This window comes from Acipenser ruthenus, chromosome 2 (genome assembly GCF_902713425.1).
Source record: "Acipenser ruthenus chromosome 2, fAciRut3.2 maternal haplotype, whole genome shotgun sequence".
In the NCBI taxonomy this organism is placed as follows: Eukaryota; Metazoa; Chordata; class Actinopteri; order Acipenseriformes; family Acipenseridae; genus Acipenser; species Acipenser ruthenus.
This window is the reverse complement of record NC_081190.1, coordinates 72,714,281-72,858,459: the sequence shown is the minus strand read 5'-3', so window position 1 is coordinate 72,858,459 and position 144,179 is coordinate 72,714,281. Positions and strand designations below refer to the sequence as shown.

At 38.6% G+C, this 144,179-nt stretch overlaps 5 protein-coding genes and 2 non-coding genes across 12 annotated transcripts in view; 4 read left to right on the top strand and 3 right to left on the bottom strand.

Annotated features, from left to right (window-relative positions):
- Positions 1-24,990: 24,990 nt before the first annotated feature.
- fam241a (family with sequence similarity 241 member A) lies at positions 24,991-38,958 on the top strand. The gene is made up of 2 exons (XM_034015857.3): positions 24,991-25,387; positions 37,628-38,958. Exons 1-2 carry the CDS (start codon positions 25,265-25,267, stop codon positions 37,886-37,888), a joined length of 384 nt encoding a protein of 127 aa, XP_033871748.1. The 5' UTR covers positions 24,991-25,264; the 3' UTR covers positions 37,889-38,958.
- A 12,622-nt stretch (positions 38,959-51,580) lies between these two features.
- Positions 51,581-79,073, top strand: LOC117409390 (AP-1 complex-associated regulatory protein-like). Of its 2 annotated transcripts, XM_034015372.3 has the most exons (10): positions 51,584-51,895; positions 67,427-67,475; positions 69,259-69,285; positions 69,901-69,926; positions 70,651-70,747; positions 71,184-71,282; positions 73,579-73,640; positions 75,862-75,935; positions 76,514-76,630; positions 77,866-79,073. In XM_034015372.3, the coding sequence occupies exons 1-10, from the start codon at positions 51,759-51,761 to the stop codon at positions 78,135-78,137; spliced, it is 960 nt and encodes a 319-aa protein (XP_033871263.3). In that variant the 5' UTR covers positions 51,584-51,758; the 3' UTR covers positions 78,138-79,073. The 2 variants fall into 2 exon arrangements, with proteins under 2 accessions (XP_033871264.3, XP_033871263.3); XM_034015373.3 differs by lacking the exon at positions 71,184-71,282 and having other exon boundaries at positions 51,581-51,895.
- Positions 79,074-86,877: 7,804 nt separating this feature from the next.
- Positions 86,878-87,981, bottom strand: LOC131701638 (TRAF-interacting protein with FHA domain-containing protein A-like). Its single transcript, XM_059000661.1, is given in 2 exon segments — positions 86,878-87,549; positions 87,628-87,981. A coding segment is annotated over 1 exon segment (576 nt). The 5' UTR covers positions 87,531-87,549; positions 87,628-87,981; the 3' UTR covers positions 86,878-86,954.
- A 1,879-nt stretch (positions 87,982-89,860) lies between these two features.
- On the top strand, positions 89,861-89,979 carry LOC131705824 (5S ribosomal RNA). The gene has a single exon (XR_009310564.1). It is a non-coding gene; the product is annotated as a 5S ribosomal RNA (ribosomal RNA).
- Positions 89,980-90,868: 889 nt separating this feature from the next.
- LOC131706870 (U1 spliceosomal RNA) lies at positions 90,869-91,032 on the top strand. The gene has a single exon (XR_009310856.1). It is a non-coding gene; the product is annotated as a U1 spliceosomal RNA (small nuclear RNA).
- A 2,738-nt stretch (positions 91,033-93,770) lies between these two features.
- Positions 93,771-112,947, bottom strand: LOC117408539 (uncharacterized). 4 transcript variants are annotated; one of them, XM_059000644.1, is made up of 8 exons: positions 112,928-112,947; positions 98,287-98,425; positions 95,949-96,091; positions 95,344-95,482; positions 94,887-95,002; positions 94,730-94,765; positions 94,556-94,634; positions 93,771-94,333 (listed from the first exon to the last, which is right to left on the bottom strand). In XM_059000644.1, exons 4-8 carry the CDS (start codon positions 95,442-95,444, stop codon positions 94,033-94,035), a joined length of 633 nt encoding a protein of 210 aa, XP_058856627.1. In that variant the 5' UTR covers positions 95,445-95,482; positions 95,949-96,091; positions 98,287-98,425; positions 112,928-112,947; the 3' UTR covers positions 93,771-94,032. The 4 variants fall into 4 exon arrangements, with proteins under 4 accessions (XP_058856627.1, XP_058856634.1, XP_058856617.1 ...); XM_059000651.1 differs by lacking the exon at positions 112,928-112,947 and adding an exon at positions 112,017-112,470 and having other exon boundaries at positions 95,344-95,494; XM_059000634.1 differs by lacking the exon at positions 112,928-112,947 and adding an exon at positions 112,017-112,469.
- Positions 112,948-134,246: 21,299 nt separating this feature from the next.
- The window catches only part of LOC131696835 (uncharacterized), a 16,343-nt gene continuing 6,410 nt past the window's right edge, over positions 134,247-144,179 (bottom strand). For both annotated transcript variants that reach the window (XM_059000625.1, XM_059000615.1), the window contains exons 2-7: positions 139,232-139,370; positions 136,287-136,425; positions 135,391-135,506; positions 135,234-135,269; positions 135,060-135,138; positions 134,247-134,837 (exon numbers count right to left, since the gene is read on the bottom strand). In XM_059000625.1, the coding sequence (XP_058856608.1) occupies positions 134,537-134,837; positions 135,060-135,138; positions 135,234-135,269; positions 135,391-135,506; positions 136,287-136,387 (633 nt within the window). In that variant the 5' untranslated portion in view covers positions 136,388-136,425; positions 139,232-139,370 and the 3' untranslated portion in view covers positions 134,247-134,536. The remainder of the gene's footprint in view (positions 134,838-135,059; positions 135,139-135,233; positions 135,270-135,390; positions 135,507-136,286; positions 136,426-139,231; positions 139,371-144,179) is intronic.

Here is a 144,179-nt window from a genome sequence, read left to right as displayed (position 1 = left end):
ACAAGAATTTGTAACTGCTGTATTTAATCAATTTTTAAGACTTGTGGAGTAAAGAACATGGATTGAATGTGTCGTTTCTGCTTCAACAAATTATAGTTATATTTGGTCTAAATATATTCTTAATACAATAGTAGGTTTATGTGCCAAACCATAATCTTTTATGTGTCTGACTATAAACTGCTGTTGGTTATAATTGAATGGACCTACAGCTACATCTACTGGATACACTAGATCAGTGCAACAAAATTTAATTAAAGCAAAATCCTTTGATCCTCATATAAATATTGTGAAGGAAAACAAAGAACTCCTTTGACATTTTTCTCAAATAGGTTAGAATTTGCTCAGCAATATTTACCCATATTGGCTTTTTTAGTCAATTATTTTTCTCATTTAAATGGATCTTTAAAAAAAAAAAAGAACACAAACATTGGCAATAATATTGACATGCCTAATTTGTGAGATGATTCACTTGTCTGCATTGCCTGCACGTTATTATAAAATGCTTGCTGAATCTGCTTTAATTTGTTCTTGTTCCCTTGACAACTGACTTGATTGTTTGCAGGTAGACTTTAACTACGTCAATCTTGGGGTCGTCAGGATTTAATTAGAGCGTTGACTGATGTGCGTGAGTCAGTGTGCCTGCTTTGCACATACACTCAAAGAAACTTCAGCAAAGTGTGTCATTTACTTAAATCAGATATACAGAATTAATAGGAATAGGGTTAAGTGTTGGTATACTGTAATACAAATATTACAGTGAAAGTCAAAAAAATAATTTTAGTATTTATTTAGTAAGTATCCTGCAGCTCCTAATCACTTTGTACATGATCTAGTTTGTAGTAACTCTACTGTTTTACGAGTTATTTCCTCGTTTGATAGATACTTTGAGACCCAGAATTTCTGAGAACACCATCTGCACTATTGTCTCAGAATGGCTTAAGTTAAGAGAATACTAGGAGTGTACAATAGGTATGTCTGTGCCTATTGGCTGAAATAAATGAACTAAAGAACCAGGGACACCTTAATCTGTACATACACACATAAACATCATAGAGACAATGCTTTCTCAATTCATTATTTTGGTGGCATAGTTATTCCAACAATTTCTGAAGTATAATGGTCACATTAAGAAGCTAAACGTGATTAACTAAAATGAAATATTGAGCACAGTAAAGTATAGAACACATCAAATGTACATCAACATGACCTAACCATGTATTACTGGGTTTAAATATCAAATAGTGATAAAGTAACCAGAGAGAACTGTAATGTTTGTATTAGCGAGTTAATGTCTAGACTAACATTTCAAACTTTAGATAAAGGCCCTGAATAAAAATTGAATTAACCTAAATATGATTACATTTCTAAAGGAACATGAAGGGCTCAAGAGATAATGTATTTTTTATATTCAAACACCCTTACAAAACACCCAACCCTCTGCACTTTTGCTCTTTGAAACAGTTTTCTATTCACAAATTCCTTCCTTTCAAACTGAAAAACAGGGAAAGTTAAAAAAAAAAAAATAGCCATTTCTCAAATCCTGATAGAGCAGGAAGACGAACTGCTGTTATAGCTCAAGAATGAGAGCATGATGTCATTTGTCTATAGATTATTATAGTGGTCTGACATAGAAAAATGAATCCTGAAAGATATCAATACTTTCATTTGATTCCTCTTATTTGGATAATAGAGATACAAACAACATTTTCAGAGAAAACTAAAACTAGACAAGTTATATTATATTTTATTTTTGTTGGCCCCAAACACAGTCCATTTGGCTCAATCCCTTGAGCTGTCCAAATAGTCAGAGCTACAAGTGCACCTGTCATATCTTTTCTCTTTTTTTACTTTCTTTATGTCTTTTTCCAGACTTATTTCGCAATAGGTCACAATGGAAAATAGCAGCATCATCTTATTGATTGATTACTCACTAGAAGACAGCAGCCAAAATAAAACATTTGGTTCATTTTCCATTTTAAAATAAAGGCTGTGGAACATAAGTGAAACTGCCAAGGGCATCAATTTGATCTCAATGGAACTTCAATAAAACAAATTCCTAGACAGCTATTTCAGTTCATCATTATGATGCATTCTCATACCAGCCTTGTGTCATAAAGCTTTACAGTATACAACTGTTATTGCAGGCCCAAGAGGGTTCCTAAACCAATATATAAAGTTACCAAGGTTGCAACATACATATGGGATATGTTGTTTGACATTTGTCTTAGTGGTGCAGTAGGTTTGTCAGTTTTCTTTTTCTTTTTTTTAAGACAAAGAAGCACTGAGCAATATGATTTTTAAACAATGCTAACTTTGATAACACTTTATTTGTACAACTTAATTAAGGCTATATAACATAGTAACTACATGCATAATCCTTCAAAATCACTTTGAAAACAAACATAACGTACATACAGTATTCATAACATGTTGTCACAAAATGTGATACATAATACTCAGTAAAAATAAAGTATTACCCTGATTTTTTTATTCACTCAGGACATATGAAAAAATATATCAAAACAAATACGAGTGGGTTTGAATAACAATGTAACAATATATAGAGAGCTATGGACAAAAGTTTTGTATCACCTAGAATTTTAGGATTGAGACAATAAAAAAATAATTTCAATATTTTATTTATCATGTAATCAAAGAAACTACAAAATTATATCAAGTCTACCGGAATCCATAAATAGTAGTACAGTATTGTAGTATGCACGGGGGTATGGGTCAGGGCTGGTAGGTGACTCAATCTAAAAATGAACACATAAGCCCGATATCTGCAACTGCAAGGGAGCCTGGCTCTTTTGTACAGTGATATCGGCTTCAAAGCGGGAGGTCACGGGTTCACGTCCGACCTCCGCCTGTGAGATGCTTCTGAATGCAGGAACAGAGGTTTGCCATAGTATTTTAAGTTAGCTTTTGAAATGTCACATTTTTCATATTTTGTCAGTTTTTCATTACGTATATGGAAAACTACAAAGCAGTATGTAATTCAATATGTTGACATAACATTATTCAGCAGGTTTCATTGGACTTTATGAAGCAAAATTAGATAATTCTATAGGGCGATACAAAACTTTTGGCCATAGCTGTAGTGCACAAGTAATAGTAAATTGCCACCTGCTGGCAGGCCCCTGGATTGTCACATAATGTTAGAAATGTCACATGGTCTTCTGTCGTGTCTTAAAAGAGGACATTAACATTTGCTTCCATGTGCTACCACTACCAAAAATTAAAAATGTAAAATCGCTGAGGGCAGTAACTAGCAAAAACCTAATGGGCGTGACTGTTTGTGATCTGTTTAGGTCTGTAATAAATGTGCTACAGAGGAAGCATAAAAAAGACAAAGGGAGATAACAAAGCAATAATTGAGAACATAACACCAAAAACCACAAAGCATGATTACAATCAACATTGCACACAAATGTCTTACCAGGGATTCCCTATAAACTTTAAAATGAAGGCTTTTTTCTGTAGTTAGCTTCCAGATCATTTCATTTTATTGTATCAATGCTGGAACAACAACTCCCTCTAGTGCATAAAACAAAAAGTACACATCTATTTTAGTGACTGAGAATATATATTTAATACATGGATGTTATACGTTTGATAATATGTATCTTCATTCCCCTGCTTAAATTATATTCTATGAATGATTCCCAGACATTAACTGGTAACATCGATTAGCTAATTTGCAGTTTCTCCACTTCTGGGCTTCAATTTAATTCTACTCTAGTTTGGTAGTGATTGGATTTGTCAGGTTTTTTTATGGTATTCACCAGTGAATGTTGTAATGAATCATTGATGCAACCTTGGTGCCTTCAAGTTCATCCACAAGATCTCCCCATCAATAAAACATCATCACTTCAGCATCATCTAGTGTCCTTTAGCTAATGATGTGATTTTAAAGCAACAATGATAGTGTTTGGGGTCATGCTGCATTAAAAACATTATGCATCTTAGTAAATGCTTGCTTGGGAAACTATAGCAGGGGCTGATGCAGTCTATTAAGGCTATTTGTTATTCTCCTTCAAAACAAATTCATGGGAAAAAAAGCTTCAGTACCAGAAGTTATTTGAAAACATGTTCCCATATTTAGGGGCTGTGCTGACATTTCAAGAGCCCTCCCATGGCATGTGTCAGTGGGAGCGGGGTGTGGGAGGACTGCTTGTAAAAGTTTCAGGCTATGTTGGCATTAATCACATTGCAATGACTGATCAAAAAACTGCTTTTTTTATTATTAAATTACTTTAAAACCCATTTCCCCTTTGGAGAGATAGCTGATAATGGCAACCCGAATCCAGCCTGGCCCACATGGCTTGTGCTGTTTGCCTAGAGACAGCTAACTGGTCACCCTAGTGTGCCCTAGATATGGTACTGATAACCAGTATAACAGGCTTCTCTTTTTTCTCCATGCTTATGCTCTAGATCTGGTCCTGCAGAGAAAACCACTACCCTCTGAAGTACAACTGATCTGACAAGTCTAATTCAGCAGGGTGAACCATGACAGAGGTACACACACACCATTAAGGGGAGATGGAAAAATATCAATTAAAACTGGTATTCAACAACAGCTAGGTGAGTTCCCATGAGGTTTAATGTGTTAGGGAGCAGGGATTGATGCGAGAAGCAAGCACACATCTCAGCCAAGGCTTATAATAAAAATACTGGCAAAACATAATGAGGACAGTTGTACTGCAGATTTTGACCTTTCTATTTCACTTTTGGAACAGCAGGTGGAAGCAGCTGTGAGTTCTCCAAGGTGTGATCCATGGAAAGTACAGCAGCGCTTGCACACACATGTTAAGGATCTGACGGAGATGTAACAGATATCTCAGATACTTCAAGAAGAATCGGTCTTTATTCCACTGGAATCCAATATAACCTTAACACCCTTCTTATTCGTACATATTTTCCATTATTATTTGTAGAGTTGTCCTTTGTCCTTGCCTACTTCTTTGAGCTTCTCCTGAACAAGTGACAATACAAAAGAAATGTGATTCTTCTTACCTTGCAGCCTCAATGAGATATTGAACACTGCAAAACACATTTAAATGTGTAAAACAAAAAGCCAGCACCTCTTTTTTATTAATTGTTGTCAAGATTCATACATTTTCATACATGTTCTGCATTTTCCGGAAAACTTTCTAAAATATATAGGCTATAGCTCTTTTTTTCTACTCCCGATAAGGGGCCTGTATTCTGTTTTCTCCATATACCCTTTCTTACCCTTGAGGTCATCAGATTCTTCACACAAGACTTGTAGTAAATAGTCATCCATATTATGGCCTACATTGAAAACCATTTGTTTGGTCTGCTTTGGAATGTTTTTTATCCTTTGTCATACAGTTCCAACAGTAGTTCTCAGCAGGGACAGTTTCTCTAATGGAATACAGCTGTAGATAGCTGTTCTTGCCAAGAAGGAATCCTCTGTTGTTGCTGAAGTTAATAACATGGACAGAGGAAAACCTTTGTTCTTTTTTTAAGCATCACAATAATCTACTTTCATTATGACAGCAGACTGATGATTATTTTAAAGGTTTTGCACGATGACAACTTATTGGCTTACTGGAAACACATGTTGGCAACGCTGGCCTTTATCACTTCATTTGGTTTCCTAAGTTCAGCAACCAACGTGTGAAAACATTGGCTTCACTGTCGGCTTCTTAGGAACAAACATTCTGATGACAGAAGGACTATGAGTGAGTCTTGAATATTCATGTCTTCACTAAAGCATGTTTATCACTGATTTTCCAAAGCTGAAAAATCATTTCTAAAATTAGCCACAGGATTTGGACCAAAAAGTAGAAATTCCTTCCATAGCACTGTCATCATGGGCAGCTAGACTGCAGGTATACTTCACCTGACCATTTTATAATCATTCATTCCTTCGCCCTAGCATTTGTATGCTCTTGTATATAGTGGTTCAGTGATCTGCTGTCTTTTGTGTCAAATCTTCATGGTGCTAATGCAGTAAGGATTTCATGTCTTCTGTTGGATGAGCGGTGCTGGTCTATGTGCAGGATTCACAACAAGACTTTAACTCAAAACATTTTGTCAAACAATTTTACTAAGAAGTTGATTTTCATAGCTTTTTACTCTAATGTGTAAACTACTCTATTTTTCAAAAGGTACAAATTGTAGATTTTGTTTCTAATTTTCTAACTTGTTGCTTAACGTGCTGTAAAATTAACTTAAAAACCTGCTGTGTTTATTTCTTATTTTTGTAACTGTAATTTAACAGGTGTTTTTCTCCTTTGTCAAAAATTATTCCTAATCAAGAACAGATAACAAAAGATTTTTTTTTTTAGTTCTCCAGTAAAAAAAAAAAAAAAAAAATTCTAGACTGTAACAGTGCAAATCAAACCTTGCATGTCACATGAAAAATACTTTTTATATCACCATGCTAGAAAATTGCATCAAAGGGAGCGAGTGGGTTCAATAGCTGGATCTTCAATAAATATTTCAAACTGCAGCTTGAAGAAACCTATATATATATGGGGCAGCAGTGTGGAGTAGTGGTTAGGGCTCTGGACTGGAGGGTCATGGGTTCAATCACAGGTGGGAGACATTGCTGCTGTACCCTTGAGCAAGGTACTTTACCTAGATTGCTCCAGTAAAAACCCAACTGTATAAATGTAACTAATGGAAGCACGCAACAGGGAAGATTGATGGAATTATTTTGTTAGCTACAATCACATTAACACAAGTGTATATCTTTTTTATTTGTTACAAGCTACAGACAGATGGTTTATGTTGAACATACTGTGGAAATATTTCAAAGTCATCCAAAAGCAGCTGTTTCTGTTGGCCGGTCTTAGTGCAAATTATTTATGACAATTTATTTCTATTATTTTTAGATTGATCAGATTAACCTTTGGATAGCCTCCAACAACAACACATGTTTATTAAATACATATTTAGAAAAAGGGATTCATATTGTTGTTTTGTAAGAAAATCCTATTTGTTCACATTAACAGATACTGGAAAAGGTAAGATTAAACAAAAACAAAACATACTTGGATGTAGAACAGACTTTGAAAATATAACGTTTGTCTACTTGACTTGTTTGATGATAAAAAAAAGAATTCAGGAGATAAGGAAAAATTAATAATTAGTAGCAAATTATTTTAATGAATAGACTTATAAAAACAATGGGCAATGGAATACATAGAAATTACAACAGTATATTTATGGGCTTATGTGATATTTTAGGACATTCAGAATCCCCACATACATAAGCCTAAGGGCAGTTGTTAAGGCTGAGAAGTGGGAGGTGGAGGGATGCAGATGCCAACATGACCACAATTGGTTTACTGGAAGTGACTTATTGCTGGAAAAGCGACAGAGATGGTGCTGTCTCTCCTCTATTTTGCTTAAACCCAAGCAGTATCATACGTTTTAAGATTTTATTAGTTTTAAAGGTTAAATTATATTTTGACTGAAGCATTTCAATGTCAGATTTCCATTACATGAGAGTAGATGTTAAAACTTCATGCTGATTTGAACTAGGCTCTCGCCAAGATAAGCACCAACTAAGACGTAGCTTTACAGTAAACTAATGTGATCCATATGTGTCTCCATACATTTGCGCTTCCTTCCATATGATGATGTAGATATCCTTCTGTCTGGTGCTGATGGCTGAAGTGTAATGCTGGCTCCAGGGATCAGCTTATTGCCTCCCTAGCGCATCAGCACACACAACGGCTGCGATGCTGGCTCCGGGGATCAACCACAGTGCGGCCTCCCCAGCGCATCAGCATGACAACCGTCTGGATTGAGCTAAGTAGGGTACATCTCTGGGGTCTTCAAGTGGGCACCTTCCATCCTCAGTGTTTCGTCGACTAGCCCACGACACCTCAAGAGGGCTCGACGGTGATTCTGGCGTCCCAGCATCACCCCCCTCCGTCCCCAACTCAACTCAGCCCAGCTTACTTACCTGTACATCGGCTTTCCTTTCTATTGTGCTTCAGATCCCCAGCCAGAATCTTTCCGTCTCAACCACAGCCAGTTGCTGCTCCTCTCTGCTGCTTCAGATAAGTTCTTCACTGTGCGACGCAACTGAATCCGACGTCTCTGAGAAACATTTAGGTTAACCATACTACTGTAATGAAACTGAGAATACTAAATCTTCACACAGTCTAGCAGTCCCACAACCTTAACTCTAACCCTAACGTTGGCACTTCAAACATTAATGAACAGCATATAAAATTATATGTCACAAGCTCAATTTCTATACTGTTTGGAAATTGTCACCTACCGCCACCCAGCAGGCACATCATGAACCACGTTATGCAAAGGAGCTAAGCCAATTGTAATAAACTGTATAATTTCAAAAGCAGTTAGCTGTTAGTTGGCCAGAAATATTTATTGGCTATAATGTAAGAGTGGCTCTGACTGTCCCACTTACTTCTACGCCTATGCTCCTAGAAGCTCAGTACAGAATCAGTATTAAGGGAGAGGGTCTGTCAATAAATTGTAGTAAGCTTCACATACCACCAGATGGAGGACTTGCAAAGCACAGTAGTACAATGAACACACTGAATACAAGAAAATATACTTCAAGTTACAAATGCTATTCATATGTCACAATTTGTAAATTTGCTATTTTATTCCACAAAAGATATCCTGTAGCACTTGATGTAAAGCCTGATTTTCAAACTGCCTGACAACTACCTTTATCTGTTCATGTATTCCAAAATCCTAAGGTTTATCATGTTTAATTTTGTAAAAAGTGGTTTAAAATTAGGATAATACTTTACTTTCAAAAGCTCAAAGATGAGACACCCCCAAATACCTAGCTTTTATATGAAACCCCTTTTATTTAGGTTTATTTGGTAGTGTAGACAACAATCACTTTGCTTTAGAATGTTATAATCTTGAGAAGTCAGTTAGTTAGTTGGATGTGATGAAGTACAGATTTATGGGAGTTTGAAAGGTGCACACGAGTTTGGTTATCTGTTTCTGAAACTGGAAAGCAGTTGCTCAATGAGTGTAGGAAATATTGACACATTATTAGGAACACTTGCCTTTTCTAGTCCTTTACTAGCCTTAAAATTAGTGATAATTAAGGGTTTAAAATACAACATTAAAGCACCCTTAATATTCCCTATGTTTCCCTTTTTATATTGTCTGTATTTCCTGTAATTTTGTCTGGTAACCATTGGTCTTGACCAATGGGGCAGCAGTGTGGAGTAGTGGTTATGGCTCTGGACTCTTGACCGGAGGGTTGTGGGTTCAATCCCCAGTGGGGGACACTGCTGTTGTACCCTTGAGCAAGGTACTTTACCTAGATTGCTCCAGTAAAAACCCAACTGTATAAATGGGTAATTGTATGTAAAAATAATGTGATATCTGTATAATGTGAAATAATGTATAATGTGATATCTTGTAACAATTGTAAGTCGCCCTGGATAAGGGTGTCTGCTAAGAAATAAATAATAATAATGACATCTCAAGGGTTCTATCCTGGTTTAATAACACTATGGCACCCTGATCCCTTCACGAGTTATACTCCAGTGTTCTAGCTGCAATCAAACCATGTGACATACAGAGTAGGTACCAGGATGTAGCAGTTTATCTACAGTTTGTCATTGCATTTCAAATATTTGCATATCCTAAATTCATTTGAAGAAAACAATGTTTCTCATAGCCAGCCCTTTAATTGAATGTGCAATCCCCTGCTACTCAATTTAGATAAGCACTACTATTTTTGTTTTCCCAATTAAAAAGTATATCATTAAAAGCTTGCAGTTAAGCCTCCAGGTAAAGCACTGAGGTCACCAATTGGGGGAAATGCTGGTTTATTTGCATATTTTGTGCTTTACATTTGCCTTGAGTTGCCTTAAGCATTTATTCATGTAGACTGAAGTAAAGTGTATTTTTGTTATTTTAATTTAGTGAAGTATATTATATTGAAAGTTATTTGTAGTGTACTTTAAACTTGTCCTATATGAAATGTGTTCTAAGTGCGCAAAACTTTTGCGTGTATGTTTTTGAAAAAAAACTCACCTTCAAAACTCCTAATTCCTAACAACCAAATCAGAAGGTAATATTCACCCTGCAACAATAGGAACACCATGCTGTCTTGCTGCAAAAGCTTGCAATGTTGTAACATTAACCAACCAGTTTGATTGCTAAGCTGACCTTATTGATGCACTATTAATATGAATCCCAAGCATTTAACTTTAACATGAATATCAAAGTGCTGTACTGCTTCCCTGCGGATTTGAGCCATTGGCACACAAAGCATGCACTTCAATTAATTTCACTGGGGATATCATCACTCAGAAAATAAAATGACTGCAGATACTTCATTCCAGTTCTTGATTTGGAGCAAATAAATTCAAATAAACCCCCTGGAATCCCTTTTATTATTAAAGCCAAAAACATAACATTACTTTAAAACAAATCAAAATAAACATTTACCTCAAGCAACATGTGGTAATGTGAAAAGCAATATTCTGCACAGACTCGCACTACAAATTACCAATAAAAATAATAAACACCATATTTAAAAAAAACAAAAAACTTAATAATGATTAAAAAAACCTTTTTGCAGATAGGAGTGAGTTTGTTTGTTTTTCTTTCTTTCTTTCTTTCTTTCTTTCTTTCTTTCCACAGGTACAAATTACAGCAGCTACCACCTTATCTGGTGCTCATCTACATTGACAAATCACTGCTAGTTTATATAACCTCACAAATTGATGACAATTAATACATTATTGATTAATTAGTTTCTACAATAGATTGAGGTAATGTTGCACCCTCTCAACAAATCTCTCTTAATTAGAACGCCAGATGCTACATAAACTGTTAGCTTCTTTATCTATTAGTACTGTACATTAGAGAAACACAATACTTGCAGTTTTAACATTCTGAAGTTGCCTACTAGAAGAGAGATTCATGTTATGTATTGTAGCCATAGACACGCCTGTGTGGATTTACATGTTAGTTAATGGTTTTCCTGTAGCTGATTTTGTGTGCTTTCATTTGAGAAGTGTGTTTCAAACTTAGTGCAGGCTAGAGATGAAAAGAAAAAGGGTGTGGGTGCAGTAAAAAAAAAGTCTGTCAGTAGCATACATCACCACCACAGCTGTAAATTCAAATTCAAAACGAGATCAGTATGATGAAAAAGCTCATGACCATGCCATTATGGTATAGAAGAAAAATGTCAATGAATTGTTTAATGTGGTATTTAAGACCTAGCAATCACAAGGTGAGCCAATTAGCTGTTAGTATCATGTTAAAGTATATTAAAATGACTTATTTACGGGGGCTCCCGAGTGGCGCATCCAGCAAAAGCACTCGCTAGAGTGCAGGATGCGGTCTATAGCCTGGACGTCACCGGTTCGAGTCCAGGCTATTCCACAGCCGACCGTGGATGGGAGCTCCCAGGGGGCAGTGCTCAATTGGCCGAGCATCGTCCGGGGGGAGGGAGGGTTAGGTCGGCCAGGGTGTCCTCAGCTCACTGCGCACCAGCGGCCCCTGTAATCTGGCCGGGCGCCTGCAGGCTTGCCTGTAAGCTGTCCAGAGCTGCATTGTCCTCCGACGCTGTAGCTCTGAGGCGGCTGCACGGTGAGTCTGCAAAGTGTAAAGAAGCGGGCAGCTGACGGCACACACTTCAGAGGACAGCGTGTGTTCATCTTCGCCCCTCCTGAGTCAGCGCAGGGGTGGTAGCGGTGAGCTGAGCCTAAAAATAATTGGGCATTTTAAATGATAAAAACTTATTGGCAACGACTAAATTAAAAAAAAAAAAAATGACTTATTTACAGTATGTGGAATAAGTTCTTGTCTTCTCAAGACACATGTACAGATGTAAGGGTAGCATACAGATGGACAGATAAATAGAAGGACACCTCTATATTGTATATCCCCATAATCACCTCCACTGTATCCCAGTCGCCAACAGATAACATTAACTACTAGCAAACCTGAGGTAGATTTTAACTTTGCAATAATAAAATCCTAAATAGTTTCAGTGCCGTTCTGGATGTCCAGGTTATAGCCTTATTGACAGTGCTGTTGACAGCTTGATTCAAAACACTCACCCATACAGTACATGCAAAGGCAATATAGATTCCATTGCCTTCATACAAATGGTTATAGTCTTGGATTATAGTATGTAAATCATTGTCAGTTGAATCAGGCAGGGGTACACATATTGGCTATTCAAATGTTATTACTGTCTGCAGACCACATAGCAGTAAACTTAATATAATATATATATATATATTTTTTACTATAGTACTATTTATTATCAACTGTCTGCCCAGTCCAACCATTAATGTGTTGGCTGAAAGTATGGGTCAGGAAATAAATGAACTGACTGTATTCATATTTTGCCTCCTGTTTTGCTTGTAATTTGCAGTTATTTTTTTTTTTACAGTACAACCTCTTCCTCTTTGCATCAACTGTGCAGGTGTCAATGAGATTCGAGATGGTTTTCAGAAAAGAAAAAAAACAGCTGCATTTATTACTGTTAGATAAATCATATCCTGTTTGTATTTTGAACACACAGGATATAAAAGGCGTGTTAGGTGTGATCTTTCCATACAATGTATTGACAGTTGTAAAAGAGCACTGATAGATCTAAAGAATCATTTTTAATACAATTACAATTTAGCAGTTGGTGATAAACCACAAGTTTCTTTAAGACACCACTTGCTTTTTTATTGTAGTGATATCTAACATTTGACCATATGGTCTGTGTGATGCCATACAGTAGGTTCTGATAATGAATTATATGTATATGTAAATATGTTGTTGCACTATTCAGATTATTTTATTAATGTTATTATTTGTTAGAATTAAACAAATGCAGAAAATGTAGGTTGCTATTTGATGTGTTATTTTATTCTGAATACAGCAAAAAAAAAAAATATATATATATATATGGTACTCTGTTGTGTACTGCGCAGCTAATGTGGTATTGTAGCTTTGACTGGAAGACAAGCACTGTAACATTGCTGCTCACTGCTTGAGTGAGGTTGTGTCTTCGGATGATCTTCTTCAGCTCGGGTTCGGGTTAAGTGAATTTTCTGCATCGCGATGGGGTCATTCATAAGAAAAAGGTTTTTGGGGTTCTAAAAATTAACCCCAATCCAATGGTGTCAACCCGGTCTAGATGGGGCATATTTCGGGTTGGGGTCCTAACATATACAACACATACAGGGTTTGGACAACAAATTGAGAATCAAGCTAATCTGAATGTAATAAAGGTCTGATAGTCGATGCTCAAGAGTTCAGCTGGCAGGTACTTTCCCTAACTTCTGTGAAGGAAATAGAGGTGGATATTATTGAGGAATGGTCACATAACAGAGCAACAGCTCTTTCTGTTGTGGTTGTCCTCATTATAGCATGGCTTCTTAGTACGTAAACATGCCAATGTAGTGATGCTCATTTTGTAAGAATACATACAGACACCTAAAGGAGCATTTAAAGCTCTGTATGTGATTTTAAAGAAGAGAACCTGCAAGACTTCACAAGTGCATGATTATTCCCTCTGGTGGTCTGGGTCCATCATCAGTCTGAGGTAAAGGAAGTCACTGACATGTGTAGTTCCAGTGAAATATGCTTTCGGTCTTTATTATAGTTCCCAATATAAGACAAGTAACAAGTTACACATAATTTGGTTTTCCAATAGTAGCAGCAGTTCCCTGCATATATACAGGTAAGCTGGGATAGGGCCTTTTGGAACTGAGCATCTCCTGAGTCCCTATATAAGATGAGATCTGCATACATGAAACCTACATCTTCTCAGGGAACTCTGCTACTCTGTGGGGAGTGCAAACTCTATCCATTATGCAGAGATACAAAGCTTATACACCTAAAGGTACAGTGCTATTAAACAGGAAGAAATCATCTCAAGAGAAGCTGAATAAATTTGGTGATACCATCTACGCATATGGAAGCGAGAGGTTTGGAGTTGAAAAAAGAAAGGAGAAAGTACAAACTATTCCTCTAAAGTCTAGATGGCAGCAGAAGATTGAGCGCTTAGAGAAAGGAGGCAGCTGAGGAAGCAATGGAGGAGAGCAGAACAAAGTCAGAAGGAGGCAATCTATTACAAAGGGTCATAAAAGATAAACTTTTGTGCAGAGCTGAGCTCCTACGGAACCATTAAAATTTGAAAGTTATTTACCATGGAGAAAAATGGCACACTAAAAGCAACTAAGTCTGAGCTGGAGAGATATCTCAAGGAAATACACACAGATTCAAAAAGGCAGGAGTCTATGTGAATTCCTTCAGACATCCCACCTATCAATCCACCAGAATACCAAATGGAGGACTGTGCACCTAAGTGGAAAGAAGTAGAGCAAGCTGTGAAAAAAGGCAAGGGCATCATGGTGTTCTACGAATCCTGTGGACATTGATGAAATAGCATGGAAAAAACAGGTTGTACCAAGAGCATGGTCCTGAGCAGTTGGGATATTTATACCCAAAGAAAAAGATTCTACGAGTATCAGTCAGTTTCGCCTGTAAAATGTGGAAGGCAAGATTTTCTTCAGCATTGTTGCTCAGAGATTGTCAGCTTACCTACTGAAGAACTGCTTCATTGATACTTCAGTACAGAAAATCAGTAGTCCAGGTTTCCCAGGATGCTTAGAGCACATCAGTGTGATTTGGCAGCAAATTCAAACAGCTAAAAAGGAGAGGAAGGAGCTCCATGTGACATTCCTGGAATTTAGCTAATGCATACGGTTCAGCACCACATGAACTTCTTTTGGCAGCATTTTATTTTTTCAGTGTACCGAGGACAATAACAAACTTAGTGAAAGCCTACTTTGGAGATTTGCAATTTTGTTTTTCAACTTCAGAATTCACCACTACATGGCAATGTCTAGAAACTGGAATAATGGCAGGATGCACCATTTCTCCACTAGCTTTTACCATGGAAATGGAAGTAATTATTAGGGCATCAAAATGGGTAGTGGGAGGAGAATGCTTGGCTTCTGGAATGCGACTGCCACCAATTAGAGCATACATGGATGACATGACAATCATGACTACAACAGTAGCCTGCACTAATCGATTATTGGGCAAATTAACCAATAACATTGAATGGGCACGAATGCAATTCAAGCCCATTAAGTCAAGGAGCATCTCTATAATTAAAGGTAAAGTAGTGGATAAGAGGTTCTACATTAATGGTGAGGCAATACCAATAGTGTCTGAGAAGCCTGTGAAAAGTCTTGGGAGATGGTATGATGGGGACCTAAAGGACACAGTTTGTGTGGGAGAAGTGAGACAACAAGCAGTGCAAGGGTTGAAGAGCATAGACAGTACTGCCTCAGCAGTGAGACTGTAGTAAAGGGATACTGCATCTGCCAGTCTCAGCTCTAACCGAGGAGTTTAAGTGCAGCAAGGTTTGAATGGAAATTTCATTGGTAGAGTCACACGACGAATGTGTAAGGGAAGCAGCACCTGTGTTGAAAACTGGAATAAAGTGGGCGGCAATTGAAGCTGTAGAAGATGCAAAGGCTGCCCTTTGTATCAGTAATATCATGGGGCAAGTACAGCATGGAAGAGGAGGCCTTGGTCTCAGTTCCGCTCCTCCTACATAGCACAGATCTATCATAGATCTATCAACAAGCAATATGCACGAGTCACAATCTGTAACCCCACTTTTACTGCGTTTTTTCAGTTTCGAAGTGTAGCGTAGAGCTCTTTAGTTTCATTTAAAAATGGCAAAAAGAAAGTCATCGGATGAGGAATACCATTCTTTTCAGCTGGAATGGACTGATATGTACGTCTTTATGGAGAAGTCTGGATTTCCACGTTGTCTCATATGCAGTGAACAACTGGCTTCAAACAAAAAATCTAATTTACAACGACATCTCATGACAAAACTTGCTGCATCTGCAGCGAAATACCCAGAAGGTGAGGTGCGGAAAAAGTAAAATGTGGATGGACTGGTTTTCATTCTACGAGATTGCCAGCAGCTTGGATAGTGTAGAAGTGGTGAGACGAGCAACATCATTGCATTGCCTGGGGACTCCTGTGCAAGAAATACATTAAGGAAGTGAGACTGTGTTGACCGCCGAGACATTAATAAGGCAGTAGTTAGAGAACACAATCCAGTACCCACTATTGACAACGTTCCACATGCAATGCAAGGCTCAAAAGCTTTTGCAAAGAAAAGGGCTTTGGCAGGTAAACTTATCACCACTGTGGATGTTACAGATTCTGTAAGGTTCCTTTTGGACTCACCAGTGCTCCTGGAGCTTACCAAAAAGCCATAGACTCCATGCTATGTGGCATGCCAGATGCAGTGTGGTACACGGATGATGATGTTATTTATGCTGAGAATGAAGAGAAACAAGAAAAAAGACTTCAAAGGGTTTTCTATACAAATCAAGACACGATTAAAACTGAATCCTGATAAATGCTCTTTTGGATTGGATACAATTGAAATTCTGGGACATCTTGCAACAGCAGAAGGGATCAAGCCTGACCCTAAGAAAGTGGACTCTGTTCTCAAGGCATCCAGACCAGAGAATGTGTGAATACTACACTCATTTCTAGGAACGTGTGGTTTCCTCATGAAATTAATTCCAAATTACACTGGTTTCTCCAAACCACTCTGTATGCTCATGAGAAAAGGCATTGATTGGGAATGGGATTCCAAAGCGGAATCTGCTTTCAAAGATCTGAAACAAGCCCTTACTAATGAACCGTGCCTTGTCTACTACAAACTAGGAGCACCCGTGGTTGTAGTAACTGATGCAAGCTCAGTAGGGCTGGTAGCTATATTGTTACAAACACAACAGGATGGTTCCAGAAAGCCAGTGGCATACACCAGCTGTACTCTTACAGTCACAGAAAGACGTTATTTTCCAACAGAATGAGAAGCGCTTGGATGTATTTGGGCTGTAGAGCCTTTTCAAATGTATCTATGGGGATGCAAGTTTACACAGCAAACAGATGACAAGCCTTTGATACATGTTGAACCCAGGAAAATCGACAGTCTTACCTCTGAGAATTCAACGTCGAGGCTGGAGACTACAACCAAAATTGAACACATCATTGGAAAAACAAATGCAGCTGATTCCTTGTCGCTTCTTCTATTGCCAGAGACAGAGTCTTGTGACATAGTCGAGACTATGTGCGTAAGGTACTTTCTGTATGTACTAGTAGTTTGGAAGCGATATCTCTGGATGAGTTGAAAGTTGATTCACAGCAGGACCCTATTCTTATATATATATATATATATATATATATATATATATATATATATATATATATATATATATATATATATATATATTATACTAAAAGTGCATACTGTTCTTTCTTCCCTTTTATTTTTGTTTAAAGTTATACTGGTACTACTGTACAAAAAATAATGCCAAATAGGTGAAATAGAATACACATGTCATGATTTTCGTGATTTAGCTATACACTTATTTTCACTGCTATAGTTTCCAAAACAAACTGAGTATCGTATTGGTTTTGGTCCAGTTTAATATTATCAGTTTAGCAGAACTACTTTTAAAATAAACTCGTTAAAAGCTTGTATTTAAAAACAATGATTCGACATGGTTTCATTTTTTTAAAACGCTTCGTAGGGTTAGATTTTTTTACTTAAATGTGATTTTGAGTTTTCAAAAATCCCTTTTAAGCTTTACAAAACACATCTTTAAGAAACCAGCTACCTTGTATTTAACTCTCCCAATTCCTCCAAAAGCAAAAGGAACTCATTACAAATTATCTAGTGATGTTTATCCATCAGGAGAACAACTCCATTGGTATTGATTGCAACCTTTGTGCCTTCTATAAAAACAATGTTGACGATGCTGACCATCTATTTTACTATTCTGAATACACAAGATCGTTAAAAACTCCAAACCTACCAGCCTCCTCCTATGTTGACATAGTATGGTACTTTAACTATGGAGAAAACAAAGACGTTTTACTAAGTGTTAGCTAAGTTCATTATACATAAGAATAGAGTGCTTACCTCAATATCAATAGATATAACCAACTATGCTACCCAGCTCCTGGTCCAGGCCCTGGTACTCTCCCGCCTAGACTACTGCAACTCCCTCCTGGCTGGCCTCCCTGCGTCCGCCACCCTTCCGCTCCAGCTCATCCAGAACTCTGCTGCCCGCCTGGTGTTCTCTCTGCCTCGCTTCGCCCACGCTACTCCACTACTCCGCTCGCTCCACTGGCTCCCGATTACCGCTCGCATCCAGTTCAAGACTCTTGTACTAGCCTACAGATGCCTTGACCAGACTGCACCCAGCTACCTCCAGACCCTCATCTCTCCCTACACCCCCACTCGACCTCTCCGCTCCTCCTGCACTAGAAGACCAGAGCCCGCTCCTTCTCCACCCTTGCTCCGCAGTGGTGGAATGACCTTCCCACAGATGTCAGGACTGCCCAGTCCCTGACCACATTCCGGCGCCTCCTTAAGACTCACCTCTTCAAAGAGCACCTGTAGAACTCCTCTGTTTGTATCCTGGGACACTATCACCCTTCATGTAAATGTGCTTTATTTTGCTCTTATCAGCCCCCTATTTTACTGCATTTAATCCTGTACTTCAGAATACTGTAATCTGCCAAGTTTTTAACCTGTAGTACTTTGTATTTAATCACATCCTGATGTAACTATCACTATTTAATCATATCCTGATGTAACTATCACTATTACCTGCTGTATTATTGAATTGTGTTATGTCATACTTGTACTTTGCTTGAACAAAAGTTATTGTATTTCTTGCTCTTATTGTATTACTTGTATTGTAACGCTTGAAATGTTTTTGCTTACGATTGTAAGTCGCCCTGGATAAGGGCATCTGCTAAGAAATAAATAATAATAATAATAAGAAGAAGAAGAATTAAATAGCTTTCTACATTAAAGCTGTAAAAAAAAGATTGGCTATGAAAGTTTATGATCTATTAAACAAATATTTACTTGTATGAAGCAGATCTCTACATACATAAAAAAAATGTGTATATATATATTATCATTATCATCTTCAGCCTTTTTCAATCCACTGCTGATTAATCCACTAAGATTCTTCCACAAAAGCCTGTCTGCTGCATCCCTCATCCACGTTGCTCCAGCGTGTTTCCTAATTTCATCTTGCCATCTTCCTGGAGATCTTCTTCTTGGTCACTTTATATCTCTTGGGATCCAGTCTAGTATCTCCTTGGTCCAGCGTTGGTCTGTTCTTCTCGCTACATGTCCATCCCACTGCCATTTCAGTTATTCCCATCACGCATCTTTCCATACACCGTTCTGTGGTTTGTAATTTTAGAGACATTTTTGCTTTGAAGGCCCAGGTTTTGCATCCGTTAGCACTGGCAGCATGCATTGGTCGAAGACTTTCCTTGTGAGGCATAAGGGAAGTTTCCCTTTCAACAACAACAACAACAACAACAACAACATTTCATTCATATAGCACCCTTCATAATAAGTATCCCAGGGCACTTTACAGAGGAAAAAAAAACCCAGAACCATGCTTAATCTTCCAAATGCACTCCACTCCATTTTTGCTCTTGTTGATTTCGCACATTTGGTCCTCCATTGCCAAAATGAATTTTCTCAAGCATACATAGTTATTGACTTCTTCAAGCTTGATCCCATTGACTTCAACTGCCTGTGGAGTGGTATATTTATTGAACATGACTTGAGTCTTCTTCAGGTTAAGTTTCAAACCCGCTTTGATGCTAGCCTCATGTAGTTCTTGTATTCTTGTTTGTAATTCCAGACTTATTTTAAAATGAGTTCAGATGATGTAAACGTAAACTTCAGACTATCAACTTGCCTTGACAAAATAGGGGCTTGGATGTCCATTTTTCTGAATTTCTTTTAATTGGCTCTAAAACAGCATTAAATAAAATCCCACAACCAATGACCTTTGGCAGCCCCCCAAGCTTCGCAAGCTGTGAAAAGTCTTGGAGTCTTATTTGATTCTACTCTTAGTTTTCAGCATAACATTTCAATTGTAGTGAAGTCTGCTGATTATCATTTGTGGAATATATCTGAAGTCCATTTGTATCTTGCAGAATCTGACATAGAAATTTTAATTCATGCATTTATTTCATCCCGTCTGGACTACTGTAACGCCCTATTGGCTGGTCTACATTGTAAACTTATCAATCGCTTACAGCAGGTTCAGAACATATTACACCTGTTCTTGCCCGCTTGCATTGGCTTGCAGTGAAGAACAGAGTTATTTTTGAAATTTTATTAATGACATTTAAGACTCTGGAAATGGCCCTGCTTACATTAATGATATGCTTTTTTACCTTATGTCCCTGGATGCCAGTTGAGATTTGCTGATGCTGGGCTTCTGGTGACTACAATGATAAAATGTAGCTCTTGTGGTGGAAGAGCCTTTAGTCATTATCCACCTGTATTATAGAACAATCTTCCAATTGAAATCCGTAAAGCTGACTCAATAAATGCATTTAAATCAAAGCTTAAAACACATCTTTATGCAGAGGCCTTTTTGTAGATTGGGATGGCCTATTTTAGAATTTTGTTAATATGTATTTTATTTATTTCTTTATTTTCTTTTGATGGTTTTTGATATTTTATTGTATATTATATTTAGGGCTTCTGATTTTCCCGAAACACCCCCGATACAAAAAAATTAAATCGGTGGATAGCCAATAAACACCGGAAAACACCGGAAAAACTGTGGAAAAGGTTACTCTATTCACGTTGACTTTACCCTTTTCCCATTAAAAAAATAAAACCTACTACAAAAATAATAATAAATAAATTTCCCAATGCTGCTGGGCAATGTCCCACCTTTCTGACTTGCATCTATCATTGATTCATTCTGAATACTTTAAACCTGCCCAAACTACTGAGTGACAGCACATTCCTACATTTCCATTGGAGACTCCACTTGCGAGATTTAAAACGAGAGATTATAATCAGGATGGAGGCTTGCTATTATTATTATTATTATTATTATTTATTTCTTAGCAGACACCCTTATCCAGGGTGACTTACAATTGTTACAAGATATCACATTATTTTTACATACAATTACCCATTTATACAGTTGGGTTTTTATGGGAGCAATCTAGGTACCTTGCTCAAGGGCATCAGTGTCCCCCACCTGGGATTGAACCAACGACCCTCTGGTCAAGAGTCCAGAGCCCTAACCACTACTCCATACTGCTAGCAGGATTTAAAGCTTTATTACAGTTAAGATACGAGGATTTAAAACAGACTTGTGCTGAAATGTACAAAAATGCCTACACACAAAAACCCCAGAAGAATGTACCCGTGACCATAGGGATTTCGAAGACAGCAAAGGAAAGAAGATACAACTTAAGTACTGTCGAGTTACTATACATATTTTGACACAAAAAATAAACGTTCAAGCATTTTGGAATGTAACCGGAAACACTAATTTCATACAGTATATCAAAAACAAAAGCCCTGAAAAAAATGATTTACATAAAACTCAAAAATAGCTCAAAATAAGCACCAAAAAATACAAGTAATAAAACCTGAAAAACAGAAGCCCTAATTATATTATATTATATTATTGTATAGTATATTTATTTGTCATGTGAAGCGCTTTGGGATGCCTTGGCATGAAATGCACTATACAAAATAAATTTGATTGATTGATTGATTGATTATTTTCCCAATCCAGTTATTTTCTTCATGAGGTCTTCTGTCTCTTGTGTGATCTTCTGGTCGTATTTTGTACTAATGTTTTTTTGCTGTTTCTGCAATTACTTGTGTCACTTCCTCATAGATTTTGTTTACCTTGATTGCTTCATCATTTTGCAGATCTTGAAGAGCGCTGAATCTATTCTTCAGTTCCAGTTGAAACACCAGGCTTTGCTTCTGGAGCATTTCTATGTTGATTGTGTTGGATTTCGTCATCACAAGTTTCGCTCTCTCCAGTGCTGTGTTTAGGTGTATTTTGCATCTTACAATTCTGTGGTCACTTCCTGTGTTAAAATTGTTTAGTGCTGAGACATCTTGTACAGTTTGCTTCTTGTTGGTGAGAATGTAGTCAATTTCATTCTTCACTCTGTTGGGTCCTCTCCATGTCCATTTCCTGATGGGTTTCCTCTGGAAGGTGTTCATGATGAATAAGTTCTTGTTCTCTGCAAATTCGCCTAGTCTGTCACTCCACTCCTCTTGTTCCTGTCGCCATGTCCAGTTTTGCCGACCAAATTCTCGTCTTGTTGCTGGGCTCCTATTTTGGCATTGAAGTCACCAACGACGAACTTTTAGTACTTCTTGAAACTTTCACTATCAGTCTTGCGGACCTCTCTGACACGCTGTCAATCTCTACTACGTTATTCTTGATTCTCTTGTGGACAATGAATGTGTTCGTCCATCTCTAGTGCCTCGGTAGAAGATGTCCACTCTTGAGTTCTAGTAGTTCTTCATCTTTTCGCCGTACTTCACTTAGTCTTACGATGTCCCACTTGATTCTTCCAAGTTCTTCTTCCAACTCTTGAAGTATTGCTTCACCTGAAAGAGATCTGCAGTTATACGTGGCCAGGATCAGTGTTCTGTGGCAGCCTAAAATCATAACCCGGTGATTCTTAGCACCGTCTGCCTTCATGTGTACCCAGCCGCTGCCTTGATCAGCGGCAATCCAGCCTCCGGGGAATGAGGGCCATGTTTTTGTCTGTGCTTTCATCATGGGGGGGGGGGGTTGACCATATTTATAGATCTATGCCTGCATAAGAAGTCTTTCTTATCAATACAATGTATAGCAATGCAGCTGGGCAGTGGTATCTATATATTACCCCAATCACCATACACAAAAAATAAGCCTTATTTGACAATGTGTGAGCTTTTAGTTCACGTGAATGAATGGGATGCGTATGGAAAGCCATCTGGGTCAAAAACGCATTATTTAGTATATGTTTTAAATATTTAGTACACATATTTCTTCTTTACTGCATCTATAATAGTATAAAGGCAACCAATTAATGGATCCATGTCATATTGAAAATGAAATGCCAATTGAAAATGCATATTATTGAACAGTGCATAATTTTAAAATTTCCAGATTAAATACATAAAATGTTTTAGGCCTTTTGAAATTTTAATGGAATGCATGCCAGAAAATAAATCGTATTTATGAAAAGGGAAATGTTTATAAAATGCAAAGGAAAGAAAAAAAAGGAAAATATATATTTTTTTTCCATGATGACCATGTTATCAATTCTATTAAAAGAAAAAAGCGACAAGGTTTGACTATTTTTTCTACTGTAATCGCGGCCATTAGCAACTTATAGACTTCATTTCTACATTTTTATAAACTGTGTGCAGTTTGGTTTCCTGAGCATGTGTGCATTCATGCAATTAAATAATCATCACGGTGGCGTTCTTTCAATTATTTGTCCATAAAGTTCGTTATTAGCAACAGCAGAGCAAAAGCTGATTTTACTTTTAACACAACTGGTTAAAATGGCAGATAAAATGAGAGATAGGCTAAAGATAGGATGTGGTCGTTAAACCCTGCTTATCACATTCTGACGTGTTTCCAACTATTAACATGTTATTTTAGACAACATTTTGTCACAACAAGGCTCGTTTTCTTGCATTTTGGCATAATTCTGTATTACGAAATGCAGTAGCCTATTATATTTGTGGTGGTATAACAACATCTGTACAAACAAATAAATATGTATTTCTCGTGTTGTTGCTTACTCAGTTTGAAAAATCCTGCCGGAAAAAAAAAATCACCTTGCAATTGTATATTCATCATTTTAATGTATGTAAATTACAAAAGTAGCCAATCACCTTCGGGATAACATGTTTGTAATTATTATTTCAGACATGAAACGTCATATTAAGCCAGGAACATAATGGCTGATGGGACCGTCGCATCTCAATGGAGGAGGTAGCGTTGAAAAAAAAAAATTTGCAAGCATGCATCACACACTGCACACTGAAATCGCAGCAAGGGACGCGCAATTTGTGATTTTTACCACTGAATTAAAGCAATTTCTAAGGGTCTGAAACCACCGGTTGATGCTCGTCTTGGAGGTTCCATCTTTCACTACACTTTACCCAGTGCCAAGTCCATATACCGCCACGAATTGGAGGGGAATGGCAAATGTAAGACGACTTATAATTGGATAATTTATTACACATAGTATTTTCTTTAAATTCATTGCTTGTCGTTTCCTTTTCAACGATTTGATTGGCCAAATTAGTACGCGTGGTATTAGAATTACAACACGTAAAGTCAAATGAGAACGTGTAGTAAATATTTGAAACGTGTACTAAATAACGCGTTGTTTGACGTGTTGACCTTCCATATTCCATACCATCGCACACGTAGTACACCTATTGATCTGGAGAAATCAGATCACCTAAAATAGTATAATAGTGTTATAAATAAATATAATAGTGTTATAAATAAATGTAAATTAACTACGATTTTTTACGTATAGGAGCTGGAGATTTTTTTGTCCTGGTCGGAAACAGTACAACTGTAACATTTTCCCGATTTCGATATTGTAGGGAGCTCGGTAATCTCCGAAGACACATACCAAGGCTTTCAGGTACAATGCAGTTTAATAGGCAGCTAATAAGAACTTAGCACCACCCACACACTCACACATACAGACAGCCCTTCCCCACCCCGGAGCACTATAGGACTGTACAACACAACAATAAATCATGCACACCCGCCCCCCACCTCCACACACAATATGTCCCACTCCCAGCACCCTCTGCTGCTAGCATGTCGATTAAATATTACAAAAATTGGTTAGTGTGATTGTTGTAACGCTATTCAAAAATAAAATAAACATGTAATCGATTATGTGTTTCACAATCTGTTTAATTTACCGGACCATGTCTATTTTATTTATTTATTTATTTATGTGTTTATTTATGTTGTACTATTTTAGTCAGATGACAACAAAAAAGAAAACAATTGTTACGATCTGCAATAATTACACACGATGTTTAACTTTTAAATTATGATTAGGTTATATTATACAGTTATTTTAACTGCTTGGCGGAGTCATTGAATTGAAGAAACAACTATGTCCACATTTTTCAATTTGGAAACGTTAACCATTTGCCGACAACAAACAAGTTGCTGTGACACGAATTTGCATTAATGTGCCTTTCCTTGTTTCACACAGCGCAAACCCCTCCTTCTTATGACGTGAGAGGACCAGATATTCTAAACAACTGAACGTGGTGTGGAAATGCAACAGGCAAGACCTGTCACATTGGAAACCTAACAGCCCAGGACTGAAATAGAAACGGACTTCTCTCCCTATCTGTGTAAATAAAATGTCTGCTTTATCCCCGTCTGTGAATGAAAGATCGGCTGTGAATTATAGTGATTTTGAAGACTTGGAAAGAAGGCGAAGTAGATCACAACAGCAGAGGAACCGGACTCATGAACAAGAACAGGTGAAATTGCCAATATTTAAATACGATTTACTACTAAGTGTAAAGTGTCATGCCATACCCATGTGAATTATGTAACATACAAATACAGCACTGGCTGTTTTAGGCGACTTTAGTTTCGACGCTTTGCTTGGGGTAAAAACATATGGTACAGTAAGTAGGTACCGTCTGTACACAGCAATATTTCAATTGTTTACTGTAGCCACATCGATCAGAACAACAGTACTCCTACAGTAAATGCAGTCGTTAAGTCAAGGGTCGTACTTGAATAAACTACAATTGTTCTTGCCACAAGAAAAACGAACGCTACTGTTTTTTGGCACGGTAGAATTAACTGGTCAAAAACGAGTGTGAGAAAGGGTGACTGCTTTTGGCTACTGAAACGCGTCATGTCGCCTAGAAGAAAAAAGTTTGACATACTGTATTATTTTATTTTTTGTCAGTAATAGGCTATTTGATCAGTGATACTGTACTGTAGATGTCCACAGCACTGTACACCACTTTTTTTGTACACTCCTTTTTTGCTTCAAATCTAAGTGATTTTACAGGAATACAATTCCATTAATGGGCACAGTTGCACTAATTCCTATTGTAATCCAAAATGGTAAGATGTCTACTTGACATTTAAAGTTGCCTAACAGATAAAGCAAGATTTTGAAAAAAAAATCCTAATAGAGGACTTGTTTTCATATCTGTTATATTTTGTCTTTACTTCTCTTCTGTCTTGAAAAGATAAGAAACTGACCTAATAATGATTAGCCAATGGAATTCTGCACCACTAAACTAATTAAAACAAATTAAATTAAGTATGTCGCAGCATGCACGCCTTGAGGTGTTCCCTTTTGAATAAGTAGTTCAAGATACAGTATCTGTGGGATTACTTCAGGTTGCATTCTGTTTTTTTTTTTTAAATGTTTATACATCCTCAACAACTAGTGTTGTGGAGGTGCCCACACATTCTGTACTTATGTAGCAGCCACCCAGTGACACCCAATGAGTCCTAACACCGCCTCTAGGGGGGCACTACTAAACTAAATTAAAAGGTTTGGAATAGAGGCAAAGTGACCAGGAATGACAGAGGCAGAATAAAAGTTCACAAAGTTTTATTACAATGATCTAAGGTTTACATAAATCAGTTTAAATAATTATACAATAAAATGCAAAGAGTTTTACTAAAAACAAGGAGGGGAAATTAAAGCCAGCCATCAGCCACAGTATTTAAAAGCATGGGGTATAAGACCAACATATAGCAGCAATTGCACTTCTCATTAAGAGTGGTAAGTGGTTGGAAACAGCTCTTCCCAGCAAGGGTTCTACAACAAAAGCCAGATTGTTAATACACAGGGTTTAACAATATTAGGGAACATTAGCAGCAATATACCAGGTTTAAACTACATTAGAACAGTTCAACAACAAAATACAAGTTTAATTATATTTAAGACAATTAGCAGGAAAGTTAAGGTTTAGCAGCAAAATAAGGAACAACATAAATTGGGGGTTAATTAGTTGTTAATAGACTGGCAAGACTTCAATGTTAACAAAAGGCAACACAATAAAAATGACATTACCTAATTAGCAGGTCAATCAGGTGGCTACTGCCCTCAACCGCACCGATTAACAATAATCAAAATGTCAACAACTCATTAGACGTACACACTCAAAAAAAACTAGCAAAAACGTAATAAAATATAAATCATTTAACTACCGTGTCTACAACACACCAAATAATAAAAAAATAAAGTAACAAACAAGCAACCAGTTAGCCTACCTTTCGGTGCGCCGAGGACAAGACACAAAACTGACTGACCTGCTTTAACAAACAAAGAAACAATACCTCCCCGACTCTTAATTGCTGGCCAGCAAAGTATGTTTAAGACAAAGACATTTCCCCCCGTTTAAACCAGATGAGAGGAGATGTAGCATTAGTAAACAAAACCAAAAGGTGTGGGGATTTCTACCTGCTGCTGGAACACTTTTAATCTGACAAAACAAAACTTATGCGACCGGGATTTAACCACACGTCTCGGAGCTTTATTCAACAGACTAGCTCTCGAATTACCGGACACTTTACTTTTGGAATATACTCACACGGCTGTAACACCGCAGACACAGAAACAGCACGTCTCCAGAACACTCATCTACAGCAGCAGCACACCGAATCTCAGGCCCCAGGCGCCTCAGGTCCCTCAGGGATAAAGTTCTGGAGAAGCACCAATCAGGGCTGGGCTATAAAAAAATATCCCAAACTTTGAACATCCCCCGGAGCACGGTTAAATCCAGTATTAAAAAATGGAAAGAATATGGCACAACCACAACTCTGCCTAGAGAAGGCCGTCCACCAAAACTCAGTGACCAGGTAAGGAGGGCATTAGTCAGAGAAGCAACCAAGAGGCCAATGGTAACTCTGAAGGAGCTGGAGAGATCCACAGCTGAGACGCTCCACAAAGCTGGGCTTTATGGAAGAGTGGCGAGAAGAAAGCCATTGCTGAAAAAAACCCATATCAAATCCCATTTGGATTTTGCCAAAAGGCATGTGGGAGACACTGCAAACATGTGGAAAAGGGTTCTCTGGTCTGATGAGACCAAAATTGAACTTTTTGACCTTAGCGCAAAACGCTATGTGAGGCGCAAAGCCAACACTGCTCATCACCCTGAGAACACCATCCCCACGATGAAGCATGGTGGTGGCAGCATCATGTTATGGGGATAATTTTCATCGGCAGGGACTGGGAAACTGGTCAGGATTGAGGGCAAGATGGATGGAGCCAAATACAGGGAAATTCTAGAGGAAAACCTGTTTCAGTCTGCAAGAGACCTGGGACTGGGGCAGAGGTTCACCTTCCAGCAGGACAATGACCTTAAACACACAGCCAAAGCTACACTGGAGTGGTTTAAAAACAAGAACCTGAATGTCTTAGAATGGCCCAGTCAAAGCCCAGACCTCAAACCGATTGAGAATCTGTGGCAAGACTTGAAAATTGCTGTTCACCAATGGTCCCCATCCATCTTGACAGAGCTTGAGCAATTTTGCCAAGAAGAATGAGCAAAAATTGCAGGATCCAGATGTGCAAAGCTGGTAGAGACTTACCCAAAAAGACTCACAGCTGTAATTGCTGCCAAAGGTGCTTCTATCAAGTATTGACTCAGGGGGGTGAATACTTATGCAACCAACAAATGTCTTTTTTTTGTTTAATTAACTTTTGTGTCACAATAAAAAAATATTTTGCACCTTCAAAGTGTTAAGTATGTTGTGTAAATCAAATGGTAAAAATCCCAATTAAATCCATTTTAATTCCAGGTTGTAACACTACAAAATGTGGAAAAGTCCAAGGGGGGTGAATACTTATGCAAGGCACTGTATATAAAATATAAAATTAGCTGTGCATGAATGACATTTGTATTCTGTAAAAAAGGGCTTGACAGCTGAAAGCCTTTTTTACAACCTGGCAACTCCAAGGAGACTAGTATCCTGAGGTCACAAAGTATAGACAGGGGCATGCAGGTATGACTGTAAAGCCAGATAGTGCCTTGTAGGTTAGGCCAACTGGCAACCACAGCAAAGATGTTATGCTAATGGAGTGTAGATCAAGTTAAACGACTTGCTGCTGCATTTTGAGCTGAAGTACATTCAAAGAGGATGAAGTCTTGCAAACAGCATTACAGTAATGCAATCTTGAATTAACCCTTAATTAATCAATTAGTCAATTTTATTCAATTGTCGGCTTCAGCCACATTATTATTTGTTTATTTAGCAGACGCCTTTATCCAAGGCGACTTACAGAGACTAGGGTGTGTGAACTATGCATCAGCTGCAGCGTGACATACAACGTCTCACCCGAAAGACAGAGCACAAGGAGGTTAAGTGACTTGCTGAGGGTCACGCAGTGAGTCAGTGAGTGAGCCGGGATTTGAAACGGGGACCTTTTGGTTACAAGCCCTTTTCTTTAACCACTGGACCACACAGCCTCCTATTCCCACATGTTTTTTCAGGGAGGATTTTAACTCCGTCTCTGCCACCCAATACTTCCCACGTATACAAACCCGTGCCTCGGCAGGGCGACACTGCCACTTACCTCCCCCATATGTGCACAGCACATATGGCCGTCATTGGGCTCCTCCCCCCGTAAAACACAACCCCTCTCTCCTCATGTCCATTTTTCCCCCTGTGGATCCTTGGGGCGGGTTGGTGATCAGGGTTGTTGTGGCGGTGGTCTCCATCTCCTTCTGCACTGGCAATGTTGACAGCGGCAATGCTGTCAGTGGCAAGGCTGGCTTCTCCAGCAGGGGCAACACTGGCAGTGGCAACGCTGGCAGCGGCAATGCTGACAGTGGCAATGCTGTCAGCAGAAATGCTGACAGTGGCAAGGCTGGCTCCTCCAGCAAAGGCAAATTTGGCAGTGAAAATGCTGCCAATGGCAATGCTGGCTCTTTCCCCAGGCAGTGACATAAGAACATAAGAAAGTTTACATACGAGAGGAGGCCATTCAGCCCATATTGCCCGTTTGGTTGTTAGTAGCTTATTGAACCCAGAATCTCATCAAGCAGCTTCTTGAAGGATCCCAGGGTGTCAGCTTCAACAACATTACTGGGGAGTTGGTTCCAGACCCTCACAATTCTCTGTGTAAAAAAGTGCCTCATATTTTCTGTTCTGAATGCTCCTTTATTTAATCTCCATTTGTGACCCCTGGTCCTTGTTTATTTTTTCAGGTCAAAAAAGTCCCCTGGGTCGACATTGTCTGTACCTTTTAGGATTTTGAATGTTTGAATCAGATCGCCGTGTAGTCTTCTTTATTCAAGACTGAATCGATTCAATTCTTTTAGCCTGTCTGCATACGACATGCCTTTTAAACCCGGGATAATTCTGGTTGCTCTTCTTTGCACTCTTTCTAGATCAGCAATATCCTTTTTGTAACGAGGTGACCAGAACTGAACACAATATTCTAGGTCAGGTCTTACTAATGCATTGCAAAGTTTTAACATTACTTCCCTTGATTTAAATTCAGCACTTCTCACAATATATCCGAGCATCTTGTTGGCCTTTTTATAGCTTCCCCACATTGTCAAGATGAAGACATTTCTGAGTCAACATAAACTCCTAGGTCTTTTTCATAGTTCCCTTCTTCAATTTCAGTATCTCCCATATGATATTTATAATGCACATTTTTATTGCCTGCATGCAATATTTTACACTTTAAATTTATTTGCCATGTGTCTGCCCAGTTCTGAATGCTGTCTAGATCATTTTTAATGACCTTTGCTGCTGCAACAGTGTTTGTCACTCCTCCTATTTTTGTGTCGTCTGCAAATTTAACAAGTTTGCTTACTATACCAGAATCTAAATCATTAATGTAGTTTAGGAACAGCAGAGGACCTAATACTGATCCCTGTGGTACACCACTGGTTACCTCGCTCCATTTTGAGGTTTCTCCTCTAATCAGTACTTTCTGTTTTCTACATGTTAACCACTCCCTAATCCATGTGCATGCATTTCCTTGAATCCCTACTGTGTTCAGTTTGAGAATTACTCTTTTATGCGGGACTTTGTCAAAAGCTTTCTGGAAATCAAAATAAACCATGCTTTGGTTTTTATCCATTGTCAATGTGCATCCTCAAAAAAGTCAAGCAGGTTAGTTAGACACGATCTCCCTTTCCTAAAGCCATGCTGACTGTCTCCCAGGATATTGTTACCATATAGTTAATTTTCCATTTTAGATCTTATTAGATCTTATTATAGTTAAGATAACAGGCATCCCCGGGCCGTGACGAACAGACTACCCTGGTGGTGACGAACAGGCTTCCCTGCGCCATGACGAACAGGCTTCCCCGTGCCATGATGAACAGGCATCCCCGGGCCGTGACGAACAGGCATCCCCGGGCGGTGCAGCCTCAGGCTTTGCAGCCCTAGGCATTGCAAGCTTTGCAGGCTTGGCCGCCCTAGGCATTGCAAGCTTGGCAACCCCAAGCAGTGCAGGCTTTGGCATCCCCAGGCGTTGCAGGCTTGGCAGCCACAGGCGTTGTGGACTTGGCAGCCCTAGGCATTGCGGGCTTAGCAGCCCTTGGTGTTGCAGGCTTGGCAGCCCCAGACGTTCCAGGCTTGGCAGCCAGGCATTGCGGGCTTGGCAGCCCTAGACATTGCAGGCTTGGAATCCCAAGGCTTTGGAAGATAGGGCAGGAGCTGAGCCTCAGGAGGTAGCTCTGGTGGTGGAGGTAGAAACAGCCGCAGCTCCTCTCCCTTCGGCCCGCAGGACGGCAGCTCCTCCCTTTCTGGCACGCAGGACTGCAGTGCCTCCCTTTCTGACATTTGGGCAGGCAACTCCTCCTTCTCTTGTCTTCCGCAGTGGCCACTCCCCTCCTTCTTCACTCGGGCTGGCAGCTGTTCCTCCTTCTCCTCCTCTTGGAGGGCTGGAGACAGCGGCAGTGGTAGCGGCAGTCTGTAAATCCTCCTCACCTTCTCCTCGAGGTTGGCATACTGCTGCCTCCTCTCCTCCTTCCACTGCATGTCCATTGCATCCCTCCGCTGGTCCCAGGCATCCATTATGGCAACCAGCCTACTCACATCCATATATATATATATATATATATATATATATATATATATATAGATATATATTGTAAATGACACTCACCCACTCGGGTTCGTTGCCCCTTTAAAAATTGACCCAGCACACAGAAATGGATTTTTACAGCGCGGTTGCGCTAATTTTTAATAAACACAAAATAAACAAATTTCAAAACAAACACCTAGCTCTGTACGAGCTCTAACTAAACAAACAGGAACCTAACTAATAAGCCGGACAGCTAAGCTGTTTACCGGCTAAAACAAAACACCAAAAAGAACACACAGTTACTTCCTTTTTTTTTTTTTCCACAATACGATTGACTACACCAACAATCGGGCTTCTTACTTCGTGGCAGCCCCGAACAGACTGGCTGTCTTTCTTTTAAACACTGCACCTGGCTCTAATTTACAATTAACCAGGTGCGGGTGATAATTAAACTAATAAAACAATTAACCAGGACAAATGTGCATTCCGCACATGTTTTTACTGCAGAGAGGTTTTAACCCCCTCCCTGCTGTTTCACAATATATATAGTGGCTCTCAAACGTATTCACCCCCCTTGGACTTTTCCAAATTTTATTGTGTTACACTAAATTAATTACAAATACAAAACAAAAATAATTGATTGCATAAGTATTCACCCCCTTGAGTCAATATATATATATATATATATATATATATATATATATATATATATATTTTTTTTTTTTTTTAAACTTCACCTGCAGTTCTGCTCAGTGTCTCTAGGGCACCGTCCTGTTTCTGACACCCGCATGTGTGGTAAGGATGACGTCACTGGTCTCAAGAGACTCGGAGGCAAAGAATGCAGGTTTGTAAGCCGTGGTGCGCACGTTTAATTATAAAACAAACAAAAATAACACAACACAAAACACATCCCTTCACCAACATTAATTCTCACCATCACTAACTATTTAACCACCCGTGATCACCTCATTTATAGACGTGTGTTTGCAGGGAGGATTTTAACTTCGTTCCTGCCACCCAGTACAAACCCGTGCCTCGGCATGGCTCTCGCCCTGCCACTGCCACAGTTCTTAAAATGGAAAAAAGAAATATGAGACTGGAGAAAGGATAACTTGACTTTATTCAAGTTGCAAGCCTTTGGTATAGGAACAAGGGAGAGATATTGTTCAGTGAAATTACTGGAGAGCAGGCTTGAGCCTCTACAATACCAAAATCAAGTGTAAAATACAGGCACAATTGTTCCACTTATTGTAACTGAAGGTCACAATGAACTGACACCTGGTTGGTTTAATGGTTTATTTACACTTGTCCAATTTTAAAGAAACATGGTATGGTCATTATGTTATGAGATCTTATTCTACATGCTAAACTTTTACAGTACTGGTATATAGTAACTCAGGAATTTTAGTTATTTGACCCACAGCTGAATTGTGATTTGCATTTAGGAAGCTCTTCTACAAAAAATATCCACTATTCCTGCTTAATAGTTTAACAGCCAAATTAGTTCTTCATTGAGACAACAAAATGCTGCACTAGGTTTAAATGTTTGTCAAGTTGATAAAATCCCACCAGATCACAGTTGCATACAGTATTTGATATATCCACAGGGATAGTGCAAACACAATTAAAGTGTATTACACTTACAGTATGCTAAATATACTGTAAGTGTTTTGATTTTCACTGAATTCGAACATTATGGCCTTCTTAAGATATGCAGATATGGAAGGACCTGCTGCAGGTTAATCCCTGTGTGCAGTATGAGCTGGTTAAAACCATCATCTTCAACCTGATACTGTAAAAGTGCCCATTATATACAGCATGTGATTTAACAGTATAGGGGTGTATCCTACAGATGATCTTCCCTGGCAAAACCCTATAAAGTTGACTGTCAGCCATTGTTTGTTTGGCAAGTTGTTTTTCAGTTGTTGTCTCAGATAAGGACAAGGAAGTGGTATGCACAGTAATACTAACCGTGAATAAGTGGTTTTTTTTTTATCAACTGGTAAGTTTCAGTTAAGAGCAGCAGTGCTGCCAGGGCAAAGTCTGAGTCACTGAGTCAGCATACTGGGGCAACAAAGGCCTGGGAAAGTATTCTGAAAAAAGCACATTTCAACAGTCCAAAGCATTTGAGGTCCCTATTAACAAACAGTTTTTAAGGACTGCAGTTTCATGCATTAATAAAGCACCCCAGCTTCCCTGTATCATCTTGTAGTGAAGCTTACTTGATACAACGTGGAACAAGATTATTTGATATCCAACTCTTTAATTTAACGATGTGTAAAGACCAATAATTATATTTGATAATGCACTACCTTATTACAGTCAAACATAAGAAAAAAATAGTTCTGTCAGTGTGATACAGCACCACCTAAACAACTGCTACTGTATATTGAACAAGACCATATGCTAGGTAACCAGTTAATGAAAGGTAAAATGGAAAATTAATTTACTCTTCATATGCAGAAGAGCAACATAAAATATGCATTACATAGCTTAGAGGAGGAATCAGCAAACAATAATTGTGAAATCCATAGAGGCTAAGTGCCACCAATTACATATTCTGTTCTGTGGTCAGTTCAATTAAACTCCACAGAGGTGGCAGTTCCAATATTCTTGTAATTTAAACTGTAAATTAAAAACAAACAAAAAAAATACTGTCTAGGAAGCCTATTACGGGAAAATGCTTAGCTTTCTGAATAGTTAATGGTTTTGCTTGCTTCAGTTTTCTTCTTCATTGAGAAGAGGGCATTTAAAGCATATTGGGAAAGTAGAGGTAAAAGTGTCCTTTTGCTACAGCACTGTTAAATCCCTTTCTTGTTTTCTTCATTTTTCCCATTACCCTTTTTGATTTATTTAGATTTTTCATCTTTTTGTACCTTTCATTAACTGATAACCTACAGCAGATATGTACTGCAGAGCCCAGGCTCTTCTGGTTTTCATTCCACCTGAGTTTTCAATTACTTAATTAACCCATTTTTTTCTTTTTTTAATTGGTCAAAAAATTTCCATGTCATTAGCCATTGGTAATTTAAAGATACCAAGAAAACCTGCAAGACTGTGGCTCTCCACGACATGGATTGACCACCCCTGTCCTAGAATAAACAGTCTTGTTTCAGAGCTCACCTCATATTGACTAGGTACCTGAAAAGAATAGTGTAATGTACTTAAATAAAGGTCAATGCTATTACTTGTCCTTGATTTTTTTTTATTTTTATTTTTTTATAGAATTACTATATAACTCTAGGTCTAAAGCCAGACATTCATGTACTTCTAATGATAACTGACTGCTAATTGTAGTAATGCTCTTTCTACAACATCAGCATAAAGTGCAGCACTTTCTTTGTGGTTTTGCTGCCATGTGGCAAGCAGTACTGTTTCTACAAGAAATTAAACCTCGACCGCTAGTCTTCCTATACTTTGATCCTCCAGTTATGAATCAGACACAACTGCCTTCTGGTTCTTTTACTCTTTGCCCCCTGAGTAATAGTAAGAACTGTAACACAAAAAAAAGTTAAATGGAAAGGGCACAAAACCATAATGATGCTGAATTTTTGATTGTGCTACAGTATTTATTGAGGCAGTTTCCATGGAAATAGAAAAATAAGTCTCACCTTTTTCTCAAGTTATTTTGGTAGAATCTTTTGGGTAGTGTGGGTTTTCCATGTAGTTTTCTTTTGGCTAGAGAAATCCTCCTTCCAAATGCAAATGACCTAATTAATATTAAAATACAGGAGGGTATATTTAAATGTTTCTGTCTGATTTCCAATTTGGCCTTGCGTGACTTTCTCAAACTGGGTTTCCACAAAGTTTTTAGTGAAAGCCTGGAGGGGGGGGGGGTTAACGTTCCTCCCTGCAGAAACACGTGGGAATGTGGCTGGAGCCATAAAATGAATAAGTGATGATTAATTAGGTGTTGGGTCTACAGGAAACAAAACAAAGAACATTTCATAAGAAAGCGCAATGTACTATCCTTGTATTATTTGTAAAACATTCTTTGACTGCATATGCATTTATTATCCAGCAATTCTAATTTAGGCTGGGACCAAATCAAAACTTTGACAACCTGCTAATTGCACTTAACAAAACTGTATTTATTATTATTTGTTTATTTAGCAGAGACTAGGGTGTGTGAACTATGCATCAGCTGCAGAGTCACTTACAATTACGTCTCACCCGAAAGACGGAGCACAAGGAGGTTAAGTGACTTGCTCAGGGTCACACAATGAGTCAGTGGCTGAGGTGGGATTTGAACCGGGGACCTGAATGGAGGTCTGTAAGCCCCTCTTACTGTATGCTTATTTTTTTTCCTATTTGGTCAAATAACCTTGCCATTGCTACTTCCAGCAGATCTCAGATAATAAAGGATTGCTTGGTAAAGGTCGTTACTATACTAGAAAGTTGTGTGAGGTCTGCTGAAGTCTTGTAAGCATAAGGTACGGCTTCCAGACATGCTTCCATGGTCAATTGTACGTCTTTTTAGCGCGAGAAGGCAATTTGCCCACCCTTTAAAGTTGTACAATGTTTTATAGACTTCCTATTTCGGGTGGAATGTGCATGGTATGTGTGTGCTACGTCGCAAAAATCATGACGGTGGACAGAGAGTATTGACTTCTAAGCTGCGTGGAAACCAGGCCACTGTTATTAAAGCGTGAGAAGCTTCACTTGTTTTTTTTAATAGTTTTTTTTTACTGCCCTCCTTTGTTATGAGTGGTTATTGCAATTCCTACTTGAAACTTTGGTTGTTGTTCTACATTTTTATGTATTCAGTGTTAAGGTGCTTGCACACAAGTTCAGAAACTGATCCTCAGCTCTAATAGCCAGCCATAGACATTTGTACCACGGGCTAGTTTTTATTGTATTAAGAGCCAGTGTTATATAGTGATCAGATACTGTTAATCAAGTTTCTTACTGTGAATATGTTTCTTCAGTCACATAGCTCAAGTAAATCTGTATTTATTATATAATGTATTGTAAGGTTATTGAAGCTACATCATGTAACTGGAGGTCACTCTGAATGCAAAAAAGAAAGCGGATTAAACACATTTTACCAGTGCATTTCCCAGTGTTCCCAGTATAATAGCATAATGCATTATTCTGTGAATGAGAAAGAGGCATATTGTAGCTTGTAGGCTAGTACCTGGATGTGATTTTACCGAAATGTCAGCAAGTTTGACCCTGTTTTCTTGATTTTGTTTAACAGCTTCTTTTTATCACTGAAATTACTAAGGAGAGACTTTTTCTGTAAAGTTTACATAAACATCTTGATATTGATGAAGAATTCCTGAAAATAGTTTGTGCTGCAGCTGATGTTATTGTCTGTTTGTAACCTCCCCCATTATTAACCGTTTGATGAGGGATGGGCAAAGTATCAAAATATCAAAATAAAATGTCCCTTTGTTAGAACATTTAATAGGTTTCCTGGAGTTCTTTACAGCTATTTGTAATTGTTACCACAAAATATGTGGGGTTTTTTATATGTGTTTTTTGCAAAGAGTACAGAATGGAACGGTGCCAAAATGTAATGTGCCTGTGTGCTATTCTCATATCGAGCAGCATGAGAAACGTATCACGTTTTCTTTAAGGATAATCTTGTGAAACACCACAAAGGACTTCCTAACCTTTACTTCTGTTACTGCTGTGGATGATGATGATGATGATGATGATGATGACTGATATTTGCCTTTTTGTTCAAAAACAGATTGCGGAACATCAGAGGAATCACAGCACTGAGCACAGAACAGCACCGCCTCCAGTAGACGACTGTGAAAAGCTGGGGACTCTTTTCGGAGAGCTCAACAAGTGCCTGAGAAACATTGGCTTTACACAGGTGTACTTTGCGGAGAAGACTGTTGAGCCGGTGGTGATAATCTTCTTCTGGGTGATGCTGTGGTTCCTGGGCATACATGCTCTGGCCCTGGTGGCTGTTTTGTGCCTTGTCATCATTTTCATTCAAAAATAATACCTGACCATAAAATAAGGACTGTTCTTCTATCTGTGCCATGCATTTGGTGATTGTTTTATCTGTGTGGGTGGAGACCAGGGGGTAATACTGCAGAATTATAGTTCTAATGTTTGAGATATGTATTTATATACCGTATAAACATATGAAGGCATAAAACCAGGGTTTGCTGCTTTAACTAAAGGATCTGGTAAAAACAATCTACAACATTTGTTCTCCTTCTTTCCTTACATGTACCCTTTTCCACATTTAATTTTAACAAACTCTTGCAGCATGTTTGTAGTGAACTACTGTATATTGTTTGCTAGCTGCCACTCCCTTGTTACTTATCCCAGCAGATCAACGTCACAGTTCTGAAACGAGTAAATAAAGCAAACAGTGTAGATTACAGGTTACATCATATGGACTAATGTACCACCAGGAAGACCAGTATGAGATTTAGGGTGGGGGGGCGGAGAGGGGATTAATTATATTTCACCTTCTACAGCTCTGTAACTAAATACCTCGGCATTGTGCACAAACTAGTTTAAGTGTAAAAAAAAAAAAAAAAAAATCTGCTTTAAATCCATTGGATGTGGAATTTCTTTTTAAAAAATACGGTATTCACGAAAAGCATGTGATTGCTTCACCCTGTTTTATTGGATCTGGTTACAAAACCCTGATCTTTGATCCTTAATGAAGATGTATAGGGTATGACTCTGTGGTGATTGGTTCTTGCCAAGTAATATAAACAATATATTCACTGTAATAGTACTACAGTGTGCCAAATACACATGTATGATTTTTGGAAGGTAATTGCAGTAATTTAAGTACATGAATTAAACGGAAATGTGAATTAACAGGGTTATGCTATAGTTCTTGAAAAATATATATTATATTGCATTTTTATAAATCATGGAGTAATGAAAACCCAAATATGTTTAATCCATATGCTATACATATAATACATTATTAAAGCTACAAGATGTTTATATATGATGAAAAATCAACAGTGTTTTTAAGAATATATAGTCAGAAATTTTACAAAACAATAAAAAACATGAACTCTACTAACTCTATACTGTGTTTTTTTTTTTTTTTTTACTAAAAACTTAAAATATAATGAGCCTTCCAGAGTTTAGTAATGGGTCACATTTAAGGAGTGATGGCCAAGGCTCAATTAAAATATATTTTTGTAGGCATAATTGCATAGGGATAGTTTCTTGACGGTTCCTTATAACTTCCCGTGATGTAGACCATTAAGTTGGCCAAGCCTTGCTGCATATACTGTACTGTAGGGGTTGATTCAGTACTTTGATTGGTTCATGTTTCCTTCCATGTTTGCCAGTTGACATGATGATGCCGATAGCATGTATCATTTGCGCAGAGCTGTCCTTGGCGCAACGTTATTCACAACCTTCAGTTCCTGCTCTGTACAAGTTTGTTTTCGGAATTGCCAGAAAGTTACTTTCCTGGACTGATTGGTGAGTTTGCATCCTTCCTTTCCCACTTCCTGATGGGACACATAGCTTATGAAATGGCCAACATTTGAAAAATAGGGCCCTTGATCAGAAAACAGGCCTTGTTCACCAATTTGTTTACAGTTGTTTGTTTCCATTCCTCAAAGGTAGTCATACTTTATCTTGCAAAGGGGGGGGGGGGGGGGGGGGGGGATGCATCAGTGTTTATTAAGAATATTAGCATTATTTTTTTTTTTTTTTTTTTAAACATTTTATAGGCCACTAAAATGTGATTAATGTGGATCACGGACCACGCCTACCAAAAAAAAGTACAACGTCACGCGTGACGTATCAAAAGGGAAACAGTTCGCAGTCTGTTTATACAGGTTTGTGAGATTAAAAAAAAATAAAAATAATAATAATAATAATAATAATATTGGTGAATTCGTGCGTGTGCAGGGGTTGCACGAACTCCAACATGTCAGGGCATCGGGTGCATGCCTTTACAGGGAAAAAGAGTGCCGTATTCCACTCCTGGGTGCGGTTTGTACAAGTCAAAAGAGGGGACTTCACCGCGAAATCCGTTCACCAAAAGAATTATGTCGTTTGTGGCACACACTTTCTCAACAGTGATTATCTGGAGGGCGACTTACTTGAATATAGTATGGGATTCAGGTTGAAGTCAGATGCAGTACCTTCAGTGCACATCAGATGTTTTTTTTTTTTTTTTTTTTTTAATAAATATATCATTAAGGTTTCACAGGAAACCACCATGAACACACACACACCGGTATATATACCCGTATTAGCCGAAATATAAGGCTAATACGGGCATATATTACGAAGAAGTTATGATGCAATTTTTAAGATCATTTTTACAGGAAAGCTGATTCATCCAGCAATTATCATGCTGCTGAAAAATTTGTGTCAGTAAAACAACGCAGGTGGGTACAAAACAACTGCTATTGAACGCCCACTCAGAGGAAATCGTTTGTGCACTGTGGGTTGTCTGTTTCTTAATTTCCTTGCTTACCTAACGAGTAAGTAAGTTACAGTATTTCAGTTACATTACTATTTTTGACAGAAACTTACAGTCGTAATATCGGCACTCACTTTTAATTATTGTGTGTGCTTCATCAGGATACAAAACATGTAAATATTTGTTATAGCATTACCATATTGGAATATAAACCTGTATTTCTGGATTACAAACAACTATCCAATCTTTACTGCATCAGAAAATGTGTACCACTGACATAATAGTGAGTAAAGCAACGTTTATTTTTCCATATTCAGTGCTGAAGACATCTGCTTTATATAATACCATCTTATCAATCCTTATGTCTACTGTACATTATTGTCATGTTTGTAATTTATAGTATAATAGATAGCTAACCTATTTGTGCGCTAGCACGAAGCGCCAGCTAACTGAACAGCCTCTCAGCCGGGAGACTAGCTGTGGGAGTCCTGCGAGGAGAGGCTGCTGGAGAAATTCTGAACCTAGCAACGCTCTGGAAAACGCCAACTACTAGACAGGTCTGTACCCTCCTCCCACCGCTCCTGCCCCCACTACTACTGTACCTATCTGTCTCACCTGACCTGCTATGACTGTCTCTCACATCCCTGTTATTCTGTCCTCTCACTCCCGTCCTCTGTCCTCTCTTCGCTGCTGCTCCCTTAACCCCTCTAACCTCATCCCTCTGCCTCTCCCCCCTCCCACTCTCTCCCTTCCCACACTCTCTGGTGCACTCTGGAACTGTCACTCTTTGCCTCCCACCTCTCTCTTTTACCCCTTTGCCTCCCACCTCTCTCTCGATTTCCTTGCTCTCACTGAAACCTGACTCTCTCCTGATAACACAGTCCTGCTGCCCTGTCCTCTCTCTACATCCTATCCCATACTCCCCTCTCTGTCTACCACAACTGTCCTATTAGGTGATTTCAATATCCATCTCTCCAACTCCACCCACTCTTAACAGGGCAGCAGTGTGGAGTACTGGTTAGGGCTCTGTACTCTTAACCAGAAGGTCGTGGGTTCAGTTCCAGGTGGGGACACTGCTGCTGTACCCTTGAGCAAGGTACTTTACCTAGATTGCTCCAGTAAAAACCCAACTGTATAAATGGGTAATTGTATGTAAAAAAATAATGTGATATCTTGTAACAATTGTAAGTCGCCCTGGATAAGGGCGTCTGCTAAGAAATAAATAATAATAATAATAACAGATTCCTTCCTCTCCTTCACTCCTTCAACTTCTCTCTCTCCATCTCCTCCTACCCACAAAGCTGGCCGTCAACTGGACCCCTCCTTCTCCTGGGCCTGCTGCCCCTCCACCCTCTCTGTCACCCCTCTGGACCTCTCTGATCACTATTTCTAGGTCTCTCCCCTCTCTCCCTAATCCACTTACCCCCACTGTCACCTCCCGCCGTAACCTCTCTCTCCCCCTCTGTCCTTGCCTCCACCGCTCTCTCACCTCCCTCTTACGTCCACCCTCTTCTCCTCCCTCGACTCCCTCTGTCCCCTCACCTCTCGACTGGCCTGCCCCTCCCCTCCCCAACCCTGGCTCTCCTCTGTGCTCTGCTCAGCAAGAACTAAACTGCACTCTGCTGAAAAGAAATAGAAGAGAACCAAACTCCCTGCTGCCCTAGACCTCTACCGCTCCCTCCTCTCCTCCTTCTCCTCTACTCTCTCCTCTGATAAATGCTCCTATTTCCAATCTATTATCCAATCCTCCACTAACAACCCCAGGAAACTATTCTCTACCTTCTCCTCCCTCCTCAACCCTCCCCCCTCCTCCCTCCTCCATCTCCTCTGACGACTTTGCCTCTTTCTTCTCCTCTAAGATCTCTGATATCTGCATACTCCCCCTCCCACTCCAACCCCAACACCCTCTGTCTCCTCTACTAACTCATCCTCCTTCTCCTCCTTCTCCCCCTTTCAGTCTCTCCTCCAGGGCCACAATCCCACCACTTGCACCCTGGTCCCACTCCCCACTCACATCTTTCAAGCTGCTGCTCTTGCTCTACTCCCCTTCATCTCCCTTCTCAACATCTCTCACCTCTCTGGCCTCTTTCCCTCTGCCTTCAAACAAGCCTCTTTCACCCCCTCAAATAACATTCCCTCGACCAGAACTACCGTCCTGTCTCCCTCTTACCCTTCCTATCTAAAACCCTTGAGTGGGCAGTACACCACCAGGTCTCTGTTTTCCTGTCTAACCACTCTCTGCTCGACCCTCTCCAATCTGGTTTCCGCTCTGCTCACTCCACTGGAACTGCTCTCCTGTCTGTCACTAACTTGCTAAACTGCCCGTGCTGCCTCTCTCTCCACTGTCCTAATTTTCCTTGATCTCTCTGCTGCCTTTGACACTGTCGATCACTCATTCTCCTATCCTCTCTCGCTGACCTGGGAATCTTCGGCACTGCTCTAGCCTGGTTCTCCTACCTCTCTGACCGCACCTACCAGGTAACCTGGCGCGGCTCAACCTCCACACCTCACCCTCTCTCAACAGGAGTCCCCCAAGGATCAGTCTTGGCTCCTCTTCTATTCTCTCTCTACACCCGCTCCTTGGGCCCCCTCATCATATCCTATGGTTTCTCATACCATTTCTATGCTGAAGATGCTCAGATCTTCCCCCCTCTGACCTCCTCTGATTTTTCTATCTCCATTCCTCTGGAATCTACCACACTCTGTCCCTCCTCCACTGCCAAGAACCTTGGAGTAACCCTGGACCTCTGCCTCTCCTACTCCCAGCACATCTCCACTCTAGCACGCACCTGCCGATTCTTCCTGAGCAACATACAAAGAATCCAACCCTTCCTCACCAACTACTCCACGCAACTCCTCGTCCAGGCCCTGGTACTCTCCCGCCTAGACTACTGCAACTCCCTCCTGGCCGGCCTACCTGCGTCCGCCACCCGTCCACTCCAGCTCATCCAGAACTCCACTGCTTGCCTGGTGTTCTCTCTGCCTCGCTTCTCCCACGCTACTCCACTGCTTTGCTCACTCCGCTGGCACCCGATCACCGCTCGCATCCAGTTCAAGACTCTTGTACTCGCCTACTGATACCTTGACCAGACTGCACCCAGCTACCTCGAGACCCTCATTTCACACTACACCCCCACTTGACTTCTCCGCTCCTCCTGCACTAGAAGACTGGCTCTACCTCCTCTACGCTCCCCTGCCTCCAGACCCCGCTCCTTCTCCACCCTCGCCCCGCAGTGGTGGAACGACCTTCCCACGGATGTCAGGACTGCCCAGTCCATGACCACCTTCCGGCGCCTCCTCAAGACTCACCTCTTCAGACAACACCTGTAAAACTCAACTCTTCCCTTCTGGACAATATAGGACTCTGCCTTTAATGCACTTTAACTTGCGCTTATTTGCTCCCTATTTTACAGTATTTTATCCTGCACTTAACCCAATCTGTAGTATCTTGTATTTCACTTGCACTCATATCTAACCCTGATGTAACTATCAACACTGTTATCTGCTCGTTCGGTATTTTGTATTTGCTCTTATTAGGACTGAAGTTATTGTATTTTGTATCTTGCTCTTAATTGTACTGTAATTCTTGATATGTATTTTTGTATACAACTGTAAGATGCCCTGGGTAAGGGTGTCTGCTAAGAAATAAATAATAATAATAATAATAATAATAATAATAATAATAATAATAATAATAATAACAGACAATAGCTAAACTAATTACAGAGTAAAGATACTGCAGCATATATTATTGGTAATCAAATTACAATTTTGGAAATTACACTCAACATGCAGTGTTGCCGATCCGCCACAGGTTTTGCAGGGTCCACAACTCTATTTCTTGTCAATCCCCATTTTGTCGCTGCCCCTGTTGATCAGTGGGTTCCCACTGCCTCGCTGGCAGTTAATAAATGTAGGGTTGTGGCCCCTGTTCCCTAAAATTAATTGGGTCTTCTATGTTTTCAGCAGCAGTTGCCATGTGTGTTTACCTATTCACTGGTTTTATTCTGGCCAGCACAATTATTGAGCGGGTGTGGCCATACACCACACAAAATCCATCATATCTTTGTTGTTTATTGATATTTTTTAACTGCATAAAAATGATTTTATTTCTATTGATGAAATCTATTCAGAAATGTATTGGTGTGTTTGACCTGCAAGATACACTTTAAGGACAAGTTTCCCCTATGAAACCTTGCTTCAATATCACTGTTCGGCAAAATACATCTGTTATGGTAACATTTTATTATTATATTAAAGATGTCTTTCCATGATTAATTTAAAAACCTAATTCCATAATATTGTATTGTAAAAGATACAGTAAATGCAGTATCCTATTTCTTTTACAGCTAAGTCTTATTATTTATAACGATTACAATGCATTGAGGCTGTGCCTTTGCTAGCTGATAACCTCTAGATGTGAGTTGACCTAGCCTCTTGATATGGTGCAGTAATTGTCATTGTAAAGTTTCCACAATCAAGGTAATATGATAAACCTATTGGAATTACATAAATGCATTAGTCTGAAGAATGATGCAGAGTATCTAGCCTTTGGAATGGTCTTTTATGAACCTTATTAAGCATTAGGTTTCCCCTTTTGTTTGTCATACAACACCGGCAGTGGCAATGCTGTCAGCAGAAAGGCTGGCTTCTCCGGACCTGTAGCCAGCAGTGGCAACACTGGGAGCTGGGTACTTCAGCCAGGCTAACGCTAGCGCTGGAGACAGCGGGGCTTCTCCTTGGGTGCTGGAGACAGCGGTGCTTCTCCCTGTGGTGCTAGAGACAGTGGGGCCTCTCCCTGTGGTGCTGGAGACAGCGGGGCTTCTCTCTGTGGCGCTGGAGACAGCGGGGCTTCTCTCTGTGGCGCCGGAGACAGCGAGGCTTCTCTCTGTAGCACCGGAGACAGCGGGGCTTCTCTCTGTGGCGCCGGAGACAGCGAGGCTTCTCTCTGTGGCGCTGGAGACAGCGAGGCTTCTCTCTGTGGCGCTGGAGACAGCGAGGCTTCTCTCTGTGGCGCTGGAGACAGCGGGGCTTCTCTCTGTGGCGCTGGAGACAGCGAGGCTTCTCTCTGTAGCGCTGGAGACAGCGGGGCTTCTCTCTAGCGCCGGAGACAGCGAGGCTTCTCTCTGTAGCACTGGAGACAGCGGGGCTTCTCTCTGTGGCGCTGGAGACAGCGAGGCTTCTCTCTGTGGCGCTGGAGACAGCGAGGCTTCTCTCTGTAGCGCTGGAGACAGCGAGGCTTCTCTCTGTGGCGCCGGAGACAGCGGGGCTTCTCTCTGTGGTGCCGGAGACAGCGGGGCTTCTCTCTAGCGCCGGAGACAGCGAGGCTTCTCTCTGTGGCGCTGGAGACAGCGGGGCTTCTCTCTGTGGCACCGGAGACAGCGGGGCTTCTCTCTAGCGCCGGAGACAGCGAGGCTTCTCTCTGTGGCGCCGGAGACACCGAGGCTTCTCTCTGTGGCGCTGGAGACAGCGAGGCTTCTCTCTGTGGCGCTGGAGACAGCGAGGCTTCTCTCTGTGGCGCTGGATACAGCGGGGCTTCTCTCTGTAGCGCTGGAGACAGCGGGGCTTCTCTCTGTAGCGCTGGAGACAGTGAGGCTTCTCTCTGTAGCACTGGAGACAGGGCAGTTTACTAGTCAATGGTTTGTAATATGAATATGTTCTTGAATCGCACTGTTTAATTAAATATGTTTTTAAGATGCACATACATATCATATGGGAGTATTTTTAAAAGGGGAAGGGATCCATAACCCTGTGGGTTAAAACAAAATATATACCCTTATAAAATGTATTAAAAGCATAGCAAAGTGTAATAACACATAGTGAAAACATGGTAAAGCATAAGAATCGTAAAGCTCAAAGAGGTATGGTAAAGCATATTAAAAAAACATGACAAACCACATGGTTACCTATTGTAAATGCATAGTTTAACCATGGGGAAAAGCAGAGCAAACTATACTGGAAAGCGAGAGAGAAAGACTTTGCCTTTTAACAAACCTTTATTTTTACATATGCACAAATTTACTTTAAAACCCATTGACACAGTGCAAACATGCAATAAATAATATATACCAACCACAAAACAAGAATAAAAAAAAAATGATAAAACCATTTACTTTTTTTACACAATTAAAACATATCCTCTAATTAAAAATCAGGAGAGCATTAAAAAGAATAGCAGCAGATTATCTATGGCACACAAAGTCCCCTGTGCTACCCAAACCTGCTCAAAAGTGTCCATGTCTGGTGAGGGTGTAATAGTTGAAGTTCAGGTGGAAGGTACCACAAGCAGTCTGAATGAGGCTATGAGGAGGCTGGAGGGGAAGATCTCAGTGCAGTACTCAGCTGCTCAGGTGGACCACAATATCAGAGTGACTGAAGATCTGAAACTCAAGAAGCAGGAGTTAGCCAGCCTGCTGGATACTAAGATGCAGGGGGCTCTGTTGAGGTCCCACTTCTAGAGCATCACAGAGGTCGATCTATCTTGTATTTTAGTACAAGACTAAGGTCTTGAATCTCAACAAGCAGCTTCTTGAAGGATCCCAGGGTGTCGGCTTCAACAACATTACTGGGGAGTTGGTTCCAGACCCTCACAATTCTCTGTGTAAAAAAGGGTCTCCTATTTTCTATTCTGAATGCCCCTTTATCTAATCTCCATTTGTGACCCCTGGTCCTTGTTTCTTTTTTCAGGTCGAAAGAGTCCCCTGGGTCGACATTGTCAATACCTTTTAGAATGTTGAATGCTTGAATCAGATCACTGCGTAGTCTTCTTTGTTCAAGACTGAACAGATTTAATTCTTTGAGCCTGTCAGCATACGACATGCCTTTTAAACCCGGGATAATTCTGGTCCCTCTTCTTTGCACTCTTTCTAGAGCAGCAATATCCTTTTTGTAACGAGGTGACCAGAACTGAACACAATATTCTAGATGGGAAATGAGCTTCCCAGAGCCAGCGCTCAGTCCTCCACCGACATGTCCTCCTGGCTAACAATTTTGAAACCGTGTCTCCAGGTTAAAGTTTAAGGTGAGGGTGTAGAGGGTGTAGCGTGCCTTTTGTGTAAAAAAAATAAATAAATAAATGCTATTTGGATTTAAAATGTAAAAAAGGCATAAAACAGAAAGATGGTTTAACAGGTATTGTTATATCAACGTAAAATGTAATTGGCAACAGAATTATCACAAAATGCAAGACCGAGCTTATACTTGCATAAATTTCAATTAATGGCTGATTTTATACAGAAAAAAAAAAAAAACAGCCATACCTTTGCCTCGTTGCCAAACTTTTTTTTTTTTTTTTTCCTATAATACAGTAGATAAATAACATTACTGCCATGGACAAACTACTAATATCACACACACACACACACACACATACACACACATATATATGCAGTATTGAATGCAATATAACAACTACATTAAATATTGAAGCAGGTTATATATTTAAAGTTTCCAACAATACTACTACTACTAAATAATAATAATAATAATAATAATAATAATAATAATAATAATAATAATAATAATAATAATAATTAGCTTGTTATCTGAACATTGAGTAGTGAGTTGTATCCCACAAACATAGTTTAAATTACTTTAAAACTAATTAAATGTTTGTTTTGTAAAACAAATAAAGAAAATGCTGTCTCCAAAGTATTTGTTTAGCTTCATTAGCCTACCTAAAAGCTAACATGTTTCAACAGTCTTCTATATTGTTACAAGATGACAAATGTGGATTGATAAATCACATTTGATCTGAAATCCTTAGGTAACCATTACACTGTCACCATCTGGTGGGTATAAATATGAATATTATTATTATGTGAATTTAATTCGGAAACTCAAGCCTTTTCCACACTGAAATGTTCTACCCGGGCTGTGACCCGGTGTCATGTGGGTCTGCTATGGGATTTCACACTGCTTTTTGAGGAAGCAGGGTCGACCTTAGATAAGGAAGCAAGAACACAATGCGCGTTCAATGCCCCGGAAGCAGCAACGTTCACATGACCACCCTTTCATCTGTTCAGGCTTTCAAGATGGCATGCTTATTACGGATGCTTCCATCCAAGCTTCTCTGGATGGAATCGTCAGCCCAAATGTTGATTAGGACAAATGTTTCTTCATCCCTTCTGCAATCTGGCTCATGGTGTGTCTCGATCAACAAAAATATGGCTAAACAGCCAAAATGTAACTGTCCAGATATCTTTAATTGTGCAGTTTTTAAGTTATCTAAAATTGATTTAAAGATATCTTTAAATACTATGGAACCCATATGGATTGTGCTAGCCTGGCACGCAAAACTGTCATTTAGAGATATCTTAAAATGAAGGCTTTAAAGATATCTCTAAATCATTTAAATATATCTCTAAATAACTTCCTGTTCATTTAAAGATATATTTAAATCATTTGTAGATATCTTCAAATAATGTCCTGTTAATTTAGCGATATCTCTAAATAACTTCCTGTTTATTTGAAGATACATTGCCTTGCAAAAGTATTCAGACCCCTGACCAATTTTCTCATATTACTGAATTACAAATGGTACATTGAAATTTCATTCTGTTTGATATTTTATTTTAAAACACTGAAACTCAAAATCAATTATTGTAAGGTGACATTGGTTTTATGTTGGGAAATATTTTTAAGAAAAATAAAAAAACTGAAATATCTTGCTTGTATAAGTATTCAACCCCCACACATTAATATTTGGTAGAGCCACCTTTCGCTGCAATAACAGCTTTAGTCTTTTGGGGTAAGTATGTACCAGCTTTGCACACAGTGTCGGAGTGATTTTGGCCCATTCTTCTTGGCAGATTTGCTCCAGGTTGTTCAGGTTAGTTGGACGACGCTTGTGGACCACAATTTTCAAATAGTGCCACAGATTCTCAATGGGATTGAGATCAGGACTTTGACTGGGCCACTGTAGGACATTCACCTTTTTGTTCTTGAGCCACTCCAATGTTGCTTTGGCCTTGTGCTTGGGATCATTGTCCTGCTGAAAGGTGAATTTCCTCCCAAGCTTCAGTTTTTTTAGCGGACTGAAGCAGGTTCTCTTGCAGTATTTCCCTGTATTTTGCTCCATCCATTCTTCATTCAATTTTAACAAGATGCCCAGTCCCTGCTGATGAGAAGCATCCCCACAGCATGATGCTGCCACCACCATACTTCACTGTAGGGATGGTGTGTCTTGAGGCATGGGCAGTGTTAGGTTTGCGCCACACATAGCGCTTTGAGTTTTGGCCAAAAAGCTCTATCTTGGTCTTATCTGACCACAAAATCTTTGCCCACATCACAGCTGGGTCACTCTCATGCTTTCTGGCAAACTCCAGACATGCTTTCAGATGGTACTTTTTGAGAAACGGCTTCTTTCTTGCCACCCTCCCATACAGGCCAGTGTTATGCAGAGCTCTTGATATGGTTGACTGGTGCACCATTACTCCACTCCCAGCTACTGAACTCTGTAGCTCCTTCAAAGTGATTGTTGGCCTCTCTGTGGCTTCTCTCACAAGTCTCCTTCTTTTTTGAGCGCTGAGTTTTGAGGGACGGCATTTCCTTGGCAGTGCCTGGGTGGTGTGATGCAGCTTCCACTTCCTGATCATTGATCCAACTGTGCTCACTGGGATATCCAAACACTTGGATATTATTTTGTACCCTTTCCCTAATCTATGCATTTGTATTACTTTATCTCTAACCTCTGTAGAATGCTCTTTGGTCTTCATTTTCCTTCAGATTCACAGCCTGACCAATGATCCTTCAACAGTGGGGTTTTTATCCAGAAAATGTGACAGCAACTTTAATGGTTCACAGGTGGAGGCCAATGGTGAGGTAATTGTGTCCTTGTTAGGGTAATTTCTTTCATCGGTGTAAACTGGGAGCTTCCACAGCACAGGGGTTGAATACTTATGCAAGCAAGATATTTCAGTTTTTTATTTTTCTTAAAAATATTTCCCAACATAAAACCAATGTCACCTACAATAATTGATTTTGAGTTTCAGTGTTTTAAAATAAAATATCAAACAGAACAAAATTTCAATGTACCATTTGTAATTCAGTAATATGAGAGAATTGGTCAGGGGTCTGAATACTTTTGCAAGGCACTGTATCTTTAAATGGACAGGAAGTCCATTCAAAATATAGAGCATTTTCACAGGAAGTCATTTCCAGATATCTCAAAATGGCATCCTGTTTATTTGAAGATATCTTCAAAATGATTTAGAGATATCTCTAAATGAACAGAAAGGTATTTGAAGATATCTTAAAATGATTTACAAATATCTTTAAATGAACAGGACATTAGTATTTAAAGACATCTCAAAAACATTTAGATATCTTAAAACGATTTAAAGATATCTAAAAATGCATTTTAGAGTTTAAAGTTCAATTTAAATATATCTGAAAATCATTTTGAGATATCTCTAAATGTATTTTAGATATATTAAAATGATTTAGAGATATCTTCAAATATTTTGAGATATCTATAAATGAAAATTTGGCTTGCCATAGCCATACTGAACAGCCTCATTCCATTCATGATGTGACAAAGTGATCCACCTACTCACTTGATATAGTGAAAGTATGTGGGGCTGGCAGAGCTGAAGGTCACATTGTCACATGATTTGAATGGAATGCGAAAGGGTGTTTAGCGCCAGCACACTGCAGTATATCAAACACACTAGTCAAATAGTGAAGCAAATAGATTAACGTGATGTAATCAATAGAACGGCATTACTTTCGGGTTTCGCCAAGGCCCAGTGTTGCAAGTAATATTTTGGAAATTGTTCTCAAATACTTGTCTGTTTGACATAATAGTAAAGTTTACCCGCAAGGGGGCGGGGCAGAATCAGACATTATTTTTCTACCTTTTGGGATACGTCGTTACTGTATGCACAATGGGATGTTTGTGTTCCCAAACCACTGCAGCAATCCACACGCGTTTCCAACAGTCTCCCAACAATAAGACTATGTCTCTTCTGTTTGACTTTTGTCAATCAGCTGTTGTGAATGCTGCAGTATTGTATATACCGTATTATTTCGAATAAGCCCATCCGTACATATTTGAGGATGTGCTTCTGCTCCAAAACAGGCAGAAAACATTAAAACAAACACATTTCAATAATAATAATAATAATAATAATAATAATAATAATAATAATAATAATAATAAACGTATCGCACGCGTCAATCTGTGAAAATAAGCTCCAATAAACAGATCTTGTGAAAAGTGTTTCTTATTTTAAGAGTAAAGTCGGTGTATGTAGGAAGTGACGTAAAGGACAAAGAGGTAACTCCGGTTCTATCCTTTGTCGAAGCGGAAGAGGCATAAAATCTGCAATGTGGAGTCCTGTGTGAGGTGATGCTGTAGACGAGTTACAGCGCTATAGCAGCACACTCAATATGAGGAAAATGCGATTCATGCAATAAATAAACCCGTTCCTCTTGCCCCCGCTCCAGCTGTATGGACACGGCGTGTCTTTCCTCCAAGGTGTACCCTGTTGAGGTGTTGAGGCTTCGTCAGTATGCGATGGGGAATTGTTGGGCTCAGTGTTGTGGGTTTTTCAAAAGGGAAACCAGCAGGATCCACAGAGGAGGAGGGTGAGAAAATAAATACTTTAAAATGTGCTGTTGCTGTAATGTGCAATTGTTTTGAAACAGGTACTAAAGGTTTTCCATAGCGAGACGTTGTTAGTGTCTTTGAGTTTTAAGCCGGCCGCTATTTTCTTTTTCTTCTTATTTAAACTGGCTTTTAATTTTAAATGTGCATGCTTTCTGGTAGTGTATCAAAGTATTGTGAAAGCAATTCAAATATTAGTTGTAGTTACCTGTAAACTTGACATGAATATGAATCTATCTATCTATCTATCTATCTATCTATCTATCTATCTATCTATCTATCTATCTATCTATATATATATATATATATAAACTTGACATATTATAGTCATCGTAGGTAAACACTAGATTATACAAGTGCTATTGTTTTACAGTTTAGTGTTTCTTGTAAATATTATAATATTATACTGTTGTAGTGAACTGCATATGCTACCCTAGTTCTCCCTATGAAATATTGATCGTAGCCCAGTTAAATGATTGTGACACTATTATAAAACATAAAAATAAATACGTTAAAACAAATTCGTTGAACAGTTTTGCCTGTATAATTGGAACATGTTACTGAAGAAATGAGGTAATTGGATTTGCTTATTTTTTTAAACCGTAATGGAAGCAGCCTAGTGTCGTCATGCATATGGTACAGTAGGGAAACTCCCTTTATTCTTATTTAATATTAACACATTATGTTAAGCAATTCATTCTGTACAGTACAGATCTGTCAAGTTTGTCATTTTCAGTATTCACTAACTTCGTTTGTTGATTTCACTCCGTTTCAGTGGATACCACATGTTATTTTTTCATAAACTATACTTTCAGTGTAACGGTAATTTACCAGTGCATAGTCTTGAAATATTGCAAAAGGAATATTGATTCCCACAATGTAGCCATGGTTTTAGAGAAGATCTTATATATTTGAGGCAACTGCTGTATTGTTTGTTTTGTCTACACTTGTCAGAATGATCAGTAATCGTCTGATCATAAATTTGTCACACAAGGTCTTTCAGAATGGCCAAATCTGATCCTGCATTGTGGTCCCTGTAATTCTTGTGAACAGGCAGTATGACTTTTTTGTATTGCCCCTTTTTTTGGGGCGGGGGGGGGGGGGTGTCAAATATGATAGTGATTTTAGTTATTAAGCATGTTTTCTTTTGTACAAAAATATAGTTTTGGGTTAAGTATTGCATTTACATATAATTGTGTGTAGTGTACTGTATCTATAATGTATTCAATACTGTACAGAGATATCCTTCAATGAAACTGATTGGGGCAAGCAAGTGGTAGGCCTACAGTAACTATGTGTAAATTCATAACATTTATACTATACTAATATTTCTGTTGGTAAAACTTTTAATTGGACACACAATTATGTTTTCCTATATGCACCCTGCCTTGAATTAAAAAAAATAAAATAATAAATAGTCATACAAGACCCAGTCGCCAACTTGTAGACGCAGCTGGGCTGGACCCTCCTGGACAACTGCACCTTTCAACACTGTCACCACACGGAATTCCGTACTTTGACTGGTAAATGAGACCTTTATCTTGCCTGGGGTATCGGGTACAAAGTGGTGTGCTTCCCTGGAGCCGGTGATGGCTAGGGCGTCGTCATACCAGGCATTAAGGAGAGGGTGGTTCTCTTCAACCTGTTCCTGAGAGCCAAACATGATTTGCACAGCCACTCATACAGCTGGTAAGGGGTAAGAATGATGTTGCCTTGAAGACTAGCTCGTGCTGCTCTTGCCTTAATAGTACCTCCCACACCATCACACAGACTTTTTATGTGCGATGTGGCAAAGTAATGCCGTTGGGCGATGATACCGAAGTCTTGCTGATGAAAGCTAAGGTTGGCGAAGTTTAAATTTAAGCTTAAATTAAAAAAAAAAAAAAAAAAAAAAAACAATTCGCATTTCTTAACTCAGCGGACCCGAAACCCCCAAGTGAATTTTTCTAGCAAAATCTGAGATGGTCAGACAACAAAATGCACCTTTTCTGTTTGAGTTGCCATGGAATGACCCATTAGGCATTACATCTTCTACAGTTTAAAATGCTTGGGGGAAAGAGGAGATACCCTGCAAATAGAGTATATATGACCAGTGACTTTTCTTGACCAGTCAGATGAATGTCTTGCAGTGATACCGGCTTGGATGAGATGTAAAACCGAGGTCCTATTGTAGGTGACTCTGCAGCAGTTGTTGATGCGTAGTTCACTCCCTAGTCTCTAAGTCGCTTTGGATAAAACAGTCTTCTAAATGACGACAAAATAATAACTTAAATTGCCAGGCAGTTTTACGTCTTCCAAGCTCAGTATCAGTTGGACATTTTGGCAATCTGTAGCATTGCAGCACAAGTGTCAGCAACAGATCAGTTTTATGGAGCAGTTTCAATTCAAAATAATGCATTAGTTCATTATCTCACGATAACATGACCCTGTCTACACACTGTAAGGTGTTATACGCTAATTTTACATTTAACCTTAAGGAGACGTCAAAGGTCACGATCAAGGTAATTTTTTAATAGAGCATATATGGGTTCCTAAATGTTGTATAGTAACCATAACCCTATGTGCACTGGAAGGAGTTATGAGCTAGTTTTACATTTGACCTCAGAGGTCAAAGGTCACAGATGGAGCATATATGGGTTCCTATCTGTGTTCCTATCTGCACTTTGCTAGATTTACATTTGACCGAAGGTTTTTAAAGAAATGTCAGGTGGCCATATTGGTTTACGCACAAGCACAACTTTTTGAAAGTCAGTTATATTGACACAGGGATGATGCTTGTCAACTTTGGAGTTAATCAAGTAAACCATTTTTCAACTGAAGCAGTTTTAAATTTAAGAACGAAATGCAGGTCTGGAAGCCATCTTGTTTTACGAAAGAACAACATTTTGCCATATTTGAATTCCACTGTCCCCAGGATGACGCCTATCAAGTTTAGGAGTTAAACGGTTTGCAAATAGAAGCAGTTTGTTTTGGTGCATTTTGGTGAATTTGGTGGCAGCGATTTTGATAGTAGAATTTATCGCAGCAACTTCTGCTTCGCAAACTTGAAGTGGGTTTGGTTGCTGATGACATATGTGAAGTTTCAGATCAATTGGTTCACCGGTTCCCAAGAAGATGATGTTGAAAGGTTTTTCCAAAAAAATGCGTCAGGCCACCATCTTGGTTGACGCAGGAATGCAATTTTTTTTGCATCTGAACTGTAATCTACATGGGGGTGATACCTGCCAAGTTTCATCTTGATTTGGTTAAAGCACGTGTGAACAGGAGCAGTTTTAAAGTTTTGGGAGGAAAAATGACACAGACTAATAAACAGACTGTAGCAGATCTGTGTTCAGAGTTAAAGGACAATCTACAGAGTGCTACTGCCAGGTTCTGTGTCATACCAGTGCATATCAAGGTTACCGCTGCCTTAACCTTTTACACAACCGGCTCATTCCAAATACCAGCCGGGGATGTTTCTGGTATCTGCCAGTCCTCAATGTCTAAATGCATCAGCCAGGTAACGGCTACTTTGGTTAAGAGGGCAAATAAATGCATAGTTTTTCCTGTGTGCGTCTCTTCCTCTGAAGTTTGCTTTTCTTTTTTTAGGGGAACCCGTTTGAGCCATTGTTTCTTTCAAACTTTTCCAGTGCAACCCTCGGTGAGTGGGCTTGTGTGTTCTTACTGTGTACATTTTAAATACTCAATACAACTTTACATTTTCCTATTGAAAATTGCATTTTTAGAACTGGTCTTAAGTCAGTCACAGTGCCCTGTATGAAAATGGGGCCCTTTTTTTATCTTTTCTAATATCAGTTCTAATACAAAATACCTGTTTACTGTAGTTGTATTCAGAAAGGACAAGGCAAGTCTCCTAAGACATATCATTCATAAAGATCAAACCTGATCCTTTTTATTTTGAGCAGGGAACTTTGCCAAGTCATAAATACTTTATTCCCCTCCATGTACTGTACACTGACCGAAAGGATGGTGTTACACTTGTCTGTCGTCTGGTTTCAGACATCGCATAGGTCTTGTGTTCCGATACCTACATGGTATTTGTGTTCGAGAATTGTCTGACATTCAGTTCATATATATTCGTGTTCGCTCGACTACTTAATCACAGTACAGTAATTGATACACAGTAGTGAATAGAACACCATTTTTTTTTATAAAGAGGATTTCTGTCTTGCCCTTCTATCTTATCTTGTATTGGCATACAATATCTAAAAAATATATCTTTCCAATATAGTCTGCCTAAATACAAAAATGGTACTGCTCAGTACTCTGTTCGTTGTCTAACAATTCTGCATTATGCAGCAAGCTAGACACACCTGGTACAGTATATGTAGTCCATAGGGACCCCCCCCCCTTTTTTTTTTAATATAAAAAAAGGTCTGACATTGGAGAACCATGTAACCAAGTATAGAGCCATGGTATGTTTGCCCACTCCCAGTGTGAAAGGATACATACAGTAACAGACTATAAAGGACATGGGAGGTCCATGGCAATACTATACCCTACTGTATGCTAATAAATTGGGAAGATATGGATGAACCAGACCGGTGCAATGTTCCTTCATGGATGTGGTTGCTGATTGCACCATACAATGGGCTTAAGGGAGGGAGGGAGGGAGGGAGGGTCTGCATGAAACCAAATGGGGGAAATAACAATTTCAAAAGAGGAGTGAGCAAAACTCTTTTTAAAACTAACCGTGATCCTTTCATTGCCTAATACAGCGCTGGATACTCTGACTAGCAAGGCAGTGGCATCACATTTTAAACTGATCAGAGCTGTTTCACAAATGCTTGAAGTGCATTTTTACTGTTCATGATCAAATACTTGGACACTAATGGTGTCAGGGAGCATGATATTACATGGTAATTAAATCCGTAACACAGTGTAAAGAATGACAGACAGTACAGGACAGTACTGTAAAGCTTCAGGAGTTTATTGCTTCTGGTGTTTTAGTTCCTAATGAGTTCACTCGAGTATGATTTGTGGCACCCTGGGCATAAGTGTTCATTATCAAGTAGCACTGCTTTGTCTCTTGCTGTAAGTTTAACTCCGTTACTATACTGTACAGTGGTTATCTCAAGGGCGATTGGTTTGGGTGTTTCATGATTTATCAGAGCTAGATTTCTGTTTAATTTGCATGTGTGACAGGGTAGCGTCACGGCCAAGCTGGTACCAGCAGGGAGAGAGACTTGGTACACAGAAAGCTGCAGTGAAGCACTGTCACACACATTTATTTACAAATGCAGTGAACCCTAAACAAAACACATTAACAAAATAAACAAACACAAGGGCCAAAACCAAAAGATCTACACAAACTCACGGACATAAACAGGACAGCAACGCAGACCTTTACCGACATTAACTCCAAAACGAATTCCAAACTAACACCAGTGATCACCCTTTTTATACACCTGTGGCTGGAACCTAAGTAATCACTTATTCAATTCGCGGCTCCAGCCACATTCCGACGTGTTTTTGCAGGAATGAATTTAACCCTCTCCCTGCCACCCAATATAGGAGGCTGTGTGGTCTAGTGGTTAAAGAAAAGGGCTTGTAACCAGGAGGTCCCCAGTTCAAATCCCACCTTAGCCACTGACTCATTGTGTGACCCTGAGCAAGTCACTTAACCTCCTTGTTAGTTCACATTCCCTAGTCTCTGTAAGTTGCCTTGAATAAAGGCGTCTGCTAAATAAACAAATAATAATAATAATAATAATAATAAATTCCCTACACCTGTGCACCAGCATGGCTTTCACCCTGCCACACTGCCTCAGCATGGCATAGAACATTCTCTAATTGTACTGTCTGTACATTAAATGTCAGCCTTAAGGCAAAAATTGGGGGGGGGGGGGTGTTGGAGAAGGCTCGCTCCTTTCACTGCAGGTCATTTCTCTGCACAGCGCTGCCAAGATATTATCAGCTATATTCCTCCCTACTCCAGTGATTCTTCTCATCATTCAGCTTCTCTATTCGGCTGCAGGAGCTCCACCATTAGTCTTTCTTTCTCCATCCAGTCTCGCTACAGCGCCGTTCCATTACTCAACTTGGTCCGCGTTTTCATCAGAAAGACTGGCTCCATCAACACTTCTGTACTGCAACTATTTTCCACCAGCGCCTCACAGACCATGGTTACCACAGCAATGCCTCATTGATTGACTACCAGGCAGCTTTAACAGGTACTGCGATCCTGTGCCTCACTACTGCAATCTTCTGGCTCCTGCTGCTATGCTTTTGCAACATGAGAGCGAGTTCAACACGCTGAATTGTGACATCTAAATACTGCAGGCTCCTCTTGTAGACCTATGTTAACTTATTTATATCATCACTAACTGTTCTAAAGCAAATGTTTTATACAATATATGCTTCCCTGCTTCACTGAAGCCAATAGTTTCAATACCTATCACAACCTCTAGACGGCAGCATAACACCTGTTGTGTGAAATTTTATTACTTTAAATTTTAGAAGGAAGTTGATGTGGAGGTAAATAAGACAATTACTACACAGAGTAATTCTGAATAAGGTCCGCTTTATTTCACACCCTTGATACAATAATAGACAAACACACATACAAGAATATATTAATCAGAGATATAATATACTCATAGAGACGCAACTGAACTAATCCTTACCCTTCCAAGCAGATCGGGAGAGCCCCTCGACCCTGGTAAGAGAAAGCAGCTGTCTCCAAAAATACCGAGCAGGACTGCGCAAATCCTCACGGCCGACTCTCCTCAAACAAAGGTTATATTAATCACAGATCAATACAACCCATGAGACGCAACTGAACTAATTCTTACCCTTCCAAGCAGATCGGGAGAGCCCCTCGACCCTGGTAAGAGAAAGCAGCTGTCTCCAAAAATACCGAGCAGGACTGCGCAAATCCCCACGGCTGACTCTCACCAGAGCAGGGGGGGAACCCGTCCTTTATAGCCTACCAAGTTAGGCTTCCGCGTGCGAGAGAGTAATTGGCCAGATCACTTTCTCGAGGCTCGCCCTGTGAATCATTTCTGTAAGCTATCCCTTTTCCCATAACATTCTGAGACAAACAAGATAGATAAGCGGTACAAAAACAAGTTAGTTGAGCAGTACGAAAACAAGTTAGATAAACAGTACAGAAACAAATTATACAAGCAGTACAGGTTATTACAGGGCAAGGGCACAGATGGACTCGAACGCATTTCTATAACTTTCTAGAACACTTTTTTTTTATTTCACACCACAAGCGCTACATAATTTAAGCTGGTTTGCTATTGCTGCAAATCTCGCACACGCCAAACTTTCTATCAATTCCTGCAGTTCGTTGTCACTCAGAGATTCAGTCCCCTTCTGCCTCAACCTTTTTGCTACCTATATTAACTTATTCTTCAAATCCAACCCCCGTCCTCCCCTCCCCTCGAGGACCTGGTCATGAAGCCAAGTTTATCAGCTTTCTGAGATGCTAAGAATCCACCGTGACATTAATTTCCAGCTTCCCTGCATCAGGCCATAACTGCAACCTTCTTGTTCCCAGATTCGCACTTCCTCATTTGCCCCCAACTTCATCAAGGCCCCCAACGTCGACTGTGATACTTTATTGTTGTTGCTGTGCAACATCCAAGATGCAGAGCCCATCTTTCCACCTGCTAAGCGCTGCTGCGCCGCTGACAGAGGCTGGCTCACCAGCTGCTCTGCGGACCCCCAATCCAGGCCCAGCAGTGGATTTAGCATCAGCAGCACCTTCCAGCAGAGCTTCACATAGCAGGATCTCAAGGAGCAACACATCCGATTTCAACCTGCAAACTGAGACACCAACTCCAGTCAGCGCTGCAGTCCCTTCCATCACTCAAGAGATATTTAAAGAAGTTAAAGAATTTATGAAGCCATTTGTAGACAGCATTGCAACAATCAACACTCGTTTGGACACCACAGAATCCTGATTAAATTCTCTCCTACCCTCAGCCAGCACTCCTGCCTTATCTACCGTCACAGAAGAATCAGCACCAGCTTTCAACCTGACTTCGGCTACAGCTACAGATCCGCAAGTTTCACAACCTGGTCCCTGCAGTAGACCCTATACCTCTGCAAGTCCCCACCTTCATCCATCTGACGTGAGCAACTCAGCATTATCCAACTTGCTCCAGTCAGCTTACCAATACATGGCTGCGGCGCTGGCTCCATCCACCAGAGCTGCCTACGCCACTGCATGGACTGCCTTCTCCATCTTCTGTGCCCAGAATCAGATTTCACCATATATATTCAATCAAGTTTTCCTGCTGGCATTTATTGTTCATCTCCAAGACATTCTTAAACTGGCACCATCATCTATCCGGTTTTATATCTCTGTATGATTCAGTACGAATACCAACTCCGGTCTATACCATCCCCTCCTCCTATCAGTTCCAGCTATCCTCCTAACTCTTTGAGGGATCGAAAAAAGCTCATCTTCAGCCTCCCCAACCAGACAGCCAATAACCGGAGACTTTATTTATTTATTTATTTATTTATTTATTTATTTTTTAAACTCATCAAGGCATTGCGAAATAGCTGCTTCAATCCAGCCGACAACCTGGAAGCCTTATGTCTCATAGCTTTCTTCAGATTCATGAGAGTTTACAATACCATCAAAAACAGCTTTCCAACCCTGGGTCTACACCACTGCGACCTGTCCATGGTTCCCGGCAGCCACTTCATCTTACATCTCAGAGTTTCTAAGACCGATCAACTGCGGCAAGGGCAGTTCATCCAACCAGCACCTCATCAAGAGCCTGGGCGTTGGTCTTCATCAGCAGTAGAGACTTGTATCAGATCATCTCCCTCAGACATTGCAACAGCCCAGCAGTCAATTGTTAGCATACCCGGAGTGGGAGTGCCCTCTCTGCCAGGATGACCAGAGGTTTTCCCCCCATTAAAAAAATTAAAGAATTGTTTTTTTTCCCCTCCCCACACGCAGATGGCGTTCACTGCATGGCTTTTTATTTTTGTCTGGCCGTTTTATTTACTAGACTGTATGTTGGTGCGTGTTCGTGCCACTGTCTTTTCGTATGAACTTTAAAATGTGTGATCGACTGTTTCTATGGTAAACTGTTTTAAACCTCAGTCTTTTTATGTTTCTAAAACATCAATGTCAATCTGATGTAGTTTATGTGTGATCGCGGAGATGTATTTATATATTAAATGATTTTACATGTCAAAATGTTGTCAATCTTTAATCAAAATTGTAATGTTTCAGAAATATAATCTGATGACATGCTGCATCCATCATATTAGTATGACAAGGTCGTATTTTTACATTTTAATATTAGTGTAGCTATAACTTTACTACAGTTTAGACGTGGCAAAGTTTAAAAAAAAAAAAAAAAATAGTATATACAGTACCTTGATTTGTCTTTGTCTTGAGCATTAACATTTATTATTACACATACAATTATGTTTATTTAAAAAAAGGTTCTAGGTTTAGGGTTGTGGTTTTTAAATTGGAATAGGGTGAAGAAAATTAACCACAAATAAATGGCCAGATGAACATTTTTTTTTTAGTAAGGAAAATTGTGTCGTGTACTCAGGTTGGGAATTAAAAAAAATCTCTCATGTTATTTGCACACAATACATTAACATAAATGCCATATTCTTCGTAAACGTGACAGTTGTATTGTGTATATATAAAGTATTACTAAGGGATAAGATTTATACTATGTTAAAAAAAGGACCCTGTCAAATCCTCTTGATAGGACAAATACAGAAATGAAAAACGTATGCCATGGTAGATATGATTGCTCGTTTTGTCTTACATGGTTGTTGCACTACAGGAATTTACCATTTTTAAAATCATGCTGATCTACAGTAGCCTACATATACTGTATGATCTCTCTTTCTTACAATAGCTATCTTGGTTGGTATTGAACTACACGTATTTACCACGGTTTAGCAAAGATGTTAACTCTTTAGTTTTTAACTAATTAATGTACTGTTTCTTCCCAGATTTGTAATTGAAATGATGATAACCAGTCTCCTGTTCGTTCTCTGTCCTAATTATACAAAGTACTGTATACTAAAAAACAACAAAGCACTTAATACTAAATAATACTGTACAAGCAACATTTTTCAAGTACATCATGTGATTGATGTGCGCCATCGTAACAGGGAGCTCATTTTTTTCCATGACTGAAACTCATGCTTTAACATTTGGAAAATCGCTCGTAAACCTGTCCATACAGGAGTGCTTCCCAAAACAAGAACACCTCCAGAAATGCAAAATAATGTTAAATATGTAACACTTTTAAATTACGTATTTGTCACACATGCCAACAGTCCCTATATCGTTGGGACAGTCCCGATTTCCTCGCAAATGTGTCCCAATGCATAGGAAGAAAGTCCCGGTATTTGATGCTGATCACTAACTTATATAAAGGTAAGAGCGCTTCATTATGTCTATTTTTACTGTCATGATAGTCGTGTCGTCTTGAGTTGGGGGGGTGGGGGGATACGTCTATTATATGATAATGAGTATTTTTTGAGTATGACTCCTCCATGTATATGATGCGTATGACCCCCCCGGAGATGAGCATCCCGCTGAACAGTTTCCAAATGTTGGCAAGTATGATTTGTTGCTTATATATATTACAGCGATATTCACATTCCCTTATGTAGCGTCACACTGTCGAATATATCCAATCTATTCATTTTAAATTATTCATTTAATATACAAAGTATTGTATGTAAAAATAAATGAAAGAACAAATATAAAATAATACTGTAAGCAACATTTTTCAAGCACATCATGTGATTGATGTGCACCGTGGCCTAGTTAGTAGTCGCAGCATGGAGCTTAATTTTTTCCATGTTTTGAAACTCATGCTTTAGCTTTTGGACAATCGCTCATATACCTGCTGTCCATACTGTAGTGCTTCCCAAAACAAAAAGACCTCCAGAAATGCAAAATAACGTTAATACGCAACACATTTTGCTAGTTAACGTTTCTTACACAAACAGAAATACACAATCAGAAATGTACAGTCATACAATTCATTTTAAATGATTTATTTGCAGCTAATATATATTACAGCGATATTCACATTCCCTTATCTAGCGTAATACTGTCCAATATATCCGATCTACATGTTAATGTAAATTATACGTACAAAAGTCATTTTAAATTATGCATTTTTGTTAGGCTAATATATCGGATCTAAAGCGATATTCACATCATCTTATCTAGCAGCATACTGTCGAATAAATCACATCTACTGGTTGATATAAATTATACTTACTAAATTTTAAATTATTTATTGTTCATTAATATATCCGATCAACTTATTTCCTGGGCTCGATCTACTTATATCGTAGCCTAGGCTCATTTACATTAGAAACAATGGAACCTCCCTTTAAATTCTAGAGCTTGATCAACTTATTTCCTGGGACACTGGAACCTCTTGCTCTCATGGGTATCTTGCTGCCAAATCGCCGAGGAAGCTCCTCACAGTTCTCTGAGTAATGAGAGTCATATCTGTCTACTAATCTCAGCCCTTAAAGATGCCCCTTGAAATAACATTTTGTTTCACTGATTTGAACCACTAATAATTTGTACAGCACAACAAATACTTAGCTCTGTTACACAGTAACACAGTATGGTAAGTACAGATGTACCTTCAAGGATCCTAAAATATCTTCCAAATTAATGCTGCCTAATGCAAAAACAAAATAATTGGAGCAGAACTGGTTGAGTCCCATTTTTTCAACGACAGATTAATAGTTAGTGTTTGCAAAAATGGCCGTGCATTGCAGTAGCTGCAGTCTGTCACAATGTACAACCTGACCAAAAGATCATCTTGATTCTCCATTTAAACATGCAATATACATGTACATGTACTCTTTCACGTTTTTACTTTTGCAATTATGAGGACCCAATGGTTACAAATAAGTTTATTCATTGAGGACAGCAGCTGGACCTGTTAATTTACAGGAGGGTGTGGGTGAAAGCCAGACCAAAGCAAAACTAAAACAAAACTGCATTTGGAATTACTCCATCTCTATAGTGTAAATGATGTGTGTGTGCATATGATTTTGTAAACCACAAATATTAATTTATTTTAAAAGAAAATATTCACTCAATAAACCACTTGAAGAAATAGGATAAATATTTTTCAAGCATACAGTAAGGTGTGGGCAACACAAAATCGTATACTACAATGTAGTTTACAAGTAAATTGAGATGCTTTTTTTATGTGAGGAACAAAAAATGCGACAATCTAAAAAATAAAATGTACATGCATATCTAACTAATAATTACCTTAAAATCACAATTTATATAATATATATCAATTGTAATTCTAAGGTAATTATTTGTTAGAAATGCATGTACATTTCATTTGACAATGGTGATATGTCAGTGCTTGTATTTCCTGTCAGACTGGATGTGCTCTTGCAGTGCTCTGCACGTCATTCTGGTCTGGACAGAACATGCTCTCTGATTCTTCAGGAGACCTTTTTTTTGGTGCACCAGGAAATTACATCACAGGAAAAACTGTAGTTTACTGCAAAGTTTAGTAAAGGAAACACGTGTTTGAATGCAAGGGAGGTATATGATTTTAATGTTCAAATGGCAAGTAAAATACTAACATTACATCTGAAAAAAGGTGCACAAAACAAAGATAAGCACAATAAATATGAACAAATTTTAGTGCTACTGTACCAGTATCACAAAACCTAACGGATGACAATAAATGTACAGTACTGTTTTATGATGATCTTGCTTTTAATGTAAATATTTATAGGTATGAAAACCTGATGCAGCAAAGCATCCCCAAACCATGACGCTGCCACCACTATGCTTGATCGTTGGTATGAGGTTCTTACTGTGGAATGCAGTGTTTGGTTTTGGCCAGACATAACGGGGCCCATGTCAGCCAAAAAGTTCCACTTTTGGCTCATCTGTTCAGAGAACATTGTTCCAGAACTCTTGAGGATCACCAGGTGCTTTTTGGCAAACTTGGGACGAGCATTCATGTTCTTCTTTGTGAGCAATGGTTTCTGCCTTGCTACTCTACCATGAATCCCATTTTTGCCCAGTGTCTTTCTAATGGTGGAGTCATGAACACTGACCTTAGCTGAGGCGAGAGAGGCCTGCAGATCCCTGGATGTTGTTCTAGGGTTCTTTGTGACTTCCTGGATGATTTTACGCCTTGCTCTTGGAGAGATTTTGGCAGGACGGCCACTCCTGGGAAGATTCACTACTGTAAGGAAAAATTGATGAAACCTGAAAAACAATATTGGTGAAGCCAAAAATATGTTTATTGGTGTAATACAAGAATAGAACTATTTGAAGAAAGCAGAGACAAATGCTCTGGGTCACAGCGGAAGGAATCTGTGCAACAGACAATGGCTACAATCACGTTTTAATAACATAGAACACTCCCCTATAATGACATAATTTGAGACCCTCCCCACCTAAACCTGTGGACGTGGCCAGTCCCCAAACATCACAAACATTCCTCTAGTCTCTGTTATCTCTGAGATTCTCCCATCCCCCCCATGCAACCAAAACAGAGCAGAACAGAACAGAGACCCTTTCCACAAATGCCCATAAATGGTCATATTTGCTCTCTCTAGCCAGCTGTAATTTATTGAGACAGACCCTGCATTCCAAAATACCCCACCTAAACTCTGTGCTCAATATCTCTCCATTTGAAAGTATCATACATCCCAAATATTAATATGGACTATCAAATTTCCTTACACTGCTGTCCCAAGCTTTCTCCATTTGGACAATATGGCTCTGACTGTGTTCAGTGGAGCCCCAGAGCCTTAGAAATGGCTTTGTAACCCTTTCCAGACTGATAGGCATCAACAACCTTTTTCCGGAGGTCTTCAGGAATTTCTTTTGTTCGTGGCATGATGTGCCTCTAGGACCTGTGTGCTGACAACTTCACTCTGATGGTAAGGGCCAAAGTTAGTCAGATTTATATTGGGCAGGGCTGGCCCAAATCAGGCCTGGTTGTTAACCAAAGTACTCAAACAGCTGACCCTAATTATCCCTTTAATTGGGTTGAGTTAACTAGGGGGGGTGGGGCAATAACTTTCACACCTGAAGATTGCAAGTTTGATTACCTTGCACACCAAACAAATGAAAGAAGCACCAAACTTTGGTGTCATTTTTTCTCTGACTCCCTCTATATACTACTACAACCCATAAAATAATCTGACCAAATACAATGTGAAAAATGTGCAGAAATGCAGAAAATCAGACGGAGCAAATACTTTTTCACGGCACTGTGTATAGAGCGAACATTTTGAAAAGAGCTTTGAAACAGACTTTAAAGTTGTGTAAAAAGTTGTTAACAATGGAAATAAATTACAGGTATGTTACTTAAGCGGTTATAGCAGCACGTGGGGATGTATAACGCTATTTTTTCAAAACCCCTTACATAAGAAAGTTTACAAACGAGAGGAGGCCATTCGTCCCATCTTGCTCATTTTGGTTGTTAGTAGCTTATTGATCCCAGAATCTCATCAGGCAGCTTCTTGAAGGATCCCAGGGTGTCAGCTTCAACAACATTACTGGGGAGTTGGTTCCAGACCCTCACAATTCTCTGTGTAAAAAAGTGCCTCCTATTTTCTGTTCTGAATGCCCCTTTATCTAATCTCCATTTGTGACCCCTGTTCCCTGTTTATTTTTTCAGGTTAAAAAAATCCCCTGGGTGACATTGTTACAAGCTACATATATGACTTCTACTTGGTCTAATGATATACTTTTTTTTTGGTCTACACCAGTTTAACAGTGTGTGTTTAAATACTGGGGAATATTGATTTGTGAATCTTTACTATAATAATGAATGTGGCATTCAGTGCAAAAGAGCTGGCTTAAGCCTTCACGATAACTTTTAACAACGAAACTGATAGTGCTTATTAGATATGCTCTTCATACATGTGTTGCCACACATGGATACCACCTCTTCATTGAGCAGGATTTATTTATTTACAGTAGAACCCCAGAGTTACGAACACCACCAAACTTTTGAACTGACCGGTTTACCGAACACATCACTTTCAACCGGAAGTATGCAATCACTCAACCATGCGTGCAATACAACCAGATAGGCACTCCTATAAGCGGTGTGCTGGTCACAGAGAATGCAAAATTTCTGTACCAACAAATGTATCCAGAGAGGTGAGGCAGATTTCAAAGCAAGTTCAGGCAATTTTACTGGAACATTTTTGTTTTAAACAAAGCGCATGGGGTTGTGTTTCTTTTTTTCCATTTATAATACTGTTTTAAAGGCTTTCGAACCATAAGTATTGTATTACTGTTCTGTATACTTGTGTTATTCGCCAGATTGAGGCTGTAGATAGCAGGTGTACACATTTATTAAAACCATTGAAAACTCATTTTCAGAGTTCCAGACATTTCAGACTTACAAAGAACCCCCATTCCCAAGGTGTTCGTAACTCTGAGGTTCTACTGAATTTGAAATCCCAACGTACAGTATGGCAGAATGTAATGTTAAATATCGTCCCTGTCCACTAACCTATTGTCTCTATTGCAGTTCCAAATACTTTCGAACCAATACTACTGGAGAACACTTTACCGTAGAGGTACAGTATTTTTACATTTTTATATATATGTACTTATAAAGTCAGTCACCGCCACTTTAATTCTGTGTACTGTAGAATTTTATTTAAACACTGTGTATATGTAGCTCCAAGCCACCTGATTTGAGTAACTCATTTCTTTATTTCACTCTTTCTGTGTGTCATTGCAACAGCTTTGCTTTTCTATCAGTGGATGTTTACAGAACATTTCAACTGTACTAAAGTTTAGCATCTGTAGTTCACCTACCATTGATTTTTATAAGGCTTATCAGAAATTGCCAAATTTTATCATATGTGTGAATTTAGGAAAAATAAATACAAACAATATCCTATTGTAGACCACAATTTTTATTTTCAATGGTCTTAACCACAGACAAATATAGTGGGCTGCCCATATTGTAAATAGTATCAAATAAGGCAGACAAAACTTCACTTTTTGTTTAGGGCTGCAATGAAGGGTACATTTTGAACTTTAAAGGTTCGGAACGCATTACTGAAGGAAGGTTTGAACCTTCTATGGTACTAATTTGCATAATTTACTGGTGATGTCATCATAGCGACTTGTTTATATTGGATTGAAAATCCTATTTTACAGGTAATCCATACAAATGGAATAAAACATTTGCATGTAGTTTAAAAATATGTTATGTAGAACAGTAATCATGTTTTTTTATATAATTTTAAATAAAAATACACATTGTTTATTTACACGTAATTGATGCTGCTTGCGAGTAAGCTTGCATTGCAGCAGCACTAACTGCAGTAGACTTAGGCAAAACAAACTTAATTTAACAATCACCGTTCCAAGTAGGTTATCAGTCACATTTTACTACTACTAGTACTACTAATAATAATAATAATATGAACTTATGCTTGTCAAGTGACCCCGCAGATTGGTTGTGCCTCCATTATACATCAACAGTCGCTTGCACAGTTTGCATTCAACTTTTTTGTTTGGTCGTCTGGACATTTAACAAAAAAAAAAAATCCTAAACAGCAGAGGGGTTTCGAGACATTTCTTTCAATACAGCGCTTTGCTGTCAAGATGGCGAAATGAAGAAATTTGCCTCCGTTTTTTTAAAACTAAAATGATTAGTGTTGGTGTATATTTTGTATGTTTCAAACATATTCTACCATAACACTTCTCTTACACTGTCTTGTACAATGGGTATATTTATTAATTATATTTTACAGAAGAGACCACTTCACACGTAGCCAAGCACAGAATCATTAAACGGTTGGAAAAATAAAGGCTTTCTGAAAACAAGAGACCACTTCACACTTTGGTACTACTGAATATCCTACAATTTAACGTTATGGATAAAAAAAGAAAACATCAACGCGTTTAAATCTAGTATGAACAGAAAAGCCAAAACCTTTAGGCAGAAAGTCTGAATTGCTGCACAATCTGGCCCATTGACAGTGGTAGCCACTGTCGGTGTGGTAACGCAAAGAATATCACAGCTTTGCCAACCTGTGCTGCACTTCATTTGTCCTTCCACCAGGTGCATGCAGACAATGCATTAAACAAAACGGAGCGCTGTGGACGTAAAGACTAAGCTTTTAAAGACAATCATGCATTTTGCCAGAGCTCAGCTAAACTGCAAATGGTTTGGAGTTATGTTCTGACACAAATCAATTGTTCACGCTCGTTGAAACGCGTCATACTTTGCCATTTTTATAGCTGGCCATGGCTACCACTGTATCTTAATGCTTTGTTTTTGTACTTGCTTTTGCCAGTCTATCAATTTTCATGCTAATTTAAATATTGTTCTTCTCTCTGCAGTTTGAGAATCTCGTAGAGAGCGATGAGGTAGGTGGTTTCTCCAGGGATTGAACAAGTAGCCCTGTTTCAAATCTAAAGGCATTTAAATAGATGTACTTATCTGTATAGTGTAACAATGTGTATCGTCAGATTTACTGTAAATAACAAAGCAGTGAAGAGGATGGTCTCGGATTTAGACTTAACAGGAATTGTGCAGCATCATAATGTGAGAACATACTTAAATAAGTGCTCCGAGGAGGTCGATGAAAGAACCCACTTAACCGCATGCTGTTCCACTCCTCCCGAGTAGCTCTCCGAGCATGACAGAGCAGGTTTCATCAGTGATCTGAGTGAGCGGAAGAATTCTCACTTTGAGCCGCTCTTACTTCACACACCCACCATTTCTGTAAGTTCTCTTGTTTGGGTGCTTGTTAGCCACAGGATGTGATCCCTGATTAGTGATTGTCAGTAGTTCTCTGGGTTTCCACACCAATGGTAACAGTGTACTGTAGGCACTAGGCTTCTCTCATAGCTGGATGGAGTAACTCACAATGGCTTTCATATCCTGTCTGCCAGCTGATGCAGGCTTGGACAGCTCATGTAGAAACACATAAATGGAATGTCAGAGTAAATTACATAATTTTTTTTTTTTTTTTTTTACAGGATGAGAGCCAAGGAAGCAGCCAAAGGTTTGTGTGAGAAATGTGATCAAATTGGATTGCATTTCAAGAAACCCAAAAAAGCCCAACTGAGATACAACATTGTGTGTTTCAATTCTCCTGTTTTGCAGATGAATAGACTTTCTTTTTTATAATGTTTGTAATAATGTGCCAGGAAAATACATTAACAGTTCATGCTCTGGCTACTTGTACATTAACTGATCTAGTCTGTGTTACATATGTCTATGTAGTGAAAGTGAGAACTGAAGAGAGTTCCTGAACTTTGGTCAGTGCTGCACACCTCTCTAACTAGGTCTGGGGTAAATAAATGTTAGTGCAGTCTAGGAAAAACACTCCATTTAAAATGGTATGCAATACCAAGAGTGAAACATTCCAAAACCTAACATAAACTGCCTCATTAGAATATTGTTTTTATTTTATCTCCTCCATTCACTACACTTTTTTGCTTAACTATATCAAAGTGAATACAACACAACAATTAAGTGGTTGTAAACATCACACAAGTGTAAAGGGATAGTAAAAGAAAACTATGAAAGTCCTTTAAAGCTATTTACCCTTTTAATTATTTGTTATACTTGGGAATCTGTTAGCTGAGAGCTGATGAAGGTGCTCTGTGTACAGTATATCAGTCTTCAACTGTGGTTCTGTTAATGATAACCAAATATAATAAAATGAGAAGGAAAATGTCCTCGTCAAGCTTTTAAAGCCCACCAAAATATTCTCTTTTTCTTAGACCGCTAAGTGAAGAAGAAATTGGACATCTTAAAGAAAAACGGTATAATGCAATCACAGAAAATCAGAAGACGGCAGATGAAAAGCTTCACTCTGAGGTACTTTTTTGTGAGAAGGGATACAGCTTTACATGGCTTCTGTGAAATATATATTATCACGTACCGTGTAAACTTGGTTATAGCCATATGAGAGAACATATAAAATAATTCAACTGAAGCAAAAATATACCACATACTATATAAAGTTATATCATTATCCGCATATTCCATAATAAATTAAACCACTCATAGTTTTTCTTAAAATTCTTGTTTTGTCAAACAAACAAGTGGCATTTCAGATCAAAACTGACACTTGGACCACTGAGTGCCAGCCTGATTTAAGATCAAACCCATCTGGCAGGCTTTTCTGTTGTTGTTTTGTTTCGTTTTTACAGAACCGTATTTCTACATTTTGAGTTGCTTTGTTTTCATTTTGCTTTTTCAGCTAGAGAGGATTCTGATTTTGTTAACCCCTTATTGTTTTGTTCATGCACAGTTAGCTGCACAGGAGGAGAAGTTAAGGATAGAAGAGGAGGCTTTTTACGCTGCCCAGCGTGAAGCTGCCAGGGCAGCAATACAGAGCAAGCTTCTGGAGGTGAGGGGATTCAGAACGCCCCATTTCCTATCACCGTTTCACACTCCAGTCTGCCAGTGCCTTTTACGTATTTGATTTGGAATCTTGTGCTTGCAATAGCCTTTGCCTCTCCAGCTGTGTCAAGCTTGGTGTAATTGTGATTGAGTCCAAAGTCTTATTCCACTAGATTCAAATGTAAATAAAATGAACACAAACACATAATTATTAAAAAAAAAAATATCTCTATATATATATATATATATATATATATATATATATATATATATATTACAGTGCCTTGCAAAAGTATTCAGACCCCTGACCAATTCTCTCATATTACTGAATTACAAATGGTACATTGAGATTTCGTTCTGTTTGATATTTTATTTTAAAACACTAAAAATCAAAATAAATTATTGTAAGGTGACATTGGTTTTATGTTGGGATATATTTTTAAGAAAAATAAAAAACCGAAATATCTTGCTTGCATAAGTATTCAACCCCCACACATTAATATTTGGTAGAGCCACCTTTTTGCTGCAGTAACAGCTTTAAGTCTTTTGGGGTAAGTATGTACCAGCTTTTCACACAGTGCAGGAGTGATTTTGGCCCATTCTTCTTGGCAGATTTGCTCCAGGTTGTTCAGGTTGGTTGGATGACGCTTGTGGACCGCAATTTTCAAATAGTGCCACAGATTCTCAATGGGATTGAGATCAGGACTTTGACTGGGCCACTGTAGGACATTCACCTTTTTGTTCTTGAGCCACTCCAATGTTGCTTTGGCCTTGTGCTTGGGATCATTGTCCTGCTGAAAGGTGAATTTCCTCCCAAGCTTCAGTTTTTTAGCAGACTGAAGCAGGTTCTCTTGTAGTATTTCCCTGTATTTTGCTCCATCCATTCTTCCTTCAATTTTAACAAGATGCCCAGTCCCTGCTGATGAAAAGCATCCCCACAGCATGATGCTGCCACCACCATACTTCACTGTAGGGATGGTGTGTCTTGAGGCATGGGCAGTATTAGGTTTGCGCCACACATAGCGCTTTGAGTTTTGGCCAAAAAGCTCTATCTTGGTCTCATCTGACCACAAAACCTTTTCCCACATCGCAGCTGGGTCACTCTCATGCTTTCTGGCAAACTCCAGACATGCTTTCAGATGGTACTTTTTGAGAAACAGCTTCTTTCTTGCCACCCTCCCATACAGGCCAGTGTTATGCAGAGCTCTTGATATGGTTGACTGGTGCACCATTACTCCACTCCCAGCCACTGAACTGTGTAGCTCCTTCAAAGAGATTGTTGGCCTCTCTGTGGCTTCTCTCACAAGTCTCCTTCTTTTTTGAGTGCTGAGTTTTGAGGGACGGCCTTTTCTTGGCAGTGCCTGGGTGGTGTGATGCAGCTTCCACTTCCTGATTATTGATCCAACTGTGCTCACTGGGATATCCAAACACTTGGATATTATTTTGTACCCTTTCCCTAATCTATGCATTTGTATTACTTTATCTCTAACTTCTGTAGAATGCTCTTTTGGTCTCCATTTTCCTTCAGATTCACAGCCTGACCAATGATCCTTCAACAGTGGGTTTTTATCCAGAAAATGTGACAGCAACTTTAATGGTTCACAGGTGGAGGCCTATGGTAAGGTAATTGTGTCCTCGTTAGGGCAATTTCTTTCATCGGTGTACACTGGGAGCTTCCACAGCACAGGGGTTGAATACTTATGCAAGCAAGATATTTCAGTTTTTAATTTTTCTTAAATATTTCCCAACATAAAACCAATGTCACCTTACAATAAATGATTTTGAGTTTCAGTGTTTTAAAATAAAATATCAAAAAGAACGAAATTTCAATGTACCATTTGTAATTCAGTAATATGAGAGAACTGGTCAGGGGTCTGAATACTTTTGCAAGGCACTGTGTGTATATATATATATATATATATAAAAAATCTAGAGCTGTTGCTGTCATTCATGCCTTCATTTCCTTAATTTTGGTTTTGCGGTTTGTTTACTTTTATTTTAAACCTGCGTTCAATCATTATTTTTCATTTGAGCGTGATTGCCATGTTCCGACCTTTTAATTAGACCTAGTTTTAGTTGGGCCTTTTTAATACCTTGCTTCAACTAGCTTCATGAATATGTGTTTTCTTTTCTATGGTTCTGGGTTCGTATACAGTTTGCTGGTCCCTGTTTTCACAATTGAGATAAAGCTTTAAACTAAATGCTTGTTTCAAGTGGGGGACCAGCAAACTGTATGTGTCCCCAGTTCTGCACACGTCTGCCTGTCAGTGTGTATTGTAAATGCTGTTTTTGTTTGGAAGCAGCATAGGCTCCACAAGATGAAACAGAGGCCGCAACTTGCAGGGAGCGGGGATTACCAAAAAAGGTAAGCTGGCTTCGATAGTTTACAGGAGGGCTTGGGAAGCTATTGTTTTATGCTATTGTATGCATGGTTGTGTGAAAGGTATGTTCTTGCACAATTCAGTATTTTGTTTTGGTTATGTGAAGGGGAATAGCTTGTATGATCCATTTTTAAAGTAATTAAAACAAAATAGTTCCATAAAATGTCTTTGCTATGCACATCTATTTTATACAGTAGGTCTCAAATGCGCAGTTTTGAAAAAACATATGTTATAGCAAACATGCTTTTTCATTTCAGTACTTGATATCTGCACTAAGTTGTTGTTGTTATTATTATTATTATTTATTTCTTAGCAGCAGCCCTTATCCATGGCGACTTACCATTGTTACAAGATTATACATTATTTCACTTTTATACAGATATCACATTATTTTTACATACAATTACCCATTTATACAGTTGGGTTTTTATTGGAGCAATCTAGGTAAAGTACCTTGCTCAAGGGTACAGCAGTGTCCCCCACTGGGGATTGAACCCCCAACCCTCCGGTCAGGAGTCCAGAGCCCTAACCACTACTCCACACTGCTGCCCCTTAAAGAAAACTTTGTTCACAAACCATTCTCTTAGACTTTGTTGTACTTCTTTTGGGTCATTTCACCTCGAGGATGAAATTGTCCCCTCCCTTTCACTGGATTTTTGCATGTCAATAACAAGTTGGTTGCTCCTCCAATTGACTGCATGCATTCAGCCAGTAACATGCTTTGAACAAAAAGACACTGCTGAGGTGAAATGCCTCAAGTACAAGCATAGCCCACGAATAACGCATATAAACTGATCGCTTCCTTAACCTAAAGTAGAACCATAAATCATGTTTTAAAATGAAAATCCATGTGTGCTGTAATCATCTGTTTATTTTAAAACTGCACATTTGAGACCTTTGTAGCTAAAAAGTGCAAAATGGCTAAGATTTATGGAATTATTGTTAGCTACAATTATTTTAAGGCAGGTTTTAGAGGTAACGGAATTGAGTTGTAATTGGTTGAATTAAGTAATTGAAGGGTATGGTTGTAACAAATATCTGGGCTGGAATGTCTCTTGTTGTGCACCACTGCTTTGAAGGGTGCAAGGTTGAGAGGCAAAGAAACTTTGTCCCTCCAGGCATTGTTTGTTATCTTTTTGGCCACTGGGTGCCACTGTGGCTCCCTAAATTGGCCAGTCAAAGTACATTCCTACTACCATACCTTTAAGGAACTGTGACATTCATGAAACTGTCCCGTAGCTGAAGTGCCAATAAAAGTTTAGAACACAAAGCATTATATTAAATGAAATATGTAAAACACTGAGCTTTAGTTTCTCACAGGCTGAAATAAATATTTAACATAACATTTTTAGTACATGTACAGTCAGTTGTTAATACAAATTTTAAGGGAGCAGCAAAAAAAGTCTGAACCAAATGCATCCTCACGTCAGTTTTTATTAAAGTTACAGTAACCGTGAAATCAAATTTCAATTTTAGAACAATTAAAAGTATTATACATTTTAAATTACAGTGCATTTTATTGAAAATACAGCTGTAAGTGAACTTTTAAAAAGTATACATTGCAAATGAACTGCGCTTGAACCCTGCATGTCCCATTCTGACAACAGGCATTTTTAAACCACAAAGTCCTCCACTTCAGGGTATTGAGCAAATCGGACACCCTGACGACTTGCATCCACAGTTTGCTGTTCATTGACCTGTATTCCTGTATCCCGTTTTTTTCAAATTGGTCGACAGTGTTTGCGGGAATGTTGAAATCTGCAGCAGCAACATCTTCACCTCCACTTTTGTCTGCAAGGATAGTGAACGTTTTTGTGCTGCTACATGGAAATGGCATTGATGTGTGAGCACTGGCAACTCGAAGTGCATCATAGGATCAGAAGTTCCAAAACAGCACTAAAATACAGAACAGAGGCACTAATCTGGATGCAAGTAAATACATTTCCCAATATTCTTTGCACTCAGCTGTTCGAACTAGAGCGATTTTGTTTTATTCCAATTTCTCTGCCCTAGGGGGGCTCCAAAATAATTCTCATTTAACAGGAAATTCGTGTTAAGTGAATTCGTATTCTAAGAAGTAATTTACAAGACGCGACTGATAAATTTGTCTGGGACCATGTAGAAAATTTAACGAGATTGACTGACTGTATATCCTGACCTCGGGCTTCTTTCTGTGTAATATTTTACAATGTATTTTTCATGCAGTTCAGCTGCAGGGGAGGACTTTGAAACCTATCTACGGAATGTAAAGGCTCGGTCAGAAGCCTTCAGGAGCAGTAGTAAGTCATTCATCTTATGTATCTGTTTCTAGGAAGAGCAAAATATTAAGAGGTTATGGCCCTGGGTGACAAGAGAGCTAATACTGTTTTAGTTTAAATTTACAAATACTATATTTGATAGTCATAACTTGCATAAAGAAATCAACCAAATACCATTACAGTTTTCTCCCAATTTCAGTACATCTTATCCTGTGTACAAATGTCATCCTGTGCATGGAACATATGACATAGTAATAGTTAAATATATTAGATTTAATAGTAGTTCCTGAGTACAGTTTTTGTGATACGTTAATATGGGGAGGGGGGGGGGGGGGGTAGTCATTTTGAACAACCAGAACCACCCAAACTGCATGAGATGCCCTCTCTTGTGCAATAGACACCCTACACAACATATTCACTTATAATATCAAACTAAAATAACACTTTCTCGGTTCCTGTTTTTAACTAAAAATGTATAATGTAGTAACATCAAGTTTTGTTTTTGTTTTTTGAAAACCTTTTTATTTGTTTTATTTTTCCTTTTAGTTAGTTGTAGGAATGTACCTGCGATTACAAATCATATTTATTGTTTCTCTCAGGAGCCACCTCCGAGACAAATATGACTCCAAACACAGAAAGCAGTTGTGACTTTACAAGCAAAACCAGGTCCACTAATGATGACACATCGCTGGACCTGGAGTGGGAGGACGAAGAAGGTAAACTGAGCATTTAATTTCTTTTGTTAATTCATTATTTATTTATTTATTTTAAATATATAATTCTAGACCAATCACTCATACCAGTACACTAGTGAAGGCACAAGCCAAAACCTGTCTACATCACTTAGTTTCTTCTAATATTTTAGTGTTAACCGCAATCATTTGACTATTTATTTGGAGGTCCCTGTGACAAGGATGGTTGCAGGGGTGACATCAGACCAGAAACACAAAACAAGGAATGGTGAGGCAAAACGGAGACGCTACGGCGCTCCGTGCATTTATTAAATAATAGAAAAATAAACAATTTTACAAAACAGAACAGACTCGCAAAACAAAAGGGCATGTTGGCCAAAATGAACAAACACATAAGAACCGTGCTGGTGTAGACCCAGCACGTTTTTAGCAATTGTTTTCTGTTCACTTCAAAGTTTCTTTCTTTCACCACCTGACTAGTTCCTCCTCTCAAACACACGCATCACCGTGCAGCCAAACTGCAGGTCTTTTATATTGGTGACCAAGGGATTAACTGGCTAACAATTATATTATCCCTCAGTCACATTCTGCACAGATTCAAGTCTGCGTGACTTTCAGCCAGTTAAATAATCAGTAACTGACAGCCACGCATTCTCACGAGGTATTTAAATACAATACCATGGCGGACGGCATCTCACTCGTCCGACCAAACAACAATAAAATACAAATAACACAGCTTTTTGCCGTCATATATAATAATAATAATAATAACAGCGCATATATATATATGTAGGGGCCGGACACTCCGCCACAGCCCCCCATTCAATTACTGACAAGGCCTAACCATGCCTCGCTTCTGAGATCTATGCGAGTCCCAGTGATTCATGATATATAATCCTAATTTAGCAACAGTAAAAATAAAACTATTTCTCAGCAGGTTTATTCACTGTTTTATTCAAAATTAAATCTTCAGAAATGAAAAGCTAGAATGGTGTCATATATTTAACACCTTTACAATTTGTCTACTTGATCATATTAAATAAATCAGTATAAAACAGTATTATTAATTTTCAAGCCCAGCTTTATGTACTTATTTATAAATAATGACATACCCCTATTACTGGGGATGCTTTTCTAGTTTTTTGTGAAGTTTTCACAAGTTGAATGTTATTACTGATCACTGATTGCATACGTAAGTGCAGTGACGGTCCGTGCCTGTTGTGATCAGGTTTCTAACTTGGATTCCTTCTTGTTTGAAGGGATGAACACAATGATTCCAGTGAGGGAGCGATCTAAAACTGAGGAGGACTTACTCCGTGCAGCACTGAGACCAAGCGGTAGGAGAACAGGTAGCAACCCCACGTCAACCTCTGACGATTCCAATGGACTGGAGTGGGAAAACGATTTTGTTGGCACCCAGATTGACGACAATGGCAATTCTGAATATGCAGGGTTTGTGAACCCAGTTTTAGAACTCTCCTCCTCCTCCAGCGACTTGCAAAAGAGTGACAGCAACCAGCAAGATAGATAGTGTAAACAGACAGGAGTTGTTTGAAGTGCAACCAAACTGGTAAACTGTTGTCCTTCTGATCGTGTTTTTTCTTTTTCTCAAGCCTGTCTTAATTTTGCCTTTTTGGAATTACCGGGTCTGCAATATGCGGGCTGAGTGCGTCTGTTGCAGAAAAGCGCTCTGAACTAAGTGCTATTTGGGGTTCGAACATCTGCCCAGAGAGCACACCAATCTGTATGCTGCATATACTGGATTTTCATTTTGGTCGGTGAGAAATTACTGTAAAATTTGGGGGAAGGTGGGGGTGGGCGGCTTGTCCTTTGTTGCATTAACACTGTTATCTGATGTATAGCACATAGGATCAGATTAAGGATTTTGTGGTTTTTATAATATGAAAAGATTCCTCCTGTCTTTGTTTTTTTTGGGTTTTTTTCACATTTTAACCCCCCCCCCCCCCCCCCCCCCTGAAAATTCAAATCATACTACTTCAAATATAAAACATTTCAACTGTAGATCTGGAAGTGTTTTATAAATGGCTTTAATGCAGGGAAGACAATGCATCTATGATTACGGAAACATGATTTTTCAAACTATTTATCCATTCCAATGCTGCATATGGTAAACTTACCTTAACCTTAAATCATTGACTTCCTTCATGTGAAAACACTTGATTTGTCAAGATGGTTTCTGTAAATATTTGTCCAGCCTTATTGAAGCAAATCATTTTAAACTGTTCACTAACATGCCTTGGTATCCTTATGTTTAAGTTAAAGGTGTGACAAAGAATGTATTTTATTTTAGCTAATCAGAAATGTGTTGCTGTGTGCAACAGGCATGCTGTGAGACATAAAGCAAATTGTTTTTAGCTGTGCTGCTTCTCCTTCACTCTTAGTGTATGTTCTTTTTTTACTGAGTAGTTTTTTGCAACCAGATTAAAACAAAAGATTATTCACGCAATTCTGTGCATGCATGTTTATTGATGCAATGTAACAACATTACTAAGATTACAATTGAAACATAAAATCTAGTTTACACAAAGGGTAAACTGAAAATCCATCCAGAGGTGTGCAGTTCATATAGCTCGATGCCCGGGACAACAAGATTTGTGTAAGGGACAACAAGTTTTACGGTTCTACTCTGCCTATTGGACAAGTGCTTTTTCTTCTTTTGTCGCAACGTTCTATTGCTAGAAAAACTCCTGTAGGTTTCTAGGGCGTCACGCAGAAGTCTCGCACATACAAATGAAAATTAAAACAAACAAAAAAATGCGTAACTCTAAACCTCAAAGCAAAAATATATACAGAGTACACAAATACACATATATACTTTTAATTCACAAACCCTCAGTCACACACAGTAACAAATGTATTTAAATTTAATTTAATACTACAGTATTACATTGCCTTTGTCTAGAGTAGGAGCCCAGTAAAGTCTGAGTAGGAAGAATATGTAACATAATAAAAATTACAAAAACCTTTAAACTATTTTATATGTAACGGTTTAGCAGTGTGTTTTTTTGTTTTCGTTTTAAAAAGCTACTTAATCTTGAGTGGTTGGCAGTAGGCTTGTAAAGCTATAGATTGACTTAATTATTTTAAATACAGCTTTGCAGTGTGAGGCCGACAGCGCAATGCCCACTGAAACGCCCACAAAACAAAATTATTTCAATGGCCATATAGGAAACCAAAATGTTTTAAACAAGCTTCATCACAGTTCTTCTGGGTAATGTAGTTTAGAAACCAATAATTTAACCCTTCCTCTCTGGTGAACATTCTACCTGTTTGAGGTCTGACTGACATAACGGGACTTTTGCCTTGTGTATCAGGACAAATACCCACTGAAAGTACACTCCTAGTATACCTTTCTAAACAGCTGAGGATTTGAAGATTATTAAGAGAATAACATTTTTAATCTATGATAAAATATGCCCTATGATTACCTAGTTTTGAATGTAAAAAATGTTTTTAAAATGTTCTCAAATTCATTTCTTTAGAAATGTCTCTAAGTGTAATTTAGTGATCTCCTACCTAAAAACTGAAAGTATCAGTGGTAGCCACAACTCTCAGGAAGTAGTATCAGAAATGTTATAGATGCCGTGTCTGGTTTTCATTTTACACCAAATTGTAATTGTAACCAAATTCCAGGTCAGTAAGCATTCTTGGTTATGTAAAGCAATTTAGTATGCTCTCCAGTAATGCTGCACTTTAACATCATGGTATATACGGTAATCGAAACCAAAACCTAAGATACTGAAATGCTGCGCCTCATAATAAAAGGTATCGCCGTAGTTTGAGTCTTTTTAGTTTAATTATTGTTTTTGTTTTGCCATGTGTCATGCACAAAAATTAGAAGGGCTGTTTTGGCAAGTGTGTCTGGACTGAATTATGTTTTCCTTATTTAATTTCATGAAGCAAAAATTATTATTAATCACTAATTGATTGTGTTCATTGTGTAATAAAGCAAGATCATAAATGTATTCTATTTGTGTGTGTTATGGGATGGTGAGGGGGCAAGTAGATTTTTAAGGACAAGTAGAATTTTCTAGTATTTGGACAAGATTTTTTTTATTATTTTTCTATTTGTTTAAAAAATGTCACACCCCTGTCTGTCTGTGAAAGGATAACGTCACAGCCAAGGCTGGTGAATGTCAGGAAGCAGACCCAGTTTAAACTTGTATTTAACAATAAACAAAGAAAGGCACAAGGGCCAAAAAAGGTTTAGACAAAACAAAATTACAAATATTTTTTTACGTCTGGCTGGGCATTAGCCTTCACTCGTGGTCTCGCAAACACAGTACATACCCTACCAAAACTCCCCTCCTACAAAAGGATCCTAACAGCCTTTTTATACACCTGTGGCTGGAGCTTAGTTGCATCAATTGTGCAATTTTCAATCCAGCCACATTCTCAAGTGGAGTTAGCAGGGAGACATTAACTCCTTCCCTGCCAACACAACACATGTGTATAGCCTCTGCCCTGTCGCACCATCCAATTTCTTTTGGCCTAATTTGCACCTCTCTTTTATGTTGCTTTTTTGGGTTATTTTTTGTATATAAAACGGACCTTTATGGGCTGATCATTTCCATCTATCTGTCACACTCTATGGTGAACATAACTGCACTGATTTTGGATTAATCTTCACCAAACTTTATTCATGCATCCCTGGCCTCATAGTGATGTTCAGATTTAATTTGGCTAGAATCCAATAAACTCTATTTTATACATATTTTACATTTTGGGTACTGTGTGATTTAAAAGGAGCATCTGTATATGTATTCACTGGTTCAATAGTATAAATTCCACAATAATAATAATAAAGTTTGGACTGTAATATCTGTGCAATACAACAATGCAAGGCCAGCACTTCAAGTAGCAGTAACATGCTTTCAATCGTTTTACATGTATGTATAAAACTGAAACTCCTTAAAGACCAAAGTGTTGTAGTCAGCCTTCCTTGAAGTGATGTGCTGTGAAGAGGGTGTAACAAGTAAAATGGAGTCATCCCTTCAGCATGGCTGTGCAGCATTAAAGCTCACCTCTTCAACACAAACAACTCTAAATCACAAGCTTGTGTAGAGTACTGATGTATGTACGTACTTGGAATTAAATTCAGGTTGGTTTTACCTTTTTGAAAGAACACAGCCTGGACTCAATAGCCTGTTTTTAGGAAATAACTCTTTGTTATTCCTTGTCTCTTAGCATAGTATGTTTTTCAAGATGCTGCTGTTCATAATTTCTAGGAATCTGAAAGGAAGGTTATACCCAACATAGTTTCACTTTCTGTTTCATTATTTCTGAGTTGTTAACATGCTGTCTGTAAAGCGCTTTGAGATACCATGGTATGAAAGGTGCTATATAAAATAAATAAACTAAAATGACTTTTATTTGCAAAATGCTCAATGTTCCCCTGCTGGGGATGGATATTCTTGATGTAGGAGATTTATGTACAGCCATGGCCAAAAGTTTAGCATCACCTAGAATTTTAGGATTGAGACATAATTTAAAAAATAAAAATTATGTAAACATAATTTAGTTATTCTATTGACATAATGCAATTGAAGAAACTACAAAATTATATCGCAGAAGTCTACTGGAAGCCATACTAGCAGTACAGTATTTCATGTTATTTTTCAATGTCACATTTTTCAATTTGTCAGTTTTTTTGTTAAGTACTTGGAAAACTACAAAGCGGTATGTCATTCAATATGTTAGCGTAATATTATTCAGCAGGCTTCACTTGACTTTATGAAGCAAAATTAGTTAATTATATTGGGTGATGCAAAACTTTTGGCCAGAGCTGTAGATGTGCATCTTCCCCTATGTATGTCATACTTATTTTTGTTATCTCAAGGAAAACCACTTGCTTACTGGTCATTGTGATGAAGGTCCTTCATTAGTACAAGTTATTGAAGGTATCAGTATCCTGGGATATATAGAGGTATCTATGTACTTTTTTACTAGTACAGGATCTGAGTTGTGGTGATTTACTTTTTCATGATACAGGAAATGCAGTATTTACAGCTGGGGTGTGAGAATATCTATGGTACTCTTCAGACTTTGTTTCCTTGATGACTTTACTACATTCTTCAGTGGTGGTTCTTCTATACCCTTTTGCTTGCACTAGAAAACCTGAACTTGAATTATGCCACACAGGATGAAATTCCCTTCGAAAGGGATATAGTGGAGGCGGTTGCAAGTATGGAGATTCATACATGTCATACTTTACATTTTTCCATATATCTGGAGAAACACTTTTTTCCAAGTGTCATGAATATTTATATTAACCTATTTAGCATAAGTTGCAGCGAGAATCAGATTGTGTGAACATATGGGGTTGCCTGTCTGTCCGTACATCCGACCATCTGTGTATTACACTTACATTTTTGCATATAGCTAGATAATCGCTTATAAAATTGTGATAAACATTTAATTGCTAATTCTTTTGTTAAACTACGCTGTACATACTGTTGATATATTATATGTGGTCAACTTTATCATTAACTTTTTTTATTTTTTGTTTTAATTGTAACTATACAAGCTTTCTCTTTCCTGGAAACATTTGTTCAACTGTCACTCTGAACTAAACAGACAGACCCCAGCTACTGCCTGCAAACGCAACCGGCTATATCTGTGACCTGCAAATTCTACTGTAGTTCAGGGAAACAAAACAAAAATGTAAGCCAACAGGTATCCTAGGTATTCTGAGACTATGTACGTGTTGATGTACATAGATATGTCACACTTACATGTTCAGGATATACAGTTGGTCATTGAGATTTACTTTTAGCAAAAACATTCCTGTGGTGTGGGAACATGTATGGTATTGGCATATAAGGCTTCTGAACTGTTTCTGTTCTGTTCACTGTAGGATTCCTGGGTGATTTATTTACTACGTTCTTTATGGGTCTTCAGTATCCTTTTGTTTATATCAGAAAACCTGACCTTGATACTTGATACTGCAAGAGACTATGTGAATGTTGACCTGCAAACTATGCCGCAGCTCAAGGAAGCAAAATAAAAATGTAAGGGGATGGTGTTTATTATACTGTTAGCGTTTAACAGTACATCTGAATCACAGTACTGTGTATATGGTCTTGATTATGAGTTAATCCCACAACCCTTCTTGCTCACAGATTATTTACTATTGATGACCCTGTTGTTAAAGGATCAGCAGCTAATCTAAAAGCAGAACAAGTTTTGCAAACCCAGTAAGGTAACACCATGGTGCTGAAAGGGAGTCACAGGATAATAAAATCATTGCAGTCTATTACATCACTTCCCTTGTCTGTAAATGTGGTTTCTTAAAAAAAGTATAATTATTTATAGCAAATATCATAAGCATGGTTTTTAGTGAAAGTGCGGTGGACGTTCCACTTCCCCATACTTAAGCTGTGTTAAAAATGCCTGCATCTTTAAGTTAAATACCCCAGTCTTTTGGACGTACAAAATACATGTAAATGTGGGAATAAAAGTAAACCAGCATAATTTTATGACTAAAATCAACATGTATTTAAGTGACATGTATCCCCCGCTGTAAATTCATAATCAGAGCTATCAATATGATGAAAAAAATGATGACCATGACATATAGGAACAGTATGTTAAGAATTAGCAATTGAATGTTTGATCAGAATTTGATACAAAACTGTAGACACGCCCCCTACGCACCAGAATCTGATACTCAACGAGATAACTTCAACAAGTTCCATGATGACTGGATAAGCAGATCTCCAGTTATATTCAAAAAATGTAGGTGAGACACACAAATGGATGGATGTACAGACAGACACCCCCATACAGTATATCCACAGAATCTGATGTTTAAATAGCTTATGCTTGATACCAAGTTTCATAACAATTGGTTAATTGGTTCTCTAGATATATGGAAAAACGTGAAGTGTGACTGCCTTTACTATATCCCGTGTTGAAGAGTACATCCCCAGCAGGGGATAAAAAAAGGCTAGATAGTGGTGACCAATTTACCTGTTCGTATTGTAAGAGCAATCAATAAAGTTCAGGTGTGTATATTAAAAATAAGTCTCCCCTCCGAAGGACTTTTAACATTTTATTCAGCCTTTATTTTCCTAATTTTCACATATTCTCTGCCCTTGCCAAAAATATTGGGTCAGCAGCCTTAAAACAAAAAGACGGGTGGAGCTTGCCCTTTTTACCTCATTCAGAGCCCTTACTAAATTTCTTGATATTACTGAATATATATTCCTCGGAATATATATTCAGTAATATCAAAAAATTTAGTAAGGGCTCTGAATGAGGTAAAAAGGGCAAGCTCCACCCGTCTTTTTGTTTTAAGGCTGCTGACCCAATATTTTTTTTTTTTAATAAGGCCAGTTCAGAAGTGCCAGTTCCATTTTCTAAGAATATAGAACTAGGGATGGAACTGTTATTGCCTAGTAATGCCACCAAGACCCTTTTTGTTTACTTAGTTTTCCCCAAAGATTTGGCATTCTCCATTGCAGACTCATTTTTGCAGACTCATTTCAAGTTAGAAGGAGGACGACCACCACCATCAACATTATTCTCAGTAAATGGATAATATCAGTTATATTCCCTATTAAAAAAATGCTGCCTAGTTTTGAAGAGGGGCAATTCCAACTTCACATCCGTAATTTGTTCTATATTCCAAGAAAATGAATAACATTTTTAAAAATGACTGCACTTTTCTTCTCAATAAAAAGCTGAGACAAATACCTATTTGGTGGTACCATTATATTTAGTAAGAAAGGGGGTTAATTAACACAAGAGCAAGTTCCATATGATTCAAGTATGCATGCTTACCACACCCCCAGGATGATTAAATCCTGAAATTCTTGAATCACTAAAAGCCTTTGGAATTGAAAACCCTTGTGGTATTTTTCATTGCAACCCCACAGTACTGTATTGCTTAAAAAGAAACAAAACAACAATGTACATTATTTATTTATTTGCATGCAGGTAAAGAAACAATCCATAATGCTTGCTCTTTTTAAATAAAAATACAAAACCTACAAATACATTGATATTATGTTATTATTTTTTATTTCTTAGCAGACGCCCTTATCCAGAGCGACTTACAATTTTAACAAGATATCACATTATTTCACATTATACAGATGTGATTGAACCCACAACCCTCTGGTCAAGAGTCCAGAGCCCTAACCACTACTCCACACTTCTGTTAACATTGAAACTAAGGACAGCCAAGAAGGAGATGTTATTGCTAAATGCTGAACACCAAGCAAGTTATTTATATACAGCACAAGCCTTGTAATGGAGGAGGGAGTGCTATACCTCACTAGTCTCTTTGACTCACCTCTGGTCTAGACTTAGGTTCTTTTAGCTATTAGTACACACCATATACCGGTAACTCAGCAATGTTGGCAGGAAGGGCAAGGACTGAATAACAGGGGTGTTGAGGTCAGGAGTGAAGCATGCTTGCAGTTAGGAGTACTGCCAGCATCGTGTCTGACCCTAGCCTACACTGCTGTCCCTCACCTTTTATAAACAAGCTTAATACACAAGAAAAAAACCCACTTACTTTAAAAGGTAACAGTAAATTGTACAGTAAATGTATGTTTCTATGTTACCTGCACATTGTGTGGAACAGTTTATACGTAAAGCTTATTGGAGCAATACAATGATAAAATGTAATACTTCTACAATTAATATTAAACATGCAAGTCCCTTACACAAGTATTAGCATTCTCTATAATAAAGTAGGTATATTTTTACATAGTCTTCTAGACACATTAGTATTTTGCATTGCTTATATTAAAGTGATTATAGCTCATCATTTGCAAATACTGTATACCAATTAAACTAAGTGACGTTCCAATTAAAACGACATGAATAGCATTGGGAAGAACCGTCTACCAAAGTTTTGTCCCATTAAGCAGAAATCCTGATTATCAGTATCCCGATTAGGCGGTGCTGATTGTACTAAACTGGGTTTAAGAAATCTGTTTGTAAGCCTTGCTTTCTGATTGTCTTGCACTTCCTTAGTGGAGAGTGACATTGACCCCACCCCTTCACAGTCTTTCTTCTTGTCAGTAACCAAACAGCTGCTTCTCCTGATGACTGACATGCTTTGAAATGGCCTACGAAGTAAAGCAGGAACAGGCTTCCTGGAAGGCAGGACAGTCTTGTCTTTAACCTACTGTAGTAACAGATATCATGTTTGAAAATAAAAGCATGCTTGCTGTAACATTTGCCATTTCAAAATTACACATTTAACACCTATAAAGTGAATGAAAGTGCACAACAGGTCAGATTCAGGGAATTTTTTTATTTGCTATAAACACTAAGTCCATACGCTAATTCATTTTTCTACTTAATTGTTCAACTATTTTAGTTCATACTCTTCCATCTCCACTGGAGTTTGACTGCTGCAGTACGGAGGAATGGAGCATGCATTGATCAGGAGCCCTGTTTCAGGGACTGGGCTCATTGAAGGTACATAGATTACCTCCTGGCATGGTGCTCTAGCCAACTCAAAGAAAGTCTCAAAATTTTCTGTTGACTCTCCATCTTCCTTTTCAACTAAGAACTGGAATTCTGCAAATCTCACAAGGGCTTTTTTTGGCAATTCAACCTTATTGAGGTACTCAAGTTCTATATTATTTACGATCAGCTTTCCTCTTCTGCTCAGATTTTTGATTTCAAATAACAGTTGTGAGCTCTTGAAGTGTCAGAAAGCCCGAATGCTGAACTGGACCCGGGAAACTCGCTGATCATACAAGGCAATGCGGCATGACTTTGTGTCACGGCCGATTTTGAGGGCATCTTCTGCCAGGTGCTTCTCTTTCTTGTTGAAGTTGATCAGCTTAAACACGTTTTTGATCTTGTGCAGTGGATGATGAGCGGTTATTCGGAGGCAGGTTAATATCTCCTCCGTTTCAATGTCATCCATGTTGTGCATCTCCACAGCTTTTTTTGTTCTTAAAAAATAAAAATAAAGCATTTAAATACCACATATTTCATGATGTAATGAAATGAATAGTTAGAAATATACATACATTTTCCACACTGATTCAATAGTACTATATAATGATTTGGTATTGTTAACAGCTAAATTCCCCGATACACCACAGGGTTACTGTCTAACAACTGCATACTTAGGCAGGCGCGGATTCATATCAATCCACACTTTTCTTATTTTTTTCAATCCACAATTTATTTATTTTTAATAAATAATAATCCGAATGCGATGCGTTCCTAAAAACTGTATTACGCTGGTGCTTTGTTTCACTTGTCACCTTCAAATTGAAATGCGATGTTGTGGCTAGAGAAGGCACTTTTGTGCATGCTTTGTAAGAAATGAACTGGATGTAAATAACTTGTGCCGGATGGAAGAAAAATGAAGCGTATCAACTGAGGGCTCTCATGAAAAACCCGGTGTTTCGAGTCTGACGTCAATTTTAGGCGTGGTTAAAAAAGAAAAAGTTAGATCACCGGTTATGCGCACTGAAGGGATTTGACAAGCGTACCACATTCAAAAGTAATGCAGTTACTCGTCAGGTTTGCAATTTGCGTTTTGCACATTTGTTTGCTTAAATATGAACTATCACACCACTCAAACCTTTGTATTATTGTATTTCCTTACTCATTAATATTATATTTATTATCAACAACGAGTCTCAAATCTCCTGTGGTATTTTACAGTATTAGTTTACATTGCATTTCCCTTTACAATATTATTTCGCTATATAGCAGGCAATAGCTATGTTATACAATTTCACTAGCTATGTAAAATGCAAGTAATATAGCGGTGGCACTTCATAATGTTTCTGGTGCACATTAAAACAATGTAATATAATGTTGATGTAGCTGCATGGTGAATAAACTAAGAATCAGAACAACTGTTTGTATTAATATATATATATATATATATATATATATATATATATATATATATATATATATATATATATATAAAACATTTATTATTTATTTTCACAAAACTGAACTAAGCCAGGTGTTTGGGTCCTGAATACAGCTACACAAGCATAGTCCTTTATAACATGAAATACCTGGCATTTGAGCCCAGTGTTTGGGTCCAGGGTACAGATATACAATCCAGAGTAGAGATATACAACCTTGTATAAGATAAACTCACCTTATTAATAACTGTTAATCAGTTTTGTGAAAATAAATATAAATATATTTTTTTCAAATATACATTAACTAGCAGTTTTATAGAACAACTTATTGTAGCCAACTATATAATTAATACATGTGTTACTTTTTGTTGTTTTTACACTATACATACCACATTGTAATGGTACATAGCATTTATGAACAAATAAAATAATACTAACCAGGTTTTTCTCTTCTTATGTTACAGATATTTGAGTTTGCAGCACACGTGTCAGGTGTGTTTTTTACAGTAGAATTCAGTTTATAGAGAAAAAGTGGGGACAAAAAACAGACAGGAGCTTGTAGGGGACACTGTATTACTTAAAACGAGAATTAACGTCTTCAAACCTGTTAACAGTGAGCAGTTACCTTGGGATTACACCCCAGGTTCAGACGCATTGATTGGACTAATGTATCCGCAGGCGACCTAAGACTCACCGTTTCAACGGTGTCAGTATTCCTCAACAGAAAAGAATGCATACAGAAAAAATATTGTATACTGGCCATGGGCTTTGGTTTTGCCCAGAGCCGTAACTAAGCATTTAGCTACCGGGGCATGCAAATATATATATATATATATATATATATATATATATATATATATATATATATATATATATATATATATATATATATATATATATATATATATATATATATAAATTGCATGCGCCTCCGGTTGAAGCAAACGGAGGTGGATGGAAAGACTCCATATCGCAGCTACAGGGGCATGCAAGACTCCACATCGCAGCTACAGGGGCATAAAATGTTATTTTTTTTCTTTTTTTCTTTTTTATTTTTGGATTTTGGATTCAAACTAAAAGAGGGTAATATACAAAATGGATGCCTTTGAGAACTTAACACTTTCAATGCCAACGTGTGGCTACTACTTTGTGAACATACAATTTCGCAAGAATCTAATGGCACTTTTAATGCTGCTATATATACACACACAGACACACGGGCACACGGGCCCGCACACGTGGAGCCCAGAGCTGCTTAAATGTTAACGTTTGTGACAAATTAGAGATCTGGAAATCCCTCCCCCAACCTGTCATTGCATGAATGATATTAACTTAATACTATGAAAGAGATAAACCAAGATTGTCGTTCGCTTACGGCCATACCACCTTGAGAACGCCCGATCTCGTCTGATCTCGGAAGCTAAGCAAGGTCGGGCCTGGTTAGTACTTGGATGGGAGACCGCCTGGGAATACCAGGTGCTGTAAGCTTTTCTTTCTGCAGCTTGACAGGGGGCGCTATTTCCCTTGTTATTTATGTTACTAACCTGGAAGCTGTAAGTCTAAACATCGTTTTCTTTTTTTTGTTTTTTTATTGTCCCATTCCACACACGAACAAGTATTGTATCGGCCTTTACTGGTTTTGAAAACTGAGTTAGGACAGAAAGGGTTATCGTATTATATTCTAAGCCGAAACTACCAGTAGCGGTCCGATACAAACAAATGTGAACAGGGTTAAGACAAAAGTACTGACGAGTTTTGCTAGTTATGGTTAGTTTAATGAATTAAAAAAAGAAATAAAAGTTGATGAAGTACTTTTTATTATAGTAACAGAACGAGACATGTTTTAAAGCCACAAACTGCGTGTTTAGATTATTGTGCCAAACAAGAGAACAAAACGAGCATATCAACCAAGAACGGATTTAGTGACCCGTCATTCGTTCGAGTTTATTTATATTATGTGTGACCTTAACAAATGTTTGACCAATGTTTTGCTTGCTTTCTTTTTGAAAGTCGTACATGTGTTACATTTTTTTTTTTCGTTTACGCAGACGTGTATACAGACCCGTCGCTTCTTTTGCGGAACAACTCACATGCTGCTGCACGAATGACGTCGTCCTGTGTAAATCCTGGCATCTTGTCCTCCAATGATAAAGGCGCATGCAAATATATACCGAGAGGCATTACGGGAATGCAATTTATAAATACTTATACTGAAAACTGAAGGAACCCATTACACCCAACAGACTGGAAAGTGCGATATGATACAATGAAAATGTTATATTAGGAAAAGAGTGTTTCTTTAAATTGCAGATGTAGGCACCGTTTCTTTAAAAAATGTCTCTTGTGGACGGGTGACGACTCGCAATGTGTACAACTCATACTTACCTGGCAGGGGAGATACCATGATCATGAAGGTGGTTCACCCAGGGCGAGGCTCGGCCATTGCACTCCGGCTGTGCTGACCCCTGCGAATTCCCCAAATGCGGGAATCTCGACTGCATAATTTCTGGTAGTGGGGGACTGCGTTCGCGCTCTCCCCTGAAACTATGGTCAAAGACAGAAACAAACACGAACCCGTCGGAGGAAGAAACTCACTCACTCACTCACTAGTTATTCAACAACTCTCCGGCAGGCGGCTTCGTCACACAGGGAGTCAGGTTTTCTTTAAAAGGAGCTCAATGTTTTTAGCTTATAAATTATATAAATTGCATGCGCCTCCGGTTGAAGCAAACGGAGGTGGATGGAAAGACTCCATATCACAACTATAGGGGCATGCAAAACTCCATATCGCAGCTACCGGGGCATAAAATGTTATTTTTTTTCCTTTTTTTTTTTGGGATGTTAGGAGTTAGGATGGTATTTACTCGCGCATAGTTTTGAATGTTATTTCTGAAACTCTCCTTTAACAAGTCTGAACGGGACACTGTATTATTTAAAACGTGAATTAACGTCTTCAAACCTGTTAACAGTGAGCAGTTACCTTGGGATTACACCACAGGTTCAGACGCATTGATTTCACTAATGTATCCGCAGGCGACCTAAGACTCACCGTTTCAACGGTGTCAGTAGTGCTCAACAGAAAAGAATGCATACAGAAAAAATATTGTATAATGGCCATGGGCTTTGGTTTTGCCCAGAGCCGTAACTAAGCATTTAGCTACCGGGGCATGCAAATTTTATATATATATATAGACAAACCCGGGGATTACAGTCCGTAATACACACCACTGTATTACTTACCATCATTATTGTTTACTGTTTGTTCTGCCGTCAGGCACTGGACATACAAACGCATTAAACTACTTTGCACCTGGATTATAATTGTCTGTCTGTTCATTGATCACTTGCACCTGCACACTGTTAGCCACTTTGGCATACCCATATAACATTAAGTTATATTATGAACTTGCTAATACATTTGTACTTTACTGTCTGGGACAGAAGCTTTTTTATGTCTGTGATCCATATTGCATCATTTTTTGTTGTATGTTCCAACAGATGTTTGAATGTTAATTAAAATGATCATTAACAACAGTGAGATTAAATTATTATCTTTCGCATGTGATGTCTGTCATATGGTACAAGGCAATAAAAGCATACACAGCTTAACAAGCCTCATGCCCAGCTATGATCAGCAAAGAAAAAAGCCTACATAAAGTGTTCAGATAAGTTATATAGTTCATACAGTATATAGAACGGTAAAAAAACAGTATAGGCTTTGTAATAACCGCAGACAGATGGACACACTGACTTACATTTTTATATGGCAGCTCCACAATCGGGAGAATAGATATTTTTCCCTCCATAATGAATTAGAAAGTGCAACACGAATCATTGAATATAAAAGCTTTTTTTTTTAAATGCAATTCTCAAGTCTGCAAAACATAAAAGTGCCTAATTTTGGTTTGAAACTAGAAAATTAATGGTTACCATGGAAAGGCATGATGGAAAATACTTTACAGTGACTGCATCTGTATTTGTCACCTTCTTCTTTACATTTTTGGTGCAAACTCGTTTTGGAGCAAAACCGTGCTCAGTTCTTCAGTGCTGTGAAAGAGCAGGCTGGAAATGTCTGCACCACGCTCCACTCCAGCAACTACGCCGCTCCGCTCCCCCCGCTCCATATATAATTGGCTCGCTCTGCTCCGCTCACTCTCTCTGTCCCCAACGCAGGGCCGGATTAACCAATATGCCAATAACACCATTCGCCATGTGCATAGGGCCCCCAAAATATGGGTTAACGTAGGGCCCCCATGTCCTTTAATCCGGCCCTGGTCTGGATGCAGGTTCTATTAAACAATTTGGGTTGGAACAAATACCAGGAATGGAAGAGACAACTTTGACCTCGCCTGACCTAAAGGAATTATCTGTCACTTCTGTGTCTAACGGCAGATGCAGCATGTATAGAAGTGACATTGCATAGCATTTGCCTATAAAACTGTGCATAACAGCATTTGCTGGTGTTTTGTGGTATTTACTGCTATGACCAGTAGTTTAACAAGGATTGAATGACACAAGTACTGTACATCATTCCTTTCTTCAGTAGCTGTGTTTTGAAGGACTTGGGTAAAGGTTCTCTGACACACCCAGGAACAGAAATTAAACCACAGGAAATAAGGTATGAAACAATTTACAGATTTTAGTCCTTATTGCCTAACATTTACAAAAGACAAAAAAACAATAAATTATATAACAAATAGCAGCATGTAAACTCTAAACTATTTCTATTACCATATACTAGCCTTTTAAACAAGTTATAACTGATTCCAGTTTTGAACATAGCTTTGCTATCTTTATGGTGTCACACACACGCACACCACCCTCAGGTTCAGCTCCTCGAGTAAAACTTACCAAATATACATACCAATTTCACCTACAATATTTAAACACCTACTTTTATTATTATTATTATTATTATTATTATTATTATTATTATTATTATTAATAACTAAAACCAAAAAGCTTAATAGTCTGTTAAGTACATTTTGTTTTTAACACCCTAGTAATAAAACTCCAAATATTTCCTGTACAGTCATAGCAAACATAAACGTTGGGTGGAATTAAGGTTACAATTACATGGAATTCTGAGCCATTGCAGTTTTTTATGAGCTTGCCCAGACACACCTTAGCTCGTTATTTCCATACAATATGCTTGACTAAACTCATAGCAAAACCTGGAACCCCGTTCCATTTTAGTTGCTTTTAAAAAATACCATACAACAACTTTTTATTTATTTATTTATTTATTTATTTATTTATTTAATGCACAAAGTCTGTAGTAATCATATTTTTTTGTTATTTATTACTTGGCTGCTATAAGAACAGCAGCACCATTTTTCAGATTTAATCAAGAGGGTTTAAAATACTAAAATCATTTTTTGAAATACTAAAACAAACTAAAAAAAATCATTTTGACTATTTTTTTATGTAGAACACATTAAAAAAAAAAATACAGTGGGGGGAAGTCCATTCAATTCCAGAGGTCGCTGATTTGTGTCAGTCATCACTGCTTAACCGCGGAGTCAAGTCAGATTTGATGTTTTAATAAGTATTATCAAAGGCAGCATTGCTGTACTCATAACGGTCATGGTCCACATAAGTTTTGGCAAAGTTCTGCTTACTGGCCTCGGGTGTGGATTCAAAGCCATGGTTAGAGTAATGAGAGCTGTAGCCAGTGTTTAAGGCCTTACTCAATACAGGTGGCTTGGTTCTTGCGCCACTGATCTGGTATGATGGAATCCTATCACGATGCAGTCCTCTGACTGTGTCAAAGCCTTGGCCTCTCTCTAGGGTAGAGTCTTCCGCTGGCTTTTTACGTTTGACACAGCAGATGCACTTATTCCTGGAAACAAAACAAAACAAAAAAAAATACAATTAGTTACTGACTGTTATACATACAGTATAAGAGTATTATCTTATATCAATTTCTATATCTTATGTAACTTAATGCAGTAGATTCTACAATCAAATTCATACCTTACAAGAAAAGTAACTGGTGCATTTATCAGTGTGTTTAAAATTGAAAAATAACACAGAGACACAAAAAAGTGCTTAATTTTCTTACCCTTTCATGAAGGTGACAGCCATGAGTAAGATGATAAATATAGAGGAGATAATGCAAACTATGGCAATCTTGAGCCACACTAAAATATAAACAATATAAAAAAAGTTCATTTCAGATAGGCAAATCACATTGAGAGTATAATGTATTATATTTGAGTGGGGAGTGACTGCTTACATTTGTCATCCTTGATTACTGGAATAAAGTCTGTGACTGCCAAAAAGAAAAGAAAAAAAGATTCAAAATCCAATTGTTTTATGCAACTATTAAACAGTTCATATCATATCCTGTAGGATTTGTTATAGTTCTTGAAAGTATTACAAATAAATCTTACTATTTGGGTTGAAGCAGTAGGCTGAAGCAAGCTGGCTGGGTTTGTTGACACATGGAGTAACTGTCAGCTTTCCACTGGAGAACTGAACCACGTCCTTGTCTTTGCTCCACGCAGGTCTGTAAGGAGAAAGACAATGCAGTATACTGAGGGATCGACCTTCAACTCTATATTAATCCCACTGATGTCACACAGATTCCCTCCCTCCTGATTAACATCATATAATACAAGTATGCTGGACTGTAATAGACCAGCTTCAAGGATGAGATCAAATAGTGGTATATTGTTTTTGTAGATTTTTTAGGTGTCAGTCTAGTTCCAAAGAAAAGGTTTGTCAGCACTGCAGAGTGCCATTGAGATAATAAGGCCCTTAGGGAGTTTCTCTGCCCCCCTACCCCCACCCCACCCCACCCCACCCCACCCTGCCCCGCCCGCAATGAAAAGCAGTTTTATTACTTACATGCCGTCAGGGATGGGTGTGGATGTACTACTCAGTTGTTTCTTTGATGCCAAGCTATCACCAAGGGATAAACACCGTTGCATAGCTTCACTGTATGTCATGGTACTGTTCCCAAATGGAGGATAGACCACGTATACATCTGTAAAAGACACTGTGTGAAGAAACAGAGCCGAACTGATTTTTACCACTGTATTCCAAAACCTCTTCAGTATTGTCATATCCTTTGCTGTTATGTTTTAATTCTGAATAGGCGTTATACATGGAACTGGTTGTACAGTTAACTAGATCAGGAAGATGCACAGAAATCTTTTTGGGAAATGAAAGACTTGTAAAGTAACTGAGCAGAGACCAAGCAACATTGTATTATTGTACATCTTACCACGCCAATCTCAATCAGCTTTGCAATATTTGTTTTAGTGTTTTGTGGTATTTACTGTATTGTACATAACAAAGAATTGTTTTTAAGAAAGTGTTTTACAAACGATGTACATGTGTAGCAGTACAGTAAAGCACACAAACTAAATTAACCAGCTTATAAATCAAATAACCAGGCATTTCCACTAGAACACACTAGCTCTCGAACTCAAGAGACCCGAGATGGTTACCATTGGTTTTGTAGCAGTAGGCACTGGGTGCAGTGTAGTATCCACAGGGCCCTTTTTTAATGATGCCTATATTACTGTTGCCACAAGTCTTGATCGCTGTGGTACGGGCAAGAAGAATTCACTGCTCTTCCACCCATCCATACCTGCCATCGAAAAGTTACATCATGAAAATGAAGGGTGAGCCAAAGCATTTACTTCCATAAAAAAAGTCAAACTGAATGTGGTTCAGAAATAGATTGTAGTATAAAATCTCTGATGCTTTAAAAATTAGGTTTACATGATATGAGAATATTACAAGTACAGAGCAATGTATTCAAATTGTAATGTGGAAGGATCCTTCAAAACACATGTTGTTTTTTTTGTTTTTTTATTGATATTCGATTGCAATGTAAACGGAATTCAATGTATTGGTATGTGGGTTGTGCAGATTATGGGTTATTTTCAATTGACTCAACCAAGATAATGTATTTGATAATGGTAACACCGTGTAACAATTTTTTTTTTTTTTTTTGGTTCCTGGGTATTAAGTGTTATTTCCTAATTGCTTATGCCTCAAAAGTATAGAAAATGGCTATTATTCCCCACAAACTTTGCTTTTGTGACCAGGACAATGATATTTTGAAATTTACCTATTTTCCAGAACATTTCAGATAGATTCAGTGCTGAGTAAACTTGGAGTAACTTCTAGAACTTTCTAGAACTTTCCAGTAATATAAATAGTAGTTTAAATACAGGGGCCTTAAGCCCACCAGTTCAGTTTAGTTCCAGCTGCCTAAGTGGATACATATCTGCATTTTTCTGAGATGGCATCAAGGTCATAAGAGACTTCAAAATGGTGGCATTCCTGATGGGTCTCCAAGGCGGTTTTACCAAGTTTCCCTGCTATCTTTGCCTTTGGGACAGTAGGGACTCCAAGGCGCACTACCACAGGCGGGACTGGCCACAGCGGACCGAGTTCTCTGTGGGGAGGAACAACGTCAAGTGGGAGCCACTGGTGGACCCCCGGAAGGTGTTGATGCCACCACTGCACATCAAATTGGGCCTTATGAAACAATTTGTCAGAGCTCTAGATAAGGAGTCGGCTGCCTTCAAGTACCTTCAAGACTTCTTCCCTAAGCTGTCTGAGGCAAAGGTCAAAGCCGGTGTCTTCGTCGGACCACAGATAAAGAAGATCCTGGAGTGCAATGAATTCCCCAAGAAGCTCACTAGTAAGGAGAAAGCGGCTTGGAACAGCTTTGTCGCAGTGGTTCGGGGCTTCCTGGGAAATCACAAGGCCCAAAACTATGTGGAGCTGGTTGAGACTCTGGTGAAGAACTACGGCACAATGGGCTGTAGGATGTCCCTCAAAGTCCATATCCTTGATGCTCATCTTGATAAATTCAAGGAGAACATGGGAGCGTACTCGGAGGAGCAAGGCGAGCACTTCCACCAGGATATACTGGACTTTGAACGCCACTACCAAGGACAGTATAACGAGAACATGATGGGAGACTACATTTGGTGGCTGATTCGTGAAAGTGATTTACAGTATAATCGTAAATCTTGAAAAACTACTCACTTCTAAATCTTTTGTAGTCATTTTTGTATTACTTTAGTATAAATACATGTTAATTTGGATTCATATGTTGTTTTTTTTTTTACTTTATGTGAACGAAGAGACACAAATTCGTCCGTTTTCTCATTGAAAATAGGTAAATTTCAAAATATCACTGTCCTGGTCACAAAAGCAAAGTTTGTGGGGAATAATAGCCATTTTCTATGCTTTTGAGGCAGAAGTAATTAGGAAATAACACTTACTACCCAGGAACAAAAATTGTGTTACATAGTGTAATCAAGGTGAAACAGACCCCAATGTAAGAGGTTGAATCATTTGTAAGTACTTCAATTATTTCCATTTTAATATCCTACTATGACCTCTATCACTCTCTATAGTTTTTTTTCTGCTTAGATTACTATTTTTCAGGATTACTATCACATCTTTTTTCAAGCATTGTCTAAAAGCTGAATTTCTGAAGTGAGAACTCTGACCCACTAGGGTGGTGTGCATCTCTAATTTCCAGTTCCTTGTGAAAGATGTTTTTCCATTGACTTTACAGATCAGTTGCAGAGGTGTGGCTGAAATGACTTACACTCACCCCCAGTGGCCATTTAGAAAACTTGCCGCATTTCAGAAGTTCAGCTTTTCGAAGTAGAATATTTAATAAGCAGTGCAAACATAAACAGCAGAGAATGACACAAAATGACAAATTAAAAAGTAAGAAATTAAATTAAACATTCTGAAAATGTATATGGTACTGAATGTGTTCAATTCTAACCACACTCTCAGTGCATACGTTACCTGCAGGTCTGGAAGCTGGTGTTCTGAGCACTGGTCACCTGCTCTAAGGTTGCTAAAGCTGCATTCTGCGACAGACAGTACTCTCTGGATTGAGTGTAATTAAATGTAGTGATACTGGACTCAAAAACCCCTGAAATAACTGGTGAAAAAAAAGAAAGATGTCTTAATGGAAATAAAGAACAAGCCAACATGTACAGTACTAAATAATCCTGGAGCAATGTGGATTAAAGGGAGGTGGAGAAGCTCTGTATTGCTTTACACTTGGGTTTTCGAAACCAACCCTTGACGAGACTAAAATATATTGCCATGCCTCTCTGGCTTTAAATTTGCAGTTCAGTGGCATCTGTGCTTGAAATTGTTTAAGCTATAATGAAACTGTGATCATGTGTTTTTATTTTTCTAATATATTTATTTAGATGTCTCTTTGTATTCGCGATGCTTTCACTATTGAGCTGTACCTGTGCTAGCCCTGCAGGCCCAAAAGTGAATAAACTAAACTGAACAGCAGATAACCCTTTAAATCCTGTGTCTCTTGTGCAAATGTTTGATACCAGTTAATCAAAATAGATTGCTACAGTAGTGTGAAAATGTATTAGAACACCCCATTGCTTCTGTTGTTTTGATTTGTTGTGCATATGAAATCCAAACCACTGTAACTGATAATCTTGGAAAATTGTCAAATAAGCAAATTAGCAATTGTCTGATTTAATTGATGATAGGCCATGTGTGGAATTCATTAAAAAATAATAAGATAAAAAGGAACACACATACACAAATGGTAAAATGCATGTTACTTTTTTAAAGTTGTTCAAGATGCCTATTAAAGCACAAAGTGATCTAGCATTTTCACAAGAGTGCCTATTGTTTCTACATCACTAATTACTAAGTCTCACACAAAGAGGTTTTCATGCAGGTAGGTATTTAAGGATATAAATGACAAATCGAGGTGTTCTAATAAATTGGCACATTACTGTATAATAGGTTTTAAAAAAAGACAGATATTCTGTCCCTTGAAGGTATAAATACAATCTCACTATATAGTAGACAGACAGACAGAGACAGATAGACGATCTTACCAATGTCATATAGTGAACAGGTAGCAGCGTGCAGAAGGATAGCTAAACAGAACAAAATCCTCATTGTGATACCTATGATATTTGCTATGGAGTGAAGACTTCCAATCGTGTTTGCTCTTCTGTAGTTGCTTAGAAGCCAGTGAATCTATATACTCAAAAAATAAGAACCTGCCGAGGGCACTGGGTTGTCTTTCTAGGTCAGCCAGCGCAAGAGACTGTGAAAAAAATGACACACCTTTCCACTTTATAACAACGTACTGATGTAGTACATACCAAAGTCCCAGGTGCAGATGCATTTTCTATATTTATCGTATGATTTATTCGTATCGGACACTAAGCTGATGTATCAGACACTAAGCTGTATTTTTAACACTTTTCTATTGCACATGTTCAAGATCCATTATAGCTCAGGAAGACTGACTAAAGGGCAATGACTGAAAGCATACTTTCTGAAAGCATTAGAAGAATTAAGTATAAAACAAACACAGAACTGCTTAGAACCACAATCTAACTCCTCTAAACAAGCTGCTTCTTGCCAGTGTTGTACCATTATGGTGTTTTTATTCCTTTTAGAGAATCTCAAACAAAGAATTTTAGGAAAAATGTATTTTTGTAGATTATCAAAAAAAGTTACAAGAAATAGATTTTTTTTTTTTTTTTTGCAAAACTCCAAAAATGCTAATTCAAACCCTTTGATGCTATGATAGTATTGTCTACAAGGTGCTAGAAATTTCAATATGATAATGAAGAACCTAATTCTAGAAAAGTCTAGAAAATGCTGGATTGTAGGTGAACATTCTTAGAAAGTATAAAAGGGTTAGGCATAGGATGATTGCTGTCATTACCAGTAAATCAATATGGGACAAAGTAAAGATCTATCTGAAGAAAATGAGTTATTGTCATAAAGCTGGAGAAGGATAGTTCCAAGCATTTCAGTATCACAATTTCAAATATTGTTTCTATTATCAAGAAGTACAAGACTCATGGTACTGTCACAATGCTCCCTCGGTCTGGAAGAAAGAAGGTTCTTTCACCAAGAACAAGAAGAAGAATTGTGAGGAAGGTTAATAACAATCCGAGATTGACTGCCAAAGATATTCAAAGTGAATTGGCTGCAGGTGGGACTGGGATTTCCATTTCAACCATAGGTCAAGTATTGCATGGTGAATGTCTCAGTAGTCGCAGGCCAAAGAAAAAGCCACTCTTAGGAAAACGTCACAAGGACAATCACTTAAAGTTTGCAAAACGGCATTTAAATGATGGATATGAGTTCTGGTCAAATGTTTTGTGGAGTGATGAAACAAAAATTGAGCTATTTGGTCATGCTGATAGTCGTTACGTTTGGAGAAAGTCCAAAGCACACATCAAAATCTACTTTAGAATTGTTAAAGAAGAATAAAATCAAGGTTCTGGAATGGTCTAGTCAAAGTCCCAATCTAAATCCGATTGTGAATCTTTGGTATGAGTTGAAGGCTGTGCACAAGAGAAGTCCTCGAAATTTGAATGAACTGGAACAATGCTTTGTTGAAGAATGGTCAAAAATCACTAATGAATAATGCCAAAAGCTCATTGACAAATATCCTAATTGTTTAAAATAGGTTATTATTGCTAACGGTACCTCAACTAGCTATTAATTTCATTTCCCTTGTCAGGGTATGAATACTTTTGAATTAGCATTCTTTGAATTTTGCAAAAAATAATTGCTAAAATAAATAATTGTAGAAATCTTGTAACTTGTTCCTCATCCACAAAAGCAAAAACTTTTGCTACAAAAGATTTTTCCTGCAATTATTTGTTTTTGAGAAATTTCTAGAAATGATAAATTCCCATTGGGGTATGTAAACTTTTGCCTACAACTATATATATACACTGTATATATAGTAACAAAGCCTGACGGCTCAAATTCATTGCACCCTTTTAAAAGCAGACCAAGACACAGAACAGTACTTTTTAGGCACTTTCATGCACTTTTATTAATTACAGAAAATAAACTAGCAAAACACAAAATACGTGGAGTACTAAACTGTACTTTGCAAGCTTTTAACTAACACCAGACAGCTAAGCTGTTTACCAGTCAAAACCCAGTTGTTTCACACACAAATAGGTTCACCCTATGTTCACGCAGAACCTGTTCTTGTTTACACAGGTCTGCTCTGCACATGGCCTTTCTCCATCCGCCTACTCTATAGGGTTTCCCCTGCCTTAATCAGCCTCAGGTGCTTCACTTTAAAATGGTAACCCTGTGGAATTCTGGGAAATGTAGTCCTGCAGCACATATTTTCTCCTCCCCCCTCAAGCCAAGCCAAGCCAAGTACAAGGTTGTCCTGGAAGAAAACTTGCTTCCTTCTGCTCTGACAATATTCCCCAACTCTGAGGATTGGTTTTTCCAGCAGGACAATGCTCCATGCCACACAGCCAGGTCAATCAAGGTGTGATGGAGGACCACCAGATCACCAGGGCAGCAGTGTGGAAGAGTGGTTAGGGCTCTGGACTCTTGACCGGAGGGTTGTGGGTTCAATCCCCAGTGGGGGACACTGCTGTTGTACCCTTGAGCAAGGTACGTTACCTAGATTGCTCCAGTAAAAACCCAACTGTATAAATGGGTAATTGTATGTAAAAATAATGTGATATCTGTATAATGTGAAATAATGTATAATGTGATATCTTGTAACAGTTGTAAGTCGTTCTGGATAAGGGCGTCTGCTAAGAAATAAATAATAATAATAATAAATCAAGACCCTGTCATGGCCAGCCCAATCTCCAGACCTGAACCCCATTGAAAACCTCTGGAATGTGATCAAGAGGAAGATGGATGGTCACAAGCCATCAAACAAAGCCGAGCTGCTTGAATTTTTGCGCCAGGAGTGGCATAAAGTCACCCAACATCAATGTGAAAGACTTGTGGAGAGCATGCCAAGACGCATGAAAGCTGTGCTTGAAAATCAGGGTTATTCCACCAAATATTGATTTCTGAACTCTTCCTAAGTTAAAACATTAGTATTGTGTTGTTTAAAAATGAGTATGAGCTTATTTTCTTTGCATTATTCGAAGTCTGACAACACTGCATCTTTTTTGTTATTTTGACCAGTTGTCATTTTCTGCAAATAAATGCTCTAAATGACAATATTTTTATTTGGAATATGGGAGAAATGTTGTCAGTAGTTTATAGAATAAAACAAAAATGTTCATTTTACCCAAACACATACCTATAAATAGTAAAACCAGAGAAACTGATTATTTTGCAGTGGTCTCTTAATTTTTTCCAGAGCTGTATATATATATATATATATATATATATATATATATATATATATATATATATATATATATATATATATATAATATAAAAGAAAAAAGAGAAAAGGATATTTCAGGTACTTAAAAAGGTAGAATAATTGATTACAAATCAATTATCAGGACGTTTCGGACTACAAGTCCTTCATCGGCCGAATACAAAAAAACAGTGGGTGCGTTAAGTAAGTGAGCGGCTCAGTAAAAAAATCAACTTAACGACTCGCTCAGTTCCACTCCCGCTGAGCCGCTCAGAGCGCTCCTGAGCATTTTTCATCAGTGATCAGAGTGAGCGGACGGAATGGACACCTGCAGGAAACAAGTGGAGATGACAGGCAGGATTGACAAATACGTTTGTCAAGAACGATGAACTGGTTTCGACTTATGAAGTTATGTATTAAATTGGCTAAATAAGTTGGTAAAAATTGTTGTTTTCAAATTTGTATCATTTAATTTCATTTTTTTTTAAATGTAGAGCTGTTTTATAGTTATTAGTGTATTATTATTAGGCTTGTAGTATTAATATTATTCATAATTCTCATTATTAACGTCGGTATTGTCGGTATTAAACACAGCCAGATATGAGGTTCAGTCCAAACAGAGCTCCGAACTCAGCGAGGTACAGCAGGGGACAGTAACCACACGGGGTCATTTCATCTACCATCACCTAATTAATAATTATTATTCACCATTTTTAAAAGTCGCTCAGCGCTCTCGTGGAGCAGAGCGTTAAATCATTTAAATCTGCTCAGTGTGCTTTCTGAGCGTTCTCACTCTGAGCGGCTCACTTACTTAACGCGCACACTGCTTTAAGAAGTTGATAAAAAAACAAACAAGTAGTCTTTTAAAAAAAAATCCAGAATGTTGATGATGATGATGATGATGATGACCTCAGAATAGAATGTTCATTCCAAATGGCTCCAAAGTACCTAGTTTGAAAATAAGTTCACATTCCTTTTGTTTCCTGACAGCATTAGTTCCATAGCATTGAACCATCCCACAAATTGTGATGTCTTCTATAGTGTGGTCATTTCTGTTAAAATGTCTGGCGACGGGAAAGGTAGAGGTGTTAATTCGTATACTTCTCAGATGTTCCACGAAGCGATCAGCCAAGCGTCGTTTTGTTTTACCAATATATAGCTTGTTACATTTGATGCAGCCAATGCAATATACTATTCCTTTACTAATGCAAGTAAAAGTATCATGGATAGTAAATTAGGATTTTGCTCCCTTAACTAGGCACTTTGGAGCCATTTGGAATGAACATTCTATTCTGAGGTCATCATCATCATCATCATCGTCATCATTGCCTAGAGAAGGCCGTCCACCAAAACTCAGTGACCAGGTAAGGAGGGCATTAGTCAGAGAAGCAACCAAGAGGCCAATGGTAACTCTGAAGGAGCTGGAGAGATCCACAGCTGAGATGGGAGAAACCGTCCATGGGACAACTATAACCCGGACGCTCCACAAAGCTGGGCTTTATGGAAGAGTGGCAAGAAGAAAGCCATTAACAAAACCCATATCAAATCCTGTTTGGATTTTGCCAAAAGGCATGTGGGAGACACAGCAAACATGTGGAAAAAGGTTCTCTGGTCTGATGAGACCAAAATTTAACTTTTTAGCCTTAGCGCAAAACGCTATCTGTGGCGCAAAGCCACACTGCTCATCACCCTGAGAACACCATCCCCACGGTGAAGCATGGTGGTGGCAGCATCATGTTATGGGGATGCTTTTCATTGGCAGGGACTGGGAAACTGGTCAGGATTGAGGGCAAGATGGATGGAGCCAAATACAGGGAAATTCTAGAGGAAAACCTGTTTCAGTCTGCAAGAGACCTGGGACTGGGGCGGAGGTTCACCTTCCAGCAGCACAATGACCTTAAACACACAGCAAAAGCTACACTGGAGTGGTTTAAAAACAAGAACCTGAATGTCTTAGAATGGCCCAGTCAAAGCCCAGACATCAATCCGATTGAGAATCTGTGGCAAGACTTGAAAATTGCTGTTCACCAACAGTCCCCATCCAACTTGACAGAGCTTGAGCAATTTTGCCAAGAAGAATGGGCAAAAATTGCAGGACCCAGATGTGCAAAGCTGATAGAGACTTACTGTGGCAATGTGCCCCGCCCCTGTGTGCAATTGTGTGTTATGTGTTGTATGTTGCGTGTGTAAATGTTGGTGTATAGTCATTGGTACACGGGATATAAACGGGTCTGTGTTTCACGTGTATTTAAAAAGTGTAGATTTATAGTTAGGCACGGGATTGCACATCACGCACGTGCATTTAAAATATAATATGTGAACACGGGGTTGCACAGAATTAATTCACGTGCTGGGATTCAAGTGAATAATTAATTAGTAATTGAATCCCAGCACAACAGTATAAATAGGCACATTTTTAGTCACTCGTGGTTAGGTGTTCAGAGAGTGGAGAACGGGTGAGAGAGAAGGAGTAAAATCGTCAGCGTAATTGTAAATATAATAAGTGTATTCTCACCGTGTTTGTTCGTCTCCGTTTCACCTGTGTGTTAGTGTCTAGTCGTTTTGTCTGTCTGTTTATTTTGGCGTCAAGTGCCGTGTCCTGTTTTTGTACTGTTAAACCTTTTTATTTTGTTAATAAACGCTGAGTGCAGCCATTGCACTCAGCTCATCATCACAACCACTGTCTTTGTTTGAATTCCTTCCTACTTCCGGTCTGACGCCACCCACTCTGGCCGTCTTTGTGACACGTGGTGTCAGAAGTGGGATAGCCGCGCCTCCAAGCGTCAGACCAGGAGGGGTCTGGATTTAAAAAAAAAAAAAAAAAAAAAAAAAAGGGATTACAAATATTGTTTTGGGGGAAAAAAAAAAAAAAAAAAAAAAAAAAGAGTCAATGGCAGAAGACGCCATCAAACTGCGGGGCTGGTTCCTGGAGAATGCTGGGCTGGAGGCCCAGTCTCTGCCCATGGTCGTCCGGGCCCTGTGGATGATGGACAGTGAGAGATGGGAGGCATATCAGGAGGAACACACCCCAAACACCTTGGAGGAAGGTGTGGAGTTTGTCCTCAGCTACCTGGAGGCAACCATAAATGGAACAGCAGCCCAGGTAGCAGGACCACCAGCAGAGGAGTACCTGCTGTCCCCATCTCCACCAGCAGAGGGTGAGTACCTGCTGTCCCCATCTCCACCAGCAGAGGGTGAGTACCTGCTGTCCCCATCTCCACCAGCAGAGGGTGAATGCCTGCTGGTTTTGCCTCCACAGCCCCAATGGGAGGAGCCTGAGCATCCACAGCCCAAATGGGAGGAGCCCAAGCGGAAGGAGCCCGAATGTCCTACGCCTGAGTGGGAGGAGCCCGAACGTCCTACGCCTGAGTGGGAGGAGCCCGAACGTCCTACGCCTAAGTGGGAGGAGCCCGAACGTCCTACGCCTGAGTGGGAGGAGCCCGAACGTCCTACGCCTGAGTGGGGGGAGCCCGAACGTCCACAGCCCAACAGGGAGGAGTCGGGGCGTCCACAGCCCAACAGGGAGGAGTCGGGGCGTCCACAGCCCAACAGGGAGGAGTCGGGGCGTCCACAGCCCAACAGGGAGGAGTCGGGGCGTCCACAGCCCAACAGGGAGGAGTCGGGGCGTCCACAGCCCAACAGGGAGGAGTCGGGGCGTCCACAGCCCAAAAGGGAGGAGTCGGGGCGTCCACAGCCCAAAGGGAGGCAAGTCGGGGCTTCCACAGCCCTGGGACCCAAGCCACCAGCAGAGGGAAAATGCCTGCTGGTTCAGCCCCAAGAGCCAGAAGGGGAGGAGTTACAGGCTCAACCCCCTGAAAATTTTTTGGGGGGAGAAGGGCAGGATGCTGGTGTCCCCCAGCAGCCTCTCGCTATGCTGCTGAAGGCAGCACGGCGCGCACATGCCCAGCCGCCACAGCAGAGGGAGCCAGCACCGCCCGGAGCAGAGGAGCTGGAGCTGCCTCTGCCTCCACCACCTCCAGGAGCAGAGGAGCAGGAGCTGCCTCTGCCTCCGCCACCACCACCGCAAGGAGCAGAGGAGCAGGAGCTGCCTCTGCCTCCGCCACCACCACCGGAAGGAGCAGAGGAGCAGGAGCTGCCTCTGCCACTTCCAGGAGCAGAGGAGCTGGAGCTGCCTCTGCCTCCACCACCGCCAGGAGCAGAGGAGCTGGAGCTGCCTCTGCCTCCACCACCTCCAGGAGCAGAGGAGCAGGAGCTGCCTCTGCCTCCGCCACCACCACCGCAAGGAGCAGAGGAGCAGGAGCTGCCTCTGCCTCCGCCACCACCACCGGAAGGAGCAGAGGAGCAGGAGCTGCCTCTGCCACTTCCAGGAGCAGAGGAGCTGGAGCTGCCTCTGCCTCCACCACCGCCAGGAGCAGAGGAGCTGGAGCTGCCTCTGCCTCCACCACCGCCTGGAGCAGAGGAGCAGGAGCTGCCTCTGCTGCCCGTACCTCCACAGGGAGTACGGTGGCCGGAGCCCCAGAAAGGGGAGCTGCCGGCCACGAAGAAGGGGGAGGAGGTCTGGAGACCACTTTCCCCAGCAGCAGTTTCGCTGCAGGAGTTCTTGTGGCCGGAGCCCCACAGGAGGGAGCTGCCGGCTACGAAGAAGGGGGAGGTCGGGGGACCACCTGCCCCCGCAGCTTTTTCGCTGCAGGACGGGACCAACAGGCTGTCAGCCGTGCCACTACCGGCAGGGGTGCTGACAGCATGGCCAGCCATGGGCCCACTGAAGCCTCCCTTCCCAGCCCGAGACTTTGTCCTGGACTGCTGGGTTTTTAAGGGGGGAGGTGGCCGTTGAGGCCATGTGTGCTGCGCACAAGGGGGGGTATATGTGGCAATGTGCCCCGCCCCTGTGTGCAATTGTGTGTTATGTGTTGTATGTTGCGTGTGTAAATGTTGGTGTATAGTCATTGGTACACAGGATATAAACGGGTCTGTGTTTCACGTGTATTTAAAAAGTGTAGATTTATAGTTAGGCACGGGATTGCACATCACGCACGTGCATTTAAAATATAATATGTGAACACGGGGTTGCACAGAATTAATTCACGTGCTGGGATTCAAGTGAATAATTAATTAGTAATTGAATCCCAGCACAACAGTATAAATAGGCACATTTTTAGTCACTCGTGGTTAGGTGTTCAGAGCGTGGAGAACGGGTGAGAGAGAAGGAGTAAAATCGTCAGCGTAATTGTAAATATAATAAGTGTATTCTCACCGTGTTTGTTCGTCTCCGTTTCACCTGTGTGTTAGTGTCTAGTCGTTTTGTCTGTCTGTTTATTTTGGCGTCAAGTGCCGTGTCCTGTTTTTGTACTGTTAAACCTTTTTATTTTGTTAATAAACGCTGAGTGCAGCCATTGCACTCAGCTCATCATCACAACCACTGTCTTTGTTTGAATTCCTTCCTACTTCCGGTCTGACGCCACCCACTCTGGCCGTCTTTGTGACACTTACCCAAAAAGACTCACAGCTGTAATTGCTGTCAAAGGTGCTTCTACCAAGTATTGACTCAGGGGGGTGAATACTTATGCAACCAACAAATGTCTTTTTTTTGTTTAATTAACTTTTGTGTCACAATAAAAAAATATTTTGCACCTTCAAAGTGTTAAGTATGTTGTGTAAATCAAATGGTAAAAATCCCAATTAAATCCATTTTAATTCCAGGTTGTAACACTACAAAATGTGGAAAAGTCCAAGGGGGGTGAATACTTATGCAAGGCACTGTATATATACACACACAGGTGCCAAAGCAGTCAATTGGATGATTTTCACTTTTATATTACTCTACATGTGTGAAAAGATACACCGTTGTCAGTTCTTGACTTTTACTAAATATACAGCTTTTGAAAGGCACGATCGCAAAAAAAAAAAAGTTATACCTCTCCCAAGAACTTCCAGACATACACACACACACACAAACAACAATAGCATTTCGCTCATACAGTATTAGTAGTATTTAGGCTTCTTAGTTGTTTTTTTTCTTCCCGTCTGGACAGTGGCTGAGAATGCGCTGTATAGTATTGATTAGATCAGTTTGCGCAGCCCTTAAATGAATGAAAATGTGAATGCAACAAAGTGGAGTTGGCATTCAGACCAGGTGGCAGCAACACAGCTCTCAGGAAGCTTACAGGCAAGCCCGCGGGCGCCAGGCCAGACTACAGGGGTCGCTGGTGCGGGGTGAGCCGAGGACACCCTGGCTGACCTAACCCTCCCTCCCGTCCTCGGTCGGCAAAGGAAAAGCCTGGACTCGAACTCGCAACGTCCAGACTATAGGCCACATCCTGCACTCCACATGGAGCACCTTTACTGGATGTGCCACTCGGGAGCCTCCTGAACTTATAACATTTTGACTTCATTTGGCCAGTTCCAACCCTTGTCCGTTTTTCAGGAAACACAACAGGTTCGCTGAATAGAGGTAAAGTGACCAGAGATAGTAACAGAGTGGCAGAGGCAGAGTCCAAAATGTTTTATTACAATAATCACACAGTTACATAAAAATCAGTTCAAATAAACAATACAATCTATCACAGTTTTAATAAGAGAAAGTCAGTTCACGGGTAGGAGCCCAGGCTATAAGAATAGTTTGTTAGTTTGTAGTTTGAGTTGGTAGAGAGACCTCTACAGAAAATATAAAAGAGGTTGTCTTGCTATATGAGGAGAGGTGTGGCCTCCAAGACTGTACCCAGCACCCCTTGAGGATAGGTAGCGGATGCAAACCTGAATCCCTTGAGGGTGGAATAGGTAGTGGATGCAAACCTGAAAATTGAACGGACAGAAAAGTAGTTACCCTGTTTATTGGAGAGCTGCTTGCGATGGGAGCAGAGAGCTCCCTCAGGGAATCTGGAAATAGGTAGAAAGTAGAAAGGTTAGTTGGGACATTGAGCGCTAAGCACACAGCAGGCTAAAACCTGAGCAAATAGTATGAAGAAAGAATGAGCCTCTGATTTTAGTTAAGTAATAGCGCATGAGCTGCGAGAGGATAGGTGTGGCCGGGGGTGACATAGTGACATAGCCTGACCCAAGGTTGGGCAGTGAGATCACTTGCCCCCCAGCGGGGACTGATGACAGAGGCACATGGTACAAAAGGAGGAGGAGGGAAAAGCAAAACATTTGAAAAGGGAGATAGATGTGACTAAGCTTTAAATAGGATTTCGATGATGATTGACATAGAGATTAATGATGATTGACAGGCTGAAATTAGAAAAGCCCTAGCTCTCGCCCCCCGAACTCTACCTAAAGGTTTAACATTTAAATAAAGGCAGCTAAAAAATACACTGTATTCAACAGGAAGGGTCCTTAGACAAGGGCCTAGCAACAATTGCATTTCTCATTGACCGATGGTGGATAGATAGAAACAGATCTCCCCAGCAAGGATTCTTCAACAAAACCAAATAGTTAATAAACACACACAGGAGAGCAACTGTATTTGAAAAGTCAGCAGTAGTATACAGGGGTCCCCAAGGATTAAGGATTAATTTAATGATTAATTTAATAGACTGGCAGACTGACACACATTATATAAACCCAGTTATATTTGAATTTATTATTTATTTCTTAGCAGACACCCTTATCCAGGACGACTTATAATTGTTAAAAGATATCACATTATTTGTACATACAAATCGAGAGAGAGAGAGAGAGAGAGAGAGAGAGAGAGAGAGAGAGAGAGAGAGAGAGAGAGAGAGAGAGAGAGAGAGATTCTGGTATAGTAAGCAAACTTGTTAAATTTGCAGACAACACATAAATAGGAGGAGTGGCAAACACTGTTCCAGCAGCAAAGGTCATTCAAAATGATCTAGACAGCATTCAGAACTGGGCAGACACATGGCAAATAACATTTAATAGAGAAAAGTGTAAGGTACTGCACGCAGGCAATAATAATGTGCATTATAAATATCATATGGGAGATACTGAAATTGAAGAAGGAATCTATGAAAAAGACCTAGGAGTTTATGTTGACTCAGAAATGTCTTGATCTAGACAATGTGGGGAAGCTATAAAAAAGGCCAACAAGATGCTCGGATATATTGTGAAAAGTGTTGAATTTAAATCAAGGGAAGTAATGTTAAAACTTTACAATACATTAGCAAGACCTCATCTAGAATATTGTGTTCAGTTCTGGTCACCTCGTTACAAAAAGGATATTGCTACTCTAGAAAGAGTGCAAAGAAGTGCGACCAGAATTATCCCGGGTTTAAAAGGCATGTCGTATGCAGACAGGCTAAAAGAATTGAATCTGTTCAGTCTTGAACAAAGAAGACTTTGCAGTGATCTGAATTCCAAGTTCTAAACGGTACAGACAATGTCGACCCAGGGGACTTTTTTGACCTGAAAAAAGAAACAAGGACCGGGGGTCACAAATAGAGATTAGATAAAGGGGCATTCAGAACAGAAAATAGAAGGCACTTTTTTACACAAAGAATTTTGAGGGTCTGGAACCGACTCCCCAGTAATGTTGTTGAAGCTGACACCCTGGGATCCTTCAAGAAGCTGCTTGATGAGATTCTGGGATCAATAAGCTACTAACAATCAAACAAGCAAGATTGGCCTCATCTCGTTTGTAAACTTTATGTTCTTAACTAACTAGCAGGTCAGTTAGATGGCTGTTGTCCTCACCCGCACCAGTTAGTAACACCCACCTTCTACAAACAAAACCATGCCAAATTTAATAATTATTATTATTTAATTAAATAACTGCATACACAGCAAATTAATAAAAAAAACTATTTTAAAAAATATGCTACACGTGTATTTTATTATTGTAGAATAGTATTCATAGTTTAAATATGTATTGTAATTGTGGACATTAACATTCGCTTATCCACATACACACTGTAATGCATATCTATAGACTACATACCATTAATTGGATGAAATGCAGGAATCAGAATGCATCATATACACGGTCTGACGTTATGGTCGAGCCTTATCATGTGACACTACTATCAAATTTAATTGGCTGTTATTGAAAATGTTGCCCTCGTGTTGCCTGAAAAATAGAACACCGTCCTAAGTGGGAGAAATGTCGCCAGTGTGTGGCCACCTTGTTGTCGCCTGCGAGACCAGGCCTTTACAGTGCACTGAAGGCAAGCCCCAAACTGACTGACCTACTTTGACAAAGAAGAAATGCCTCCCCAACCGTAATTGCTGGCCAGCGAAATCAAATAAAAAGGCTTTCCCCGTTTTAAACCAGATGAGAGGAGAAGGACACAGCGTTTAGTAATAATAAGCAAACAGAAGGTATGGGGCTCTTAACCTGCCGCTTTAATGCTTTGATCCAACAAAAACACAACCTGAGACCGGGAAGTAACCACATGTCTTGGAGCTTTATTCAATATGCAAGATTTCCAAATGCCAAACACTTTACTTTTAGAATTATACTCACCTGGCTTTAACACCGCAGGACACCGACAAAATGCGTCTTCCGAGCACTTCCCTCTATAGCGGCACACCGAATACCAAGTCCCACACCTACCGTCCCTTCTTCTCTCCTGTTTATTCTTCTGTTCTGTTAATGGTCACCAAGTTTCTAGCAAAACTTATTGTCACCACCTACTGTTCAGATTTGGCTATTAAAACTGCTGTGAACACTTAACCTTTTAAAATCTCTGTATGTTAAATATTCTTGAGTCTTCCTAATATATTTTGCAATACACCCAATAATACCTTTTTCTATTTTTCTATCACCTGTACCATTTCAAAAAAAAATATTGGAAATATTGCAATCCCTCAGATGATCCACTGTTTCCTTTCCACTACATAACCCATTCTCATGCACTCCAGTTCTATATCGGTGTTCCTTTAATGTCGCATGCCCTGTAAGGCCTTATTAATGCTACTTCCTCTCCCCATCGCAAACAAAGGAACAATTTAAATAACCAGGGCAATTATCTAATTAAGACACCACTAAATCAATTAAAAAAAACGACATGTGCAATAAAGCAACGTACAACAAAACATTTGAAAGAAGCCTGGTTACCTAGGAGAAAACAGATTACAATCCCCTTATCAAGTAGTCCTGCTACAGCAGCATGCTATTTCACATGTTACAACTGCACACAATCACAGGTACAGTCACCAATTCGAGACACAACATTTGTAAAATATAAACATACTGAAATCATTGCAGTCATCAGCTGCATAGATTAACCATTCAGCAGAATGTGGAAACAAACAAGTGAATACAGATATTAAGCTACTGTTTTAGTACAGTATCACTTTAGTGTCTTAGCAAGTTGTTTTATTTTAAGCCGTTGAATATGATAGCAACCAACTTGCTCCTGAAGTATCACCCACCCAGCAAACACTTGCACTGTCGACCGGTCACTGTTCATCACAGCTACCGTACACAGCCCTTGGCGGAGGAAGCAGCGACGGACGCTTCACAGCCTCTGGTACAAACAATCCTATTTCGATCTTTTTTTACATAAGGTTTTATATGTAATGTTTTCTTTACGTGTGCATAGTGGCGCTTTGTCTAGTTTTAACACATGTACATAGATGCTAAACGTATAGTTATTAAATCACTAAATATGACCAATAAATGACCGATCGACAGTGCAGACAATCAACTAACTAGGCTGCCTGAGCTACACATTTGCAGTTTGTTTGTTTTTTTTTTTGGAGCGTGAAATCACTCTCAAAAAGATTTGTAAGCGTAGACTGAGTTTCGAGCGTGCGCAGAAAAAACTGTAAATGTGAAAAGGGACTCGAGCGCGCGCAGAATAGAACCGTAATTGAAAAAAAAAAAAATTGAGAGGTTGTATTTTTTTCATTTTACAGTTACAAACTGCATTTCTGCGCGCTCGTATTTTTGATAGCAATTTCACTCTCAAAAGTGTCGAGCGAGCGGAAAGCAGATTTGTAAGTGTAAATTAGAACCGTAGTATTTTTTCCCCCATTTTACAGTTACAAACTGCGTTTTACAGTTTTAAACTGCGTTTCTGCGGTCACGGATTGATAGCTATTGGAAGCCTATGGCAAGCCAAGTTATCATTTAGAGATATCTCGATATATTTTAAGATATCTCTAAATCGTTTCCAAACATGTCTAAATATTTTAAGGTATCTTCAAATATTTAAAGGTACCGCATCGCAAAATTATTTTCACTTATCTTTTAAATTGAGCTTTTTCATTTAGCATTTTCAGATATACAGTATCTTTAAATCATTTTAAGATATCTCAAAATCATTAAATCAAACATCCTGTTCATTTAGGGATATCTCTAAGGGGACAGGAAGTCCATTCAAAACATAGAGCATTTTCACAGGAAGTCATTTAGAGATACCTTGAAATTACTTACAGTTTATTTTGAGATACTGTATCTAAATGTTTTGGTAACATGGAAAGAGATTAGGGTACATTGTTTCACAAAGTTGTACCCAATTCAAAACATCTGTGTATCTTAATTTCTGTTTTGCATCCTACAATATAACTGAGTTGGAATATGTAATATAACCTGATGTAAAGTGAATACAAGCACCCAATTTCAGTCACAGTGACATAATAGCAAGCACATTATAAAGGAGAAACATCCTACAGCTAGAACTGTGTTTGAGAAATATCAATCAATTAAATTACGTTTATGTTGTGCTTTTTATGGCAAAGCCATCTCCAAAGAGCTTCAGGATCAAATAAAGTAAAAGGCCAATGAAACGAACTGCAGTTATAGTAAGGGCCATTTTCTGATAAAGTACATAAAATGGTAAAATAGAGTAAACTGATTCCTAAAGAATTATATTTTAACAGAAAGTTTAACTATTAATCAATATAAGCATGGTCATTATAGTAGCAGCACTTAACTAGAAGTGTGTGTGTTGGGGGAGTTGATAACAAAGTAAAGATCAGAAATTCAATTTTTTTTCAAGCTTTTCCAGTTTCTTTTTTATATCCTCATAATTCCAATGCTTTCTCCTGGTTCTTATCAGCTGCCCTAGTGTTGTGTGTCACTGCTGCACCCAACCAATGCTGAAGTTATAACCAGGGTTGTATAGTTTGACTAGAATATTGACAAGCTTCTCATCATTGCTCTCTTCACACCTCTGCAGGATCCTCTTGCCCCATCCCTGCCACAGACTGTCATCACTGAAGCTGATGATGAAGAAATTCTCAGGGGCGTCCCTCTTCAGCTTTTCTGCTTCTTCATTTACAATATTCCAAATAGCACTATACAATCCCAATATATATTAAAAACAATACAATATACCCTCAATATTCATTCTTTTATCTACTTATAGCCCCATGATATGTGTTCTTACATGAACATTTTTGGGAGGGCAAAACGGACCACAAGCGGATTATACATCATAGCATGGTTAATGCAATAATTACAAATCATCTATACTTAAAAGGGCCAGGCCTGTTGCCAAAGATTAGGTGTCCATGAAATGATCTTTGGCCTCAGAGAGGATTCAACTCTGAAACTACTTGCATGTGTGTGGCCCTTAACCTCAGGGTCAAATGTAGACTCCAGTACAGACAACCTTATTCCAGTGAGGTCAAAATAAAGGTTTAATTTGCTAAATATAGCAGTGCATTGCTGTTATGACTTGCGATCGCTAACAAGGGCAAAACATGTTTTTGCCACAAATTAAAAAAAAAAAAAAACACATCGCACAATACATTGTGTGGCATCCTTGAATCTCACACATAGGCTGTTTACAAAACCTAAAATGATATACTGTAAATTAAAAGGTGTTAAATAAACAAGACTCTAAAAATATTTATTTGTCCTCTTAACATAAAACAGCCTAACAACCCTTTTCTCTATAGCATTTACTTGTACAGATTTTATTTTAACTTTAACTGCAGGCTCACTCTTTGTTGAGATGGTATTGGGACTCTGTTTTAAGAATTAAATACTATAATTAATATTAAGTTTCCCATTTAATCCAGAAATAACAGCCAGCAGAATAAAAATCTACTGTGTTTCAAAACTGTACAAATAAAATATTTACACAGTACTTACACTTTTTTTCAAAGAGGTATTATTTGAACAAAGTTCAATACATTTAAAAAGGCTTTTATAACTGATGCTATTTCCTTCAATCCTGTTAAAAGATAGAAAAAAATATTAAAGTATTCTACTGATAAAATAGTTCTAAATTGACATATAAAAAGGCACATTTGCGAAACTAACACAATTGGCTGATACACTGTTTACAAGCAAGGAAGGAATTAATAGTCTATTCCCAAATAGAAGGACAAACAAGATGCATGACTTACTATCTTGTAGCCACAAGATAGTAAAACATGCACTCTATCTATCTATATCTATCTCGTATCCACTCCTGGGCTCCCTAAAAAGAGAAAATTAGAAATGTACATATTTTAGATTGATTTAATTTACTATAGTTCAAATGACATGCCTAATATATTCCTAAGATCATTAAAAAAAGTCTCTATTATATCGTTTTTTAAATAGCAGTAAAACACACTCTCCAACCAACAGGGAACATGTATCTACAGTTACAATTCAAATTTACAGTTTTAGTTTGAGGTTCAATAAAATATAGAAAAAAAAACACAATCTTCCTTTTCAAAACACACGTATATATCTAGGCTACCACTTGGTCTATCCCTTCCAGATATGTCTATTCTATGGAATTGTGTGCTGGTTAAAATCCTTAATTGGTCTGCTTCCATTTCCAGAAAACAGTCCCTGGTAATGTGGGAGATTACACTTTTTGCTGCTAGGTATAGTATTTGCAAGGCTATAGTCATAGTAATATGTCTTTATCAGGTTGATATTGGAGTTAAGTTGTAGGCTTTGAGCAGTTTGTTTTAATTTACCACTTTCTGTCACCAAGCCACTTCTCAGTCAGTACATTTTGCTTAAAATATGTTGAGAATACCATTGTATCTGCTGTAAATATTACTCAAGATGGTCTTTTTAAAATTTTAACTTACCACATCTGCTTACATGTTTGGTTCTTCCTTAGGGGCTCAAGTAATTCAATGAGTTCTTCATCCCCAATATTTGTCCAACCAAGACTATGGTAATAAACAATAAACAGAATGCAAGGTTAATTCCTTCAGTTCTCCAAAAACATGTATTTATTACATCCCATTTAATATTTAAAACATTATAAATTGGAGACAGTCCCACCATTTAATTTACATAAAACTATGTGAACAGTGGCAGAGCCACCCTAATAATTATAAACCTGCTGGATTAGACATTTTTTCACCATAAAATGCCAGCCTGTGTATATTACACAGCCTGTGTAATATAAAGTTAAATGGTAACAATGGTAAATGGTAATAATAATAATAATAATAATAATAATAATAATAATAATAATAATAATAATAATAATAATAATATTTAGATAAAATATCCTATGTGTTGCCATTATCCTACTAGAAAGGTTCAGTAATTTATGAAACTTACAACTTTCAGTCTAAGAAGCATTTGATCTTCAGTTTAGAATGTTCCTATGGATCTAACAAGTACCTACGGGAAAGACAGAAAACATTGACAAAGACTTCCCTGTGAAAAATGAATGGTTGTCAAATTGTGTTACTATGATTTTTTTTTATAGTACTGCTGTTTTCTTATGACAAAAAGTACAAGTTTACCCTTTGTTTTAAACAATTTTTATGTAATTGTTATGTGGTTGGAACTGCAGTTTTTACTTGACCTCCAAAATATCACAGGATATAGCAAGTGTTGAATGTGAAAGTACTAATGTAGCCTGACTACGCCAGTTCAGTGCGATAAGGCACCGAACAAATTACAGAATATCCTTTAGGTTCTTTTTATTCAGATAACAGATCTAAAAATGTAGGAACAAGGTCACCAAGAAAATCAGATACATTTTAGCAAGCGTTTGTTTATTGTAAACTTCCAATACCAACACCTAGTTTCAAACGGCACTGATATAATAAAACAATTCCATTCACATATTAACAGATAGCAATATTTCAAGCAGTTAAAACAAGGTTCACATACCGGGGCAAGCATATATATATATATATATATATATATATATATATATATATATATATATATATATATATATATATATATATATATATTGTTATTTTTTTCTTTTTTTTTTTTTTTTGGATGTTAGGATTTAGGATGGTATTTACTCGCGCATAGTTTTGAATGTTATTTCCGAATCTCTCCTTTAACATGTCTGAAGGGGACACTGTATTACTTAAAACGTGAATTACCGTCTTCAAACCTGTTAACAGTGAGCAGTTACCTTGGGATTACACCCCAGGTTCAGACGCATTGATTGGACTAATGTATCCGCAGGCAACCTAAGACACAACGTTTCAACGGTGTCAGTAGTGCTCAACAGAAAAGAATGCATACAGAAAAATATTGTATACTGGTCATGAGCTTTGGTTTTGGCTAGAGCCGTAACTAAGCATTTAGCTACCGGGGCATGCAAATATATATATATATATATATATATATATATATATATATATATATATATATATATAAATTGCATGCGCCTCCGGTTGAAGCAAACGGAGGTGGATTGAAAGACTCCATATCGCAGCTACAGGGGCATGCAAGACTCCACATCGCAGCTACAGGGGCAGAAAATGTTATTTTTTTTTCTTTTTCATTTTTGGATGTTAGTAGTTAGGATGGTATTTACTCGCGCATAGTTTTGAATGTTATTTCTGAATCTCTCCTTTAACAAGTCTGAAGGGGACACTGTATTACTTAAAAAGTGAATTAACGTCTTCAAACCTGTTAACAGTGAGCAGTTACCTTGGGATTACACCCCAGGTTCAGACGCATTGATTGGACTAATGTATCCGCAGGCGACCTAAGACTCACCGTTTTAACGGTGTCAGTAGTGCTCAACAGAAAAGAATACATACAGAAAAATATTGTATACTGGCCATGGGCTTTGGTTTTGCCCAGAGACGTAACTAAGCATTTAGCTACCGGGGCATGCAAATATATATATATATATATATATATATATATATATATATATATATATATATATATATATATATATATATATATATATATATATATATATATATAAATTGCATGCGCCTCCGGTTGAAGCAAACGGAGGTGGATTGAAAGACTCCATATCGCAGCTACAGGGGCATGCAAGACTCCACATCGCAGCTACAGGGGCAGAAAATGTTATTTTTTTTTTCTTTTTTTCTTTTTCATTTTTGGATGTTAGTAGTTAGGATGGTATTTACTCGCGCATAGTTTTGAATGTTATTTCTGAATCTCTCCTTTAACAAGTCTGAAGGGGACACTGTATTACTTAAAAAGTGAATTAACGTCTTCTGACCTGTTAACAGTGAGCAGTTACCTTGGGATTACACCCCAGGTTATATATATATATATATATATATATATATATATATATATATATATATATATATATATATATATAAAAATTGCATGCGCCTCCGGTAGAAGCCAACGGAGGTGGATGGAAAGACTCCAGATCACAACTACAGGGGCATGCAAGACTCCATATCGCAGCTACCGGGGCATAAAATGTTATTTTTTTTTCTTTTTTTCTTTTTTCTTTTTGAATGTTAGTAGTTAGGATGGTATTTACTCGCGCATAGTTTTGAATGTTATTTCCCAATCTCTCCTTTAACATGTCTGAAGGGGACACTGTATTACTTAAAACGTGAATTAACGTCTTCATACCTGTTAACAGTGAGCAGTTACCTTGGGATTACACCCCAGGTTCAGACGCATTGATTGGACTAATGTATCCGCAGGCGACCTAAAACTCACCGTTTCAACGGTGTCAGTAGTCCTCAACAGAAAAGAATGCATACAGAAAAAATATTGTATACTGGCCATGGGCTTTGGTTTTGCCCAGAGCCGTAACTAAGCATTTAGCTACCGGGGCATGCAATATATATATATATATATATATATATATATATATATATATATATATATATATATATATATATATATATATATACATAAATTGCATGCGCCTCCGGTTGAAGCAAACGGAGGTGAATGGAAAGACTCCATATCACAACTATAGGGGCATGCAAGACTCCATATCGCAGCTACCGGGGCATAAAATGTTATTTTTTTTTCCTTTTTTTTTTTTTTTTTTTGTATGTTAGGAGTTAGGATGGTATTTTCAACGGTGTCAGTAGTGCTCAACAGAAAAGAATGCATACAGAAAAAATATTGTATACTGGCCATGGGCTTTGATTTGCCCAGAGCCGTAACTAAGCATTTATCTACCGGGGCATGCAGATATATATATATATATATATATATATATATATATATATATATATATATATATATATATATATATATATATATAAATTGCATGCGCCTCCGGTTGAAGCAAACGGAGGTGGATGGAAAGACTCCATATCACAAATACAGGGGCATGCAAGACTCCATATCGCAGCTACCGGCGCATAAAATATTATTTATTTTCTTTTTTTTCTGGATGTTAGGAGTTAGCATGGTATTTACTGGCGCATAGTTTTGAATGTTATTTCTGAAACTCTCCTTTAACAAGTCTGAAGGGGACACTGTATTATTTAAAACGTGAATTAACGTCTTCAAACCTGTTAACAGTGAGCAGTTACCTTGGGATTACACCCCAGGTTCAGACGCATTGATTGGACTAATGTATCCGCAGGCGACCTAAGACTCACCGTTTCAACGGTGTCAGTAGTCCTCAACAGAAAAGAATGCATACAGAAAAAATATTGTATACTGGCCATTGGCTTTGGTTTTGCCCAGAGCCGTAACTAAGGATTTAGCTACCGGGGCATGCAAATATATATATATATATATATATATATATATATATATATATATATATATATAAATTGCATGCGCCTCCGGTTGAAGCAAACGGAGGTGGATGGAAAGACTCCATATCGAAGCTACAGGGGCATGCAAGACTCCACATCGCAGCTGCAGGGGCATAAAATGTTTGCATACAGAATGCATACAGAAAAATATTGTATACTGGCCATGGGCTTTGGTTTTGCCCAGAGCCGTAACTAAGCATTTAGCTACCGGGGCATGCAAATATATATATATATATGTATCCGCAGGCGACCTAAGACTCACCGTTTCAACGGTGTCAGTAGTCCTCAACAGAAAAGAATGCATACAGAAAAAATATTGTATACTGGCCATGGGCTTTGGTTTTGCCCAGAGCCGTAACTAAGCATTTAGCTACCGGGGCATGCAAATATATATATATATATATATATATATATATATATATATATATATATATATATATATATATAAAAATTGCATGCGCCTCCGGTTGAAGCAAACGGAGGTGGATGGAAAGACTCCATATCACAACTACAGGGGCATGCAAGACTCCATATCGCAGCTACCGGGGCATAAAATGTTTTTTTTTTTCTTTTTTTTTTGGATGTTAGGAGTTAGGATGGTATTTACTCGCGCATAGTTTTGAATGTTATTTCTGAAACTCTCCTTTAACAAGTCTGAAGGGGACACTGTATTATTTAAAACGTGAATTAACGTCTTCAAACCTGTTAACAGTGAGCAGTTACCTTGGGATTACACCCCAGGTTCAGACGCATTGATTGGACTAATGTATCCGCAGGCGACGTAAGACTCACCGTTTCAACGGTGTCAGTAGTCCTCAACAGAAAAGAATGCATACAGAAAAAATATTGTATACTGGCCATGGGCTTTGGTTTTGCCCAGAGCCGTAACTAAGCATTTAGCTACCGGGGTATGCAATATATATATATATATATATATATATATATATATATATATATATATATATATATATATATATAAATTGCATGCGCCTCCGGTTGAAGCAAACGGAGGTGGATGGAAAGACTCCATATCACAACTACAGGGGCATGCAAGACTCCATATCGCAGCTACCGGGGCATAAAATGTTATTTATTTTCTTTTTGTTTTTTTTGGATGTTAGGAGTTAGGATGGTATTTACTCGCACATAGTTTTGAATGTTATTTCTGAAACTCTCCTTTAACAAGTCTGAAGGGGACACTGTATTATTTAAAACGTGAATTAACGTCTTCAAATCTGTTAACAGTGAGCAGTTACCTTGGGATTACACCCCAGGTTCAGACGCATTGATTGGACTAATGTATCCGCAGGCGACCTAAGACTCACCGTTTCAACGGTGTCAGTAGTCCTCAACAGAAAAGAATGCATACAGAAAAAATATTGTATACTGGTCATGGGCTTTGGTTTTGCCCAGAGCCGTAACTAAGCATTTAGCTACCGGGGCATGCAAATATATATATATATATATATATATATATATATATATATATATATATATATATATATATATATATATAAAAAGATGATTTCCATTACACGAGAGTAGATGTTAAAACTTCATGCTGATTTGAACTCGGCTCTCGCCAAGATAAGCACCAACTAAGACGTAGCTTTACAGTAAACTAATGTGATCCATATGCGTCTCCATCCATTTACGTTTCCTTCCATATGATGATGTAGATATCCTTCTGTCTGGTGTTAATGGCTGAAGTGTAATGCTGGCTCCAGGGATCAGCTTATTTTGCCTCCCTGGCGCATCAGCACAAACAACGGCTGCGATGCTGGCTCCGGGGATCAACCAAAGTGCGGCCTCCCCAGTGCATCAGCATGACAACCGTCTGGATTGAGCTAAGTAGGGTACATCTCTGGGGTTTTCAAGTGGGCACCTTCCATCCTCAGTGTTTCGTCGACTAGCCCACGACACCTCAAGAGGGCTCGACGGTGATTCTGGCGTCCCAGCATCACCCCCCTCCGTCCCCCACTCAACTCAGCCCAGCTTACTTACCTGTCCCCAGCCAGAATCTTTCCGTCTCAACCACAGCCAGTTGCTGCTCCTCTCTGCTGCTTCAGATAAGTTCTTCACTGTGCGACGCAACTCTTGGCCACTGAATCCGACGTCTCTGAGAAACCGGGTTGTAGAGTGTGCCACAAATCCTCGACAACCCACTTCCACTGGGTAAACCCGAACTCTCCATCCTCGCTGTTCCGCTTCAGTGGCTAGTTGAGCATACCGCAGTTTCTTCCTCTCATACGCCTCATCTACAGCGTCCTCCCATGGCACTGTTAACTCTACCAGGTGAACAAGGCGTGCTGATCCAGACCACAAGACAATATCTGGTCGAAGGTTAGTGGTGGCAATCTCAGGTGGAAAAATAAGCCGTTGACCAACATCTGCCAGCATATTCCAGTCTCTAGCAGCTTCCAGTTGTCCTGGGCGAGGATTGGTTTTAACACCTTTTCTTGGTGGTTGCTCTCCTGGGCGGAGGAATGTTGTCTTTTGTATGTAATGTTTTGATGGAACAGGTGGCAACTTATTGGTCATGTTACGCTTGTCTTCCAATGCTAAGGCCAAACATCGCAGCACCTGGTCATGGCGCCAAGTAAACCGTCCTTGGCTAAGAGCCACCTTACATCCTGTCAAAATGTGCCTTAATGTTGCAGGTGATGAACACAAAGGACATGAGGGATCCTCTCCTACCCAGAGGTTTAGGTTCTGTGGTGATGGGAGAACATCATATGTTGACCTGATGAGGAAACTGATCCTGCTCTGTTCCATTGACCATAGGTCTTGCCAGCCAATCTTGCGTTGTTCCACACTCTCCCATCTCATCCATTCTCCCTGTTTGGCCTGGGAAATGGCCTTTATACACCTCATCCTCTCCTCCTGCTTTTGCACCTCGTTGACTACCAGCTTCCTTCTTTGAGCTGGGGCCGCCTTGTGCCATGTAGGAGGAGTTGAACTGAAACCAAGACCCCCTCTTCCATGCTGAACTTGCCCCATGATATCACCAATTCGAAGGGCAGCCTTTGCATCTTCCACAGCTTTCTTTGCCGCCCACTTTCTTCCAGTTTTCAACACAGGTGCTGCCTCCCTTACGCATTTATCGCGTGACTCTACTAATGTCATTTCCAGTCTGACCTTGGCGCACTTAAACTCCTCGGTTAGAGCAGAGACTGGTAGCTGCAGTATTCCTTTACCATAAAGTCCCACTCTGCTGAGGCAGCGTGGAACTCCCAACCATTTCCTGATGTATGAACTGATTAAAGCTTCCAGCATCTCTACTGTTGTCAAAGAAACCTCGTACACAGTCAGTGGCCACAGCAACCTCGGCAGTAGACCAAACTGAAAGCGCCAGAGTTTTAGTTTACCTGGTAGAGCGCAGCTGTCTATGCTCTTCAACCCTTCAACTGCTTGTTGTCTGACTTCTCCCACACGAACTGTGTCCTTTAGATCCCCGTCGTACCATCTCCCAAGACTCTTCACTGGCTTCTCAGACACTGTTGGTATTGCCTCACCATTAATATATATATATATTGCATGCGCCTCCGGTTGAAGCAAACGGAGGTGAATGGAAAGACTCCATATCACAACTACAGGGGCATGCAAGACTCCATATCGCAGCTACCGGGGCATAAAATGTTATTTATTTTCTTTTTTTTCTTTTTTTTTTTTTTGGATGTTAGGAGTTAGGATGGTATTTACTCGCGCATAGTTTTGAATATTATTTCTGAAACTCTCCTTTAACAAGTCTGAAGGGGACACTGTATTATTTAAAACGTGAATTAACGTCTTCAAACCTGTTAACAGTGAGCAGTTACCTTGGGATTACACCCCAGGTTCAGACGCATTGATTGGACTAATGTATCCGCAGGCGACCTAAGACTCACCGTTTCAACTGTGTCAGTAGTGCTCAACAGAAAAGAATGCATACAGAAAAATATTGTATACTGGCCATGGGCTTTGGTTTTGCCAGAGCCGTAACTAAGCATTTAGCTACCGGGGCATGCAAATATATATATATATATATATATATATATATATATATATATATATATATATATATATATAAATTGCATGCGCCTCCGGTTGAAGCAAACGGAGGTGGATGGAAAGACTACATATCACAACTACAGGGGCATGCAAGACAGACTCCATATCGCAGCTACCGGGGCATAAAATGTTATTTTTTTTCCTTTTTTTTTTTTTTTTTTGGATGTTAGGAGTTAGGATGGTATTTACTCGCGCATAGTTTTGAATGTTATTTCTGAAACTCTCCTTTAACAAGTCTGAAGGGGACACTGTATTATTTAAAACGTGAATTAACGTCTTCAAACCTGTTAACAGTGAGCAGTTACCTTGGGATTACACCCCAGGTTCAGACGCATTGATTGGACTAATGTATCCGCAGGCGACCTAAGACTCACCGTTTCAACGCTGTCAGTAGTCCTCAACAGAAAAGAATGCATACAGAAAAATATTGTATACTGGCCATGGGCTTTGGTTTTGCCCAGAGCCGTAACTAAGCATTTAGCTACCGGGGCATGCAAATATATATATATATATATATATATATATATATATATATATATATATATATATATATATATATATATAAATTGCATGCGCCTCCGGTTGAAGCAAACGGAGGTGGATGGAAAGACTCCATATCACAACTACAGGGGCATGCAAGACTCCATATCGCAGCTACCGGGGCATAAAATGTTTTTTTTTTTTTTTTTTTTTTTTTGGATGTTAGGAGTTAGGATGGTATTTACTCGCGCATAGTTTTGAATGTTATTTCTGAAACTCTCCTTAACAAGTCTGAAGGGGACACTGTATTATTTAAAACGTGAATTAACGTCTTCAGACCTGTTAACAGTGAGCAGTTACCTTGGGATTACACCCCAGATTCAGACGCATTGATTGGACTAATGTATCCGCAGGCGACCTAAGACGCACCGTTTCAACGGTGTCAGTAGTGCTCAACAGAAAAGAATGCATACAGAAAAATATTGTATACTGGCCATGGGCTTTGGTTTTGCCCAGAGCCGTAACTAAGCATTTAGCTACCGGGGCATGCAAATATATATATATATATATATATATATATATATATATATATATATATATATATATATATATATATATATATATAAATTGCATGCGCCTCCGGTTGAAGCAAACGGAGGTGGATGGAAAGACTCCATATCACCACTACAGGGGCATGCAAGACTCCATATCGCAGCTACCGGCGCATAAAATGTTATTTATTTTCTTTTTTTTTTTGGATGTTAGGAGTTAGGATGGTATTTACTCGCGCATAGTTTTGAATGTTATTTCTGAAACTCTCCTTTAACAAGTCTGAAGGGGACACTGTATTATTTAAAACGTGAATTAACGTCTTCAAACCTGTTAACAGTGAGCAGTTACCTTGGGATTACACCCCAGGTTCAGACGCATTGATTGGACTAATGTATCCGCAGGCGACGTAAGACTCACCGTTTCAACGGTTTCAGTAGTCCTCAACAGAAAAGAATGCATACAGAAAAATATTGTATACTGGCCATGGGCTTTGGTTTTGCCCAGAGCCGTAACTAAGCATTTAGCTACCGGGGCATGCAAATATATATATATAAATTGTATGCGCCTCCGGTTGAAGCAAACGGAGGTGGATGGAAAGACTCCATATCGCAGCTACAGGGGCATGCAAGACTCCACATCGCAGCTACAGGGGCATAAAATGTTATTTTTTTTCTTTTTTTCTTTTTTATTTTTGGATGTTAGTAGTTAGGATGGTATTTTCAACGGTGTCAGTAGTGCTCAACAGAAAAGAATGCATACAGAAAAATATTGTATACTGGCCATGGGCTTTGATTTGCCCAGAGCCGTAACTAAGCATTTAGCTACCGGGGCATGCAAATATATATATATATATATATATATATATATATATATATATATATATATATATATATATATATATATATAAATTGCATGCGCCTCCGGTTGAAGCAAACGGAGGTGGATGGAAAGACTCCATATCACAACTACAGGGGCATGCAAGACTCCATATCGCAGCTACCGGGCAATGTTCTTTTTTTCCTTTTTTTTTTTGGATGTTAGGAGTTAGGATAGTATTTACTCGCGCATAGTTTTGAATGTTATTTCTGAAACTCTCCTTTAACAAGTCTGAAGGGGACACTGTATTATTTAAAACGTGAATTAACGTCTTCAAACCTGTTAACAGTGAGCAGTTACCTTGGGATTACACCCCAGGTTCAGACGCATTGATTGGACTAATGTATCCGCAGGCGACCTAAAACTCACCGTTTCAACGGTGTCAGTAGTGCTCAACAGAAAAGAATGCAAACAGAAAAATATTGTATACTGGCCATGGGCTTTGGTTTTGCCCAGAGCCGTAGCTAAGCATTTAGCTACCGGGCCATGCAAATATATATATATATATATATATATATATATATATATATATATATATATATATATATATATATATATATATATATAAATTGCATGCGCCTCCGGTTGAAGCAAACGGAGGTGGATGGAAAGACTCCATATCGCAGCTACAGGGGCATGCAATACTCCACATCGCAGCTACAGGGGCATAAAATGTTATTTTTTTTCTTTTTTATTTTTTTATTTTTGGATGTTAGTAGTTAGGATGGTATTTTCAACGGTGTCAGTAGTGCTCAACAGAAAAGAATGCATACAGAAAAATATTGTATACTGGCCATGGGCTTTGATTTGCCCAGAGCCGTAACTAAGCATTTAGCTACCGGGGCATGCAAATATATATATATATATATATATATATATATATATATATATCCGCATATATATATATATATGCAATTTTTATATATATATAAAAATTGCATGCGCCTCCGGTTGAAGCAAACGGAGGTGGATGGAAAGACTCCATATCACAACTACAGGGGCATGCAAGACTCCATATCGCAGCTACCGGGGCATAAAATGTTATTTATTTTCTTTTTTTTCTTTTTTTTTTGGATGTTAGGAGTTAGGATGGTATTTACTCGCGCATAGTTTTGAATGTTATTTCTGAAACTCTCCTTTAACAAGTCTGAAGGGGACACTGTATTATTTAAAACGTGAATTAACGTCTTCAAACCTGTTAACAGTGAGCAGTTACCTTGGGATTACACCCCAGGTTCAGACGCATTAATTGGACTAATGTATCCGCAGGCGACCTAAGACTCACCGTTTCAACGGTGTCAGTAGTGCTCAACAGAAAATAATGCATACAGAAAAATATTGTATACTGGCCATGGGCTTTGGTTTTGCCCAGAGCCGTAACTAAGCATTTAGCTACCGGGGCATGCAAATATATATATATATATATATATATATATATATATATATATATATATATATATATATATATATATATAAATTGCATGCGCCTCCGGTTGAAGCAAACGGAGGTGGATGGAAAGACTCCATATCACCACTACAGGGGCATGCAAGACTCCATATCGCAGCTACCGGGGCATAAAATGTTATTTATTTTCTTTTTTTTTTTTTTGGATGTTAGGAGTTAGGATGGTATTTACTCGCCCATAGTTTTGAATGTTATTTCTGAAACTCTCCTTTAACAAGTCTGAAGGGGACACTGTATTATTTAAAACGTGAATTAACGTCTTCAAACCTGTTAACAGTGAGCAGTTATCCTTGGGATTACACCCCAGGTTCAGACGCATTGATTGGACTAATGTATCCGCAGGCGACCTAAGACTCACCGTTTCAACGGTGTCAGTAGTCCTCAACAGAAAAGAATGCATACAGAAAAAATATTGTATACTGGCCATGGGCTTTGGTTTTGCCAGAGCCGTAACTAAGCATTTAGCTACCGGGGCATGCAAATATATATATATATATATATATATATATATATATATATATATATATATATATATATATAAATTGCATGCGCCTCCGGTTGAAGCAAACGGAGGTGGATGGAAAGATTCCATATCACAACTACAGGGGCATGCAAGACTCCATATCGCAGCTACCGGGGCATAAAATGTTATTTTTTTTCCTTTTTTTTTTTTTTTTTTTTTTTGGATGTTAGGAGTTAGGATGGTATTTACTCGCGCATAGTTTTGAATGTTATTTCTGAAACTCTCCTTTAACAAGTCTGAAGGGGACACTGTATTATTTAAAACGTGAATTAACGTCTTCAAACCTGTTAACAGTGAGCAGTTACCTTGGGATTACACCCCAGGTTCAGACGCATTGATTGGACTAATGTATCCGCAGGCGACCTAAAACTCACCGTTTCAACGGTGTCAGTAGTGCTCAACAGAAAAGAATGCAAACAGAAAAATATTGTATACTGGCCATGGGCTTTGGTTTTGCCCAGAGCCGTAGCTAAGCATTTAGCTACCGGGCCATGCAATATATATATATATATATATATATATATATATATATATATATATATATATATATATATATATATATATATATATAAATTGCATGCGCCTCCGGTTGAAGCAAACGGAGGTGGATGGAAAGACTCCATATCGCAGCTACAGGGGCATGCAATACTCCACATCGCAGCTACAGGGGCATAAAATGTTATTTTTTTTCTTTTTTATTTTTTTATTTTTGGATGTTAGTAGTTAGGATGGTATTTTCAACGGTGTCAGTAGTGCTCAACAGAAAAGAATGCATACAGAAAAATATTGTATACTGGCCATGGGCTTTGATTTGCCCAGAGCCGTAACTAAGCATTTAGCTACCGGGGCATGCAAATATATATATATATATATATATATATATATATATATATATATATATATATATATATATATAAAAATTGCATGCGCCTCCGGTTGAAGCAAACGGAGGTGGATGGAAAGACTCCATATCACAACTACAGGGGCATGCAAGACTCCATATCGCAGCTACCGGGGCATAAAATGTTATTTATTTTCTTTTTTTTCTTTTTTTTTTGGATGTTAGGAGTTAGGATGGTATTTACTCGCGCATAGTTTTGAATGTTATTTCTGAAACTCTCCTTTAACAAGTCTGAAGGGGACACTGTATTATTTAAAACGTGAATTAACGTCTTCAAACCTGTTAACAGTGAGCAGTTACCTTGGGATTACACCCCAGGTTCAGACGCATTAATTGGACTAATGTATCCGCAGGCGACCTAAGACTCACCGTTTCAACGGTGTCAGTAGTGCTCAACAGAAAATAATGCATACAGAAAAATATTGTATACTGGCCATGGGCTTTGGTTTTGCCCAGAGCCGTAACTAAGCATTTAGCTACCGGGGCATGCAAATATATATATATATATATATATATATATATATATATATATATATATATATATATATATATATATATATATATATATATATATATATAAATTGCATGCGCCTCCGGTTGAAGCAAACGGAGGTGGATGGAAAGACTCCATATCACCACTACAGGGGCATGCAAGACTCCATATCGCAGCTACCGGGGCATAAAATGTTATTTATTTTCTTTTTTTTTTTTTTGGATGTTAGGAGTTAGGATGGTATTTACTCGCCCATAGTTTTGAATGTTATTTCTGAAACTCTCCTTTAACAAGTCTGAAGGGGACACTGTATTATTTAAAACGTGAATTAACGTCTTCAAACCTGTTAACAGTGAGCAGTTATCCTTGGGATTACACCCCAGGTTCAGACGCATTGATTGGACTAATGTATCCGCAGGCGACCTAAGACTCACCGTTTCAACGGTGTCAGTAGTCCTCAACAGAAAAGAATGCATACAGAAAAAATATTGTATACTGGCCATGGGCTTTGGTTTTGCCAGAGCCGTAACTAAGCATTTAGCTACCGGGGCATGCAAATATATATATATATATATATATATATATATATATATATATATATATATATATATATATATATATATATATATAAATTGCATGCGCCTCCGGTTGAAGCAAACGGAGGTGGATGGAAAGATTCCATATCACAACTACAGGGGCATGCAAGACTCCATATCGCAGCTACCGGGGCATAAAATGTTATTTTTTTTCCTTTTTTTTTTTTTTTTTTTTTTTGGATGTTAGGAGTTAGGATGGTATTTACTCGCGCATAGTTTTGAATGTTATTTCTGAAACTCTCCTTTAACAAGTCTGAAGGGGACACTGTATTATTTAAAACGTGAATTAACGTCTTCAAACCTGTTAACAGTGAGCAGTTACCTTGGGATTACACCCCAGGTTCAGACGCATTGATTGGACTAATGTATCCGCAGGCGACCTAAAACTCACCGTTTCAACGGTGTCAGTAGTGCTCAACAGAAAATAATGCATACAGAAAAATATTGTATACTGGCCATGGGCTTTGGTTTTTCCCAGAGCCGTAACTAAGCATTTAGCTACCGGGGCATGCAAATATATATATATATATATATATATATATATATATATATATATATATATATATATATAAATTGCATGCGCCTCCGGTTGAAGCAAACGGAGGTGGATGGAAAGACTCCATATCGCAGCTACAGGGGCATGCAAGACTCCACATCGCAGCTACAGGGGCATAAAATGTTATTTTTTTTCTTTTTTTCTTTTTTATTTTTGGATGTTAGTAGTTAGGATGGTATTTTCAACGGTGTCAGTAGTGCTCAACAGAAAAGAATGCATACAGAAAAATATTGTATACTGGCCATGGGCTTTGATTTGCCCAGAGCCGTAACTAAGCATTTAGCTACCGGGGCATGCAAATATACATATATATATATATATATATATATATATATATATATATATATATATATATATATATATATATATAAATTGCATGCGCCTCCTGTTGAAGCAAACGGAGGTGGATGGAAAGACTCCATATCACAACTACAGGGGCATGCAAGACTCCATATCGCAGCTACCGGGGCATAAAATGTTATTTATTTTCTTTTTTTTCTTTTGATGTTAGAAGTTAGGATGGTATTTACTCGCCCATAGTTTTGAATGTTATTTCTGAAACTCTCCTTTAACAAGTCTGAAGGGGACACTGCATTATTTAAAACGTGAATTAACGTCTTCAAACCTGTTAACAGTGAGCAGTTATCCTTGGGATTACACCCCAGGTTCAGACGCATTGATTGGACTAATGTATCCGCAGGCGACCTAAGACTCACCGTTTCAACGGTGTCAGTAGTGCTCAACAGAAAAGAATGCATACAGAAAAATATTGTATACTGGCCATGGGCTTTGCTTTTGCCCAGAGCCGTAACTAAGCATTTAGCTACCGGGGCATGCAAATTATATATATATATATAATTTGTTTGTTTATTTAGCAGGCGCCTTTATCTAAGGCGACTTACAGAGACTAGGGTGTGTGAACTATGCATCAGCTGCAGAGTCACTTACAACTACGTCTCGCCCGAAAGACGGAGCACAAGGAGGTTAAGTGACTTGCTCATGGTCACACAATATATATAATATCCGTATCATGAGTGTTTGTTTGTTTTGTCTAAGTATTACTTGTTATTATTAGACAGCTAACACATTCTGGAGCTGTTGCCAGAGTCCAGCGCAAACCCGGAACAGCACAATACTTGTATCACAAATAACTGTATTGTCACCACGAGCACTAATTCACGCACTATCGACTTGTGTATGTGCTTTGTGTTTCGTGTGGGTGTACAATAAACAGGACTATTATTTCGGGACAAACCCGGGGATTACAGTCCGTAATACACACCACTGTATTACTTACCATCATTATTGTTTACTGTTTGTTCTGCCGACAGGCACTGGACATACAAACGCATTAAACTACTATGCACCTGGATTATAATTGTCTGTCTGTTCATTGATCACTTGCACCTGCACACTGTTAGCCACTTTGGCATACCCATATAACATTAAGTTATATTATGAACTTGCTAATGCATTTGTACTTTACTGTCTGGGACAGAAGCTTTTTTATGTCTGTGATCCATATTGCATCGTTTTTTGTTGTATGTTCCAACAGATGTTTGAATGTTAATTAAAATGATCATTAACAACAGTGAGATTAAATTATTATCTCTCGCATGTGATTTCTGTCATATGGTACAAGGCAATAAAAGCATACACAGCTTAACAAGCCTCATGCCCAGCTATGATCAGCAAAGAAAAAAGCCTACATAAAGTGTTCAGATAAGTTATATAGTTCATACAGTATATAGAACGGTAAAAAACAGTATAGGCTTTGTAATAACCGCAGACAGATGGACACACTGACTTACATTTTTATATGGCAGATCCACAATCGGGAGAATATATATTTTTCCCTCCATAATGAATTAGAAAGTGCAACACGAATCATTGAATATAAAAGCTTTTTTTTTAAATGCAATTCTCAAGTCTGCAAAACATAAAAGTGCCTAATTTTGGTTTGAAACTGGAAAATTAATGGTTACCATGCAAAGGCATGATGGAAAATACTTTACAGTGACTGCATCTGTATTTGTCACCTTCTTCTTTACATTTTTGGTGCAAACTCGTTTTTGAGCAAAACCGTGCTCAGTTCTTCTCAGTGCTGTGAAAGAGCAGGCTGGAAATGTCTGCACCACGCTCCACTCCAGCAACTACGCCGCTCCGCTCCCCCCACTCCATATATAATTGGCTCGCTCTGCTCCGCTCACTCTCTCTGTCCCCAACGCAGGGCCGGATTAACCAATATGCCAATAACACCATTCGCCATGTGCATAGGGCCCCCAAAATATGGGTTAACGTAGGGCCCCCATGTCCTTTAATCCGGCCCTGGTCTGGATGCAGGTTCAATTAAACAATTTGGGTTGGAACAAAGACCAGGAATGGAAGAGACAACTTTGACCTCGCCTGACCTAAAGGAATTATCTGTCACTTCTGTGTCTAACAGCAGATGCAGCATGTATAGAAGTGACATTGCATAGCATTTGCCTATAAAACTGTGCATAACAGCATTTGCTGGTGTTTTGTGGTATTTACTGCTATGACCAGTAGTTTAACAAGGATTGAATGACACAAGTACTGTACATCATTCCTTTCTTCAGTAGCTGTGTTTTGAAGGACTTGGGTAAAGGTTCTCTGACACACCCAGGAACAGAAATTAAACCACAGGAAATAAGGTATGAAACAATTTACAGATTTTAGTCCTTATTGCCTAACATTTACAAAAGACAAAAAAACAATAAATTATATAACAAATAGCAGCATGTAAACTCTAAACTATTTCTATTACCACATACTAGCCTTTTAAACAAGTTATAACTGATTCCAGTTTTGAACATAGCTTTGCTATCTTTATGGTGTCACACACACGCACACCACCCTCAGGTTCAGCTCCTCGAGTAAAACTTACCAAATATACATACCAATTTCACCTACAATATTTAAACACCTACTTTTATTATTATTATTATTATTATTATTATTATTATTATTATTATTATTATTATTATTATTAATAACTAAAACCAAAAAGCTTAATAGTCTGTTAAGTACATTTTGTTTTTAACACCCTAGTAATAAAACTCCACATATTTCCTGTACAGTCATAGCAAACATAAACGTTGGGTGGAATTAAGGTTACAATTACATGGAATTCTGAGCCATTGCAGTTTTTTATGAGCTTGCCCAGACACACCTTAGCTCGTTATTTCCATACAATATGCTTGACTAAACTCATAGCAAAACCTGGAAGCCCGTTCCATTTTAGTTGCTTTTAAAAAATACCAAACAACAACTTTTTATTTATTTATTTATTTATTTATTTAATGCACAAAGTCTGTAGTAATCATATTTTTTTGTTATTTATTACTTGGCTGCTATAAGAACAGCAGCACCATTTTTCAGATTTAATCAAGAGGGTTTAAAATACTAAAATAATTTTTTGAAATACTAAAACAAACTAAAAAAAATCATTTTGACTATTTTTTTATGTAGAACACATTAAAAAAAAAAATACAGTGGGGGGAAGTCCATTCAATTCCAGAGGTCGCTGATTTGTGTCAGTCATCACTGCTTAACCGCGGAGTCAAGTCAGATTTGATGTCTTAATAAGTATTATCAAAGGCAGCATTGCTGTACTCATAACGGTCATGGTCCACATAAGTTTTGGCAAAGTTCTGCTTACTGGCCTCGGGTGTGGATTCAAAGCCATGGTTAGAGTAATGAGAGCTGTAGCCAGTGTTTAAGGCCTTACTCAATACAGGTGGCTTGGTTCTTGCGCCACTGATCTGGTATGATGGAATCCTATCACGATGCAGTCCTCTGACTGTGTCAAAGCCTTGGCCTCTCTCTAGGGTAGAGTCTTCCGCTGGCTTTTTACGTTTGACACAGCAGATGCACTTATTCCTGGAAACAAAACAAAACCAAAAAAAATACAATTAGTTACTGACTGTTATACATACAGTATAAGAGTATTATCTTATATCAATTTCTATATCTTATGTAACTTAATGCAGTAGATTCTACAATCAAATTCATACCTTACAAGAAAAGTAACTGGTGCATTTATCAGTGTGTTTAAAATTGAAAAATAACACAGAGACACAAAAAAGTGCTTAATTTTCTTACCCTTTCATGAAGGTGACAGCCATGAGTAAGATGGTAAATATAGAGGAGATAATGCAAACTATGGCAATCTTGAGCCACACTAAAATATAAACAATATAAAAAAAGTTCATTTCAGATAGGCAAATCACATTGAGAGTATAAGGTATTATATTTGAGTGGGGAGTGACTGCTTACATTTCTCATCCTTGATTACTGGAATAAAGTCTGTGACTGCCAAAAAGAAAAGAAAAAAAGATTCAAAATCCAATTGTTTTATGCAACTATTAAACAGTTCATATCATATCCTGTAGGATTTGTTATAGTTCTTGAAAGTATTACAAATAAATCTTACTATTTGGGTTGAAGCAGTAGGCTGAAGCAAGCTGGCTGGGTTTGTTGACACATGGAGTAACTGTCAGCTTTCCACTGGAGAACTGAACCACGTCCTTGTCTTTGCTCCACGCAGGTCTGTAAGGAGAAAGACAATGCAGTATACTGAGGGATCGACCTTCAACTCTATATTAATCCCACTGATGTCACACAGATTCCCTCCCTCCTGATTAACATCATATAATACAAGTATGCTGGACTGTAATAGACCAGCTTCAAGGATGAGATCCTCCACTGTTTAAATCAGGGGTGTCAAATCACTGTCCTCGAGGACCATTCCACTCCAGGTTTAACAGGTAAAATTATATAGTAAACTACTTCAGGGTCTGGATCTAGCTTTAATTGGTTCAATTAACCCTTTAAGGTACAAAGGAAGTATGTGTCCCACGAATAAAATTATGCTAACTTTTTTTTTTTTTTTTGCAATGAGGCGCATGAAACATGGTTTAAAATGTACTGACAGGTTGGATCTGGTCATCCAAATTGTCAGTTTCCTCCCTGTGTCACTTGAGTCACTCTCAAATGTATTTTAAGAAGAAACTGTTTCAACAGCCGCTCAAATCCCAGTGTACCTTAAGGGTTTAAACAATTTAGAACAGAGCTGGAACAAAGACCAGGAGTGGAAGGGCCAGCTTTGGCCAACCCTGATTTAGATCAAGACAAAAAATAAAACAAATAGTGGTATATTGTTTTTGTAGATTTTTTAGGTGTCAGTCTAGTTCCAAAGAAAAGGTTTGTCAGCACTGCAGAGTGCCATTGAGATAATAAGGCCCTTAGGGAGTTTCTCTGCCCCCCTACCCCCACCCCACCCCACCCCACCCTGCCCCGCCCGCAATGAAAAGCAGTTTTATTACTTACATGCCGTCAGGGATGGGTGTGGATGTACTACTCAGTTGTTTCTTTGATGCCAAGCTATCACCAAGGGATAAACACCGTTGCATAGCTTCACTGTATGTCATGGTACTGTTCCCAAATGGAGGATAGACCACGTATACATCTGTAAAAGACACTGTGTGAAGAAACAGAGCCGAACTGATTTTTACCACTGTATTCCAAAACCTCTTCAGTATTGTCATATCCTTTGCTGTTATGTTTTAATTCTGAATAGGTGTTATACATGGAACTGGTTGTACAGTTAACTAGATCAGGAAGATGCACAGAAATCTTTTTGGGAAATGAAAGACTTGTAAAGGAACTGAGCAGAGACCAAGCAACATTGTATTATTGTACATCTTACCACGCCAATCTCAATCAGCTTTGCAATATTTGTTTTAGTGTTTTGTGGTATTTACTGTATTGTACATAACAAAGAATTGTTTTTAAGAAAGTGTTTTACAAACGATGTACATGTGTAGCAGTACAGTAAAGCACACAAACTAAATTAACCAGCTTATAAATCAAATAACCAGGCATTTCCACTAGAACACACTAGCTCTCGAACTCAAGAGACCCGAGATGGTTACTATTGGTTTTGTAGCAGTAGGCACTGGGTGCAGTGTAGTATCCACAGGGCCCTTTTTTAATGATGCCTATATTACTGTTGCCACAAGTCTTGATCGCTGTGGTACGGGCAAGAAGAATTCACTGCTCTTCCACCCATCCATACCTGCCATCGAAAAGTTACATCATGAAAATGAAGGGTGAGCCAAAGCATTTACTTCCATAAAAAAAGTCAAACTGAATGTGGTTCAGAAATAGATTGTAGTATAAAATCTCTGATGCTTTAAAAATTAGGTTTACATGATATGAGAATATTACAAGTACAGAGCAATGTATTCAAATTGTAATGTGGAAGGATCCTTCAAAACACATGTTGTTTTTTTTGTTTTTTTATTGATATTCGATTGCAATGTAAACGGAATTCAATGTATTGGTATGTGGGTTGTGCAGATTATGGGTTATTTTCAATTGACTCAACCAAGATAATGTATTTGATAATGGTAACACCGTGTAACAATTATTTTTTATTTTTTTTTGGTTCCTGGGTATTAAGTGTTATTTCCTAATTGCTTATGCCTCAAAAGTATAGAAAATGGCTATTATTCCCCACAAACTTTGCTTTTGTGACCAGGACAATGATATTTTGAAATTGACCTATTTTCCAGAACATTTCAGATAGATTCAGTGCTGAGTAAACTTGGAGTAACTTCTAGAACTTTCTAGAACTTTCCAGTAATATAAATAGTAGTTTAAATACAGGGGCCTTAAGCCCACCAGTTCAGTTTAGTTCCAGCTGCCTAAGTGGATACATATCTGCATTTTTCTGAGATGGCATCAAGGTCATAAGAGACTTCAAAATGGTGGCATTCCTGATGGGTCTCCAAGGCGGTTTTACCAAGTTTCCCTGCTATCTTTGCCTTTGGGACAGTAGGGACTCCAAGGCGCACTACCACAGGCGGGACTGGCCACAGCGGACCGAGTTCTCTGTGGGGAGGAACAACGTCAAGTGGGAGCCACTGGTGGACCCCCGGAAGGTGCTGATGCCACCACTGCACATCAAATTGGGCCTTATGAAACAATTTGTCAGAGCTCTAGATAAGGAGTCGGCTGCCTTCAAGTACCTTCAAGACTTCTTCCCTAAGCTGTCTGAGGCAAAGGTCAAAGCCGGTGTCTTCGTCGGACCACAGATAAAGAAGATCCTGGAGTGCAATGAATTCCCCAAGAAGCTCACTAGTAAGGAGAAAGCGGCTTGGAACAGCTTTGTCGCAGTGGTTCGGGGCTTCCTGGGAAATCACAAGGCCAAAAACTATGTGGAGCTGGTTGAGACTCTGGTGAAGAACTACGGCACAATGGGCTGTAGGATGTCCCTCAAAGTCCATATCCTTGATGCTCATCTTGATAAATTCAAGGAGAACATGGGAGCGTACTCGGAGGAGCAAGGCGAGCGCTTCCACCAGGATATACTGGACTTTGAACGCCACTACCAAGGACAGTATAACGAGAACATGATGGGAGACTACATTTGGGGGCTGATTCGTGAAAGTGATTTACAGTATAATCGTAAATCTTGAAAAACTACTCACTTCTAAATCTTTTGTAGTCATTTTTGTATTACTTTAGTATAAATACATGTTAATTTGGATTCATATGTTGTTGTTTTTTTGACTTTATGTGAACGAAGAGACACAAATTCGCCCGTTTTCTCATTGAAAATAGGTAAATTTCAAAATATCACTGTCCTGGTCACAAAAGCAAAGTTTGTGGGGAATAATAGCCATTTTCTATGCTTTTGAGGCAGAAGTAATTAGGAAATAACACTTACTACCCAGGAACAAAAATTGTGTTACATAGTGTAATCAAGGTGAAACAGACCCCAATGTAAGAGGTTGAATCATTTGTAAGTACTTCAATTATTTCCATTTTAATATCCTACTATGACCTCTATCACTCTCTATAGTTTTTTTTCTGCTTAGATTACTATTTTTCAGGATTACTATCACATCTTTTTTCAAGCATTGTCTAAAAGCTGAATTTCTGAAGTGAGAACTCTGACCCACTAGGGTGGTGTGCATCTCTAATTTCCAGTTCCTTGTGAAAGATGTTTTTCCATTGACTTTACAGATCAGTTGCAGAGGTGTGGCTGAAATGACTTACACACACCCCCAGTGGCCATTTAGAAAACTTGCTGCATTTCAGAAGTTCAGCTTTTCGAAGTAGAATATTTAATAAGCAGTGCAAACATAAACAGCAGAGAATGACACAAAATGACAAATTAAAAAGTAAGAAATTAAATTAAACATTCTGAAAATTTATATGGTACTGAATGTGTTCAGTTCTAACCACACTCTCAGTGCATACGTTACCTGCAGGTCTGGAAGCTGGTGTTCTGAGCACTGGTCACCTGCTCTAAGGTTGCTAAAGCTGCATTCTGCGACAGACAGTACTCTCTGGATTGAGTGTAATTAAATGTAGTGATACTGGACTCAAAAACCCCTGAAATAACTGGTGAAAAAAAAGAAAGATGTCTTAATGGAAATAAAGAACAAGCCAACATGTACAGTACTAAATAATCCTGGAGCAATGTGGATTAAAGGGAGGTGGAGAAGCTCTGTATTGCTTTACACTTGGGTTTTCGAAACCAACCCTTGACGAGACTAAAATATATTGCCATGCCTCTCTGGCTTTAAATTTGCAGTTCAGTGGCATCTGTGCTTGAAATTGTTTAAGCTATAATGAAACTGTGATCATGTGTTTTTATTTTTCTAATATATTTATTTAGATGTCTCTTTGTATTCGCGAAGCTTTCACTATTGAGCTGTACCTGTGCTGGCCCTGCAGGCCCAAAAGTGAATAAACTAAACTGAACAGCAGATAACCCTTTAAATCCTGTGTCTCTTGTGTAAATGTTTGATACCAGTTAATCAAAATAGATTGCTACAGTAGTGTGAAAATGTATTAGAACACCCCATTGCTTCTGTTGTTTTGATTTGTTGTGCATATGAAATCCAAACCACTGTAACTGATAATCTTGGAAAATTGTCAAATAAGCAAATTAGCAATTGTCTGATTTAATTGATGATAGGCCATGTGTGGAATTCATTAAAAAATAATAAGATAAAAAGGAACACACATACACAAATGGTAAAATGCATGTTACTTTTTTAAAGTTGTTCAAGATGCCTATTAAAGCACAAAGTGATCTAGCATTTTCACAAGAGTGCCTATTGTTTCTACATCACTAATTACTAAGTCTCACACAAAGAGGTTTTCATGCAGGTAGGTATTTAAGGATATAAATGACAAATCGAGGTGTTCTAATAAATTGGCACATTATTGTATAATAGGTTTTAAAAAAAGACAGATATTCTGTCCCTTGAAGGTATAAATACAATCTCACTATATAGTAGACAGACAGACAGAGACAGATAGACGATCTTACCAATGTCATATAGTGAACAGGTAGCAGCGTGCAGAAGGATAGCTAAACAGAACAAAATCCTCATTGTGATACCTATGATATTTGCTATGGAGTGAAGACTTCCAATCGTGTTTGCTCTTCTGTAGTTGCTTAGAAGCCAGTGAATCTATATACTCAAAAAATAAGAACCTGCCGAGGGCACTGGGTTGTCTTTCTAGGTCAGCCAACGCAAGAGACTGTGAAAAAAATGACACACCTTTCCACTTTATAACAACGTACTGATGTAGTACATACCAAAGTCCAAGGTGCAGATGCATTTTCTATATTTATCGTATGATTTATTCGTATCGGACACTAAGCTGATGTATCAGACACTAAGCTGTATTTTTAACACTTTTCTATTGCACATGTTCAAGATCCATTATAGCTCAGGGAGACTGACTAAAGGGCAATGACTGAAAGCATACTTTCTGAAAGCATTAGAAGAATTAAGTATAAAACAAACACAGAACTGCTTAGAACCACAATCTAACTCCTCTAAACAAGCTGCTTCTTGCCAGTGTTGTACCATTATGGTGTTTTTATTCCTTTTAGAGAATCTCAAACAAAGAATTTTAGGAAAAATGTATTTTTGTAGATTATCAAAAAAAGTTACAAGAAATAATTTTTTTTTTCTTTTTTGCAAAACTCCAAAAATGCTAATTCAAACCCTTTGATGCTATGATAGTATTGTCTACAAGGTGCTAGAAATTTCAATATGATAATGAAGAACCTAATTCTAGAAAAGTCTAGAAAATGCTGGATTGTAGGTGAACATTCTTAGAAAGTATAAAAGGGTTAGGCATAGGATGATTGCTGTCATTACCAGTAAGTCAATATGGGACAAAGTAAAGATCTATCTGAAGAAAATGAGTTATTGTCATAAAGCTGGAGAAGGATAGTTCCAAGCATTTCAGTATCACAATTTCAAATATTGTTTCTATTATCAAGAAGTACAAGACTCATGGTACTGTCACAATGCTCCCTCGGTCTGGAAGAAAGAAGGTTCTTTCACCAAGAACAAGAAGAAGAATTGTGAGGAAGGTTAATAACAATCCGAGATTGACTGCCAAAGATATTCAAAGTGAATTGGCTGCAGGTGGGACTGGGATTTCCATTTCAACCATAGGTCAAGTATTGCATGGTGAATGTCTCAGTAGTCGCAGGCCAAAGAAAAAGCCACTCTTAGGAAAACGTCACAAGGACAATCACTTAAAGTTTGCAAAACGGCATTTAAATGATGGATATGAGTTCTGGTCAAATGTTTTGTGGAGTGATGAAACAAAAATCGAGCTATTTGGTCATGCTGATAGTCGTTACGTTTGGAGAAAGTCCAAAGCACACATCAAAATCTACTTTAGAATTGTTAAAGAAGAATAAAATCAAGGTTCTGGAATGGTCTAGTCAAAGTCCCAATCTAAATCCGATTGTGAATCTTTGGTATGAGTTGAAGGCTGTGCACAAGAGAAGTCCTCGAAATTTGAATGAACTGGAACAATGCTTTGTTGAAGAATGGTCAAAAATCACTAATGAATAATGCCAAAAGCTCATTGACAAATATCCTAATTGTTTAAAATAGGTTATTATTGCTAACGGTACCTCAACTAGCTATTAATTTCATTTCCCTTGTCAGGGTATGAATACTTTTGAATTAGCATTCTTTGAATTTTGCAAAAAATAATTGCTAAAATAAATAATTGTAGAAATCTTGTAACTTGTTCCTCATCCACAAAAGCAAAAACTTTTGCTACAAAAGATTTTTCCTGCAATTATTTGTTTTTGAGAAATTTCTAGAAATGATAAATTCCCATTGGGGTATGTAAACTTTTGCCTACAACTATATATATACACTGTATATATAGTAACAAAGCCTGACGGCTCAAATTCATTGCACCCTTTTAAAAGCAGACCAAGACACAGAACAGTACTTTTTAGGCACTTTCATGCACTTTTATTAATTACAGAAAATAAACTAGCAAAACACAAAATACGTGGAGTACTAAACTGTACTTTGCAAGCTTTTAACTAACACCAGACAGCTAAGCTGTTTACCAGTCAAAACCCAGTTGTTTCACACACAAATAGGTTCACCCTATGTTCACGCAGAACCTGTTCTTGTTTACACAGGTCTGCTCTGCACATGGCCTTTCTCCATCCGCCTACTCTATAGGGTTTCCCCTGCCTTAATCAGCCTCAGGTGCTTCACTTTAAAATGGTAACCCTGTGGAATTCTGGGAAATGTAGTCCTGCAGCACATATTTTCTCCTCCCCCCTCAAGCCAAGCCAAGCCAAGTACAAGGTTGTCCTGGAAGAAAACTTGCTTCCTTCTGCTCTGACAATATTCCCCAACTCTGAGGATTGGTTTTTCCAGCAGGACAATGCTCCATGCCACACAGCCAGGTCAATCAAGGTGTGATGGAGGACCACCAGATCACCAGGGCAGCAGTGTGGAAGAGTGGTTAGGGCTCTGGACTCTTGACCGGAGGGTTGTGGGTTCAATCCCCAGTGGGGGACACTGCTGTTGTACCCTTGAGCAAGGTACTTTACCTAGATTGCTCCAGTAAAAACCCAACTGTATAAATGGGTAATTGTATGTAAAAATAATGTGATATCTGTATAATGTGAAATAATGTATAATGTGATATCTTGTAACAGTTGTAAGTCGTCCTGGATAAGGGCGTCTGCTAAGAAATAAATAATAATAATAATAATAAATCAAGACCCTGTCAGGCCAGCCCAATCTCCAGACCTGAACCCCATTGAAAACCTCTGGAATGTGATCAAGAGGAAGATGGATGGTCACAAGCCATCAAACAAAGCCGAGCTGCTTGAATTTTTGCGCCAGGAGTGGCATAAAGTCACCCAACATCAATGTGAAAGACTTGTGGAGAGCATGCCAAGACGCATGAAAGCTGTGCTTGAAAATCAGGGTTATTCCACCAAATATTGATTTCTGAACTCTTCCTAAGTTAAAACATTAGTATTGTGTTGTTTAAAAATGAGTATGAGCTTATTTTCTTTGCATTATTCGAAGTCTGACAACACTGCATCTTTTTTGTTATTTTGACCAGTTGTCATTTTCTGCAAATAAATGCTCTAAATGACAATATTTTTATTTGGAATATGGGAGAAATGTTGTCAGTAGTTTATAGAATAAAACAAAAATGTTCATTTTACCCAAACACATACCTATAAATAGTAAAACCAGAGAAACTGATTATTTTGCAGTGGTCTCTTAATTTTTTCCAGAGCTGTATATATATATATATATATATATATATATATATATATATATATATATATATATATATATATATATATATATATATATATATATAATAAAAGAAAAAAGAGAAAAGGATATTTCAGGTACTTAAAAAGGTAGAATAATTGATTACAAATCAATTATCAGGACGTTTCGGACTACAAGTCCTTCATCGGCCGAATACAAAAAAACAGTGGGTGCGTTAAGTAAGTGAGCGGCTCAGTAAAAAAATCAACTTAACGACTCGCTCAGTTCCACTCCCGCTGAGCCGCTCAGAGCGCTCCTGAGCATTTTTCATCAGTGATCAGAGTGAGCGGACGGAATGGACACCTGCAGGAAACAAGTGGAGATGACAGGCAGGATTGACAAATACGTTTGTCAAGAACGATGAACTGGTTTCGACTTATGAAGTTATGTATTAAATTGGCTAAATAAGATGGTAAAAATTGTTGTTTTCAAATTTGTATCATTTAATTTCATTTTTTTTTTAAATGTAGAGCTGTTTTATAGTTATTAGTGTATTATTATTAGGCTTGTAGTATTAATATTATTCATAATTCTCATTATTAACGTCGGTATTGTCGGTATT

Coding starts and splice junctions, on each gene's coding strand:
- LOC117408539 (XM_059000644.1), bottom strand. CDS start 95,444: ATGACATACAGTGAAGCTATGCAACGGTGTTTATCCCTTGGTGATAGC. Junction 94,766..94,886: donor CTACTGCTTCAACCCAAATA/GTAAGATTTATT, acceptor TCTTTTTGGCAG/TCACAGACTTTATTCCAGTA. Junction 94,334..94,555: donor GCTGTCACCTTCATGAAAGG/GTAAGAAAATTA, acceptor TTTTGTTTCCAG/GAATAAGTGCATCTGCTGTG.
- fam241a (XM_034015857.3), top strand. CDS start 25,265: ATGTCTGCTTTATCCCCGTCTGTGAATGAAAGATCGGCTGTGAATTAT. Junction 25,388..37,627: donor GGACTCATGAACAAGAACAG/GTGAAATTGCCA, acceptor GTTCAAAAACAG/ATTGCGGAACATCAGAGGAA.
- LOC117409390 (XM_034015372.3), top strand. CDS start 51,759: ATGGACACGGCGTGTCTTTCCTCCAAGGTGTACCCTGTTGAGGTGTTG. Junction 73,641..75,861: donor AGCGGGGATTACCAAAAAAG/GTAAGCTGGCTT, acceptor TTTTTCATGCAG/TTCAGCTGCAGGGGAGGACT. Junction 76,631..77,865: donor GGAGTGGGAGGACGAAGAAG/GTAAACTGAGCA, acceptor TCTTGTTTGAAG/GGATGAACACAATGATTCCA.